Raw genomic sequence first — 140,813 nt, 5'->3', positions numbered from 1 at the left:
GCAACATGCAAACCGCTGTAGCATTCAGCACTCTGCTGTCTTCAGTCATAAATTACGCTCACCATGCGCAGGTCCTTTCTGTAGTTGTTCTTGCGGATGATGTGCCTCAGGCTGTTGAGGGTGGCGCGGGAGTTCTTGTTGATGGTGATCTTCTCGTAAGAGTTGGCAGGTTTGTGCTGGCCTGTGAGGCGATAAAAGATAAAAATGTAAGCAAACACTGCAAATACTCTGAAATACAGAGCTCATCTGCACTGATGAGTGAGTGCTACACGATTACAGCAATGTGTGAGTGCCAAGATAAATCCATTAGCACAATTTAATTCCTGTGTATGACCACAACCTACGAAAACAAGTTCTTCACTTGCTGCAACTGATAACCTTGGTTACTACTTTAAATGGAGGTGGGAGTGAGCGAGCACATTTGATTTAAGGATGATGAAAGATGGACAGCCTCTCACCTCTGCGCTTCTTCAGCACGACGACCACGCCCTTGCCATCAGCAGCTGGCTGCACACCTACAGTCTTCTTGTGCACCAATCCATTGAAGCGGAAAGAGTTCCTGGACTTCAGGTTGTTGGGCTCCTGTCACATTAAAACATTTAAAAATTTAGACAACCCTGCTGGACAGCTTGTGTTGATCCAACAGTGGTTCACAACCTCAAAGACAGACAGATACACATTTATCTCACTGTCAAGACCAGCGCCATCATTATATCCTGTCAACTACTGGGTGCACACTGAGCACTTGACAGTATCAGATTTTTCTAGCTATAGCATGTTAGTAAGCAAGAAAAGCTGAATTACTCTAGGAATTAAAAAAATTGTCCTAACTTATTTCACATGTCACTACCAATTTAAGTCCAAATAGAATTCTTTTCCCCACAGCTCTGATAGGATGAAACAATAGTATAATGTACACTGAGTTTGGAAATTGGTAAATAAAAGTTGGATAACGTATCGATTTGTGACAATCCATCATGCAGACGGAATCACAAGTCTGCGTTTTTCACTCACGCACAAAAAAGACGTAGAATTACATCGCAGGGAAGAGGTCTACAAAGAAAACCTCCAAGGATGAGAGACAGGCAATTGAAATAACATAAGATGTCGTCCTGAGTGATTCTGCCATGTCGTTCCCTTGTCTATGAGCTGTATATGTGTATTAATGTGTCAAACAGGTACACAAAGTGGTTAAAGATTCCAGTAAAAGGATTAATAGTTGCATTACTGGAACAAAAAAAATTTGAATTAGAGGCAATACAAGATCACAAATTGTCCAAATTGCCACATCCAGACAGGAACTGTTCCTCAGACTGATTTCAGGGAAAATCAGCCTTCAGGATAACACACTGTCATGAAGGTAATAACCAGCCTGTAGCCATTAACTAGCTATGCAAATGTAACTTATGTCAGGTCACGCTTCATTTGTGTGAATTACAGAATATCCATATTTTCCTTTGAGTTTAAATGTTTGACCAAATGAAATAAAACAGCCTGATGCTTGAATTAAGTAGATCTCGCTACAGTCACCATTAGACAAAAAGTTTATACTGGACCTTGACATGGATCTTCCAACTTTGACGACACCTACATTAGAGACTTTTCCCAACACGTTCTCACCATATTCTCAAGTGGGTAACATTTCTGCTCTCATGTTAAGTTGATACAGATCTGTAAACGTGGTCAAAGAGAGACAGGTGGTTTACTCACAGTGCTGTAGGTCTGTCCGTTCCTCTTGATGAGGAAGCTGGAGCAGTTCCTGATGACCATCCACTGCAAATGGGACGACATGATGAACCTGGACAAAAGAGGACCAAATGTTAATACAAAGCACTTACAGCTGTCAGGTAAATGTCACTTTAAGCCACTGACAGGCGTCATTATTTTGCTTTGCAGCCATTTTCTTAGCAACTCCCGTCAGCTACACATGTTCACTTAACGTTAGCTTCACAGGTTGTAGATGAGCTACCAATTCAGTGGAAGAATCTCGACCCAGTGTTCAAATACTCTTACACAACATATAGCGTGTGTTTTGCGTTTGCATTCATCTTAAAAACAGGCTGTTGTTACACACTGAATGACAGTTTGCTAACGTTAGCTCCACGGCTCGGCACAAGGGACTGAAGCCGCTCGACGAGGCCTAGCCCGGGCGACGTGTTCACAAACATATCTACACATTTCTACATAATATAGGGACAATTCATGCCACTTGGGATGTACATAGCAATCAACAAACCAATAATTGCTTACTTTTGGCGAATAAATACAAGTAAGGAGACAGAACAAATACACTTTAGTGAAGGGCTATTAGCTGCCGAAGCGACCACGTTACCTTTTAGCGGAGGAAAAGGACCGGAGAGAGCGGAAACCGCTTTACGCAACCTGTGTCACAGATCACTGCGCACTAACGGCTTCGTTTTACTAAACATTTCCCGTCAAAAAAGCATTTTAACACATTCAGGACACATACTTTTAATTCATAATATTTTACAGTAGTTGTTTTTTGCTCGAATTTATAAACTATGACACATTTTGAATGTTATTTCATGGGGTACTAGTTTTCTGCAAGACCAGCGGAGAAACACTACGTCAGCGCGCTAACTACACGACCTACGTCATTTATATGCGCCTCGTATTTACAGACAGCCGTGATAAAAAGACATCTGTTTTCAAATATCAGCTGTTTTTATTCTTAGAAACCGAATTATTAATTTAGATGATAACACAGCCACATGTGAGGGACAAGCATAGAGTAAATAAGACGACCACTGTCACTGTCGAGAAATCTTTATCTTTAGAAACATTGTTCTGGACGCATTTTGTGGATGTCGTCTCAATGTTGATTACGAAGATGTGAACTAAAAAGTTGCCAAGAGGTCAGAGTCACCTGTACAACCGTTCATTGGAGAGTGACAGTGTGGTGCAACATGGCATTTGCAAGCATTGTAATGTGAGAGTTTTAAAAAGAAATGGATGAGGAAGATCTGGAGAAGATTGGTGAGCAACTGTACAATCTGATTCACCCCAAACACAAAGATAATGCTGGAAAACTCACAGGTGAGGTGACATCCATGTTGTGCTATTTGTATATTTGAAATTTTTTCTTTCATTACAATATTGACTATCGGCATTATGTGTGGACACCACAGAACCAGAGTTCCCCAGCCTGTCTGTGCGTTTCAGGCATGTTGCTGGAGCTGCCAGGTCCTGTCCTGGGTCAGATGCTGCAGGACGAGGCCACGCTCACCGCAGCTGTGGAGAAAGCACTCAGAGCCCTGCAGCTGGCACAGGAGCCCAGGTAAATACCTGATCTGAACCATATACAGGTTGCGGGTTCACAAAAGTCCTAATTTCTGCATTAACAGAGGAATGAAGAAGGTGCAGAAGGACATATTTAATGTAACAGGGACTATAATACCAGTAAACAGTGTGAGGAAATCACCAGGTAGCGCTGCCTATGAAGGCAACCTCTGCTATTTGTATCAAAGTGGAAGCAAGCAGCATTTGTTGATTCTTAAAATTGTCACAGCATTGAATATGATTGTAGAAAACCTTTTCAAATTCTTGTATTCTCATGTGGCCGCACCACTTTGCAGCAAGGTATCATGCAAGGACGAGGATGACGCGTCGGTGTCCTCCGACTCTCTGGGTGAGCAGCTGTTTGAGCTGGTGGACGTTTACAACACAGGACACTCACAGAAAATCACAGGTATACAGTCAGTCCCGGGACTCATCAGACATCAGATATTACGCAGCAGAATACCACTTTAGGCTCGAAGCGGCTCATGGGTAATTCAGCAGAGCTCACAGAGATGCTGACGTGGCTGTGGACTCTTAGTCTTGTTATATTCTATATTCTATATGCAGATTAATTTATGGGCAACTGATCTGTAATATATTAAAACAGTTATATGCTGTTCTTTAACAGGAATGCTTCTGGAGCAGCACAAAGATGCAGTTTTAAACCTTCTCTCAGATCCAAAACTGCTGGAAGAGCAGGTGAACTTCGCCATGAAGACACTTAAAGAGTATGTGCCTATTTATCTATTTCTTTTACTTCTCAGGGTGCCTGATTGCTTTAAAGGCCACTTGCTATTTAGTCTACAAAATAAAGGATTAAAAAAAGAAAGCAAATAGCTCTGATTTATTAATGTTCTGCTGCTTCCCTTCAGGCTGAGTGTGGAGGAGACGGACGTCAGCGACTCGTCGGACGCCGACGATAAAGAGAGGCTGGGAGAGAAGATCTTCTCACTGGTGGAGGAGTTGGATCCCCTTCATGCAAATGATATCACAGGTGAGCTGACACTCTGGTTGTAGTGACATGACCTGTAAATCTTTTTTTTTTATTTTTACATAACACTATTCATATGCATCTGTTCATGTAGGTATGCTGCTGGAGATGGACCCAGCTGCTCTCAAACAGCTGCTCAGCGACCGCACAATGCTGGAGGTCGCTGTTCAGAAAGCACAATCGGCGCTGGATACGTAGAGTTGAACTCTCTCTGCTCGAACAAGAAGAGGAAAACGACATTTTACACACAGGAAAACACACTAAAAATAAATAACTTTGATGAACTCAGATAATATAAAGTGGAAAGAGCTGACATATCACTCCAGGAGATCATGATAATTCAAGTTATCTTTTACAAAACCATCTATTTCTTCTGTTTCATACTGATGGTTGAGTGAACTGTGGACTATCTGAGTTTGACTGGACCTACTGACAATAGAGGAGTTTAGCAAACCTTGCTGAAACGACCAGATGTTGTCCTTTTCTAATACGGGTACTCACTTTGCTTGGCAAATGGACTAAACATAAGTGCCATTGTCTTCATCAAAACATACTCAACCATCAGTACTGTTCCAGCTTCCACCACAAGGCATCAGAATCATTGTTGCTTGATGAAAATGTTTACAGATTGTTGGTCTACAAAAGTGTTTATCTAAACGCCAACAGTCCTGCTACGTTATGACCTTGTTATTGTGCTGTACTCGTAGTGATGTGACTGTAAGTTGGTTAAATGTCTTTGCTAACAGAAAATACAGCTGATTATACATAACCTAAGGCTTGATATATGATGTCAGTGTGTCACTCCTCCACTGGAATTATGGGATGTAATTGCAGTAAAGTTTTGTTCAGACATTCGTGGTTCCCAGAGGATACATCTGACTCTTCCTGGAATAATTACATATGAAAAAATGTTTGTCCACAAGCTGAACTGCAGTTCAACATGAACCTTTTATTGAAATAATCAACCACAAGTGTTGGCACTAGAGACTAATGTAAAAATAGGATCAAGAATCTTTTATTTGGTAACACTAACAAGAGCGGAGTGTTTTACTCAGTACTTCATCAATACCCATCGCGTGTTGACACTGTTAGCTAAGTCTTACGGTAATCAGCCCCGGGTCGCGCCTCTCATGTATTAGCTAACTTTCGAGGCACAGAGCTAACCATCTGTTTCTATAAAAAAACATTAAAAACGTTTAGGTTTTAAACACTCAACAGTTTGAAATTAATTGCTAACGAAGAAAAGATATTTTAACCATTTTCTAAAGTTGTTCTCATGCTAAAAAAAGATGGCCACCAGCATTAAAACTTGGGAAAATGATGGGAAAAAAAGTTTAAATGTTTTTTTCATGTTTGTTTTTTGAAATATTTCTTCTTCTTCTTTCAAATATTGTGGGGGTTTTATTTTGTACAGAAACAGATGCTTAGCACTGTGACCTGAATGTAACATGTAGGAAACAAATAAAGCTACACCGAGCTGTTGTTAGTTAGCTAACTAACAATTAGCTAACTGTTAGTTAAGTACTAGCTAAGTGGTAAATCCTCTATGCTACCCAGCCATGTTTCGTCTTCTACGTGAGAATATGTTCAAGTATTTTTCCCAAGTCTGCTTTATGGCAAGTCCTTGAATATCAATGTACTAGTAGTATACTTGCACTGATTGCAGTGGCCCACTTTTTAAGTTTATAAAATTATGCTTATGAGTTCACATCGAGTGTAAGATTAACTTGAGTCCACAACTAGTTTACATCTAAGTTTTATTTTGTACTGCAACTATATTTTTTAATCATATTCTTATATATATACCCATATATATACCCAGCCACATATAAAAATTCACCTCAGGATTAAGAACGTGTTCGTTTTTATAAATCAAAAATTTCAAACAAATATTGCATTGGATGCCAAATTATGAGAATATAACAATGACAACTCAAATCAACATCCCAGATCAGAAATTAAAATCAACACACACAGTATGAATATATACTTAAGGGTTAGGAACTTTCTCCATAGGACAAGAATAATTTAATTTCCTTTAGTATATCTCAATCAAGTATACTTGTCAGTACAAACTGAGTGTACTTGAGTATATTTTTGATAAGTACATAAAAAGCTAACTGAAAGCAAACACTAAGTAGTACACTAATGGCACGCTTGACTAAACATCTTTTTTGGGAGGTTATTGGAGCCAGTTTTCCATCACATCTTCATAACTAGTTATAAAAATGGCTTTTTTGTTGTATTTTAGAACTGCAGACGTTCCTCAGGCACACAAGCTCGCTATTAAGTTGAGCTTTCGAGATTTAACACTCATAATATTCCATCTAATGGTCACTTTAAAACACAATATTCTGTAATGAATGAAACCAACAGACATCGCTTTCAAAGTGCTACAGAGCGCAAAAAATAACTTTATTACTATTTTGTTTCCACCTTTTTGTATTTACCGTTTTCTATGTCAAGAATTTTACATGAGGAATTCTAAAACATGGGGGGGGGGGGGAATAAATCGCTTCTCTGAAACAAAAGGACTGGGTTTTTTCGTTTTTATCATAATCTGGTGTCTACAAAATAGTTGAATCAGAAACATCAGGGGTCGACAAATGATTGAATTAAAAAAATCATATCAGTGAATCACAATGACAGGGAAGTATTTAGAGTACAATTAGCTCTCATCACAATTTAGATAGAGTTTTATTTGTCTGCAGAAGCGGCCAATACAAATGAGAAGAATAGGAATCCACGTCATCTCGTCATCTGAATCATAAATGCATCTCTTCAAAGCTAATCTGAAAACATTAATTGCTCTCCACACACGCGCACACACACACAGACACACCTTTATGCCTACAGCTCATAAATACAATCAATCTGATATACAAATATTTGGATAGATTTAATTTTAGCGACATTTAAAATGCAGTTTTTTTAATCCCAATTCCTGCTGTTGTGAAGACCACCCCTCGTCTCAGTGATGTTGACGAACTCTCCTCAGGAGGAGAAAATCGAAGCCTAACTTGGACGAAAGACCCTGACTCATCTTTGAATTCAAGAGTTTCTGACTGGCAGAGAGGACATTTAAATAAATATCTGAAACGAGCAGTGTCCTAACGATGCAGACCTGTACGAGTCTCTTTCCTGAACATCCTTCCTTTACTGGAGGGCGACTGACGAAAAAGCAAACAACACGGCAGACAATCCACTACTGACAAGACTCATTCTCACACAAATTGCGAACTCCAGCTGACAGAAGAAGACTGAAGAGCTGCAAACGATCATACAAGTCCAACAATGTGAAATTAAAAAGGTGCCGCTTTCTTTCTTATCCATCATACATACAATCAATCAAACATGGACATTTGGACTTCACACACGACGGGAAAAACAGGACCTGGGATGATCATTTTGTTAACAGTGTTACATATGAGCAGAAGCTGGACTGTTAAGAGGATCAACTTATTGACCATACACTAAATTATGCCTTCACAAACGTACTGTTTGTGCATGAGTGCATCGACTGTCTGTTTTCTGTTTGGATGCAGGAAAAAGCCCTTCAAGAAAACTGTGCCTGTTAAAAATACACCAGTGACAGTTACGTAACCAAAGAAAAAGATGAAAGAGTGGTTAAGCTGTTGAGACAAAGGCCGACATCATGGAGACTGTGATTATGATCCTCTTAGGTGCAGGCAGAAAGAAGGGTCCTTTAGACAGAGAGCAGTATGTCCATGTGCTTCATTTACTTCAAGGTAGGATTTATCCAACAAGTCTGTTCACACAATCTCTCTGCAAAATGATGTCTACTTCAACACTGGGTACTGGCGCTGACCGCCCAAACGGCCGGGGCGGTGTCCAACTCCTGATGGTGCACTCGGCTGAAAAGAGGGCAGCAAGGATAGAGCAGTGAGAAGCCAAAAAAGGGAAGATTGTTCACATTTGGTATGAACACGTTGACAGCTTAACGTTGGTCAGTTCACACCTGGCATTAACAAGAGTGACTACTTGTGATTGGATCTCACATGTACATCACTGGAACAAACTGAAAACAGGTTTTTTACTAAAAGAAAAACATCTGAATTTGTAATGTTGGCCGAATTAATTAGTCCCAAAATAAAAAAAAATGTAAGAAGCAATATTAGACATGGACACGCTGTACAAGGCATTTTTTACAAGGGAAAAAAAATTAATAATAATGTTTGTGCATTTAAAGCATAGTGAACCGCACCTGTGCAAACTGTGCAGGGTTATAAAAGGTGACGCCTCCAGCGGGTGCTGCTCCCTGGAGGGCAAAGGACAAAAAGAGAGTTACAACAGTGTTTATATTATTATTATCCCATTTTTTCTAGGGGCAGAGACGGAGAGGTAGATGTAGTCCTGATGCCACACAGTGTTTCAACAACAATATACAGCAAAAGCCAAGGAAAAGTCATGGCAAAGAGGACTTGGATCCACAGTGAGGCAGCATTACAAATCACTGTGTCACATATGTTAGTAATCATGCAAGCTCTATGATGGGTTATTGAAGCTTCGTGCTCCCAACAAGCAAGGGAGTCGTCCTGCAACCGTCTCCAGCATACTTGACTCTGGTCAATGGCTCAAAGTTACCCAACGACTTTGAAGTAGATGGTTCAGGTCCTGGTTGACTACAGCCACGTTAGCACCTCTGTGAGGCTTCATCCTCTGGGAACAATGATCATCTGTACAGAAGTTCAGGGGCCTCATTTAGAGAATTGACTCACGATCTTACGATTTTAGCTTTGTTTGTTAACCCACTATTTAGTCCATTATACAGGTTGTCTGGCTTCAATCACCTCTACCATTGCTGTGATCTCATCTTCCAAAAAAAAACGCACTTCCTCTTTCGGTACATGGCTATTCCTAACTTAAAACTAATTGTGCTGGCTCTATAAGAGAGGAAATCACAAGGCAGGTGCTTGAATGTAAGTCGATTTACATTTATACATCACCAGAGCTCAAGTTACAAAAGGGATTCTTAGAAAGGTCTTAATGAATTTCCACAGCAACAGAAATTATCTTAAGACTCATTTTAAGAGCGCTTATATAAATGAGGCCTTTGGGTTATCTTCAACATGTTGCTCTGGACCAAAGAGGTTGAATGACTGACTGACACTGCCATTCAGAGTGACATCGCTAGCGTGGCTAAAAATAAGGATATACAACAGCTGTGTTTCCATCTAATTGCTAACACCAAATTAGGTGAGTTCCAATCAACTGGTTAGGAATGGAAAAAGAACTAGGCGGCACAAAACATAGTGTCGTCAGAAGATTGCAGTATAGCCTACAACAAAAGCAATTGTTTGCCATCTGCCGATAAACCTCAAAGAATGGAAAACAACAAGGGTCTGTTAAATTACGCCAGATGTTTCCCTGCCACATCACACCCTATTCAAATAAATGGATCGTTATCAGGCCTCAGCAGAGCTCGTCGAGGAGCAAATCATTTGAATCGGGCGTGTTTAGGGGATGGAAACATCCAAAACATGCAGGGCAGGGGTCCCAGAGATCCACGATTAAAAAGGACTGCGCTACTTTGAAGTGCTGATGGAAACAAGGCTATTGTAGTTACTATAACTCTGATAAGTCTTTATCTGTTCTGAACAACCAAACCTGGCAATTGGTCAACAAATTGAAAGTAAAGTTAGTAATGCTGGAGACGGCAGGCAGGAGAGCAGGCAGACCTTCTTGGCCGGATGGGCGGTGAAGCTTCAGGTGCAAACGGTGAAGCGTGCTACTAGTGGTGATGTGGTGAGCTTGGTGGGTGGCGGGCATGGGTGAGAGTGGACCATTTGAGGCCCAGCCAGAGGTACCTGGTTTAAATGCTGACTCACTTCACGTGATAAAGAACTCATTGAGCTAGAACGTGAGAGCTGAAGACAGCAAGAGGGAAATAAAAAGAGTAGACAACAAAAAACACAAACCACAAACCCAGATTAATAATCTCCCATGCACTGGATTAGATCCGTCTCCACTATAAACCCGCACAGAATGAAAATAAATAAATCAGCGTTAGAAAATTATGATTCTGGAGAAAACAGACATGGAGAGGTTTAGATTATAACAGCAAATGGAACAGATTTTACATTTTATCAAGGCTGCGCATTTAGCATGATAATGGGCCAAGATTTTAAGTTGACATGCATGCATTCTCATGTTCTGTCACACACCCTCTACCACTAACTTATATTGGTACAAATGAGCAAACTGCACGCACTGGCTGTTAGTGCTCGAGCATTATGATTCAGTGGTGGCATGATGGTACTATGGTAGCTACAGGAGCAGCTGACTGGAACAGTTTGTCTTACCTCTCCGGACTGTGAGCCATCAGGCACAGGAGGACCTTCGGGGGCAGGTGGTAATAATGTCGGGTTGAACATCTAAACAGAAAAAACAAAATAACATATGCGCTGATATCAACAGATCTGATATAAGTCGATATTGGCTGATTATCTCGGTTATGAATACATTTTAAAATTAGACCAACAATGCTTAGACAGAAACATACCTGTGGATTGGCGCTGGTGTTTGGTGAATTCTGTTCCACATTTCCTCCTTCACTGCCCTCCAGAGGTTGTTGATCGTCAGGAGCTGCACCAGAGATACAGACAAATATTTCACTACTTTAGTGCTTATTATTGTAAAGTAGCTCCTCCTTCCAAAATCGAACAAAAAAACCCTGCAACCGTACTGTTATACATATAAACTAAGCCATCTTATTTTAAAATAAATTGATGGAATTTATTTTCACACAACACTCACCTGAACTAGGCACAAATAGGTTTGCAGGCATGGGCATTGGTGCCAAAGGAGCGAAGATGTCTGCAGGTGCGGGAGCCAATCCGCCCGGTTTAGCTGTCCTACTGTTCGGGTTCAGAACGTCCACATATCGGCTCCTCGTGCCTGAGAGGAAAGAAACACATCTGAGTGGCAAGAAGCAGAGCAAACAGGTGTGAAAGCTGACTGACTAACACGTTAAACAGTTATATGTCGTGTCTCCTTGATGACTTTTTTTGTTTGTGAAGCCAAAAGCCAAACCGTCATCTCACCTGCCTTCCTGGAGTACACATTGACACCGGGAGGACCACCACTTGGGGGTCCAGCGTGCCCTCCAGGGCCCGGCATGTGGGGCATTGTGGGGAAGCATGAGGGAGGCGGAGGAGGGGGCTTACTCTGACAGATCATAAAAAGAAGCTTCACGTCAGAACTGGTTCATCTATAAATCTTTCAGCTGCTCCATTTAAACAAGAAAAGCCGGAAAAGAACATTTCACGCTACTGACCTCCTCTTCAGGCTCGTTCAAGTCGACCCATTTCTGCTTCTGCTCATCCCACACAATCTGGCAATAAAGAACATAGCGCTCTTGTCAATATTGACCATTTTCAATACATAAGTACATAAACAAAACCCATAACTATATAACCAGCAAGAACTTACAGATTTGTTTTTGTCATCTGGCAAGTGAGCCTCATTCTTCCCCTTCCAGAGCCAGCTTTTTAGCCAGCCGCCACCACCACCACCACCACCCTGTGTGAAAGATGGGATATTGCGTTGACCACTGGTGAACACAGCAGGAGCACCAACTGAACATCTTCAAGCTAATGTGTGGGTATGAACCTTTTTCGGGGAGTCTTTCTTCACTTTCTTGGCCTCCTCTTTGCGGGGCTGTTCAGGAATTGAAGGGGGAGGTGGCGACGCTTGCTTCACAGCCGAGTTACTCCGCTCTCTTCCACCAGAGTGAGTGGACGATTCAGAGGTGGTGCGCGAGCGACGTCCTGGACCCATCTGTAACCCAGAAAATACTGGTCAGAATAAGAAACACGTGCACTCACAATTCGAATGAGCCTCGTGCAGAAAGAGCTTGTTCTTGGGGTGCCTTCACATGGAGAGGCTTCCCGTGTTCCTCTTTTCTTCGACTGCATACAGAAATATGAATGAATGAATGAATTCTTAAAGGATGAATGAAGAATGAAAATGAAATCTATTATCTATTCACCCTGATGAGGGAAGAAAGTCAAGTGAAATATTGCTTGAATACTGGGTATGTGAGCTCGACCGAGTGCCAAAGGTGTAAATAATCAGTTTGGGATCTCAGGGATTCTGAGACTTGGATACACTGAACAATCAGGTTTTTATTTTTTTTAAACAAGTCCCCATCTGCTTCAACTGTTTAAGAGAATGCGACAGTGCTGTTTTGCTATGAAGCTCTAGAAATGTATTATAAACTACAAAACCTCATTTGCCTTTCCATCAGCATGAGGATGAGTAGATAACAACATTTTCACTGTAAGGCGAAATGATCTTTTAAACCAATGTATCCTTTAAATTTAATGTAAAATTAGCTGTGCAGCTTTAGATATTTTCTTTTCCAGGCACCAGCCCTTAACAGAAGAACCCTCAGGCATAAATGATGACACTTTCCACACACACGCACCATATGCATTGAAGATTGTGAAGTAGTCCTCGACCTCCTCCCAGGACCCTGCAGCAACAGAAAAAGCAAAGTAGCATTTTCCATCAAGTTTGCACACAGGAAAGTACGTACAGAGCATAGTAATGTTGCTTATACAGAGATGGCTAAAGTATATTTCTTTATTATTCAAATAGCCAGATACTGACCATCTGAGCCATCTGGTCATAGAAGTCCGTCTGTGGTGTGAAGGAGTTTCTGGGTGGGGACATCGATATTGGTTGAGTCATGTGCATCTCTGGTGGGACCTGGGACAGGTGCTCTATGTGCGGCATATGCCCGGGAGAAGGAGGCATGTGCTGAGGCATCTGGGGTGGTGGGTGATTCATTGGAATCATCTGTACAGGTGAATGGGGCATCTGAGGGGGCATGTGTGGCGACATTTGACCCGCTTGAAGAGGTGGCGGGCATGGCTGCTGATGGGCTCCTGGGTACATTTCTGTTTGCTCAGGTTGAGGCTGGAATGGAGGAGGGGCGAAGCCAGGATCCTGTGGAGGGTAGCCTGAGACAGGGAACTGACCTGGTTGTCCAGTAGGGGGTACTGGGTAGAATTGGGGCACATCATTGGAGGGTAAAGGCTGAGGAGGGGCCATGGCATCTTGGAGGATGGAGGGGGGAGCTGAGAGAATGGAGAAGAGATGAGGTCTGATGCAGTTGGAAAAACAAGATCACAAGAGCACTATTTTAGAAACACTAATAGATTTACACACCTGGAGGCATCAGCTGCACGGCCTGTGGTGGAGCCCCTGGCAGTAATGAGCTCATTAGTGGGTTGTCAGGTGTGGGGCCATCCAGCTCCACATGCATGTTGGGAGGTTCAGTTGGACTCAGCTGGTCCAAATCCGAGCTGGGGCTGCCGCAGTCGTACTGTGTAGGAGATGTTCTGTCTTCTCTGTATTTAATCACTCCCGTCTAAATACAGACAAGCAACTTTAGTTCATAAGACAATGGATTATTCAAGTTAAAGTCACTGGTTGTAATATTTAATTTTTATTATTATTAAACGAAGGCCAAAGGGCAAAAATCTACCCCCCCAAAAAAGTACCAGTACAGGATTTTGCAAAGTCCCATGATTTTTGACATGAAGTGAGACAGCCTTGGTGAGTTTATTTCAGATGACCCTATCAATAAAGTCTGAATTAAAAAAAAAATTCTTACTTTGAATATCATTTGTGTAATTAAAAATTAGCACACAACAACACACAACTACAAACACTTCTCCTCCTCCTCCTCCTCACCCTGATCTGCCCATCCAGCTGCCTGAGCTGCAACAGCCATTCAGGCTCATTGAACAACTCCTGCTCTGGTTTCTCCTTCAGTTGTGGATCAAAGAATCGCAGCTTTTCAGAAATCTGTCGACAAAAATCACCACATCACATCCGTCAGAACACTAAAACTTGTCTACATCTGTACGTTTCTGAATGCAGGAGGTAAATAAGTAAAGATGAGACAGAGAGCGGGCACATACCTGGATGATTTGGCTTATGAAAACAGGAGAGTAGTAGGCAGGCTGTATGAGGACAGTCCTAGAGATGACTTCACAGTAGTGGAAAGCCTGAGCACTCAGGCCTGCTTCAGCCAAGCGGCATGCATAGATCAACTTGAACACCTAGTAAGAGACAATAAAGAGAAGAGAACAGTGTTATTCCTCAGTAGTAATTACACAAAGTCAAAAAACGTATTTCTCTGTTAATACAAAAAAAATCTACCTGGAAATTGGGAAGTGAGTACGGCTGGGAGCCCAGAGACTGAGCATACTCGTACGCCTCAGTCCTCTGAATGGCTTCATTGGTTGCAAAGTGATAAAAGGGCAAACTGAAGCGAGGAGAGAAGACACAGTTAGAGGTGTGGCCTGTTCTTGTACTCTTGTCTTAAAAGGTCCTTTGGTCTCAGTGTGCATGCTGGCCTCTGTCTCTCACCTGTGGTTGGAGCCAATCAAAACCATCTTGGTGCTCTTCTTGGTATAAACTCCCAGACCAACTTGGGCCATCAGGTAGCAGAAGTGCGCAGCGTCAATCAGCCCCTTGGAAGCTGCACCGGCACAAAATGAGACAGACAGACAGAATGTGAGACAACGTGTTTGTTGCTGTGAAGAATAAAAACCTTTTGTAGTTTCAGCCTCAATCCTACCGAGAGTGTCACCCATGGTGGTGATGGTGCGAGTGTCCAGGTCCAGGGTGTGTGTGAGGTTAGACAGCACCATGGCCAGGTGAGGACGCCAGTCACCCCACTTCTCCTCTCCACAGCACTATGTGGAAAAAAAATTGACAAAGTGGAAAAAAAACTGTCAATGTATCTTCTTCAGATTAATTGTGAAAAAAGCAAGGTTTTATAAAGAAAGAAAGCAATGGTTACAGTGGCTGACGCGGGCATCCTCCCTGACATCAGCTGGTACACTGTCTGTAGAGGGTCATTGATGGGCAAACTGTTGGCAAACCTAAAGAACACAGACAGAAGAATTTCATATTACATCGATAAATCAACTATCACAGAAAAAAGGGGCAACCCAATTTTATTTTTTTTTTTACTTTACCTTGTCATGACCCGTGCATGTGTCCTATTGTCCATCTTACTGGCCAACAACAGGGCGTGGCCCCAAAGTCCTCCTTTCATGGCTGCTTCTAGTGCATCCTATCAAACAGGGACTCATATCAGACTTCATGACATACTTATTAAATGACTGAAATACAGTTAAAGAGGGGTTTTCTTTACCTTCTTGCGGCCAAACAGCAGCAGCTCCCTGAAGCGTTCTGTCTCTTTTCCGACGTTCTCTGGGACAGTCATGAAGGTGTCAGATAGGAGGGACAGCGGTCCAGCCCCCGGCTCTTCCTCAGCTCGTGCCAGCGGTTCATTGTTAAAATCGATCAAGTTGGCTTCGTTAGGGCTTTTGCCTGGCAGCCAGACAGAGCGGTGCTCCTTCAGCAAGAGGTCAGCGATGTCCGTGCCGACAACAGTCTTAAGAAACAATAGTAGAAAGTTGATTCAGGCAAACATACATCACAACCCTGCTTTGAGATATCTCCAGTCATGTCTGCAGACTTACCCCGTTCTGTCTACAGAGGAGCATAATGAAGTCCCAGAGGAGGCGGGCAGAGTCCCTGTCAAGGAGGTTGTTGTCACGCGAACACTCCAGGGCTTTGTTCTGGGAGAACTTTATCACGTCCACCTTATGGGTCTCCTCCCTGTAGTGAGAAGTTAGCAGTACTTACTATACATATTAATATCAAGACACCTCAAATGGATAAAAATGTTGTTGTTTTTATGCATTTATACATTACGATATTATTTAAGTAGTTTGACTCCCGTTAGTAACTCAAAGCTATTTTTGATGGATAAAAAGGTCAAAATACACTTACTTAACAAGAGGTCCAGGGAAGGCTCGTAGTTCTGTCTGATCCGGGGTGTCCTGCAGCATCGTCTGCACAAACAGGCATGGTTCAAAACACTTCTCTATACAGAGTTAACACTTTGTAACTGCAGAATTGTTTGACTTTATTCCATCGAGGGAATGGTTTTAGATCATGGACACTTTTATACCTTTGCTGCCTTTTATGGGAAATATCATTTGTTGAGCAACATCAGCGTGTCAAATTACTGTGTAGATGTAACCCAGAAAAAAATAACATCATCTTTCAATACCCAGGAATCAGAAACATCTCTAAAGGGTAAATAGTTTAGGGTGACCACATTCTGTACTGTTTTCCACTGTGACAACCTTTGATATCAAAATAGTACAATAGCAACATTAACACTCTGTGCTTAAATCCTTTCATGCTGCTGCCAGCTCTTCATGAAACGCAATGGAATAAAAGTTCAGACGGTAAAGTGTTGAAATACAGTCAGTTAAAGAATTACCTCCATGCTGTGGATATCAACGAGTGCAGGCTGTCCAGCTGAGGGGAGATTGGGCAGAACTTGGACTAGATGACCACCAGGTCCAAAGCGGGCACAGCGGTGGGGTATGCTGAACTTCTCTGGGGTTGCAGGACGAGGAGGAGCTAGAGGGAAAAAATTATTTAGACAACAACAGAAGCCAATGTATAATGTCCGAAATCTACTGGTCTAAATTCAATTGAAGATTTAAGTTCAAACTAAGCATGTGACTTACGTTGCTCCGGGGCGATCCAGGTGCTTTCTGTGGGATAGGGGTACTGGCTGTAGTTGTGGGAAGCATCAGCTGGGTTTGGGTACTGTCCGTAGGAGTAATCAACAGCCAAAGTGGATGATGTGTTATCATAGACTGCTGACACCAAGTCAGGCTGACTTCTGTATACCTGGCTCTGCAGGGTGGGAAGACAAACAGAGATAATTATATAATAGGCAAAACAAATAGAACAAAACTGTAAAAATGTGCTTTCTTCCCAAGAGATAGAAGAGATCAACACTCTCGAACCCCAAGAAAACACAACAACAGCTTGCAGATAGAGCCAAAAAAAAAAAAAAAAAAACAATACAAAAATTGCTACACGTGGCAACATGTTGCCCTACTTTCAGTATCAACCACTGAAAATCTGAAAAGGCTAATTTCAAAACCATATTTGTCAGAGTGCTGACATTTTTCCATTTAAATCTGTTAAAGTGAGTTCCATAGTGCAAACAATGTTGTCTTTATCTTTTTCTGAGAAATCCTCAGCCCACCCATTACGGCATGTAAGGGCACTGGGACAGCTCCAACAAGAACAGCACTGTGCAAAAGAGAAACCACACTATGCTTTAGTGAAAGTAAACCCTGTTAAAAGAAAAGGCAACATAGAGTTGCAGGAAGTATTTCGATGCATCAGTATTGAAACACAGAGAAAACATTTAGGAAGTCAGCATAACCCTGGGATTATAGTTAAAACAGATTCAGGACCTGAGATGCAGCATCACCTGGCAAAAAAACATCATCATCATCAACAAGTACCTGTATTTGCGATTCCAAGACAACAGTTTGTGTCTTAATTTATTTACCTTTATTAATGTTGTGCTAAAACAGGTGGCACATCATCTCTTTTGACTCACAGCAGTTTGGAGTGCGGCATCTAAATTATGTGTGCTTGTGGCCAAGCCTTGGTGGTTAAACCACGGGTAAGAAAAACCCGTACAAACGAGAAAAATCGGCACATTTACCTGCTGCGACCGTGAGCTGAAGCTGCTTCGTCGGCTGTGGTGGCTGTGAGAGCTGTGCACACTATGTGCCGACTGCTCGCTGTGGACGCTGCGTCGGTCAAAGTCATCGCCAGCAAACATTTCTCCGCGACGGCGGTAATCATCATCGAAACTGGCATCATAACCGGGATAGTACCGCCACTGATCATCATAGCCTTCTTTCCTGTGAGTAGGTGTACAATGTTTGATCATCAAACACATCTAAATCAACAGATACTATACACTGTAAAGTCCAACAAAAAAGATCAAAGATCAACACTTTCTCGCATAGCTACATCTATTACCAAATGTGCATCAGTGTCACAGCAACAATTTAATTCACATGTGCAATTTATGAGTGTGCAATTGCTCTCTCTGCTTACCTCTGAGGATAAGCGTACTGATTATAGTAGCCGTCTCTGCCTCTGTAGCGGTCATCGTTAGACCAGTAAGCCTGATCATAGTAGCCTCTGTATCGCGGGTCATACTGTCCATAATTGTATCCTTCCACAAAAAATACAGAAAGGAAGATTTATACAATAATATATAATGTATAAACACAGGAAGATCGAAGTGTTTTGTGAACCAATTCATTCATAACAATAGATCAGTGGCTCATACCTGCGTAATCATAGTGCTTGGCGTAATCTGCATAATATTCACTATAGGCACTTTGGTTTGCTCTGTGGAAATCTTCAGGATAGCCTTGCCTACGGAGAAAGTAAACAAAAGGTGAGTTCAAGTACAAGAACCATCTATACATACTTTTCTTCTTATTATTATTATTATCATGCCAAAACTCATCGTGTAGGATTCCTTACCAAGTTCTCAATAGTCTCATGACTTAAACACTCAAAAACTGCTTAAACAAGAGTTAACATAAAGTACAGTGGAACAAATGATGGCGTAAGACTGCACAACAGTTTGACTGACCTTGATGAGGGCCTGTCAGAGTACTGACTGGTCCTGGAGCTGGGTCTCTCTGGCTGAGGCTCTCTGTATGAGTAGTTTGGATCACGATACGCTGGGGTCTGTCCCTCATATCTGCCATACCAAGGGTCTGCTCTGCTCCTATATGCACCATCCTGAAAAAAAAAAACAATGAATAAGGGATTTTCTGTTGTTGAGTACATTTTTGATCAAAAAAACAACAACACATAAATACAGCCAGAAAAAATAAGTCCTTCCACGTACTTGATAATATTGCTGTGCTCGGGGATCCCCAGGTGGAGGTGGGTACTGGCCAGGAGGATATGGTGCTCTGCTATCAGGGTATTCTCCATAATTACCATAATAGCCACCATACATCTGCCCTGGCCCTGGAGGAGGGGGCCCATAGCCCTGCTGGCTGCCTGCAGAGGAAGGTGGTCGAGGTGGGTCTGCAGGAGCTGGCTGGGAAGCTCCTGGAGGAACTGGTCCTCGTGGCCCTGGAGGATACCCAGCAGCAGGAGCAGCAGGCCCCTGCACAGCGGTTGGATACTGGCTATGGGGAGGCTGTGCTCCACTAACAGGAACAGGAGGAGCAACATTTTGTCCCTGCGGCGCAGCCTGAGCATCTGATGTCTTAGGTGGTTCAGCTAGTGGTGGCTGGGTGTTTGCAGCTGCTTGGGGGGGTGTTGGTTGAACCTGTGGGGTAGATGAAGAGGCTGGGGTCTGGGCAGGGGTATTCCCTTGCACTCTTAAACCCTGCTGAGCATCTTTGGTGACCTGTAGGTAAAATCCATTACTAGACTGTGGAGACTCATGTAGAGAAGAAGGATGGCCAGATGCTTGGCTTTGGGATTGTGATTGGTGCATAGAAAAATCAAGCAGTTCATAATTTGACGGCTGATTATGATTAGAGACAGGAGCAGTCACAAGAGAAGCCTGTGGATTAACTTGGACAGATTGGCTGTCCCCACTCAATGATTGGCCCCTTGAAAGCAGGGGGACTGGCTGCAACTGTGGCGGAGCTATGACATCCGATGGTGCCGGTTCTGCATTGTCTCGGGTCAGATTGAGTGGACCCTGGTGAGTGCTTGAAGAACCAAAGCTCACTGGTCCAGGGGCAAACAGTGGATTCTGATTAGAGGTCACTAAAGGTGGTTGAGAAGCATTGGCACCCTGCCCCTGTGAAAGTGATCGCACAGGTGGGGTTGATTCCCTAAGGCTAGCAGGTTGAGCAGGGTTACTGGGGGGAATCACACTGTAATTGGACACAGGTGGCGCAATCAAAACAGGCTGATGGAGCGAGTCGGCCACGAGGAGAGAAGCATAGCCAAGGTTGCCATGAGAGTCGGTTGGCTCTGCCTCACTCACCTTTGGCGGGTTTTCGAGGTTCTCCAAGTGCTGCTGTGAAGTTTGCTGGATTCTCTGGGAGGGCTGCAGGTCCAGTGGGCCATCCTCGGGTGGCTGGATTACATCAGCACTGGGCTCTCGTAAAGGGGCAAGAACTGTCGGGGCAGCAGGGGCTAGGAGGATGCTAGCGTTCAAGCTAGCAGTATCATTCTGAGCCCAGAGAGTAGTAGCGGGGCTCTCACAAGGCCGACTGGCCCCAAAAGCACGGGATGAAGGTCGAGAAGGAACCACAGGGTGTGTAAGATGTGGCACACCACCTCCGGCCCCAGCAGGTAGAGGGTGCCCTGGGCCATAAATGTTTTCCATATTATCTGGTGGCTGCTCTAGGTTGCCAGGTGTAGAATCTGCACCCCCTTCTGCTACCATTTTAGCCCTGTCTACTTCAGGAGGACGCACCCCAACCCCATGTGAGCGCACGGGTTCAAAAGAGCTGTTAGCACTGGCTTGAAAGATACCAGTTGGTTTGGGAGGGCTGGGTGTGGGAGGCCACATCTGCTCCAGTGGGCTCTGTTGCGCACCCATATCTCCAGCTGGTGAAGTGTCAATCTGCTCAAAGTAGCCTCCAGCAGCAGGAGACAGGCTGGCTTCATCAGTAAGACGTGGACTTTCCTGCTGAATAAAGGTACCTACAACTCCCTGATGTCGACGACTGCTAGTTCCACTTCCATGGCTCATGTTGCTATAGTTGGAAGACACACTTGCAGATCTCATTGGTCTTGGAATAGAATCTGGAGTCTCCAGATTAGGCCCAGTTTCAAACTGGTCTACTACATGGGCTGCAGGTGCAGCAGCAGGGCTGCCATGGGTTTCACTGGGTAATACTTCCTGGTTTGGGACACACTCCAAATTCTCCACATGGTCATACTGGGTATCTGGGGGCTTCTGGGTAGTTCCCTGTGATGCATGACTGCCATCATTCATGTACGGTACATGTGAATGATCTTGCAGAGGCGGACTTCTGTAATCCAAAGGTACATCAGCATGGCCACTGTGGGCTTGTGGGTTACTGTGATGGTGAGAGGGTGCAGGAGTACCATTGACTGCCTTATTTCTCTCTCCAGCTAGAGTTTCTTCATTTTCTACATCATTGTCTTTGAAGAACATTGAGAGTGTACCAGACTCCTGGGAGTATGGGACTGAGACTGGGACTGGGGCAGGAGCAGAGGCAGAGCTAGGCCCAGTGTAAGGCGCATGTTGAGATCCAGCAGAGTCAGGCCGAGGCTGAGGATGGCTAGTCCCCATTTGGTGGTAGCCTGAGTCCTGTGGAGGTTGGTTGAACCATGAGTCCTGGGGCGCAGAGCTCTGACTGAAGTAGCTCTGAGTTTGTAAGTGGGAATTATGATGCTGGGGTGCATTCGGGTCAGGCCAATGAGAACTAGGTGGCCTTGCAGGGTTCTGGAGAGGAAGCGGAGCCTGGATGGGGGGATGTCCAGGTTGTGTTGGAGGGGTGGGGGTGTTATGATGGGGTGATGGGGTGTGGGAGGGGTACATCTGGGTCGGTGGAGGTAAATTAAAAGGCTGTGGTGGAGGGTCACTAGTAGGCTGAAAATAATTCTGAACTGATGGAGGACGACTTCCATGATCAGGGGCCCACTGGGAAGAGGAGGTGGTGGGAGGCACAGGCTGGAAGGGCACAGGCTGAGGAGGAATCTGTCCTTGAAATTCTGGGTTAAAAGGTGACTGAAATGGTACTGGGGCTGAGGCCCCAAGTGGCGGGTCTGTGGCCAGGGATGGTGTCTGTTCTCGTGAATTAAAATAGCCCTGTTCACTATGTGAGGAGGACGCATATCCTGCAGGACCGGGTGCCTGGAAAACACTAGGAGATGATGTATTGTGTGGGTTGAACAGGGTCACCCCTGGCAAAGATGATGTTGGGGGGCCAGGGGGAGCAGCTGGCACATCCTCCAGTGTATGTGGTTGCGGAGGCAGCCCTGAGCCAGCTTGAGCGTACATGGTGTTAGGTGGGGCTTGCATTGGTGGAGGGTTGCTGTTGGGTATCGTTGGAAGACCACCTGCCGCCATAGGGGGAGGAGCTCTAACAAAAGCAAACGGATCTGTCATGGGTTGAGTAGCAGGCGGCATCGTGGCAGTAGCTGCTGCTGTATGCTTGAGAGGCCTGGTCCTGCGGAACATGTTGGGCCCAGAGGGAGGAGGGCCAGAGGCTCCTGGAGGTCCAGTCCGAGGAGGGGGCTGCATGGCTGCAGAGCTAACAGGTCCGAGGACCAGGTCACTCTAGTAGATGTCACTGAAGAGACTGAAGTCAGGCAACGCTGGGTAGAGAAAAAGGGAAAGAGGGAGTGGTTAACAAGAAGCTACACATGCCTCTGATGGAGTTAACCACACCTTTATTTGTGTACTAGTTTCAGATCCTATTTAAACAATGGTACAACGTGGCGATTTCTACATCACCTCGAAGATGTTATGTCAAATAAATGCATACAGTACTATAATGAGTAGAACGCAACTGACTAATTGTAATGAATGACCACTTTAATTAAATCACACAATCGGAATCAAATTGCTTGACTTTACAAGCTTAGTGTTTTATCTTATCTAAACAACTGAAAGGGAACATGATCATAAAACAGATGCAAACACTATTCCTTTTTTTGTAAAAACTGTGAAATCAGGCTCTTAAGATAGTATCACTGTAAAAGGTGCAGTAGAGGAAAATCAGAACAATCTGAATCGCTTCATTTATAAAACGCCATGTGCTCCTGGATGGCAGAAAGCCTTTTTCCATGAAGTGATTTTAAATCAGATGGCTTCAAGAAATTATTGACAGGACAGCAAAGTGCTACAGCCAATCTGCTACAAAGAAGAAGACTGATATGATGACTTATCTTTCTAAACAGGAACTTGCTCATTTAGCTGTTAATGATGAAACGGCAAAACAGTCATTTTGCTAACTACTGCGTTAGTGCTGCTTTTGTTCGAAATTTTAATTATTGATGAGGCACTTTAACAGAGATCCTACAAATACATAACATAGGCTTGTCAGACGAAGGCAGATGATATTATTCTACCTGTCAGCGGGAAGTTCCGGGGGGCTAACATGGACTGACATTGAGTATTTTAACAGGTAAGAAAGGGAGATCAACAACAGAAAGAGCTAGAAGGTAAACAGCATTGGCCAGATGAGCGCTAATAACGTGATCCCGGATCTTTCAAGGATGGTAAACTCACCAGGAACCTTGGCATGCTAGCTAACGTTAGCACCGAGCAAACTTGCCGACAGTCAACATGATCCAAAACTTACAAACTTAGCTATGATATCCAGATATAAGCCATCGACTTCTGATCTTTATCCCACACTTGCTGAGCTGGACTCGGTACCTCACCCCTCCTGGTCTGACACGACACCAGGTTAACGTTACACATTAAGCTGCCTGCGAGGAAAGGTCCAGAGTGCTTGGCTCAACAGCTAACGGTAACGCTACATTGCTCTACATGTCCTCAACGCCATACCCAGCAAAACACTGATACCTACAGTCGCCTGATTTAGCCCGGAGCCAGGGCTTTTAAAGAGTCCGAAAACGATTATATATAATCTTTTATACATATTCAACACTGACAGAGACACACCGAGCAGTTACAGGTCGCCGGACACTCGATGAGCATAATTTAACAGGTTCACTGCCTGGTCAGCTAGCATTAGCTTCGGTGCTTAGTTAGCCTTGCTAGCCGACTAGCCGACTAGCTAACTAAAGGGGTAACAGTTTCATGGCTGCCCTAGTGATCAAGGCAAAGCGTTCAGAGCAAAACATTGTTAACGACGGTACATATTCACTCTTACCCGATGTCGGAAATGTGTACAGAATATTAAAAAAAATTCTTACAAATGTGCAGGACAGTGAGTCTGACACTCAGCCACCATCTTCAATGAACACATCCTACTAGGCTACGTGTACATGCAGCGTCACGGGCCAAACAACGGCTGCGTCATCACTGGGCGGCGCTTGTTGACGGTCAATCCCGATCATTTACTTGGATCCGTTTCATTGAATCGATCGGTGAACCTGCCCTGTTATGTAATGTTTATTATCCAGTAAAGCAAATGATTATGTCACAGTGAGGGAAACCGCCAGGATCTGAATTTTAATAAACACTTTAGCAAAGTAGGATTGTAAATCTGGTGACAGCAGGTGTTCACACTCAGGTGTGGGCGGGGCCAGAGCCAGGGTTTTAGAAATACTGAGGTCAAGCCCCCCCATCCCCACCTATCTCTTGTGTGGACTCATCAGAAGAAAATAAGTGACAAATATGGCCAATTTCAATTTAAAACTCATTGACATGGGCAAAACTTTATAATAACCATCATTAATAAATGCTTAATTTATATCTTATTAGGTTATTTTAGTAATTTCACTGTTAAGAAATGGTGACATGGTTTATAAAACATATTTTCAAGCAGTTGTAAAGGGGAAAAACATCAGTTGTGACTCTCTTATGGCCATCCAAATAATGTTTATAGATAAAACAACACAATATTTATTAACCGTCTACAAAGTATTATGAACATCAGTTGCAACCTTCCAATAGACAATTACTTATTACTAGTTAATAAAGCATTTAATTGTTTTTTCACAGTCCAAAATATACATTTGCATTTAAAAGTATATTTTTTTATTTTTTTATTTTAGTCATATGACAGATATTATAAAGTGTTACCAAAAATGTATATCAACATATCAAAGACCCAGAAAAAAAAACACCAAGGACACGACCTCAGTGTCATCATTGGTAATTACGGCCCTGGGTGTGGCCCCAAGAGTGCTTTGAAGACAGTTAACATGATCCTCTAGCTACTTCTTTCTTTCTTTTTTGTCCCTCTTTCATAAGCCTCATATATAAAATACCTACTCTTGATTGTGAGAACTATAAAGGCAACTTAGGTAGTTTCCACATTTATACTTTGCTAATCCCAAAGGGGCTGATGGAAGATCTGGTGAAATTCAGAGTGGAAAAAACAAACACAATAATGATTGTAACAATAATAATGGCAATAATCATAATCCAAGTCTCCAGAAGCCTAAAGAGAATAAAATAAATAACACCCTCAAATCAATTTAGGCTTCAGGAGACTTGGACAATGACGGACAAGCTGTATGGAGCCTTTTTATTGTTGCTGTTGTTGCTGTTGTTTCTACATTTTTACAGGAAGCCTACATTCTACATCAGCATCAGTGTGAGTAGATAACGACGGAATTTTCATCAAGGTGAATTTCTCCTTTAAGTGTTGCCATATTTAAAAAACACATGTACAAACAAACCGAGTTGGACAGCTATGTGCAGTACAACCTATGCCAGTGTGCTTAAGTGAAACATAAGTACAAAGGTGATACTAGACACAGTATATGTCAAATATATTTTAGTTTTATATATAATGGAGTTAAAATTGACCACAATTACCACAACAATACAACAAATTCTAAAGTATATCTCAAATAAGGGTTCACAAATAACATCACTGTACATGAGAGAATCACAATATTCAAGATATATGTCTGAGTTCAACAACAGATCATAATATGCTGCTCATGTTACACACTCAATTCCAAAAATGGAATAAGAACCAGCAACATTTTGAGAGTTCAGGCAATGTGGACGTGACATTTGTCCACTGGGAGGCGCTATGGTGTCATCTACATATGACCCACTATCTGACTGACATGAAGCCATGTTGAGCACAGTAGAAAAAATCTGTTTGTTTTTTCCCTGGATTTTTTAGCAATCGTAATTTGTTGTTAATGAGTGTTACGCAATATGATAGTAGATAGTAATACACAGTCTAGCAGTGTATCGCAATACTATTAAAGTACGAAACAGCAAACTCTAGTGTGCTGATACATCATTATATTTCTTTCTATGTGTAATGCATTTCAAAATTACACATTTTCTAAGTTTTCATCTAGAAATCTTTTTAAATACTCTTGTGAGAGTAAATATGACATCTTCCCCCTTAGTAAAGTAACACTTTATCTCATTTTCCAGGCAGTCACATTTCAGAATTCATTTTCAAAGTCATCCCGTGTTTCAGTGGAAATGAAAAAAATCCACCTTGCAAACTTGCGGTCGACTAAATCAAACAAAACAAGAGTTCACACACTAAGCGTGTGCGTTGATCTACTTTTCGTTCACACACCTCCTTTTCCTTTCTGCTCAGACTTGTCAACCGAAACCTACCCTCCCACCATACTGTATCTGTAGACAACAGGCCGATGCACGGGGCAGGTTGGAACAAACCTGCACACTTATACCTAAATGCCCCCAGCCTGTCTTCTCGGTGCGGAGTGTGTTGAGTAAACCTGATGCCTGTCTTTATGTCATAATGTCCTCACTTGTCAGAATGTAGCACAGTGTCTCTTAAAGTGAATTATATCAATACAGTGCATTATTAAATAGATTGTTTTGCATTATTTTACAATCATCACATTGAAGTATTATACAGGAATAATGACTCAAGTCAGTCACTACTCAGTGTCTCATAAAATGATTCCCATTAGATGTCATCACATGATGTGAGAGAGTGAAAGCGCTAACACAAAAATGAATAACACTGTAAAAACCTAACTTAAAACCCTCACCACAGCATAAGGTATTTATAAGAAGTATGACATTATTGAATAAACAAACTATAATGTAGTTTTAAGCTGCTATAAGGCATGATAATGAATCTGTCAACATTTTTAAGCTGTCCTTTAACAGATAATGACTAACAGTGTACTAAAACACAGTAAAAATGTCAAATCCATAATTGTTGCCAAATATAGATCATTAACAAACATTTAAACATCTTTTTATCTGCCTACAACTACGTTACTGTGTGTTATATAAATGTATTAAATGCATATGCAGAGTGAAATGCTGAAGTTGAGATAAGTGTAACAAACTCAGAATGCAGTGCTGCAACTGGTCCTGTATGCACACACACACACACACACACACACACACACACAAACCCACCCACCACAGCATCAACATCCGCACTCTCACCCAGAGACACACACCACAATCACACACTCGCTCTCATTTCCTCTTTTATCTTCCCCTGTCCTCTTTGCAACAGGCAATTGAAAGTATTTGGATATTAGATTTAGTTGTTTGGTTTTAAATACATAGATAGAGAACTCAAGTTAAATATTTGCATGAATGGCTAGTAGGAAATAAAGCAACAGCTGAAAGGATAAGTTCCCCCCAAAAAGAAAATTAAGTCATAATCTGCTCACCCTCATGCTGATGGAAAGTCAGGTGAAGTTTCATAGTCCTCAAAATATTTCTAGAGCATCAGAGCAAAACAGCCACAGAAGTGGATGGGGGACTTTATTTGCTTGTTTGAAAACACAAAATAGCTCCGTGTAATCCAAGTTACTGGATGCCCAAAGATCCAAAATTTATTTTAAAAGTCATTATTTACACCCTTTTTCACTGTAGCTGCTAAGTTAAAAGCATTAGTGTGCGCCACTTCTGCAGCTGGTGCTCAAGTGCGACCACGTGCAGAGGGTGTTAATACCTCCTTTTCAAATCAGTTTTGGGTGTCAGAGACTCTGATTAGGCCATACTGCGTGTACGGAACCATAATATGTTAGTTTTTTGTTATTTTTAGGTTTTAAACTTTACCTGACTTCCCATCATCATGTGGGTGAGGAGATAATGACTGAACTGGATAAACCTTTCTTTTAAGCTATATAAACACCCAATTTTAAATTAATTGAGAATTCTTCAAGGACATATGTCAGTTCTCATGTTTCAGTGAAAAATGTCAGCTGTGTCTCCTGCTGTGGCCCTCTGAAGACCTCATCACGTCAACACAGCCGGCTGTGGCCAATCAGTGATATCTGCGGCCCGCATCACTTCCTGTGGGTACACTATGTCGCTGCCATTGACAGTGTTTGTCCTCAGAGACTCTGTCTACCCTGTCATTAAGGTCATGTTTACAGGAAAGCCGGGAGAGTGGTTAATGTTTGGTTAACCACTGTCTAAACTCCTGATAAGCCCCCTGAATATCAACCTGAGCCCTGCGGTCTGTTAATGGCACTGGGTCTCTGAACAATAGCCCCCAGAGTGAGTTCATCGCTGCTGAGGCACGTTGGCTCGTAATCAGCTGTCACGTTTGGCAGGTGTGTGATGACTGAGATTAGAGCTCAGCAGGGAGATAATTTCATGAATAGCCAGAGAAGAAAATAACATATATTTGGGTCTTCAGTGGCACGCTCTACGTCTTACCCAGTGTCTCTCTCACACACACAGAGACAGACAGACAGTTGGGGTTAATAGAGCGATAGGGCAGATTGTATGGGCAGGTGCGGGCCTGGTTGTACACTACAGGATGCAAAGATTAGAATAGAGCACCTCCTATCAGAGAATCTCTTCATAGTAATGCAGTGTTCAGCATGGTGGCATGAGAAACCCACCTCCATCATTGTTCCACATCACTGTTTCCCTGTCAGAGGGAAGCAGAACTACTCAAAGTATCACACTCATCGGCTAAGAATGTCTTATAGGTAATATTCAACAACTATCGCATATTACCTCGGTGATTAACTTGTGTATTTAAAGTTGATTTAATCATTATGAATTACAAATTAAAGCAGGAACATCACCTACTCGTAGATATTTTAATCTTCATGTTTAAAACCAATTTCCAGTGGAAATAAAAACAGCAGCCTTTCAACAACAGTGGCCTTTTTCACCAGTACACATTTAACTGGATCTAATAACATTCATAGCAGACAGTGAACCGGCACGCACAGCACCACTTCTGTCACCGGCACTCCCAAATCAAAGCAGTTTAATAATGTGAAAAAGAGATATTACGTGTGAAGCCTGATGATATGTGAGTAAACTGAACGGGTAGAAGTGGTCAACCAGCTGCCAACAGGTCACGCTGCCTTCAGGATCTTGAAAACAATACCAGATGGGGGCGTTGTTGCTCAGGTGATTCATCACGAGACAATGGTGGATTCAGCTCACTTTCCAACAGACCTATGACAAGCACTGAAGACTGTTGATTCAATACTAGTTTGAAGTGATATAATCTTACTTTTTTTTTTAAGAAACAGAAGTTCAAGACTGTTATAAAATGTAGATTTTTGTATTTGTCGATCCAGCGTGATCTAGCAGAGTTCATGTTTTGTGTGTGTGCTTGTGTGAGTTTGGAGAAGAAAGCGGATTGAGATGACAGCTTGAAGCACAGTTATTGGATTATTGTAACGGCCCTGTATCATATTTAACCATCATTAAGGACTGGATGCAATTATTGCGCTACGAGATTGGGGATAATTCTGTTTTTGTTTTGATTAAAGCGAGAGTTATGGGCAGAGGCGATGAAGGTAGAAAGTAATGTTTTTTTTTTACATGTGTAAGATGGATTGTTTTACAATTAGCAGAGGGGGACGCTGAGGGTAGGAGGGACAGACTGAGCAGGGATGTCACATCTGCTCCTGCCACTCCCCCAGCAGGCCTGAGAGCATGGGAACCCTCAGCAGCTCCAACAGGCTCCACAGAGGGCACTTCATTTATCAATTTAAAGGGTAAAAAGTAGCCACGCATTGGTCTGAATGAATCGGATCAGGGGGCGTAAAGGACGGATACTTAGCAGAGTTCAAATCCTGTTCCACCCATCGCCCAGTTGTGAGACAGATTAACTCTGCGTGCTTATTCTTTGGGTACGGCAGGCAAAATAAAAGCATCTGTCAACAGCATTTCATGCATGGGGCATGTTCTGTCTGTGTATATGCACCCATATAAAAGTATCTCCTGAATCTGGGGCTTCCTGTCTGCGGCTTGTGGCGTGCACGGCGCTCCGCTTGCCAAACAGGGTTTCGAGTTACCTCCACCCGTCTTGTCTTGTGTTGGCCCCCCAGAATTGTGACCACCACACTTTAATAAGCCATTTCACAGGGGTCAATTCTCCTTTCTCCACGGCGTCAGCTGGGTCGGCCCTGTCGCCCTCTTCACCCCTTCCTCACCCAAGCTCCCCCATTGGCATGTGTTCAGCCCAACGTTGTTTACTGGACGGAGCATTTAGAGGGGTTAGCGTTTCACCATGGCAGCTGTTGGCACCATGTGCCTCCCCCTCGGGCGGCTGGCCGACGGCACGCAGGCCACTGCTTCACACACCCTGCAGCATCCCCCTGAGGACCCTGGCCTCCCTCTCCCCCTTCGCTTGGCCTTGGTTGCAACCAGTAGCCTCGATCGGATATCAGATACCATTTTAATGTGAAGACAGGGTTCTGGCTTTAATTGATTGCTCCCGGATGGTACGCAGAGTCTGGAGCCAACGTCGCTTGAGCTTGAAAAAGTACAAACAGTGTCAGCAACAAGCGTTCACTTTCTGTGCGTACAGTAGGACATGTGCAGACTTTATTTATTCTAGCGCCACAGCTAATATCTAATGTCTGTCGTTAGCAGGATTATGGGCTCCTGTCTCTGCATTTTCCACGTCACCTCTCACATTGACTGGCCTGGCAACTGTAACGACCACCGGGGCTCGAGGAATAAGCCAATGTGCAGTTTCAGCTCCAGATTTCATACGACATGTTAGCATCGTGGTTCAGGGACAGGCAATTTGGTTATATCAGCTGGTTGGACCTTTGTCTCAACTTAAATCTCCGAACAACTGTTGGATAGATAATCAAGACATTTTGTACAAACATCCACTCTCTGAAGATCTCAATGACTTGAATGGTAATGACCGATCAACTCACTTTTCCTTTAGCACAACCAACAGGTTGACATTTTTGGTTTTTGGTGACACTATTATACAACTATTCTCAAGGCTGCCTAGAAAATTGGTACAGGTATCCAAGTGTCCTGATAACAATAATGATCACTTGACCCTTCCTCTAGTGCTCTGTGCTTGTCAGTAAATCCTAGCAAGAAGGAAGTAGCAGGTGAAGTGTCCTAAGAAGGATTTGCATTGTGGTTCTCTTGTTTGTGAAGCTTTGTAAAAATGGTTCTTTAGTGGGTAGATACCTGAAACCAGGCATGTGGTTACCACATACTTGAGGGATTTCTCACCTTTTGTTCTGCAACATAAACTATGCAAGTGCATATCCATCCTGTCAAATTGAAGCTTTTATGTGTCTATAAAAAAGCTAAGGTCGCTGACAAGTTGCTAAATAATACTACAGAGGTTGTCGGGGATGTTAAACATCAGTTGAAATTCATCCACTCCCTGGTCTGTCTTTACAAGTTGACTTTAGTTATAGTAATCTGTGTATAGTAGAACGTAGAAGGAATCTTAGTAGTGATGTTTAAGTAATGCAATCTCGGTGCAGCCCAACATTAGCTTTTTACTTATGGTTACTGTATTCAAAAATCACGCTTCAGAAGTCATAAAACTGGTGTTCACTTGTGTTGACTGTCTTGCTCATATCATAAACCTTTCTCTGCCACAGAGCTTATTTTCACACTGGTTACACCTTGAGGAAACAAACAAACCTCTAAGGTTGGTAACTTCCAGGTTGGTCTACTGAAATACATCCTCTTTGCAGCTTCGAGCACCATTTTGCGTAGAAACAGAGCCACTATCATGGCTGTGGACACTACATCTTACTCAAGAAAAAGAAAAAGATGGGATAAGATCTGGTGGAATAAAAGAACTGCGAAAGGTTCAGCAGAATGAAGGTGAGGATCAGTTGGGAGAGCCAAGTAATATGCTACTTAGTGAAGCTGTACTTTGGATAAAGGAAAGTATGTGTCTCATCTCTGTGACATTTAGTTCTACAAATTACAAGCGGCTCGCTAATCAGCCGATGAACCGGTCAGCAATTTCTGGCAGACTAGTTGTCCCTGTCACTTCTGCTGTGATTCAAGGTGACATGTGAGAGTCACACAAACACACACATAGTCCTCTTAATTATAAACCCACTTGAAAAGATTCTCTGAGATCCTGGCATGTTTGTCTTCATATGACTCAAACTACAACGTAATCGGTCTAACTTTGTGATTGGCAGATGGCTGTGTTTTCGGAGAGACAGGGGAGATTGTGAATGCGGGTAATCTCATCCCACCCGCCCCGGAGAGTCTAGTGAGTCTTGGGAGAGTGGTGTAGCGAAGCAAGGTCAGGGTGACAGTTGTCAGACCCCCATCCATACCATTTGGATGGAAAGTGATACCACAGACAGCTGACGCTGCTTCTGTCACTCTCAGGGTTAATCTGGAGCGTCTTAACATTCACTTTGCTCGGGACGGATTTGTAATGAACGTGGAACTCGGGCGTAAATGGAAATCTCAGCATCTGTGGCTCCTTTACCTCTCCCCCTTCACGCACACTGAACCGCAGTCTCAAGGCCACCGAGCAGATTCTTGAGGTTGTCTTGTAACCACAGAGTCATGCAGTGCTCATAACTCTTTCAATCATATATACATTGTGGAGAGGCCTGTCACCCGCCATTATACGTGCCGCCCCCACCCACGCACTCCTGCGGCTCGGTTCATGATGATAGACCCCCGGCGAATGTTTCCCTCCTTCACCACGTTTAGGGCCGCATATCAGGAGGTCCCTAAAATAAACAGCTGGGAAAAGGGACGAGGCTTTCTGGGCACGAGATATTCGATCTCCAAATGGGAAGTTCCACACACACCTCCAGCGTCAGTGTTTGGATTCAAGAAGGTATAAACGGGCTGGAATGAGGAGCAGCTTGATCATGGATTTTACGACACATTAGGAAGTGTACAGTACTGTGTGTATAGTGTTCCCCTGTAGACGATGCTTTCTTTATGATAAACAAGGTCACATGTTGAGGTTTCAGTGACTGAGCAGACATGTGTTTGTGCTGATGTACACTGATGTCTTTGTTAAAGGGTTATTCCAGTATATTTGTGGTTGTTCTTAGCCGGGCGAGAGGCTCCGATGGCCGTTCTGTCTGTCAGTTGACCACTTTGATCCAGACTTAAGTGCAGCATCAACCATTAAAATGGATTACCATAATAATTTGTACAGACGTTTATGGTTTTTTTTTTTCTTCTTGCGACACCATGACGTTGACTTTGTTGGTGAAATGGGAACTCCACTGATGTCACATAACGGCACCCCTTTAGCTTAATTTAGGCCAAATCAGGTGTCGCGGCAAAAACGATGAAACGGTGAAATAGACTCTGGAGAAACACAACCAGGTGTCACGTTGGGGTGGTCAATCATGTAAACCAGCAATCAGACCAGAAGCTAGACCAGAGGTGTGGCTAACAATGCGAGCAGCATATATGGCCCAAAACACAATAGAGTGTAACGTTGTGTTTTATGTGTAGTTTGGCCTTCTGCATCATCATGTATTTTACGCAATGATGTGTTGTCCATATCTGTTGATCACTGTAAGACCGGCACGTAAAAAACCTACTCTGACAGCGGCATGACCCGAAGATCAGAGGCAGAGTAAGACGGGCCAGCAGTGGCTGTAAAAGTAAAATGGCTAAATACTAGTAGCGTTAGTGTAGCGTAGTGTTATGGCTCTTGGCAAACTGCTGTTAGGTGTGTTGCCGCCACCTTCTGAATCAGCGTGGGGTAAAAGTTCACAACATTGCATCACACAAAATAAAGACCAATGGAAGTACTTTCCCACAATGCAACAACACCTGATCTGACTGCATCTTATGATTTGTAAAGCCTTTTGTAGCATGTGAGGAAGCTATGCAAAGTCTGAAAAATTGCCTCAAGCAATGCAATTAAATCAAATCTGGGTGTGTTGCGTATGAATGAAGTAAGATTACCAGACCTCTGTAGCTCATCCCAAGTCTCTAGTAGCTTGAGGCTACATTAGCTGCTACTAGCACAACACACCCAAATCATTGATCAAACTGTGAGTGGTTGAGTTGTGTTGTGGGTAATGTAGGTTTCAGGTTTTGAGGGCACAGTACAGAGTATATTTTTTTGGGAGTAAAATGTTTTGTCAGTTATTTGTTAGATTTCCGTCACACCCATGGTGCCCTGAGGATGAACCTTTGCTGACCTCTTCGCCTCTCATCCAGCGCCCCCAGCACGGATGGATTAGCGCAAATATTTTGGCACAAACTTTACAGAAACCCGTAGTTCTCAGATGATACATCCTAATAACCGTGGTAATCCCCTGACTTTTCTTCTAGAGCCACCGGCGACTTTGATATTTTGTTTTTCGTTTTTAAAGAAATGAACAAATATTGGATGGGTAACCCATTAAAGTCAGAATGAACTGTCATAACTTCGGTGATCTTACATGTTTCATCTTGTGTCATCATCAGGTCAAACATTATATCTGTCTAATACTTTGTAAAGTGAATGTAATTCCCCGCGGTCTCAGACATACTTTCTGTTTCGTGTGAATTAGCCCCCCCCCATCAAAACATGTACAAGAAGTTCATTTAAAGGCTAAATGCAGAGAACCAGCTGCTAGTGGTTGTACTTTCACTCTTGACGCACTCATCACTCTTCATATCCGTATTACTGAAATAAAAGAGTAAGAGCAGTCAGAAGGTAATACAGGTATCAGGAAGAAATCCCCAACTCATGACCCAGGATGTTGTGGTTGCATTTTTGATCTACTGAACTTTCCAAAGGTATGTAAGCACGCACCGTTTCATGCGCGTCAGTTTTTAATTTTATGCTGAAATAAACTGCTCTCACGAATCTTGTAACACTGTTTTTTTCATTAATTTTGAACTCCGTTGCCAGATCACAACGTTTACCCGCGGCTGGTACGACGTTATTTCAGCTGACAAAATTTACCAAAAATACAAGCTGTAATAAAGCCGGAATTATCCTCTAACGATGGAATTTGACATCCTCATTTGGCGGACACTGCATGAACCCTCCCTTTGTACCCCGACACTTGGCCTGCTCTCAAAGGGAGACGGAGAAAGGAGAAAGCGCGCTGGCATCCATTAGCGTCCATTAGTACCAGCATCAGTGATGTACGCAGGAAGAGGGAGATCATTATTCACTGTCATTGTCCTCTAAAGTGTAGCGAGAGCATCAACATTCAGTCAGTTATGACTCTTTCCAAAACTCTTTCAGGTTGAACACAGTCCAGCTGTGCCGTCGCTTTTTAGTATTTCCTGCTCCCTCGTCTCCCTCGTGCATATGTGTAATTATGAATTAGCGCACAAATGTTTGCGGAACACACACCATAAATTAACACGAGCGACAGGGGCCGGTTCCTGGACCCCACTTTGTCTTTGCAGCCACAAAGGGAGGAAGAATAATGGTGGTGGTGTGTGGGGGGGGGGGGGGGGATCTGAATCTTCTTCTCCTCTTGCCTCTTGTTTACATTCCACACCCCCAAACCCCCTAACCAGAGCTAATCTCATCAGTAAATTCCCCCGGCTGAACAAATATCTCCCCTCATACTGAATATTCTCACTCTTTGTCACACACACACACGTTGTGCATGTGCGGACACCCACTCGTAAAGCACAGAGTTGTTGGTTTTTATCTTATCATTTACTGTAAGTTCTTTGATCGCCTCACTTAGACTTCAGTTTACGTCTTCTCTTTTCTCTGTGGTCTCCAGCACGTCAGAAGGAAATTAACGTGGAGGTCACATTCTCATGTCTGGCTTTCATTTTCTCTTTTGTGTCGCTCTCCTTTCTCCTCGCTTCTTGCGACCGAGGGACACGAGTCAGACCCAGTCACACCGGCTGCACTGGACAGGATCAGGGTTTTTGGTGTGATGGGTCGTTGGGAGGGGGCAGGCTGCCGGTTCAGAAGGATAACGGGTATCTTTGTTCCAGCATTTGGCTGGCAGGGGAGACACACACCGACACACTGCCCAGAGAGAGACCCTGGATGTGAAAGCCTGCAGGGTGGACCGACAGACAGGCAGACAGACAGACAGGGGTGGTTATGGGTTGCTAGCTGAGCACAGGCCTCCAACTGTGCGACCCTGACCTGTTCGTGCAGCTATTACGGATCGGATCAGTGGGCCTGTAAAGACCAACTGCATGGCCTGCTGCACTGCTCCGGACCGCAGCCAAGACCGGGCAATGTCCCGTCTGAGGCCCTGAACTCTGCTTAGTGGGGCAGCAAATCTAATTTGGTTTTTTTTGGGTGATTTGCTGATACAGTTGATTTCTGTTTTTGGTGTGTTTGTGTGTGAGAGTGTGATTGTGTTTCTCCAGTTGTCCTTTCTGTCACAAGGTTGTGAATTAGGGCCCATTTCCTGCACTGTTCTCACTCTGGGATGAAGGTGGGGGAAGGACCCAAAACAAAAGTGTTGTCTTTTGTGTGTGTGTGTGTGTGTGTGTGTGTGTGTGTGTGTGTGTGTGTGTGTAGGTATGTATGCCTTGTCTAGGACAGCATGGAGCCGGGGCCTTCCTGAGCTCCATTGTCCTTCAGCAAACATACACGGCTGCCCATACACATGCAAACACACGCATGTAGCCGGTGAATATTTGACTTGATATTAAAGCATGCAGCAACACAATAGTCATTATGTTGATTGCACAATGTAATGGCTATCGAATAACAACACTGGTTCCGTGTAGGCCTCACTTTCACTGTGTGCTCCTCTGTTTGCCACTGGAGAGTCTCCCGGGAAAATGACAGCTGACCGGCGATCCAGTCATGCTTGCAGCTTGGCCTCATATCTGCCATCATGTGTCCGTTATAGACTATTTTCCCCCCGTTGGCTGTTTGTAGTTTCTACTCTCAGGAAAACAATAATAAAAACACTTGGAATCGCAGGCGGTAGAGTTTACATCATACAGTTACTCATTTACGTTTTCAACAGAATATTGTAATCCAAACAAATGATGATCTTATGTATATGACAGTATTTCCTGGGGTAGAAACACATATCCATGTAAAAATTGGGTTGTTTTATATGTCTGTTGGGTTATTTTAAACTTTTTCTACCCCATGCAAAGTCAATTTTAGACGATGACTACTTTAAAAAAGTAAGGAAACTTTACATGTAATGAATTTATATGTAAAGTGCTATCAAATTTAAGTTGTGCGAGCATAAGTCTACTCTTAGTGAATTGGTTTCCTCAGCAGTTTTTAAGTAAAGTCATTTGTCAGATTTTACAGTGAAGTTGACCGAAATGTAATTAAGTAGCTTCCCCATTGACTCTACACCAAACTGCATGTATGTTGCAATATTACAAATCTCAGGGTTCAGTTTTCAGTTATATATTGTGACAACGCTGTGTTTCTGGTCTTGTTAGGTTGAGGCACAAAAGATTGATAAGGGTCGGGAAGAGATCACATTTTGGCTTGAAATGTGTGTTTTAGTCACCACAAACATCAAGCCTCGCTTGCAAATGTTGAAACACAGTCTTGAACTGTGGTTATTGGCTTGGCAGCCGTCTTGCCTGTAACACCACATCCACCCCCCCCCCACCACCGGTTTGCAGAAAGTGCACAACATTTTATCCCGACGACTGGGCTGACACTGAGGTGACATGAAAGGAAGATGGCTCAATCATCAATAAAATGACGTGTCTAATTCAAATTGTTATCAATCATGACTTTTGAAACACATTTTAACCTCTGATGAGGTATATGATCTACTTCTCTCTTCCTGTTTCCTGTTTTTCTGGGCTTTATGGTGTCAGATGTGGCTCAGTAACAACAGAGAAGTCAGCCTGTCTACTGTTGATGAGAAAGGATTCAATCGAATAAACGTTGGCGGCGTACTCGTTTAATATGTATGTCGAAAGAGTACTCTTTTCATTATACATGAATGCATCACATTAAAATTTCAACAATATTCATATATGCCATGATAAATAGGGTCTGTCCTCCGTGCCGCCCTGCCACTGGGGATTAGATGTGATGCACATGTGGCAAAGTGCTTGATCCATTACACTCAGTTCTCATTACCGTGTGTCTGGGCATGTTTGACATTAGCATGACTTACATACATACATGAGAGACTTGTCTAAAACCTGAATGTGAGAGCCATCAGCGGAGGGTGATAATTGAGACACCTGAGGACCTCTGTTCTCTGATCCAGGCCCGTATACTCCAGAGAGAAAACAAACAGAGGCCCCTCACCACAGCAGGGGGGGTCGATGTTCCTCTTGATAAAGAGATGCACCTTTTCAAATCGCTTATCTTCAAATAACCAACAGAGGGGCTGTTTTCCAACAAACAGCAGCCGATCAGTCCAAGCCCTTCAGTAAATACTGAGTCGTCAGACCGGCAGAGACAGAGGTGTGAAGTAGCGACAGCAGATTAGGCAAATTTCCTTTGTCTGAACATTGCGGTGGAAGAATCACTGATTTCTTTTTTTTTTGTGACTGTAAATCTCTGTGTCGGGTTATTAACTTAATGGTACTTTGTTTAACGTTTGCTTCGGAGATAATGTAGCTGTTAGAAAACCTGCGACTTTGATGAATGAGTGTAGATAATACGGTGTTTTTCAGAAAAGATTCAACTTAAATGCACAGTATGTAATTTCTGCCACTGTGGGTGTCTCTATGAAAACAATGAAAAACAAAAGCTATAGACTGATGACATCATGAAGCAGCGCAGGATCGTGGGAGTTGTTGTCTTCACTGTTAAACGGCTACATTTTCCTTTACATGAAAAAAATCTACCTAATGTGAGTCAGGCAGAAGCATTCAAGTTTCAGGTAGTGTATTCATGTTTAATTTGCGTCACATTTAGTCAATTCTGCCGACTCCCTCCCTCTGTCGTATCATCTGATGTTACTCCAGAAAGGATAGCAACAGGCGACCAAATGAATCGCAACATTACCTTGTATAAAATTGAAGATTTGCCCTGGTTGGATCAGACATAGTATTTTTTAGAAATCTTACATACCTTGTCTTTAAAATTTCATACCGTAAAGAACTTAACAATGCGTTACACGTGGCTAACATGCTAACTTCAGTAGAAAGCTCTGCAGCATAATACGTAGAAATTATGTCGAAACTGCTGTTTGTTCACATTCCTTTCTACAATTTTTTATGGCTTTCAACTAGAAGTCTTACATATTGCAGATTTAAGTAAATGCTGTTAATGTATATACAAATATCAGTCCAGAGAGACTTAAACCATATCTTCTGGTCACTGATCACTGACTGCTGTGTCCGGCTACAGACACTATTCTGTGTCATTGTGCTTTTTTCAGTCTTTTTGTGCAACCGGTTGGGTGTGAACCAAAAAAAAATACCTCTGTCTCTGTTTAGACTTTGAGGTGTGATAGTAGGATGACATCATTGTATTTCTTGTCAAGGAGAGCTCCTTTTTATCATAGCCTCTGGCCTTGCTCCATTCCTGCTTCCAGGGCAGGAAGGAAGGGAGTCTGAGTTAAAGGGATTGCAATGTGCTGCAGGTCAGACTCTACCGCTCCGAGTGTGGCCCCCCGGCTCATTTACAGAGGGCAGCCGAATTTATATTTAATCTCAAAGAAATAACTCTTGTTTTCTTGCACTCGGCGTCGACCTTCTCCGGGTTTTCGTTTCTATTTTAAGCTTTGATAGAGTTTGTTTTCGCGGGCTTCGGTTCTTCCCCTCTCCAGCCTTGTGAATCCATTACGGAGCGTTTTCTCATGGCCTTAAATTTCCCTCCCCGAAAAAACAAATAAGTGTCTCAAGTCAGAGAGGAGCCTTACAGGCCGAAACAAGAGTTCAGATTTCATGACAGATAAAAGACAGCACGCTCTGCCAGAGTTTCCGACAAATCAGCACTTTCCCCATATTTTAAAAAACCCGAGCCACACCTTACTACGAGGATGCAGGAGGGCATGTGTTGACAACAGGCGTGACTCTCTCCGAGCGTGTGCCTGATAGATTTGACAGTTCTCACGGTGGGTCAGGTGTTTTCCTACTATCGCCCTGCGTGCCCGTGCAGATCGCCTTTATTTCATACTTCCAACACTTTCGCTCAACACTTCGTATTTGTGTGTCTGTTATGCAATAAATTTGTAGCTGATTCCTCACGCTCCCTCCTTCTCTCCTCTCTGTTCTGCCGGTGTTTCCCACACTTCGTGCACCTCGAGAGACCTAGCCCCTTTTGGCGTCCGTCCATTTGGCAGTCACACCAACAGAAGGACCAGCATGTGCGTGGGCTTCATAATAAAATAATCTTTGCCCTGGGGTGCTGAAACTCTGCAGATACTCCCTGACAGTTTCACTCGCCCCGAGAGAGAGAAAAAAAAAAAGAAAGAAGGAAAATGGGAATCTGGCACAGACACGCTCACTTACATCCAGAAATACTGTAGATTGTAAGTGAAACACTACAGAAACATCATATATCACGTTACGCTCGTGGAAAGACTTCACCAGAAGGATTACTGGCGTGTCATGTGTTTTGAGGACTTTGGGGAAGTGCCAGTTTAGATGTGAGAACGAAACTATTACAGGAACTAACACGCGTCCTCTTTTTTTTTTTTCAGATGAAATTAAGACGTTGTGGTTTTGGCGTCCAGAAGAGCAAATTTCAAGCAGATACATGAAGATTAGGGTTCTCACATCATCACGAGGGAGAAGTGTGCAGTGAGATGAAAACATCAGGGACCGGTTCCTCCGGTTGTGTCTTTATTATCTGACTTTACACGGAATATTAGTTTGTGCCGCACTAATGTCAGAGGAAACAGGAGAAATACAACAAATATGAACATGCTGCATTTTATAAATTAGGATACAAGTAAAGGTACAGAATTAAACAATGGCTGGAACAAAGGCAGATCTGTGAACACAGAGTTACATGGTTTTCTTTTCTTATCTGTTCTGAATTTTTATTTTCAGTGTTCTTCTTCATCATTGTTGTTACTGTCCAAATTTGTATTGGCTGCTCGTCGGCGTGTTTTTATAGGTAGTTTATACACTTGTTCCAGAGTGTGGTCAGGCCTGGGGAGTAACGGATTACGTGTAACTAGATCAGGTAATCAGGATACAAAAAAAGGGGCCTATATTCCATTGAATTTACAGAAACACAGAAGTTACAGAAATTATTTAGTCAGAAAAAGTGGATTACTAACAGGATTTCTTTAAGAAAGATTGATACATTTATCTGTAACCACACACGAGAACTCTTTATAAGAAGTCACACATGTATTAAGATTAAATAAAAGTCATCATACTGATATTATTATCTACAAGTTTATCTCTTCTTAAAGTTTAATATTCTGATTCCTGGATTACGTTCCTGAACACATACAGTAAAATGTCATTAGTAATTTTGTGTGTATTTTCATCGCTTGCACTTTTTTTTTTTACAACAAAATGTACTCAAAGTATTCCAGTTAAAGAAATTGTTATCATTCAATGTTACATTAATAAAAATTGCACCATAGCTACTCATAGCAAGTCAAGGTGGAGCTCATTGTATGAATCTCTCACTGGGAAGTTTAGACGGTTAGACTGCATGATTTATAGTTTATAAGTTGATGAAGTGATGAATGTGTTTGATGTACCTGAGCTGTCAAGTAAATGTAGAAGCAGCAGTAGCAGAATATGGCTATACTCAAATAAAGCAAAAGAACTGCGAACTAAGTTCCGTTTATATTTGCGTAAATGTATGTTCAGAAGTGGAGAACTTCAGATTCTTTACTTAAAGAAGAAGTTAAAATAGCGACACCACAAAAACTCCACTGCAACTTCCTTAAAGGACAAGTTTGCACAAAAATGAAAATTCAGTCACTAATCCCACTCAAGCTGATGGAAAGTTAGGTGAAGTTTGGTTGTCCACAAAACATTTTCTGGGGCTTCACAGCAAAACGGTGTTGCATCATTCCCCTAAAACAAAAACGAGTCCATGGGGACTTGTTTTTAAAGTGCAAAAGAAACATACAATGGCTCCATCCAGCTTGCCTGGCGTAATCCAAATCTCTGAAAAAACAAATATTCTAAATTGATTTGAAAGGATGTTATTCACACCCTTTTTTAAAGCTGAAATCTTCACTGCAGCTGCAAAGCTCGAAGTGTTAGCAGGCACCGAGAGCTTTGAGAATGTAAATATTGTCTTTTCAAATCAGTTTGGGATCTTAGGGCTTCCAGGGACTCAGGCAAGCTGTATGGAGCCCTTTATTCCATTGTTTTAAAACAAGTCCCCATCTACATCAGTTATCAGTTATTTAGGAGAGTGCCACGCTGCTGTTTCGACGTGAAGCTCCAGAAATGTTTAGTGGAAACTTCACCTGACTTTTCAATGGGAGCGGAATTTTCACTTTGGGTGAACTCTTTGACTCTTTAAGTAAAAGCACATGTGTAACATCAGCACATTCTACTAAAAGTAAAAGTACTCCATACAGGAACATGTGCCCTTGTTATACCACAATGTCATTGTTTCATAATTGGATTTTTATGATGAAAAAAAGCACAATTGGCACTTTTCTGCTGTATTCTGTCACGATGGAGCTAGTTTCAAGTGTTTAACACACTTAATTTAATTTATTTTGCAAGCTGACCAGATGTACAGTCTCGAGCTGACAGACAAATGTGATAATTGAGTAAAAAACTGCATCTAAAAATGTTTGATTCTTGAGTACATGCACTTAGTTATTTTCCACCTCTCTCTCTCTAATGTTAATAATAATAATTCTACTATGTGACAGTGAAGAGTATTTGTTTCTCCTGCAGCCTGTGAAGAGAGAGATAGACAGAGAGAGAGAGAGAGAGAGAGACGCAGCTTTTATCTGGCCCGAAGAGGAGGAGGAGGACAGGGGGGGAGAGGAGAGAGGGGGGGGGGGGGGGGAGGCCGGGTGGAGGAGTGGGAGGAACTTGTAGAGTTGCCTGCAGATTTCATTGAGAACGCGGAAAGCACCAGGTTAACATCTATGAACTGAGTCCTCCTGAAGACTTTCGCCACCCCTCCGTGTCTCTCTCCGTGCTGGATTTACCGCTGTTATTTATTTATTTGGGATATTTATTTATTTTTTTCAAGCCAACATCTGGAGTAAAACCTCCCAAACTGCGGATCTATGCCAACCCTACGTGGGAGTCAACGACATTTGTGAAGTTGAAGAGGAGGAATGTATCGTTTCTTTGTGAAACTAACGTTTCTGATTCCTGCGATCGTCATCTCACAAGGTAAACTGATGAGAGAGTGTGTTCCTCTGCAGAGGCTGGCGAGGAAAAGTTTAGGAGAAGTCAGTGCATGATCAATATCTGTGTTTATGTGTACTCAGAGATGTGTGTGTGTGTGTGTGTGTGCAGCTGATGATTAGAGACTGGAGGGTTCTTGTAAATCTCATGGAAACTTTATTTTTTTTTTTTACTGGGTTATTTTAAGAGCTCTTCTCGGTCGTGGGAATGGATTCAGTACCAGTGCAGCAGCCAGGCGCTGCGCTGCGCTGCGGTGCGCTCTGGCTCGGCTGCAGCGCGCAGCTTGTGAAAGTTATTTTACGCACGTTAACTGTTCATTTGGTGTCCACAGACCGGCAACAAGCCTGCCAGTGTGACGGACCTTTGATACTTCTAATGCAGCAAAAACTTAAATGCACCAACACTCGTGGGTTTCACTGCTCATGTTGCTTTTAATTGGTTGTTCTCGGTTTGTAAAAAAGGTCTTTGGATGCAGGCCTCGATCAACTTTTTTAAACTGTTCTGAGAACCGGTTTTAAATAACGGGGGGAGATAATGGATGCTGGTGCGTGTGTTGGGGCAAAGGGGTGGGGGTACGCGAGAGGGGGGGGCACCTTTTGTCTGCATGTGTGGGAGAGTGTTGTGAGTGCCGGGTGGAGGGTGTGTGTATGTGGGGGGGTGGAGGAGGTGCTGTTATTCCCGTCTGCCGGTAAACAATGCCCGAGGAGAGTGTTTTATGGCTCGTGCTGGACTCTGATTTCTTTTGTCCCGCATCTGAGCCCCGCAGCTGCTGCGCTTTCCCCCGCAAAAGCGTGCGCTCCCCCCTCCTCCTCCCCCCACCCCTCCTTTAAAAAAAAAAAAAAAAAGCCACGCACCACGCGCTCTGGCCTCACCGGTGTCCACAACGGGGCTCCCCAATGTCCCCTGCGGACAAGTGTGTAACAAATCAATTAAAGTTCAGCATGCGTATGAGAATTTAAAGATGAATTTTAAGATGTATCACAAAATCGCCCTGATGGATAACTTCCCTCCAGTATTTCCAAACTCTTGCTTAATCCCTCTTAATCCCCACGTCTTGTTTAACAGTCTGGACTTCCACCTTTGTTGTTGTTTGCAAAAATAAATCAATGTGTTTCTAATATTTTTCATTTGCTCAACAGGTCTAAAATGCTCCCTGCCCACTGAATCATGCCTGAACGGAGGATGGTGTGAAGCCACCTCCAATGGAAATGGAGAATGCAAGTAAGTAACGACGTGAAGCGCCAGATGTTTCCACGGTGCAGACCACCAACACTTCCCTGCTATCCGGAGCGTTTCATTTGTTCCTCAGTTTCGGAATTCAAGCGGCCTTACATGTGCAGCGTAGTGTAATTTCGGTACTTGAAAGTGCTTTTCTTTCCTTTTTTTTTCTGCTCGGAAAAGAAAGCCACCGCGTATTCCCCCCTTTCATTCCAGCCTTTGAGCGGCCCCTGTGCCCGGCAACCGGGGGCCCTTGAGTTACCCTCTGCGCTGGTTGTGCCCCTGTATACCCCTGCAGGAGCCGCATTGCTCCGCGAGGCTGCACACATTCCCTAAAAAAGAAAAGAGTTTAAGAAGTGAAGAAATAAGAAGGAGAAGGGGGGGGGAAAAAAGGAGAGCGCAGTTCCAGAGAGGTGAGGAGAAGGGTAGCTGGACAAAAGCCCACCCCCCTCCTCATCAGTCGGCCTGTTAATGAATGCAAGACCCCTTCAACAGCAAAGTGAGAGGACGCGTCCAGTCCTAAATCTTGTTTTTCTGTCCTTTCATGGGCGACAGCTGGGGCTCGCCCGCCGCCCGTCACCCATTGTCCTGCAGTCAGAATAATGCTGTGTGACTAATCTGAGTGGGGCTTCCCATCATGCCACAGCCACCCCAAACACCACAACACACACCAAACCCCTGCCACAACCCCCTCTCCCCCCTCCTCCTCCCTACAAGAGGCTTGTCTCCTGCTTTGTGAATGGATGCACTCCTCCCCTCTACCTACCCCCACCTCGCCCGCTTATGATCTCCATTAGAAAGCCAGATGGCTGTGAAATGTAATTGGATTGGATGTCAAGAGAGTGAGATTAATTGGAATAAAGTGCAGAAATTCGAAGGCAAACAAGTGGGAACGGACAGAGGGGCAGGTTGCGGGCCATTTGTTCGGGCCGTGGATTGATTTGAATCGCTCGTGGGTGCGAAACACCTTCCCTTTATCCTTACCTGTGAGCCTGCTGAATCACCTCGAATGCTCTTGTTAAAAGGCGAGGTGAAAGGAAGATGCCAGTCATTGGACTTGAGGGACTTCGAAGTTTTTTGTGGTTTCCAGTTGTGGCATCATTTCAGTCCAACCGTAAAGAAGCTCATGGGTGGCCTGGCTTTACCCCCAGGGCATGTGGTCATGGCAGGCGCTTCTCTGCTCTGAAGGGACAAGGGGGAGCCATTGAGGAGGCCATGCTGCTCGCCCAGGGCCACCAATATCTAATCTGCACACTCCACACACTCCACACACACACACACACACACACACACACACACACACACACAGACCTTCACACAGACCCCCGCACGTGTGCACACACTCGCGCACAGAAAACTCTCTCTCCACCCTCCGCCTCCACAAAGCTGTTATTGTGGTCTCCATCTCTGCTCGCTCCAATTAAAAACAGACAGGATAAGAGCATCACTTCACCCACCCGCGCCCGCTCTTCCTCCTTGGTTTTCCTCCCATTAATCATTCATCCCTGCCAAGCCGGGCAGCCATCAGTCACGGGTTCGCTGGGGGTCAGAGTGTAGCGTCTATACGGGGAAGAGACTTCCCATGATGGGTCTTTTTAAAAAAATTCATATTCATCACTATTTGAATTTTGTGCCCCATTAACTGGAAAGTACAGATTGGAAATGTGTGGTGACATAGCTGGAAAGTCCACTTGGGGAAATGTGCTGGCACCGAGCAAACCAGACTAAAAAAGCAATGCCCAACATTCAGATTGGTAACTGGGTGATTGAGGTTAACATACACAGTCATATTTAGTGCCAAAAGGTTAAAATACTTTGAACCCACGTATTCAGCTCGCATTGTTACCAGTGAGTCATGTTGTGGTTTTCGCTGTGAGCATATGGTGACACAGATATTTGAGTGGTAAGGCAGATTTAAATCCTCTTCCAGCGCCGTTCCCACGAGTGGGAGAACAGAGAGTGAAATCACATGCTGGCATAGAGAACAAGGTTAGGCTTGGTGTAAACTGTGGTAATCAGATGTCTTATGGACAGGTTTAGCGGGATTAAGCCTGTGTTGAGACAAAATTGGTTCTACATTTCCCTTTTCCTGCTGAAAGGATGTTTTTCTGTCCTTCCTGGTTCTAAAATTAGTCACCTTTAATTTAAATCTTTTCAATACAGATCATGTCTAAAAACAGGAACTGGCTTGTGTCCTGTTTGTTTTCTTGATGTATATTTATCTCTTTGACATTGATTGGGCTCAGTTTTTGTTCCTGGGAGCTCACAGTAGCCTACAAAGGGAAGTTAAGACATTTTCCGGCTGTCTAGAAAATTTTAATTTAAGGCTTGTTAAGCTCATATAACCTCAACTCTGCCTTTGGACAACATCAGGACATGTGAGGGGAAAATTAGGGAAAAAATAGACTATCAAAACATGGTCTAGCTTTTTATCTTCATTTGTTGAAATCAACACACAACATTCATTGACAAAGTAATACTTCAAATATGTGATTTGAAAATAACTTAGCTGTGCAAAAATGTGAATTCCACTCATCATTTGCTCTGATGGCTACCTACTGCTATCTTAATCTGCTAAACTAGGCTAGAGTAGATAGTTAGATCGGTTTTGTTTGCTAATTTCTTAATTATGTGTGGTAACAATCCAAATTAGCAAATTGTTTGATCATCAGAACTGATTTATTTTGACATGACCATGCAGTGTAAATTAATTTCAGCCAGAAAAATCAGATGCTATCTCAGTTGCTAGCTTTATGGCAAATCTAGACTATATAGCTAGACTAAATTGAGCTAACACTCATGTGGGGTAGCAAAACCAAATAAGCGGTATAATATCTCAGTAGTCAGTTTGAACTTACTAAGCTAAACTAGCTAAATGATTTAGCTACTACTGTAAGTGTGAGATAATCACCACAATGTTTTTAAATTAGAACTGATATATTTTGATTTATTATTGATATATCTGGTGTATTTAGATCACACAAAACATATAGGCAGTTAATTTAGCTTTAGCCAGAAATGTCATTCGTTTTCTTAGCGGTTAGCTTTAACATGACTTGGCTTTATCACCTTTAAGCAGCTGTGCGGTTGATTGTTTGGCTTTGTTCTTAGCTGTATTTTAGAACAACAATCCATTTATGTGAGGTGACAAACCAAACCAGCAAGATGCGTGCTCATCAAAACTGAAAAAAAAAAAAAAAAACAGGCAGAGTTTAGATTTAGCCACAAATATCATATCCATTTTTTTTCCATTAGCTAACTTTGACTTAATATATATTTACCGCTTTAAGCTAGCTGTGTGGTTGATTGTTTTTAAAAGAGAAATAATTTTTTCAATCCTTCAAACTTGGATTGGGGAATAGAAATTTTCACAGACTTGGTCACATACTTTAGTTTCGGGGAACTCAGAAGTTTGGCTAGACATAAAAGTGTACTTGTACAGTTTGTGGTGGGCAACTAGACACACGGAAACAACAGCAAGCCACCATTATGGGGAAGCACTCGGTCATAGTTCTGTGAAGTAAGAGGTTATCTGAAGGTCTGGGGCTTCCTGTTTCCCATGGAGCGGTACGCTGCTCAAAAACGTGTAAGGGCACAGACTTGTGTGAGTCAAATTTAGTTTCCACTTGTGAGACAGTAATGAGGGCATAGTGAAGTTGAAAGGTTGTTGACCTAAACTCCCCCGTTGCATGACTGACTGACTGCTTTGCTGAAATAGACACTGTTTTGGTCTGAGGTGACTGTTAATAATAAACTCAGAAAACATCTCAACCGTCTCGCGACATGTCTCGAATACTGCGAGAAGGTCTGACAGAAATAGACTTGTGACAGAAAATTGAGTGAAAGTCTGCAGTGCTTGGTGTGATCGGACCTCTCCGACCTTGCACGGAGCTGTCTGGTATTGCATATTGCTGATAAAATGTCTCGCACATAAAGGCTGTCTGGAGTGAGCCCGGCACTGCTAAAAAGATGTTCCACTCTCCCTCAAGGAATGCCGCACTTCATTTGTCCTCCTATAGGATTACCGAGCAGGTCTCTGTTAAAGCTCAGCTCCATGTGGGCTTAAGCGAATCAGGAGTATACAAGTGCATGACTGGGTCAAGTGTTCCTGCTGCGGTTGGGCTTTTATTGGGCTTTAAGCTCAGGCAGCTAAGGCTGCCACTCCCCTGGTTGGGCCCATTCCCTACATGCCAGAGCCCCTCTGATACTGAAAGAGGCTGATGGGCCACGGTGTCTAAACTATATGTTGAGTTTCATTCTTAAGAACTTTTAGAGCAGCCTCAAGAAGATACTGTGGAGAAAATATAGTATCGACAGGGGGGACCGGGACTGGATCTGATCAGGGTACTGTGAGTCTGGAGATCCTCAGAGCGGGGTGATCAAAGCACACTGTCAGAGCACAGAGATAAGAGGCTATTTAGCTCTAGTGGGTGCCGAAAGTTCACAGGCATCAGCACAAGGCTGTCAAATGTACAAACACCGACTCCTCCGGCAGGTCAGTGTTGCACCACAGAAACATGTGCATGTTTTTTTAATCTCGAAAAGAATGGGAAGAGGAGATGTTATGTGTCAACCTGATTCATGGTTACCTGTGTAATTGACTCCAGGCTACATGTACTTTAGCAGATGTGTTGTCACTGATAACCATCGGAAGAAGCGGAGTGGCAGGCAGGTGTTTTTGCCTCGGCTTGGCTATGAAGTTCCCCACCGCTAAGGTGTTTGAAGTGCCGAAACTGTGCGTTTGTGTATTTTAAGCGTGAAAGTGATCTCGTGGTCGTTAGTCAAGCAGGTGCTCAGTCCTCATCACTGCGACTGACCCCCATAAATCTCCACTCCTTTTAGAGAGCGAGACAGGAAATAGCTTAATCGCTATCAAAATGTTCTCTTTATGAGCCCTCTCCATGACACTTGTGGACGCTGTTTGGTTTTGCAAGATCCAACAAATTCCTTTGCTACTTTATGCTGTTGGAAAAGTACAGTTTCAGGAACTCCTACTAAGAATGAACTCGCTGTTGATCTGCTCCTGCAGTATCAAACCCACGATCCCTGTAAAGTTCAGATCAGTCATTATGGTCTGACTCAAGATCTTTCCACACCCAGTGCATTTCACATTTCTCATTCCCTACTCAAAGATTCTCAGTTCGGCCCTGTTCTGTTCTGTTCTGTTCTGTTCGTGGTCTTTCCGACAGATGTGGACCGCAGGGGTCAGACCTCGGCTAATGATTGGGGAACATCAGCTTACTAGACAAAATAAATGAGGAGGAAGGGGCAGGAACAAATGGCCACTTAAGGAGAAACCGGGCGGGCGGGCGGGTGGGGGGGGGGGGTGGGTGAGTGAGTGTTGAGGAGATTGAGAAGAGAGACAGTCATGTAATACTTTCACAAGCAACATGAAAGAAGGAACAAGAGTATAGAAGTCATACTCGCACGCGTAATTACTGTACGCCGCCCTCGGCCATTTACATAACATTTTCCACAGCGGTGGCATTTCCAGCGCACTGTGGGGCTGGTTTTGTGTCGGAGGATAAAGTCACCCCCAGAGTGGCAGATGGTAGATCAGGCCCAGCAGGGGAGAGAGGAGAGAGGGGAGAGAAGGCAAAGAGGCCGTCCCCACAGTCACAAAAGTGTTTGGGGTCAGAGGTCGGGGAAGCATCTGCTCCGGCCTGAGGGGACATTGCTTCGCTGGGAGAGACCTGTTGCCGTGGTGTGTGCTCCGTAGCCTTTCAGCATGTGGGTGGATCTTTATCTCCTAGCGGGGCTGACTTCAGGACAAAGAGGATCTATTACAGTTAGTTAGCGTGGGATGACACACACACACACGAGCGCACACACACATCAATAATGACATCTGTTTCATGAAGCTGTGGAGGATGAGTGAGGATTTTTTAACCCTGAAACAGCGATCACTGAGTGTGTGAAATGGGAAGCGGGCGAACTTCAAAGCCTCCTCAAATTGTTTTACTATCTTCTGCCAATTGGAGCTGTCTGGGCTCCCTGTTGGGCACACGAGACTGTTAAAAAGCTCTGATTGGTCTCACCTAACTAAGTCAACAGGGGAGTTCTCAGCAGTCCCGTGTGACATAAGGGGAAACGCTGTAAAAAGCAAACTGCAGGGACTTGTAAAAAGTCAACACAGGAGAGAAAAAAGCGGAGAGTCGAAAGGCACAGACAGGGAGAGGGAAGGAACGGTCGTAAAAAGAGGAACAGGTAAGGAAGAGGAGAATTAAGAATGAGTGCGGTGGTTCACGGGAGAGGTTGAGGAGACAGAAGTTGCAACAGCTGACTTCACATGGGTTCTTTATGTCCCCGGAGGAGAGGTTGGCTTGTCAGTACCCCCATCTGACAAGGGGACAGAGGGGAGGGAGGGAGGAGGGATAAGGGGGGAGGAGGAGGAGGGGGAGGAGGAGGAGTCCTGTCCAACAGCTGCCCTCATTAACATGCGCACCTGCTCCCTGTGGAGATACTTGGAGGCCAACAGATGCCGTCCCTTACACATAGACACTCACACGCTCGGTTGTGCGACTACACACACTCTCACACAAGCCCCAATTCAAACATAAACACACTTTTTTTTTGCTGACTTTAAATGCATCCACATGTGACAGACAGGACTGTTACATAAAGGCTGCATCAATACTAGTCGTACTCGGTGAGAAAAAAAACGCTGCAAAAGGGTCGTCACCTTTGTCAAGCTTTTTGCCCCCCTTTTGATTTCTGTGTCCTCATAATCAGCCAGTTCAGCTATGTGACTGTAGCAGCATCCACCCTTAGTCCGGATAGGGAGGGAAGCACCCGGGGGCTTAGGGCCTAGACATCCAGAGCCGGCACAGTCCCCTTGATCTCTACGGTCATTCAGGATGAGTGTGGACAGCGCAGGGGTGAAAGGTAGATGGGAACGGGGCTGTTACGGCTAGACTATTTTGTGGCGTCTGTTGTCCCAGCAGAATGTGTTTTCAAGGTTCTGAGGGAGTCTAATCCAGAGAGACACACTAGAACAACACGCCGTCCCCGTCGCGCTCCAGTGGGACTTTTCCTGGGCGGGAAAACTTTCACTCCCCCCTTCCTCTCCCCCCTCCTCTCAGTCCCCTTTTGTTTGGATAATTGTTCCCATGATTTTAACCCAAAAAGTCCCTTGTTTTCTAATCATCTCTACTTCTGTCTTCTCCCAGGTGTCCAAGTGACTACGTAGGCAATCGCTGCCAGTATCCAAACCCCTGCAACCCTTCACCCTGCCGGAATGGTGGCGAATGCCGAGCCATCTCCCATGGCAACACGTTTGAGTTCCACTGCGTGTGCCGCCTGGGTTTCACCGACCGCCTATGCCTGACCCCCACCAACCATGCCTGCATGAGCTCCCCATGTCGCAACGGAGGAACATGTGATCTCGTTACCCTCACTGCCTACCGTTGCCGGTGCCCGCCTGGGTGGTCAGGTATGTAGAAAAAAAGTTATCCGTTATCTTTTTTTTCACATTTTTCACATTATGTATTGTGTTACGAGGTGTTAGGTTCATGCTTACCAACTAGCCCTGTTCCGTCCTGTGCTAACGGTGTAAACAGCAACACTTCCTTTATGCTCCGAGCTACAAATAAGGACCGCTAGCTGCACGGCGAACTGAGCTAACTAGCTAATGGCAGCTTCAGTTGGCAGCAGTTTACTCGTGTGATACGCTGCCCCCTATTTTTTGAATATGAATACAATAGGTGAACACTTCTTACATATTGCACCTTTAATAACCCCCCTGTCCTTTTGTTTCAAAGGTAAATCATGCCAGCTCGCCAACCCATGCGCTTCCAACCCATGCGCAAACGGCGGCCAGTGCTCTGCCTTCGATTCCACCTACATCTGCACCTGCCCGCCCGCCTTCCACGGTCAAACCTGCAAGCAAGACGTCAACGAGTGCGCCCAGTCTCCCTCTCCCTGCCTGAACGGCGGCGTGTGTGTGAACGAGGTGGGCTCGTACCACTGTCGCTGTCCTCAGGAGTACACCGGCCAACACTGCGAGACCCCCTACATGCCATGCAGCCCCTCGCCGTGCCACAACGGAGGCACATGCGTCCAGAAGGGGGACACCACCTATGATTGCAGCTGCCTGCCAGGTAACACAAATTATGCATCAGCGCATAAGTAAGCAGTTTTTCTGTAGACATGAAGTTGGGTATGGGTAGCACATTACACACTTGTTGTTATTCCTGTTACATCAGTTGACCTAAAAACCAGTCTGTTGTTGTAGTAAAGTCTGATTGAGTGGTGAGCCCCCTCCCCTCCCATCTCGCTCTGCCAGCCTTCACTGGCAGGATGCAGTCACACAGACGTTTCCTTCTGATAATCACCAGCGAGGCCTCTCAATACACCTCAATGTATAGATACGCACACCCTATTCATGAGGTCTCACACACACACAAATGTGAGCTGGTCTGTTTGCCATCTTTATTGTGTTGGCACCCAAATCGGTTGCAGAGTTGTAAAAAACTTTGGTTAATCTTGTGCAATTGTGGTCACTGCTGTCAGAGCTGTGTAAAAACTTTTCCTCCTCCAAACCACATTTTACGAGCACATCTCTATCCCTCTTAAACGGTTCAATATTTGGTCATATGTAAGCTTTCTGCTTGTCGGCTGTGTTATTGTCTGATTGAGCAAAGAGCAAGTTGTTTAGATATGCAGATGAATGAGGGATATTGTGGGGCTGTGTGTTAAAGTTTAACCCACGCTGTGTGTCTCTCGTGGGTGTCCGTGCTGGAATGCGGCAAGATAGCGGAGCTGCACGGGCACCTGCAGAGCCGCGGGTTGATAGTTAATCGGACTATCGTGGCTGTAAAACACCCACTCAAGCCTTTGATGTTTGAGGAGGAGACAAATTGCACTGTCATATGGCATTAAAACAATCTGCCACGAGGATGTGGAGACCTTATCTGGAGCTTAAAAGTGCACAGTGATAAGGAGAGGAAGAGATGGTGTGATTATTAACTAAAGGCAAATGTTGCCAGGTCTTTTTCCGTGTCTTTGCCACTCCTCGGCTTTTCATATCGTGTCTCCTTTTGTTCTCTTTCTGCTCATCAGGCTTCACAGGTCAGCACTGTGAGCACAACATCGATGACTGCCCAGGTCACGGCTGCCAGAATGGCGGTGTGTGTGTGGATGGTGTGAACACCTACAACTGCCAGTGCCCACCACATTACACAGGTGAGTGTTCGTTCAGAGCACAAACCACTGACCTTTTTGCAAACTTAAAAATGAAATCAGTACAATAAAGTACAACGTTATAAACCTGCCCTCACACTGTGCTGACCCTCCTATCAGGTCAATACTGCACGGAAAACGTGGATGAGTGCGAGTTGATGCCCAACGCATGCCAGAACGGAGGGACATGCCATGACACTCACGGCAGCTACCACTGCGTCTGCGTCAACGGATGGACGGGCGACGACTGCAGCGAGAACATCGACGACTGTGCCAGTGCAGCTTGTTACCACGGCGCCACCTGCCACGACCGCGTAGCGTCTTTCTTCTGCGAGTGTTCTCATGGGCGCACAGGTACGACTCTGATCCAGACGAACTTCATTAGGATGATGTTCTTAATGAAGCGATTAAAGGGGCCGTACGTGATGATAAAGTCTGATGACGAATCGTTCTCGCTGTGCTCGCAGGTTTGCTGTGCCACCTTGATGACGCCTGCATCAGCAACCCATGTCAGAAGGGTTCCAACTGTGATACCAACCCAGTCAATGGCAAGGCAATCTGCACATGTCCTCCAGGTTACACCGGGTCAGCCTGTAACCTGGACATTGACGAGTGCTCCCTCGGTATGCCGAGTTCAGAAATTCAGTGATATACAATTTGCCTGCACGAACATGACCGGACATGCATGACAACTTGTATCTTCAATGTTGATCGTTGTAGGTGCCAACCCTTGTGAACACGGCGGCCGCTGCCTCAACACCAAAGGCTCCTTCCAGTGCAAGTGTCTTCAAGGATATGAAGGCCCCCGTTGCGAGATGGACGTCAATGAATGCATGTCTAATCCTTGCCACAACGATGCCACCTGCCTGGACCAGATCGGAGGGTTCCACTGCATCTGTATGCCAGGTAAATGGAAGGACTCCTTGTGATTTAAGAGCGTCGTTTAAACACTGAGAAAATAAATCGGACTAATAACTCTTTCGTTCTCAGGATACGAGGGTGTGTTCTGCCACATGAACACGGATGAGTGTGCCAGCCAGCCTTGTCTCAACAATGGCAAGTGTGTTGACAAGATCAACTCCTTCCACTGCGAGTGCCCAAAAGGTGAGAAAATATTAGTCAGGCGGATAGAGATAATGGAGCGAAAGTAATAGGGTCCTCGACAGTGAGAGCAGAGAAGAGGCTATAAAGGGGTGGATCATTAACCTAGCTGCCAATGAATATAACACGCCATATATGGCTCACAGATTGAATGTGAATTATTTACTTGTACTAATAGTGTCACCAAAGGGTTTGCTGGTGGACTGGACAGAGCAGATCAGGTTGTGGAAACATTAGCATATTTGGCGGGCACGGCGGGAGTTTGTGTAAGAGCTTAGCGCCAAAATTTGGGGGCAGGGATTGGTTTATGGCCGGTAAGCTGGAGGCCATTGTGTTTCGATTCGAAAGAAAGATTTCACTGCACAGCAAGAGCCGAGGAGGAGGAGGAGGAGGGCGGTGGAGGTGGAGGAAGTGTTGAGGAATGGTTTGTTTGGACCTTCAGTGTCCTGCAGACCTACTTCAGATGCAAATGAGCTTTTCTGTGCATTATGCACAGTGTAGCCATGATATTCAGACTATAACGAGCTACATTATTTTGGGGGGATTTCTCACACATTTAACAGGCTTATAAACAAACAAAGTGACAGGGATTAGAGCTGTATATTTGTAAACATTAGAATGTTTGAATTATTGTGGGGTGAGAATAAAAGCAGCAAATTGTCCATCTAGGCGTCCTACAGTTCAAGAATAAAGGACTACATAAGCAAATGTGTTACTTAAAAAAATACATATTGCACCATTAAAACAATAATCTGAAAATAAAAGGTTTCAATCTTTGTTTTTTTCATGCAAATGCAGGTTTTTCGGGGAGTCTGTGTCAGGTGGACATTGACGAGTGTGCCAGCACACCCTGCAAGAATGGAGCCAAATGTACCGATGGCCCCAACAAGTACACCTGCGAATGTGCTGAAGGTAAAACCAAACCACTGTTTGGTTTTTTTTTGGTGCAAAATTTCATTGCAAATTTCCTTTAGATACTCTACTATACTATCTTATACTTTTACTTTATACTTTAGAAATGTTTTATTTGATTTAGCCCATTGGTTATTGTGGGCATTAAGGAATTCAAAGTTTAGATGTGATAATATAAGTTTTGGTTTCTGTACCTTGAAAGTGCTGAACCAACCCAGATTATTTTTATTAAGTACTTACTCTTTTCTCTGGTAAAGGTTACACGGGGCAGCACTGTGAGACCGACGTCAACGAGTGCTACTCAGACCCCTGCCACTATGGCACCTGTAAGGATGGCCTGGCCTCCTTCACCTGCTATTGCCGCCCCGGCTACACCGGCCGCCTGTGTGAAACCAACATCAACGAGTGTCTCAGCCAACCCTGCAAGAATGGTGGCACCTGTCAGGACAGGGAGAACACTTATATTTGTGCCTGCCCCAAAGGCACAGCAGGTGAGACATTTCAACGACATTCAGCTCTGTCAGATTCATTCAAATGTGGAGACTTTCCTCTTTGCTAACATGTGGTCCGATCTATAGGCTTCAACTGCGAGGTCAACCTTGACGACTGTAAGAGCAAACCCTGCGACTACGGGAGGTGCATCGACAAAATCAACGGCTACGAGTGTGCATGCGAGCCCGGCTACACAGGTGAGCGCTGGGTGGAGTTTACAGGTGCAGGGGGATGGTCCCCTGAGCTTTGGGAGGGGCAGGTAGGACAGGTGGCTGGCGGGTCCACTCCTGCAGAACAATGGTGTCAGATTGCCTGTGTGGGATGTTGGGGGGAGAGGGAGGGGGCTTAGAGAAAGGAACACAGTCCCCAACCTGATACATACACACACACAAAGCGCTAACTTTGTTAGCCATCTGAAAAGGCTGTGACGTTGAGCCTGGAAAGAGTCTGTAAGGTGATACTTTAAAAGGCCTTTAATCACATAGCTGGTGTTTATTAGAGTGTGACTGCATGACGAATCCGGTAAATATCTCAGATTAATGCGTTGCACCTTATTTACTTCACCTGTAAGGTGCTCAAAGTGACAAAGTCTTTGCCCAACAAGTGGACCACTCTCGCCTTCCTCTCTTTCGTGGCCCAACAGAGCCGGTTCTGACTGGTAGTGGCTGTGTGATTATACTAGAAAGGGGGCAGGGAGGAACAAGTGTGTGTGCAGGCTTCTGTGCATCCCTCCTCCTCTTCCTCCCCTCCATCTTTTTGTGCTGACGGGGTGAGTGTGGAGGGCACGGCGGGACTGAGACACAGAGGGACAGAGGACTATTGTAACTGAAGATCAGGCAGTTGGGCCCTCCCCTCCTGATTGATGAGGAGCAGAGGAGGAGGGGGATCAGAGGGGGGTTTAATTGTTACTCAGCAGTGTGTGAAAAGGGTCTGGCCTTCTGTCCCTGTAAACAGCCCTGGGTGAGGTTAGTTCTCCCTGGATGGGGGGTGGTGTGTATGTGTGTGAATAGGCAGAGCTGCTACAGCCCCCCCCCCCCTTCTCCTGGCAGCACCTCCCCCTCTCAGATCCAGCTGAAACCCTCCTTCTGCCTATTCAACAGGGCCCCATTCAATCAATGCGGGGGAGGCGATGGGGCCTCTAGGGGCCGCCAGGCTAGGCACACATTGGAGCTGCTACAGCTTCTGCCTGTTGAATGTTGAGGGAGTCTCTCTATTGTCCAAAAGCCACACAGTGCACTGTGCAAGCAGCTTATAAAGGTTCAAAGAAGACCACATAGGAGGGCAAAGTTTCAAGCAAAGCTGTTATTCATCAATTCATGTCTGTAAAAAAAAATATATAAGCTGCACTGTCCTAAAATCATTTCTCATTGCCTTCCAGGATCAATGTGTAACATCAACATTGATGAATGTGCCATCAACCCCTGTCACAACGGGGGCACCTGCGTTGATGGCATCAACAGCTTCACCTGTCTGTGTCCAGAGGGCTACAACGACGCCACCTGTTTGTCCCAAGTGGACGAGTGTGGCAGCAACCCCTGTATCCATGGCAGATGCCAGGACCTCATCAATGGGTCAGCACAGATCCAGTCTTTAAGTTGTATGGGCTGCAAAAAGTGGCATGAATAAAACACCACTGACCTTGACTTTCCTTTGATTGTAGCTACAAATGTACCTGCGACTCTGGCTGGAGCGGCCCGAACTGTGACATCAACAACAACGAGTGTGAGTCCAACCCGTGCATGAACGGTGGAACCTGCAAGGACATGACCAGCGGGTACCACTGCACATGCAGAGCAGGCTTCACTGGTCAGTTGTAACCCCTTCTTGTCACTTTTCAGTGTGAGTGTGCACCTAGTTAGCCGCTATCTAACCTAAGTGTGCTCTTTAATCCCGCCACTGTAGGACCTAACTGCCAAACTAACATCAACGAGTGTGCCTCCAACCCCTGCCTCAACCAGGGCTCCTGCATCGACGATGTGGCTGGATACAAGTGCAACTGTTTGCTGCCCTACACCGGTATGACACGTAGCTTATACACATGGGATGATGGAATGTAGTTTGCTGCTGACTCAGCCGTATGTCTGAAAATGCAAAGATAATCCTAGACTTTCCGCACAGAAGCCGTATCCCATCCTATCTCGTGTTGTTTTGGTGAGTGGGGATGCCTGTTTTTGGCATCTCTGTGTGGAAAGATCAGCCTGCAACACTGTGTGTGTGTGTGTGTGTGTGTGTGTGTATGTTTTGGAATAACATGCCATGGTGGCTAACATGACGCTAGAGCTGGAGCCTGCTCCAAACCCTATTCCCACTTCCTGTTTCCTGTCTGTGATCGCACAATAGCAGGAAACAGGAAGGGCCTTCCTGTTTGGCTAAGTCGTCATGGAAATGGATAAGGAAGTGGGATGTAAACTGGGATTTATGTCACTCTTCGAAATGAGTCTGAAGTGACTGATGTTTTTGCATCTCTGTCACCAGGTGACAACTGTGAGATCCTGCTGGCACCCTGCAGCCCCAGACCCTGTAAAAACGGTGGCGTATGTAAGGAGGCTGAAGACTACCAGAGCTTCTCCTGCATCTGCCCCGAAGGATGGCAAGGTAACCATACATTCATTTATGTTTGACCTCTTCATGCATATATGGCCATAATCTGTCCACCCTCAGGACAACGTGACTAACTTTTCTTCAATCTTTCTCTTCCCCTCAAGGTCAAACTTGTGAGGTTGACATCAACGAATGTGTGAAGAGCCCTTGCCGCAATGGTGCTATTTGCCATAACACCATGGGTGGCTACCAGTGCAAGTGCCAGCCAGGTTACACTGGCCAGAAGTGTGAGACAGACACTGACGACTGCAAACCAAGTAAGAAAGAGACCTTCACCATTTCTAATCTCCAATTCAAAACATCCCTATTAAAATCTGTGATTTAATTTTCTTTCTTGTGCTTCAGATCCCTGCAGTAATGGTGGTCTGTGCCGCGACAGCATCAACAGCTTCACGTGCACCTGTCTGCCTGGGTTTCGCGGCGGCAGATGCGAGCAGGACATAAACGAGTGTGAGAGTAACCCCTGCAGGAACGGCGCCAACTGCACCGATTGTGTCAACAGCTACACCTGCACCTGCCCGCCTGGCTTCAGTGGCATCAACTGCGAGATCAACACCAACGACTGCACGGACAGGTAGCTCATCACCGTAATCAAAATGTTGTCTGTGCTCATTAAACTTTACTGAACAATCAAACTGAGGCAAATCTTATAATGTTTTAACATTCTCCTTTCTTGTGTATCCTCAGCTCTTGCTTTAATGGTGGCACCTGTGTCGATGGGATCAATGCTTTCACCTGCCTCTGTCTACCTGGATTCACTGGAAGCTACTGCCAGTATGATATCAACGAGTGTGACTCCAAACCTTGCCTCAATGGGGGCTCTTGTCTTGACAGCTACGGGACATACAAGTGCACCTGTCCTCACGGCTACACAGGAGTCAACTGTCAGGTAGGGTGATGTCCTCTTTTGTCTCTGTGTTGGTTTCATGCTTTTTCCATTCGTTCTAGTTTTTTAAGCGTTTCTTTTTTGTCTTCCTGTTAGAATCTCGTGCGCTGGTGTGATTCATCCCCTTGTAAGAATGGAGGTTCCTGCTGGCAGCAGGGAGCCTCTTACACCTGCCAGTGCCAGACTGGATGGACTGGTCTCTATTGTGACATCCCCAGTGTCTCCTGTGAGGTCGCAGCCAAGCAGCAAGGTATGACAGCCAGACAAAAGTTATTTTACGTCATGTTGATAATGCGTTTTTCTTTTCAAACCTGTGACTGATGTATTCTGTAACTCGTTCCTCTATGATTTCAGGGGTGGAGGTTGCTCACCTGTGCAGGAACTCAGGCCAGTGTCTGGATGCTGGAAACACACATTACTGCCGCTGCCAGGCCGGCTACACAGGGAGTTACTGCCAGGAACAAGTGGACGAGTGCTCACCTAATCCCTGCCAGAATGGAGCCGTTTGTACTGATTATCTGGGAGGCTACAGTTGTGAGGTAGGTTGATTTAAACTGGAATTAAACCACATGGACATATACAGATATGATGTACAAGATCTGGTCATAAACAATAAATAAATAACACAATATCCCTATAATGATTCCTCAGTGTGTCCCCGGCTACCACGGTGTAAACTGCTCCAAAGAGATCAATGAATGTCAGTCACAGCCCTGTCAGAATGGAGGCACCTGCATCGACCTCATCAACACGTACAAGTGCTCCTGTCCCCGAGGAACACAAGGTATACACCTGCATAGCGTATCGTATTCATGCATTTGCAAAAAAAACAAATATGAGCACAAAAATTAGAATATCGCTAACCTAATGTTACTGTCTCCGGTAGGTGTCCACTGTGAGATTAATTTGGACGACTGCACACCTTCCACCGACCCCCTGACCAACGAGCCCAAGTGCTTCAACAACGGCAAGTGCGTGGACCGCATCGGAGGCTATCAATGTGTGTGTCCGGCAGGCTACGTGGGCGAGCGCTGCGAAGGTGACGTCAACGAGTGTTTGTCCGACCCATGTGACCCGAGAGGCTCCTACAACTGCATTCAGCTCACCAACAGCTACCGCTGCGAGTGCCGCACCGGATACACAGGTACTGATCATCATCCTGCAGCAACAAGAACATAACAACACTGTAGCAAGCCTGTGTGCAAATGTTGACATGTTGCTTCTGTTGTCCAGGTCAGCGTTGTGACAAGGTGTTTGACGGCTGTAAAGGACGACCCTGCAGGAATGGAGGATCATGTGCTGTAGCCAGTAACACGCCTCATGGTTTCATCTGTAAATGTCCTCCTGTGAGTACAGCTGAGTGATGCCTCTTCAGTGGTAATTCTACTTGTCAAAGCACAGTGTCGTAACCTCGGTCAATTTCTGTTTCTGTAGGGCTTCACTGGCTCCTCCTGCGAGTATGACGCTCGCTCCTGTGGGAGTCTAAACTGCAGGAACGGAGGCACATGTGTCTCAGGCCACCTGGGCCCCCGCTGCCTCTGTCTACCAACCTTCACTGGACCTGAGTGCCAGACCCCCACTGACAGCCTCTGCATCTCCAACCCCTGCTACAACGGCGGCACCTGCCAGGTCACCCCAGACGTGCCTTTCTTCCAGTGCAGTTGCCCGAGCAATTTCAACGGCCTGCTGTGCCACATCCTGGATTATTCCTTCGTAGGAGGCTTCGGCCGAGACATCACCCCTCCTCCGGAAGTGGAGGTGAGCTGCGAGATTCCTCAGTGTGACGAGTGGGCGGGGAACCACATCTGTGACTCGCTGTGCAACAACCACGCCTGCGGCTGGGATGGTGGAGACTGCTCGCTTAATTTTGATGACCCTTGGCAAAACTGCTCTGCAGCCTTGCAGTGCTGGCGCTACTTCAACGATGGGAAGTGTGACGGCCAGTGCAACAGTCCTGGGTGTCTCTATGACGGCTTTGATTGTCAGGGACAGGAAGGACAGTGCAAGTAAGTGTCCAAAACAAAAGAAAACAACATTTCAGTAGTAGTAGTCATATAGTTACAGATTGCTAACCCAGCCTCCTCCTTCCTTTCAGCCCGCTGTACGACCAGTACTGTAAAGACCACTATGCTGACGGCCACTGTGACCAGGGCTGCAACAATGCAGAGTGTGAATGGGACGGCCTGGACTGCGCCAACAACATGCCAGAGAAGCTGGCAGACGGGCACTTGGTCCTGGTGGTCCACATCCCCCCAGAGCAGCTTAAAAACCGTTCCTCAGCCTTCCTTCGAGACCTCAGCAGCGTTCTCCACACCAATGTGGTGTTCCGCCGTGATGCCAAAGGGGAACCGATGATTTTCCCGTACTACGGCAACGAACAGGACCTCGTCAAACACAACGTGCTGAAGCGCTCCGCGGATGGTTGGCCCGAGTGGGCTACGATGCCGGCTAATGTTTTGGGTCAAGTGAAGGAAAGCGTGACGGCCATGGTCAGCCCACGGAAACGCAGAGAGCTGGATCCTGTGCAAGTCAAAGGGTAGGCACCACAGAGAAATCACAGATAAAAACAGATCAGTAATATTCATATTTGTGTTACAGGAAAGTGTAATATGTTAACATTTCCACTTATTTTTGCTTGTAGGTCCGTGGTGTACCTGGAGATTGACAACCGTCAGTGTTACCAGCAGTCAACTGAATGCTTCCAGAGTGCCACAGATGTAGCTGCATTCCTCGGAGCGCTGGCCTCCAGTGGGAATCTCAATGTTCCCTATATCGAAGCTGTCACCAGTACGTATCTCACATCAAGCCCCTTGTTTAAACTACATATTCAATATTATTGAAAAATTACTTAACGTTGAAATACTATCTTTCCAGGTGTGAGACCTACTCCCGCAAGCTCAGAGCTCTACCCCATGTACGTTGTCTTCCTGGGCCTGGCTGCTTTGGGTTTCGTCTGCCTTGGCGTTCTGGTGTCTCGCAAGCGGCGACGAGAGCACGGCCAGCTCTGGTTTCCTGAGGGGTTCAAAGTGTCGGAGCCGAGCAAGAAGAAGCGCCGAGAGCCGTTGGGAGAGGATTCTGTAGGATTGAAGTAAGTAGACTTCAAAAGTGGAATGAGAAAGCGCCGGGGTTCTTTACCATTTTTGTGTTCTGTGTTTAATGTCATGAAACTAGACTAACCCGCATCCTCTTTTCTCAGGCCTATGAAAAACTCTGACATAAATCTTATGGATGACAATCAGAATGAATGGGATGATGAAGATCCAGACTGCAGGCGCTTCAGGGTAAGACAAACGATTTGAGTCTTCTATTGTCTAAATATTTTCCCAGACGTTTTATCCTGAACTGTTTCGATTGTGTGCTACTGATGCTGACGTTGCGATGATTGGTGTTTCTAGCAGTTCGAGGAGCAGTCCATGTTGGAGTTGTGTGATCACACCGACCACAGGAAGTGGACACAGCAGCATCTGGACGCAGCCGACCTACGCATTGCGTCGATTGCTCCTACGCCTCCTCAGGGAGAGATTGAGAACGACTGCATGGATGTCAATGTCAGAGGACCTGGTGTGTACAGAATTATTTATTATACGTCATCATGAAAACCCCTTAGAATATTTTGTAATCTTCCGCGCAGTGACAGACACATGACTGAGAAATATAATCCTCTCACTTCTTCTTTCAGATGGTTTCACTCCCCTGATGATCGCTTCCTGCAGCGGCGGAGGACTTGAGACCGGCAACAGTGAAGAGGAAGAAGATCCCTCTGCAGAAATCATCTCTGACTTCATTTACCAGGGCGCCAACCTCCACAACCAGACTGACCGTACGGGCGAGACTGCGCTCCACCTGGCTGCTCGGTACGCCCGATCTGATGCCGCCAAACGCCTCCTGGAGTCCAGCGCCGACGCCAACGTGCAGGACAACATGGGCCGCACTCCGCTTCACGCTGCTGTGGCCGCCGATGCACAGGGAGTTTTCCAGGTGAGTTATTCCTCCACAGGACTCTCATATCTCTCCACAATTTGATTTCCGATAAAGTTTATCCTGCAGTTTTAAAGCACCAAACTAAACAAGTCTTTGTCCTCGCAGATTTTAATCCGCAACCGCGCCACTGATCTTGACGCCCGCATGCACGACGGAACAACACCTCTGATCCTGGCAGCCCGATTGGCTGTTGATGGCATGGTGGAGGAGCTTATCAACTGCCACGCCGACGCTAACGCCACCGATGATTCTGGTAGCTAACATTTTATCTAGCATCTCCACGGTCCATGAAGAAAGTTCCTCCATTGTGTTGAGCTGTTATCATAAACAACCCTCTTCCTTTCCCCCCCCGTAGGTAAATCTGCTCTTCACTGGGCCGCGGCTGTAAACAACGTGGAGGCTGCTGTGGTGCTGCTGAAGAATGGTGCCAACAAGGACATGCAAGACAACAAGGTTTGTGAAAATCATGTGACTGTGATGGCGGTATTTACACCTTTCATAGTAGTGTACCAAATGGATTAACTGTTCTTTTCTTTGTTTTCTTTTTTCAGGAGGAGACACCGCTCTTCCTTGCAGCCCGTGAAGGCAGCTTCGAGACCGCCAAAATTCTTCTGGAGCACTTTGCAAACCGGGAGATCACTGACCACCTCGACCAGCTGCCCAGAGATATCGCCCAGGAGCGCATGCACCACGACATCGTCCGCCTTCTGGATGAGTACAACGTGGTCAGGAGCCCCGGGCTCCACAGCGGTCCCCTGAGCACCTCCAGCCTATCCCCTCCTCTCTCCTCCCCTAATGACTACCTTAGCAACCTCAAGCCCAACCTGTCCGTCAAGAAGGTTCGCAAACTTAGCGCGGGAGGAAAAGGAGGGAAGGATGGGGGCAAAGGTAATAGGATGAATAAGAAGAAGTCGCTGGATGGTAAGGGCAACTTGCTCGACACGTCAGCTGTCCTCTCTCCAGTTGATTCCCTCGAGTCGCCACATGGTTATCTGTCTGATGTGGCCTCTCCTCCCATGACATCACCCTTCCAGCAGTCCCCACCCATGTCTCTAAATCATCTACAAGGCAATGGAGACCATATGGGCCAGATGAGCATGTCTTTTGACCCTAACCCTCCCCGTCTCTCCCACCTGCCGGTGTCCAGCCCCAACAGTCAGGGTGTAGGAGGCAGAGGAGGTCAGTTAGACTGGCTCACCAGGATGCACCCAGGCGTAGGCCAGCAAGGAAGCTTCAACCAGGCACCACCCATTTCCCACAACATGATGGGTGCTCTGCATGGCGTCAGCACTGCCACCCTGTCTCAGATCATGGGCTACCAGAACCTGCAGACCAGCCACCTCGGCTCGTCCGCGCACATGATGCAGCAGGCTCACTCGCGGCAGCTCCAGCACCAGAACTCAAACTCCACCACGGCTGGGCAGACCCTCAACCAGAGTTTCCCAAACATGGAGCTGAACGGCTCCGACATGCAGCAAAACAACGGCTCAGGCCGCTCTGTGCCAATCCACACCGTAATGCCACAGGAGACGCAGATCCTCGGCAACCAGTTCCTCACCCCTCCCTCCCAACACAGCTATTCTGGCCCCATGGACAACACACCCAACCACCAGCTACAGGTGCCCGACCACCCGTTTCTAACTCCCTCCCCCGGCTCCCCCGACCAGTGGTCCAGCTCGTCGCCGCATTCCAACATGTCCGATTGGTCGGAGGGCATCTCCAGCCCGCCTACGAGTATCCATTCGCAGATGAATCTGATCCCAGAACAGTTTAAGTAGAGACTTTTGAAATGGACAGAACCGTTTAGCGGAAAGAAATATATGAACAGAGAGTGACAACCCTGTCTCAAGACTGAACATGCCCCTTTTTTATTATCAGTTTTTATACTAACGATAAAAACAGTTTTAGTAATTTTGTATTTATTTATGTGCTTTTTTTGACCTGAAATTTAAAGAAGATGCTTTTATATTTATGCTTTTTTATTTTTATTTTTGTTCTGTTATGTATGGGAAGGTTAGAAACCATTTAAAAGGAGTGCGTATCAGAAAAAAAAAAAGACTCCTAGATGTGTACACTGGCTATTTATTTGTGTCTTGTGTTGCTTTATTCACTGGACTTATTTTAATCTTTTGATGCATCGGCTACATTTTATTTTTGGGATTTGCATTAAGTTTGTACAGATTTCTTTTCGACTTTTATAGATTATTTTAAAATTTTCAGTATTAATTAATTATATTTTAACCTCCTTTGTCCTCTAAGTGACACAGGTTTTGTTACTGAACTACATTTCACTAAGTCTTATCACTGAGTCTGTGTTAGATGATGATCAAATATATATATATAAAGTGTCGCCTGTCATGATGTCACTAGCTACACTGTCCTCTCTTGGCAAAATGAGAAAGAGAGTATTTGAACTGAGTAAACACAGATCTTGTCATTTACTGCAGAGATTTGGGACCTAAAAGCACAGAGCAAATATCTTTTTATCAGTTTAGACATGCTTTTCTAAGAGTGGAAAGTAAGTCTAAATCAACCTGAGCCTATTTTTATTGTATGGTGGTCTGGGCTGGTGCTGAAAAATTGATTTGTGATCATTTGTGATGCAAGGACTGTTTCTTTAATTCATATTTTGTATCCCAATTCAGTGATTATGGTTACCATGTTTAACCTGTTAAGTGTTAAATCGCAGACCTGTAGTAGAAATGTTACATTTGCCACAGTGTAAAATAGTGCCAGTGTGATTTTATGCGTTTGTCCTAAGAAAAGCAATGTATTTGTGAGATTTCTTGTAAAAAAAAAAAACAAAAAAAAAAAAACAACAGAAAATGTCTTCGAAGTGGAGAACATTGTTTGTGAAAGAAATGGGGACCTTCATGTGTTTAACATCACCTGCACTTTGTAAAGGAGTGCGGTTTAAGGTGTTTAAATGTCATGTTTTATAAACTAATTCAGAGATAAGAGATGTTTTTAAGAAAAGATGTAATTCAAAATCAATGTTCATGCAAAGTTGTAGTTTGCAAAGAAGTATTTCCTGATTAAAAATGTTGTGTAAAAATGGTCTTGATTCAATAAAAGCTGCTGTTAAGCGTTACGATGTTGCTTCCTCTCCTGCTTCCTCTCCTGCTTTAACGTTCTTCTTTGAAATAGTACGTATATGACAGCAGTATTGCCACATCTGTACTTCCTGTGGATGCAGTGATAGAAGAAGTATTCAGGACTTCTACTCAAGTAAAGACACCAACATGAAAATTTAAAAATACGACATTACAAGTCAAGGTATTGCACAGAAAAATACAACTCAAGTAAAAATGCAAATATGTTAAACAGTTAAATGTGCTGGTGTGGTCCCTCTGACTGTGATGACATCACTATCATCATAGTGTTAGCTACTTAATATACAATTAGCTAGTTTAGTCCAGTGGTTCACATCCTAGGTTTCATCAGATCCCGCCAAACGGTAACCACATAAGTATTATTGCTCATTAGACGATTAATAGAAGTGGAAACAAGAAAAAACAGTTTCAGTACACAAATGTTTTCAATCTGAAATGTGACACGACGACACACAGTAATTTTGTAAGGCATCAAAACCAAAATGGTCTGAAATCACCTGTTATTATTTCGTCATGTGTTTTATTTTAAACGCTTGTTATATTATCCTTCATTCACCATCCGTTCAAATATCTAACTTATAATTAATACTGGAAATACCCAAGTTAAGGACAATAAGCCTCAAAATTCTACAAATAACAGCATACATGTAAAAAAAAAAAGACAGGTTCTGGAAATTGAAAGCAGCATCAATTGCATTCATTCAAATGTCACAACAGGTGTCTGAGGCCCTCTAGTGGTGTCAGCCTGATAGTACCACAGTGAAGACAACATCACTACTGTAGGTGAAAGGTTTTACACTTCAGTATACGAATGTGTGAACGCCACCTTAAAAACATGGCAGTTTCAGCAGTAACACAGAATTTATGTTTAAGCGTTTGCTTGGAAAGAGACAGAAATAGCGAGGCCACTGAGAAAACCAGGGTGTTTCCTTTTCCCCTGATAGATACCATTTGAATCCCTTGAAATAATAATAAGGGGCCAGTGGATTTTATTCTGTCATTGCTTAGAATATGCCATGGATCGAGCCTTAGTTAACAGTGTGTTAAATGTACAGTGTCAGGGAAAGGGGCTCCCACAGTCTGTTGACCCTGCTGCGATGATGCTAGCAGGGTGAACAGGCCTTAAAAGTGAAAGTCACCTGTACGAATAGCATTTAATCTTAAAGTATCTGATATTAAATGTACTGCAGTATTAAAAGTAATTTTCTGTCAAAACATTTATCAACTTAAGTATCATGTAAAAGTACATTTCAAATACAGTCACATGTATGTAGAGAATATACTGTATAATATGTGTTGATCGATTATTGGATCTGACAGTCAGCCTTATTCTGATTATCAGAGTCAGTGTTTTTTGTTATGCAATTGCTGAGAAAATAAATATATTTAAATAATAAACGACATTTAATGCTTATAAAGCATTTAATTGTTTTTTAACAGTGAAATAAATATTACCTGAAATGATAATTTATGATGATATTAATTAATCTACCCTTTCACCAGATTATTTATTTCATACCGCCGTCTTTCTTTTTTAGGTAATAATAAACATTGAGGCTAACCCTCAACTTCACAGATTCATGAATTTATGGATCTTTATTTGTCATATAAACACAAAGTAAAATTAAATCACTTTCTGGTTGAGCAAGGACAAAGGAAAGGTTCCAAATGTATTAAATTAAATACAACTGGTTCAGAAACAAATAATAATAATCGATAAAAAATGACAGAATAATCTTAACAGATAAATAAAACAAAAAATAAAACCCTTAATACAGTTTAATTATTATTATCATTTTAATTATCATAATAATTGTTGTTATTCAACAATGCAAATGTACACATAACAAGACACATTCAACCATCACATGAAAAAATCACTTTCTGGTTAAACATGGACAAAGAAATATTCTATATACTAATAATAAGTAATACATGAAAAAAAGATCATAATAAATAGATCAAATAAAGAATAAAACCCTTCACATCAGTGTTGCAGCATCATCCAGTCGCACCTCCTCCCTGTGTCCGGAGCTTCAGCGCCCCCAGCAGGTGAGCGGAGGTGTTGCAGCGGCGCTGACAGGAGATCACAGTCAGTCGTCCCCATAGAGACAGGCTCCGACAACAGGGCTGCCGGGCCACCGTTACACCCGCTAGTCCTCTCTGAGAGGCGATGGCAGCCTCGACATGAAGCCGCCGGCGTTTGGACGTTCGTAATATCCTCGAAAACGGACCTGTGCGCGGCTGCCAAACATATTTTTTTATTTTTATCATTGGATTAACGACCATCAGCCTGCCAGCCGCAGCTTTTATCCTGCGAGGGCCGGAGATTTGTGTCGCTGGGCGGGGAGGAGTCCTCCGTTATTCCTCCGTGGTAGCTGAAGAAAGGGCCGGCAGCATGTTTTAACAGCACCTCCATCTCACACGTAAAGCTGTGGAGAGGAGCCGATGCAGTCTTAGGAGGTGAGTCTTTGTTGTGTCTGTCGTTTAGACGTCGGGGTGTGTGCGCAGTTTTAGCTAGCTAACCTAGCTGTAATATGAAGTTAAACGGTGGTAGGTCGGCGGCAGGTCATTCACCGGGCAGAGAAGAAAAGACCAACGGTCGCCGTTAAAGATGCTGACATTTTGTTTATTTATTTATTTTTTGGGGGGGTTGGCTAATTAACGTAAAGCAGCTCTCATTCGTGTCTGCTTTTCTCTTCCACCTCAACCTGTCACATTATCAGCTGAAGAATATGCAGATAAATGACGTTTTAAGGTGCGTGAATATATATTTAATGATGGTATATGAATCATGGCGGAGACACCAGCACGTTGAAGAAAAGGTGAGAGTGCGTGTGGTGTCGTCAGCACCGGAGGAGCAGGTGCTGTCAGTGAGCCAGGCCCTGCTTGTTGTTCTTCATATCGATGATGTAATGCAGTTCGCTGCGACTGGCAATAATGTCTATGTGTGTGTGTGTGTGTGTGTGTGTGTGTGTTTCCCCCAGCAGGATGGATGTGGAGGGGAGTGCTGGCAGGGACAGCACCTGGAGGAGAGCAGCGGCGGATGATGCAGGTGGAGGTGCAGGAGGAGGAGGTGGAGGTGGAGGAGGAGCAGGCATGGAGGCTCAGGTGGTACCGCTGGAGCTGTACGACTCTGCAAGAGCCAAAATAGACGCAAATCTCCGCTGGTTGTTTGCCAAAGCTTATGGCATAGGTAAGGCTGCACATGTGTTCTTCCTTTCACTGATGACACTTTGAAGCATGGTTTCTCATGTTTGTGATTACAACCGGGACAGAATATTGATATTGCTTCCTGCTGAGATACCATTCAGTGAATTTTTTATGAAAACATGCAGATGCTCTATCACATTCCTCTGACAATTTCACTTACCTGAGCCACTATTTCATAACTCCTCCTGATGTAAATTTCTGTAAACTTAATTGACACAGATTGAACAGATTTTAGTGAGGCATTGTTGTATCCTTCCTTTAAACATGTCTATCGATGCATTGGAATGATGGCACACATGGACATGGACAGGTAGCAGTCAGTGCGAGTGTGTGTATGTAAAAGAGGGAATAAGATAAAATTCTATATATCTTTTTAACCCTGTGTCGGTTTGTTGGTTGTTGGTTTGCTGAATATATTAAAACTTTAATTGCGGCTCTAGAGAGAGGGACAGATCTAGGATTAATTTCTGCATTGATAGTGCATTGATTATACATACTTAGGCGGCTGATATCTATGAGTTTGTACAGCTTGATGCAGATTCGGATAAAAAATCCGCATCTAGCAGATTTAAATATGATTTATTTGATATTTGATTGAATTAGAGGGGGACTTTTGGGCTGGCCTAGCAAGCATAGCGCAGTAATTGTACTATTATCTGATATACTATATTACAAGGCCTAGCAGTTTTGTATCAATGAAAAACTAACTAAACAAAACAGTACATTATGCAAATGAAGGTTTAGAGATGGCAAAATCTTTGCATGTTGCTATTTTTAGCATTTTGATTTCATTAGATTTTATTGTGGCGAGGCAGACAGTGAACATGGGGAGAGAGATACATGCAACAAAGATCGTTGGCCAGAACTGAACTGGTCTTGCTGATTAGTCAAATACTGATTAGTCGTTTGACAGAACATTAATTGACAACTATTTTGGCAAATATTTGACCATTTAAGTCACCTTTCAACCAAAAATGCCAAGCGGATCAAATGTGAGCATCTCTGTTTGGTCTGTGTGTCATTTTCTGATATTTTATAGTACAAAAAAACATCAGCAGATTAAGTGATACTGAAAATAAGAATTAGTCGCAGCCTTATTGCAGAGTAATAGCTGGTGTTACTGCTGGTATTATTGTTATTTTAAAGGCTGATCCAGGGTTTAACAGCTGATCCAGGGTTTAACCCAGGAAATTGTTCTCGTATGGAGATCAGTTTACTTAGTAGATGGCTGCCTAACTCCTTAAAAAGACACACTAATTAAATACACGTCATTTGCTTATGCCTTCTTTACGTGTGTGTTGTGGTCTTTGTTTTTAAATGAGGTGGTCTACCTCTGCTTTAAAACACAGCAGGAAAACCTGCTGAAAATAATAATGTACTCAAATCCATGAACTGTTCCTATTAATTACAGGATTATAAAATAGTTTTGTCATTACATGGTTTATAGCAGTACTTAGTTCAAAAACACAAAAAGCACATATGTATCTACATCTCCATTTCCCAAATATTCATGTGTTGACAATCTTCATGTTTACAACAATACATACAGTTGTCTACGTATCATTCAAATTGAAGTTCGTTTTGGTGTCTGGTTCTTTTCACTGAAAAGAAAAATGTAAACAAGCTTCATTCCTAGAGAAAGATTTATACCATAACTGCATAGCAGCAGAGCAGACCTTCATGTTTGTGAGGAAAGACTTTGACCGATACGATCCGACAAAGTCGTTTATACACAGGTCACTGGCCTCGCCAGCTCTGACGAGGGCGACTAAAATATTCAAAATGATCGCTCCACATCGGCAGGCTGTAAGTAAATGTCTGGAAATTACCCCTCGGATGTGGGTTTTTGTGTCACTCTCTGCTCGCGCTCTGGGGAGTGTAAGCAGGAGGTCAGCTGTCCCCTTTATGTGAGCCTGCTAGGTTCTGTGACTTTACTATTGGATTGACAATGAGGCGTTTGGAAGGAGACACAGAGCGAGTCATTCAGTCAAGGAAAAGTCTTTGTCATCAAATCCATTTTATGAGGCAGGCATACTGTAGTTTAAGTGTTTCCTGCCTTGCAGTGCTGTCTCCTGTGTTGCAGTAGATGACTCAGTAAATTGACGCCGAGGGGAGCAGAACCCTAAAAGTCAATGCTTGTGTGAAAGTATGGAATTATTAAAATGACTGTTTTTAAGCCCAAAATCAACAATACATACAGAGTTATGGACATATGTTTGTTCTCTCGTATATAATGGAACTAGATGACATTTGGCTTGTGGAGTTCAAATAAATAAAGGAAAAAATACAAGAAAAGCTCCACAGCACTGTCTTTTTCCAGATGTTAACTCATGCATGAGAGGCTAACTAGTTAAACCAACCAAGCTAGCTAACGTTACAGCTCAGCCGAGGAGGGCACCATTAATGTTTACATCCCAGGCTGTCATGAGCATGAGTCTCTCGTCTGTGAGTAGATGCACGTGTCTATCTGTGCAGCGATACCGTTTGAGAGTGAGTTCCATTGAAAGAATATAAAGCTGCTCACAACAAGGTCTTTGGATTACTTTGAATAACTGGGTCATGATTTTTGGAAAGAGACATATTAAAAACAGAGTGACAGAGTGCCATTGGGTTCCATTATATTTGAGAGAAGGCTGATATTAAAAAAAAGAAAAAAAAAAAACCCTCTGCAACTCTCAACGATCAAGATAGTTAAAAGTGGATTTTTGGATTTTAGGGTGAACTGTCCCTTTAACTTTGTCTCATCAAATCAGCATTTTTGACAACACCTAAATCTCCCAAAAGCATTTTGACATCCTGATCTCTGTCTTGCTGGTCAAAGCTTTACCTCTCTGTTACCCAATGCTGTGTTGTTCCAGGGCAGAGATCAGATGCCCATAATAAACACAGAACCAACGCCCATTCCCCCATCAAGCTTCCTGCTTCCCTTAATCTGATTGGCTCTTTCTGACGTCACTGTGCCAGGGACACTCAAGAGCCATTTACAGCAAGAGACTGAGTTCTTGCATCAACAACACTATCTTAACTCCTTTTTACACAGAATGGACAGCACTAGTATTAAGTGATTTGTCAGATATCATCACTTTAAGTTAATCTAGTAGAGACAGAAGTGCACATTTCAACTGTATCTTTGTTGTTGTTTTTTTTGATAATCTCATGTTCTGCTTTTCTGATATGATGAACAACTTAGTGATATACATTTTAAATTAACTACTCACCTACTAGCTTCCACAACCCTCCCCACAATCATCTACGCAGTCCTTCCTTGATTACTCACAGTCCTAAATTCACCCTGATCCCTTCAGTGGTGCCAGTGATGACAGTCAGACTATCTGCTTACTCAGCCAATTGTTGTGTAAGGCTGAAGTTAATGATCATTTTCTTTAGCCATTAATCTGCCTATTCCTCCCTCAGCTGGTTTTCAAAATGTTAGAAAAAGATAAAAATGCCCATCAAAGTTTCTAGAAGACAAAGATGGCGTCTTCAGATTGTTTCTTTTGTACTCCCAACAGTCTTAAACCCAAAGATATTTAGTTCAAGATCACATAGGACAGAGGAAATAAGCAGATCCTCTTATTTGAGAAGCTGAAACAAAGAAAGTTGCTGCAAGAACAACTTTTTATCTTCCAATACTAATTCCAACCTCAACTCAGGATATGTACTAACACCAGTACCAATCTGATGACCTGCTCTCTCATCCAGCATTTAAAAGCTTCCTACCTCACTGCACATATCATCAGAATCATTTTAATGTGACTTAACTAACTAACTTTGCCATAATGTATCCTATAATATCTACAAATACAGCCCAAAACATATCTACAATATCTTGTGTCGAAGTACAGCATGTCTGTCTGTGTTATGTTTATTTGTTTGACACTGTCCCTAGTCAATGATAGTCAGTGTGGAGGTCAGAAACACCAAAACACTCTTATTAGATTAGAGTGCAAAATCAACCCACACAGCAGTGCTGGGAGGCATGTGTTGTGTGTGTGTGCCGGTGTGAAAGTCAGCAGAGGCTGTCACATGATTAAGTGTTTGATGGGATTGGACCTGAAGGCTCGTGTCTTCGTTCAACACAGCCCGTTTGTTTAGACTCATGACAAGTTCATTGACTGGTCGATCCCTCCAAATCTTTTCTTAAATGTAATTTCTGGAAACCAGGGCACAGATGTTTTTTAAACCTGCTTTCTGACTAGTTTTATCAGCTGTCCACTTTCCCAAATTGTATTTTAGAATTATGTGTAATGTTGGTATAGCAACCACACTATTAGTTAAAATATGAAGCATAGAGACTAGAGACAAAGACATGTATGAAAAAATACTTATTTTCTGTATCAGTGGATATAAAGTATACATGACTGCTTGGTGAGGAGCTACGCATTATACACACGACAGTTAGGCTGCACATACCAGCTTTTTTGCTCTCTCTGCAGGGTCAGACGTCCAAGTGTGCCTAAATGGTGCATCAGCTTAAAGGCTATGTTTTCCCAACATACTGTCTGGTGGAGGATTCTCCATTAAGCCTTCTTATTGAGAGAATAGTTGTGTCTCGGCCTTGCAGAGTCTGACAGCCCTACCCCGACTGTCAGCAAGATCTCTGCTGATCAATCTGACCTTGTGTCTGAAAGAATAGGAACAAAGGCTTTCCCTGCAGCCCCTCCTCTTGATTTCAAAGACACATACACACACACATACATGCTCACTCATGCATACCAGGGTGGGCTTTAATGCTTGGATCAGGTGGATAATAAATATCTAAGTAGTATTAGCAACTAGGATTAGAGAGCAAGGCCTGCTTCCCCTTGCAATTCTTCATGCCACTCACACACACACACACACACCTCCTGATGTCGGGGACCATTAAAACGATTCAATGAGCAGGCCTTGGTGAGGAGACGGGATAGCAACCCAGCCCCCCACGTCCGGCCACGCTGGCATCCCCCCAATCACCATCTCCACGGCAACCAGGGAGGCTGAGGGGGCATTGTGGGACAGCTGAGGGCGAGGAAGTGGCAGGATAAAAAGAGAGATGTGTTTGGAAATCTGCTAAAGGAAGACATTCAAGATTTGCTTCCGTTGAGAGAAACACGAACGAGGCAGATCAACGCCGACCTGGAAGCTTGAATAACAAGTGATTTCACACATGATCTGGGCCTTTCGTGTCCATATGGCAGCACCACACAACAGTAGAGAGTGAGACAGACACTGTAGGGAGACGCTGCCAAACAAGCAGTCTGTTGTGAAAGACACAGCTAAGGTTTTTACAGTGTACTCTAGCCTTTATCTGAGCCTGCTCGATATGTGTGTGTGTGTGTGTGTGTGTGTGTGTGTGTGTGTGTGTGTGTGTGTGTGTGTGCGCGTGTGTTTTCCACTAATGGATGTCTTATTTTGCTGGTTCATCTCAGTCAGCTGGATTCTAATGTGAAGCAAAATGAGAGACAACGCTGTTGTTAAGTGGTCTATTATTGATGCGACTTTCATCATTTGTCTTCCTTTAGATGTAGGCATTTTAAAGTTGGCATCTTATTTTTCTTTGTCTTGATTCTCATCATTCAAGTTAAAGTTTTGTCAAAGTGTCGTTGCTCACAGCTTGAGACTTGTGACAGAGCTGTATAACAATCACACAAGACAGCCCGACCTATACATCTGTTCTGTTGGTTTATCACAGATATATTGGTATCCGGTATGAAGATTTGATTAGAATCTTTAGAGATTATAATTCAGAAAAAGTTGAGTGCCATCATTTATCATTTTTATAGTACTATATCAATAAATTTACAGTTTAAGTGCACTAGTGATACTTTAAGTAATAACATTTAATGTTAACTGTAAAATACCCTTCCTCCATATTTGCCACAAGTGTTTGACAGCCACATTTGAGGCATCATTGCATAAGATGCGTGGATACCGATATGCAAATTCCGGAATTCCTTTTTTTCCTGATATTTGTATCAGCATCATTCCAAAAAATTGGGATAATGACTGGAAGCAGGGAGAAACAGCTAACCTGGCTCTGACCAAATATGAAAAAATATCCACCTACCAGCACCACCTTTAAATCTCATTATTTAACATCTTGATATCTTGTTGTTTACTCTGTACACAAATCAAAGTGAAAACAAATATTTTTTTTGGTAAAGTATTTTTTGTAAATTTATTAGCTGAATAAGTGTCACAAAAATGTTGAACTATTCCTAAGATATGTTGACTGACAGATCTCTCTATAAAGTTGTTATTTTTCGATTCACAATTTACGGTCATAGTATTAATTATTCATTTAAAAAATAATTCTGAAGCCATTTTTAATTCGAATTTTCCTTCATCATCGACATACGCACAGCCACGAGCTCCATCAGAGAGCAATCTCCTTGTTTATTCCTTTCTAAATCTACCCAGAAAGCACTGGAAGCAAAATTTAGTGAGTGCTTCAGGCCTTAACTGTGGATTAACATGTCCAAGGCATATAAAAATAGCTGCCCCATGTCTGAGTGCATGAGCAGGAAAATACCACGCTGGCTGGGACAACACTATCAGCTTAAGTAGCACCACTAAGTCCTGTTAGCTCATTGGATTAAAGCCTCAGGTCCACCTGCAGGCCTTCAGGGTTGCTACCTGGCGTGCTGTTTGAACACTGACTTTGTCTCAGTCTTGAACTGCTGTCTTCTTTGACCGTCTAATACCTTGAAAGTCTGTGTGCTGGAGCTTCTCTGTTACATAACATGGTGAGGCATTGGTGACACGTGTCGGTGCAAAAATAGTTAGAAAGCATGGTGTGATTTGTGACTCAATACAACTAACAAGTGAAAAGAAACCTCAAGAGCTTATCCTGAATGTCTCATCATGTACAGATCCATTTCATAATAAGTGTTTGCTTGTCATTATTTCCAGATCACATCCCTGCAGACCTGCGGGACCCCTTCTATACCGACCAGTATGAGCAGGAACACATCAAGCCCCCCATCCTCCATCTGCTGCTGTCTGGGGAGCTGTACTGCCGGGTGTGTGGGCTCATCCTGCACGCTGAGCAGGCCGCCTCGCTCCAGAGCCACCAGTCTGTCATCAAGGTCCTGTCCAGGAAAGGCATCTACGTCCTGCAGACAGACAACACACCGGTCTCTGATGTGGACCTCAGCTCAGCTCCCATCAAGATGGTGGGTAGTTTAACCTAATGTCTACTTTTAAAACCAACCTGAATCTGAAACCAGGAATCTGTATATCGGCTATATTTATCCAGTGTGCACATTGATTTATGAAGCTTCTGCGTGTATGAAGTTTTGTGTGCATGACGAGAAAACTATCCCTGATAATGACTGGCATCTTATTATGAATCAGGATGAAAGGGACTAAAGAAACCTGAATCATTTTCCTCATTAGTTCAGTGATGCAGTGGCTTCATTGTACAATTCTGATCATTCTCTTCTATTAATTTCACTAGTCCTCATGCCAGTAGCAAATTATTTATGTTATTGATTATTCTGTCTTCGCATACATAAAACCCTCATTGAAACAACTGCTATTATTCTGTACCATTTTTCTCTGCACATTCTGAACTGCATCGATTGCGATATTCTTGGCCTATTTTGATTTCCGCCTTTTTGCTGATTCTGATTTTGGCCAATTCCCAATGTTCTATCTATAGAGGAAGAGCTACAGCCCCATTGGCAGAAGACAGAAACATTTATGTAACCTTTCTTTCCATTCATAACAAAACATTGACTTGAATAACTCTTACATTTTCTCCAAACCTGCACCAGTTTACAGGATCAATGGAAGGAGTCTGTCTGTGATAGACTGTAATGCATCATGCTGAGAGCATCTCTAAGATCAACTCATCAACTTCACTCACAGTTTTGCTGTGGTTTTGAAAAGCCTTTTTGTGTTCATGTTAATAGATGCCAGCGTTAATTGCATCTTTAAAGGTCAAAACCTTTTTCTTTTAACAGTGTGTAGTTGGAAGTAAGACATTTACATTTACTTTGTTCCTACTTACTTTTATTTTTAGGTTATGGTATTGCAGTTACATGTTTTTATAGGTAATGTTTGCATTGCTGAGTTTGTGCTGGGTCAAAGAAGACTGTTCTTACAGTGTTCCATTGTAGGTGTGCAATTACTGCTGCTTTGGCTCAGTCTCACCGCTCTCAGAGGTGTTCTTCCTGATCCACATATTTCCCTCAAGTGATATAATATGTGCTTAAAGGCACATATTAGATTCAAATGTTTTGAAAAAAAATGTAATTGGTAAAGTTTGCTAACACATTAACTAAAACAGGCCTCATGTGGTAAAAGGAAAATCAATGAAGAAGAATTATTACATAATGAGTCAGGAAATTATTGTTTTAATGTTGATTAGGGTACTTTTTTCTCTGCAGTATAAGCTAGGGGTCTGGCAACCCAGGCGTGCCATCTGGTAACCGGCTAATGTGACTTTGCTTTCCAGAGCCAAACATGAGCCAAGAGTATTGGGATAAATAATGCACCAGTGGATTTGAGTGTTTTGCAGGTTTTAGACTTTGCAACTAAAATATTCATGAGGCAGAATGAACCAAAGGCTCAGCATTTGACATTTCATATGAATCCATTCTTTAGCGGTACTATTCATATCCCACAGGTGTGAAAACACAAAAGGCAACAAGCTGGCTCTTAAGCTGGCTGTTTATTCTGTGTTTAGGTGTCAGAAATATGACAGAAATCTCATTCAGATTCTTATTGGACTCACTGAAGAGACTCTGAGACCGTCATTACATGTGATAGATTCCGATAATTGACTGTCAACTTGATCTTGTGATGTCTCTCTTTTCCATCATAATGAAATCACCTTTTTAAGTAAAAAGAAGTCCATCTGCCAGGTTAGACATACATACTTTCATTGAGCTTACCCTGGCCATTTTGTGTGTGGTCATGTGGTGGTTGTCTCTTGTGTAGGCTGATAAAAGCTCTCCATGTATCAGTCAGGAAGTTCTGCTCTGTTTCCATGGCAATGCAGGGATGGAGCATCTCTTTCGATTTGTTAAATCAGCTGTCTCCAGCAGAAAAGCACACACAAAGTACACGCACTCACTGATTTTGTGCAGTACAGTTTCACAGTGAACACATCAGATATACAGTATTTCTTAATGCAGAGATTATTTATGATGACATGAGGAAGGAAATGTCATTTTGATTATTCCACCTGCCAAATCCATAATTACGTTTCCTATGTAACATTGTTTTTGCAGAGCTCCCACATCCACCTTATCGATGCCCTGATGATGGCCTATATAGTGGAGATGATCAGCATAGAGAAGGTGGTGTCTGGCGTCAAGCGTTTCTCCAACTTCAGTGCCTCCAAGGAGCTGCCTTTTGACCTGGAGGACGCTATGGTCTTTTGGATCAACAAGGTAAGAACCAGGCATGAGCGTTAATGTTTGCATTTGTGCGTTCGTCTGTCTGTGCTCACCTGAGGCATCTTTGTTGCTACAGGTGAACATAAAGATGAGGGAGATTGTGGAAAAAGAGCTGAAAATGAAGCAACATCTGCTGGAGTCACCCAGTCACCAGAAGGTAACAGCCTCTGTGGAGGCCGTGTGTGTTATTCCTTTGTGTCTTTCTCTCGCTACTTCCTCTCTGTTGAATGGTGTCTTTCTTTGGTTATGTTTTTTCCTCACTGGCTGTATAAACTGTCAGGTGTGTAGGTGTAGTCATTGGATCTTGCATGCTTTGTGATCTGATGAGCACCTCACAACAGCTTCTGATCACATCAAACACATTTTCTTTTCTTTTCTCTTTTTCTTTTTCTCCAGTCACCTTACATCAGAAGCTTATGCACCAGTTTTCAACACAAGAATATTACTTAAAAAAAAGAAAGTGTCAGTGTTCCAGAAATGTAAAAACCATGTCGACAAGACATAAACAAAAAAAGAGAATATATTAAGTTGGACTGGAATCAGTGTTTTGCCTAGTTTTTCACACATTTTGCAGAATTACTTCCTGTGTGCAATATACACATGGATGCAGAGACCACTGTCGCTGGATTACTCTGATACTGCGAAGAATCAAAAAACTGGAGTTATAGGGAACGTATTTGTTAGATATCAGAGCATATTTATAATTCTATTGTGAAGATCGGAAATAATGATATCCTCAGGAAGGGTCTCCCTGAATCTAAAAATATGTTTTTCCATGTCTGTGCATTGATATTTGACTGTGTTGGCGCTGCTCCTTTAACTCGCCCATGCAACCCTGAGGGGTTTCACAGAGTGAAAAACTCTGCACTCTGCTGACTCGCCTCGGCCTCTATCAATCGATCAGAACAGGCATAGTGTTAAAAGACAACAGTAAGCCCAGAGTGTTCAGCTGCTGCGTACAGGGTAACAGGGTTGAATTAGCATGAAATAATGTGACAACACAAAGCAAAAATCATGAAATCATCAACTTTTAATAACAACATGCACAAACGCCTGTAGTCTGTTCTCTCCAATGCCTCTTCTCTGTAAACTAGACATTCTTAACTCTTTTTGTCCAACCCTTTCCAGTTGTCTTTAAGATCAGATCAGTCTCCATGGTAACAGATCTGATCTGATTCACTGTATATGACCCTTGACTTGTCTGCTGCTCTTCCTCTTTGTATCTCCCCAAACCTTCCTCCCTTTCCTGCCTCTTGGATTTCTAGTCTCCCTCCAAATGGTACTGGAAGCTTGTGCCTGTAAGTGCAACCGCTAGCAATCTCCTGTGTGAGTGTATGGATGTCTGTTTGATATGTGTGTGTCTGTTAGTGTGTGGGTCAGACAGCAAAAAGGAGCCAACCAAAAATAACAGCCGATGAGATAGACAGCAAAAAACACAGTGCCCCTCAGTGGCAATGGAAGAAACAACAAGCTCGTGTGACTCATTTCACTGCTTACTTTCTGTTTCTGCTTTGTATAAAACCCTTTAGCAGTTCCTTCAGTTTTCAGCTGAGTTTTTCTCACTCATCACCTTCAGGCCCTCCTCCTATTATCAACACACTGCTGCGCTTTCTCATCTCTTTTAATCCAGCAAAGCTGAAGTGACAAACCAGGCAGTTTAACTCATTTTCACCATGAAGCAACTTGTCTGGGGTCGAGAGTTTAAAGTGATAGTCCGCTCATCCAGTCACAGCTTGCCTCATTTCATTAACCTCCTCCCAATCATTTCTTTCTTCCCTCACCAGCCCGATATATTGCATGCTCTGGCCCACTGCTTATTGGAGCCTGCGGAGTTCTCTCGTGTGGTAATGTACTCACCATTGACCTTCTTTTTATTTCATCCTTTGTTTAATTTCATCATTTCATTTATTGTTTTCTCCCTTTTTGTCATTTATCACATGCACCAGCTCCTAAGCTTTCTTAGTTCAAATATTATACCTGAAACATCCTTGCTTGTTCTTATGAGTGAAGGCACATGTTATTGTATCACATGACAGGAGCTCCCTCTAAAAGACAAAGTTTACATAATGTGATAAATAAAGGCCATCAAGCACTGGGTAGCAGTTGTATATGTGTTAAAAAGAGCCAGAGAATAACTGACAGAGTGAGAAATTATGTGTTTGTGTGCACAAAGTGAGAATGTGACTCAGTGTGTTCACATTAGATACATTTGTGTGCCTCGTTTTAAACTTGTCCTCTGTTGTAGGTGCGTTACCGCAGAGATCACCTGTCAGGTCGGACACTTCAGCACTTCCCTTTATTGGACGACCTGTTGAAGGACGTGTCTGACGGCACAGCTCTGCTGGCTGTGATCCACTTCTACTGCCCAGAACTCATTAGACTGGAAGGTATGGTAACATTGGATGGCTGAATACACTGAAGAACAGTACTATAGCTCACTTCCTGGATCCACATTTCAATAATCCATGGCCTTATATCATCCATTAGATGTTTTTCATTTTGGTAAAAATGCTTATTTGCTTTTTTAACTACATTTAGATGTGTAGATTTATGCTCATTGATGTCATGTTTGTTTTTTTTTTAATCTGAAGCTATCTAAGAATGTTTGCTTAGCTTAGCTTTAATAGTGTTAATTACAGCTACCCTGGTTAACCGCAAAGGTCAGGTGAACAAATGAGCCGACTAACACCTCTAAGTTCACTTGTTTATACTTTATAGCTCGTTATTCTCCTGCCAGATCGAGCCACATTAGCTTATTCCCCCTGATTTTATGTTAAGATAAGCTAAGCTATGTACTACCCAAAATGGCAAACACATACCTTTAAGATCTTCCATTGGAATTAGGTTAAAAATAGTATGTAGTATTCGCCTGAAATTTCTGTCCCTGTTTTGTGCAGATATCTGTCTGAAGGAGGTTCCATCCATAGCAGACAGTGTGTACAACATCCAGCTTATAAAGGAGTTTTCCAATGAATACCTGAGCAAATGTTTCTATCTGAAGCCAGAGGACTTGTTGTATTCTCCGCCAGTATTAAAGGTGAGTCCGAACGATACACAACAGCAATGAAATTCTTGAAAAACAGTCTTTCCATCGACCTGAGACTTGATCGTTGTGTCTTGCAGAATAATGTGATGGTCTTCATTGCTGAACTCTTCTGGTGGTTTGAGAGTGTGAAGCCAGATTTTGTACAGCCCAGGGACCTTCAGGAAATCAGAGATGGTATAACACACTCTGTACTTTGATGTACTTTTTTGTTATTTACTGAACTGCTCATGTATCTTTCAAACAACACTGTACCATGTCACAAAATCTTTACTTAACGTTTATACTCTACCTACCATTTTTTAGTGAGATTGTTGCTGCAGCCTAAGAGTTCCCGACCCCATGTTCCCATCTCCAACGTCACCAAGCGTAGTTTCATGACATCATCAAACTCTGCCGACACCTTGTCCACACCTCAGAGCCCGGAACTCAGGTATTGACCATAACCACTGACGGTGTTTTCCAGTAACATCACACAGAGATTTTAATTTTAATTCAAGTGACAGGTTGACTGATTAATAAAGGGTAGTTTCATCCCTCATGCCTTGTTTTGTTCTCTCTATTGATGTTTGCACAGTTGTGTGCTTGTATGTAAAGCAAACTATAAAACACAGTATTTATGGAATCTAAGTAGTACATTCTTCGTACGTAAATAAGGACAATGTCCATGTGTGATGTATGTTTTAATCCGAAAAGGCATTGTTTTTGTCAGGTTTATAAGATGTGTGTACGCCTGGTTTAAGTTTTATAAATCTAAGTTATTGTAGAAACAGGGTTAGCTTCATTTCTCTTTCCACAACTATCCATAAATGGATGTAGGACCTGCCTTGAACCATTGTTTGCATATTGATACTTGTGCCCACTTCAACACTCATTAGACCTACGAGAACATAAAATCAGAAGTGCAGCCCAGTTTAACCAGCTCTGTTTCATCATGGAGGTTAAACAGCACTTCAACAGTTATCATTATGTTCAACTGTTACGCACGGCTGTGGCTATTTATAGCTCTGTGCCTGCACATGTACCTGTAAAACCATCACCGGGGTAATATCTCGATCATCACTATCAGACGTCAGAAGGATGATTCATCTTTAGAGCTCATATTAAAACAGACTTTACAAAGTGTTTCAAAATTCAGGATCAAATGAATAGATCAGAAACAGTGAAGTAACAGCTGTGTAGACTGCAAAGATCTTTTGGCCACTCCCACAGCACTTTGAATTTGGATTCAAACTATTCAAAAAAGGTACATACGGTATATTAGAAAAGCTTAAAGCATTATTTTTTAAACATTTTATCAGCTAAATTCTAACCACATTTAACCTCAAAACCCAAACCTCTCTGTCTTTCCCTTACAGCACTAAACCGAGCTCGTTAAGTCCGTCTCACTCTTTACTGCCCCTGAGACAGAGGCAGCAGAATGTGGCCGAGGAGAGCACTTCAGGTAAAAGAAAAGGACTGTCTCACTCTTCTCTAGTCACAAGTAAAAAACCTTATGATTTAAGAGGAACCTTATGATTTTTTTGTCAAGGTAAAATAAGTCTAAGTTGTATTCTTGTATTGTTCCTTATTTAAATGTCCATAAAAAAAAAAAGGTGCTTGATGAGTTGTTTATTTAACCATTTCACTGGCATATTAAGTGTTGTAGCATTTCAAACTTCAACTCTATAAGTCTTCTCTTCTATTAGTTTCTTTTTAGTCAGATTTTATTCTCCAAGTGTACATTATTTAGATCATCCACAACTGATGTTTGAGAAATCCTTTTTGTAACACAGATCATGTTTTCTTTCTTTCAGAGCTGAGAAATCGGTCCAACTCTGTGACATGTCCAGATGGCCTACATCAGGGCTCGATACTGGCCTGGCCAGAGAGGAGACCAGAGAGGAGACCGAGGTTATAATTAACGATTATAATTTCTGTTATTCAGTTTAGTGTATCAGCCAACACAGATAAAACAGAGAGTTGATTTTTCCATGATTCATTGTCCTTAGCTCACATTAATCATACACTTCCATCTGTCCCTGCCCAGGCCTGTATCCCAGCCGGTGCCCTACGCCCTGCATTGCCCCCTGGAGGATGATGCAGACAGTATCAGCCTTGCTCGCTCCATCAGCAAAGACAGCCTGGCCTCCAACATAATGTGCATCACCCCCAAACACATGCTGGGGTCGGGTCCTCAGCTGTCTCAACACAGACTCAGTGGTCAAAGCTTGCTTAGCCACATGCGCATAGAGGATGAGGAGGAGGAAATAGAAGAGGAGGAGCTGGTTGCTGTGATCCACCCTTCTGCATTTTCTCGACGGCGAATTGGGAGTGACATGGAGCAGGATGAGCTGGAAATCCAGAGTGCGGCCTCCACCTCGAGGGTCGCTAAACCTCGTTGTTCTCCGCGCTTTGACATGGGTCCGTTTGTTCCAGACCACCAGGCAGACGGCTACTATCTGGAGCCTTTGATGCCTGCCATCTCTAAGCCAGCCAAAGAGAAGAGCATCAGCCTGAACAAGGAGGAGGAGAGTGGTGAGAGTCGCTTTAGAGCAGCGGCAGCTGTGAGGAAAGCATCTCCCAATCTCCCAAGCACCTCACAGAGGAAAGAGTCAAACAGAAGTACCTTTACACCTATACCAGTGGTAGAATCAGCCCCTAGCCCTCTCAGACCGCCCACAGAGGGGTCGATAGGCATCTCTCAGTCTGGGAACAAACAGCCCCATGGCTTTTTCCTTCATTCCTTCCTTCCTTCCTCATCGGGAGATCAAGGGTGCCCCAGCCCTTTCTCCACTGTGGTGGAAGTAGCAGACTCTGACTCTGACATTGCAGATCTCGAGGAAGACGAGGAGGACGACGATCAAATGGAGCTGACTAAAGATGTGGTGAATAGAGGGAGGGGAAAATACTTTGAGGAAGACGAGGAGTGTGAATTTGGAGAGGCCGAGGTTGAGTCAGTCAAACTAAGAGAAGACTCTAAGGTCAGTGAGCGGGACGATAAGGAGGACTGTAGCGGACGCTCAAGCCCTTGTACAACATCGTGGGCGAGTAGCTGCAGTGCTTCGGGCAGCACCAGTGTCAAAATGACCAGCTTTGCAGAGAGAAAGCTCCTTAAACTTGGCCTCCGCGATGGATTCTCAAGCACCAGCAGCTCTCAGAAGACCACACCAGATGGCTCTGAGGTTGCCACCTGTCCGCCCTGGCAACTGAGAAGTGACTCCACCACTGGCTGGATGGGGAAGGAGCCTATTTCTGTGTTGGGGAAGGATATGGTGGTGAGTCCCTCAGTTGTGCCTTCAGAGGTGCTGCAACTTCACATGCAGCTGGAAGAGCGAAGACGTGCTATTGAGTATCAGAAGAAGAAGATGGAGACGCTATCAGCACGGCAGCGGCTGAAGCTAGGGAAAGCTGCATTCTTGAACATTGTGAAGAAGGGTGGAGGGAAGAGCGACACACTTCCCCTGCCCCTGAGACACTCTGAATCTGCCGAACTAGCCGGCAGGAGTAGAGTAAAGATCCAGTCCTGCAAGGACGACTCCTGTCTTGATGCTCTGAAGGTCCAGGCAAAGGCAGGTCAAACAGAGGGAGGACAGATGAAAGGAGACAACAGGTCGCAGGATAGTGGGGCTGAACCTGACTTGAATGAGTGCTCCCACTCCATAGATCTGCTCAATGAAGCTATAAGTTCCATTCAGCAACAGATGATGCAGCTTTCTCTTCAGCAAGACCTGCTGATGAAGCGTGTGGTGTCACCTCAAGAGCATGTGGTGTCACCTCCAGAGCGCGTGGTGCCACCTCCAGAGCGTGTGGTGCCACCTCCAGAGCGCGTGGTGTCACCTCCAGAGCGCTTGGTGCAACCTCCAGAGCGCTTGGTTCCACCTCCAGAACGCGTGGTGTCACCTCCAGAGCATGCAGAATCAGGCCCGAGCACAACCCCCGACACAACGCAATCGTCATCCTCTACCTCGGATTCCAGATCCTTTGCAGTTCACTTTGTAGACATCAGCGGCAGCAGCTCTGCCCCTGCTCGCCGTCCTCCCAAGCTGAGCTCAAGCCAACGCAGAAAGGCCTCAGAGCAAAAACAGAGTAGAGAGAACAGCAAGATGACTCCCATCAAGGCTAATGCTCAGTCTTCTCAAGAAAACTCAGACGGAGACCAGAAGACAGGGAGTATTTCCAGGAAAGAGCGAAACGTTCAGAGAAACACCACCTTCAGAGTCCGAGATGACCTCAACTTTTCGGACAAATCGCAGTCAGAGGACGCACAAGTTATCTCCAGTAGATCAACGTCTCCCTCGCAGGCTTTGGAACAGGAGGAGGATAATGTTGCCAACTCAGGGAAAGAGGCTTTGGTTGGAGATGAGAATACCAGGGCCAAAGGTCAACTGATTGAGGTCGACCTATCAGAGCTGAAGGATGGAAGTGCAGACGGCACAGCAGAGGGCGAGCAGAAGAATGCTCTAGGCTTCTTCTTCAAGGTAAAAGTCAGGATTGTAGTGTTGCTTGTGTGTGTAATGACTGGGAAAAAATGATTAATTCAAAGATTATCTCTCGTTTTTATCCTCCAGGATGACGAGAAAGCAGAGGACGAAATGGCGAAGCGTCGTGCTGCCTTCCTCCTGAAACAGCAGCGCAAAGCTGAAGAGATGAGACTCCGCAAACAACAGCAAGAAGCCGATGTTGAGCTCAAACGTGACGAGGCCAGGTACATTTTCATCACACGCTCTTACAAATTGATTATAAGGATATGTTACAGTCGTATGAAGAAATCTTAACTCTCTGTCCATTTCTTCTAGGCGGAAGGCAGAAGAAGATCGCATCCGTAAGGAGGAGGAGAAGGCGCGGCGGGAGCTTATTAAGCAAGAATACCTGCGGAGGAAGCAGCAAGCATTGATGGAAGGGCAAGGTCTGGTCAAGCCTCGCCCACGGACTAAATCCCGCAGGAGCAGACCCAAATCCCTGCACCGCGAGGAGTCCAACAGCCTCTTCAAAGGGTCCACCACACGTAAGAACACCCCTAGCACTTTATCAGTGTATAATTCTGTCTCATGCTCCATGTTTAATTTGTGCGTCTACGTGCTGTCGTGTCATCTAAAAAGCCATGTGTGTGCCTGTGTTTTCGGTTTAGTTCACCTGTGTACATTCGTCGTCATTCTTTGAGTGTGCACATGTGTGTTAATGCAGGTAATACTCTGAAGGGTTCCATGTTGATCAAAGCGAAGGGCTCAGCAGCAGACAGCATGGGAGGTGAATCCCTCTAACCTGCTCTGCATGATGTCATATCAACCATACACATCTCATGAAAAAACGTTTATACCACCTTCGGGACGTCAGCTATGGGCGACATTCTAGGAAGATAAATCTTTTTGAATGTCGCTAAAATACACTTATTTTTGGTCGATCCTCACAGGGTTATAAACTGTTACTACATTACATTATCAATTTGGGACACTGATGGTCATGTTAAACCCCAGTAGAACACGTGCGGATTTAGTAAAGTTCTGTGTCTTTCTCAGCTGATCTGAGCTACAGCCATCGAGGATCGACGCTCTCTTTGGCGACCGAGGCAGACAGTGTCATCTCTGGAGGGGCAGAGTCACATAGGTGAGACGTCCTGTGAGTGTAGAGGATAATCTCTCTTGTGTATACATGTATACATGTGGTTATTTGACCGAGCTGTACTTGTGTCGTCCAGGGCTGGATCTGTGTGCTCCATGGAGTCATTCCCTATGCTGAGCAGGGCGTCCAGCAGGAACATGGAGCGGGACTGGGAGAACGGCTCTATAGCCTCGTCCATCACTTCGATGGAGTACAATGGTGAGCAGAAACTGCAGAGAAAGACTGCACACTTATTTAACCACCACTATCACAAAGCAATGATTTGAAAAGTTTCTCGCTAAGGCTAAAGAAAATATTATGGATGAAAAGTTCATACCTCACTGCTAATCTGTAATATGAAGCCAGCAGCCAGCAGCTAATTTCCAAAGGGAAGCTGGTAGAGCAACACAAAATAACTCACAGTGGCTGGCTCAAAAAGGGTCCAAGAAACACAAAGACAAATCCAACAGACTTAAATGATGTCTTTTTGATGCTTAACTCAATCTGCTCATCTGGGAAACAGACAAAGACAGGAAGTGTAAAGAAAAACATGACGTATAACAGAGAAACCTAGATAAAAACCGTAAACTATGGTAATATGTCCAAGAACTATATATTTTAGCCAGAACTGGTAGTTTTGATAGTCTTCTATCAGAATTAGTCAACTTGGTGATGTGGGCAGATTCAGTTATTCAGACCAAGGCTAAGAAGTCATAGCTCAACGACAAAATAGTTCTACAACATGTCTCTTCTCAAATTATTGTGAAGAAGACAATTCTGTCTGATATCGGACAAATTATTTCCTGGATTCTTTACCTTGAGTCTTCCAGTCTTTATGCTAAACTAAGCTAAATGACTCCCGGCTCCAAGTCCATACTTAACGCACAGAAATGAAAGTGGTATCCATCTTCTTCATCTAACTTGAAGTCATATTGCCCAAAACTTTCAACGACTTACAGACTTTTATGTGTTTATCTTATTAATCGTTCTGTTATGTTTTCGTTTTTTTTGTTAAAGGTCCAAAACTCTTCAAGGAGCCGAGCTCCAAGTCCAACAAGCCAATCATCATCAATGCCATCGCTCACTGCTGTCTGGCTGGAAAGGTTAATGAGGGCCAGAAGAATGCTGTTATTGAGGTCAGTGCGATCACCTGAAATTAATTTATGGATGGTGATTATTTATATCTATACATCTGTATCTATTTATATCCAAACGTGAACTCACCTTAATAGAAAAAGTAGGTTTGTTTTCTTTCATTTATTACCCTTCAGAAATGATGTTTTGTGTCATCACAGGAGCTGGAAAAGTGTGAGTCCAATCACCTGATCATCCTCTTCCGCGACGGTGGGTGCCAGTTCCGCGGCATTTACTCTTACTTGCCTGACACCGAGGAAATCGCCAAGTTCACGGGCACGGGGCCACGCAACATCACCCGGAAAATGATCGACAAGGTCTACAAGTACAACTCGGATCGAAAGCAGTTCACAGTCATCCCCGCCAAGTCTGTGTCGGTCAGCGTGGACGCCCTGACCATCCACAATCACCTCTGGCAGGTCAAGAGACCAGGGAGTGCACGGAGGAAGTGAAAAAGAGGAGGAGGATGAGGGAGAAACGACACTATAGTTTCTGTTCTATCTACTACTGTTGGGCAGGACCCAATAATGTCTGAGATGACTGGTGTGTCATTACGAAGGCGTTTAGATGTTCTAATTAATGAAGATGTCAGTACAAAGCGGTGCGATAATGAGAAACACCTGCCAACTGAATGCTCTGATGTTTTGTTTTTTTTTCTTTTTGTCTCGTTAGCTTTTTATTCTGCATGTCACAGTTTTATGTTTTAATTTGTGGGCACATCCTACGATAATTAGACGCTACTGACGATGGACTGATTCTTATGTAGCAGTGACACAGAGATGGACACTGAATCTACTGACAGTAGCGAGCGTACTACTAGTACCAAGTGCAACTACAGACAGACAGGCAGTGGTGAACATTCACTTGATGATGTTTTGTAAAGTTAAAGCTACGTCAGCTTGGCAAAAAATACCCAACTGCTGTGATTAATCCAGGCTCCACATACAGAGCCCCTGTTATACACCAGTCGCTTCTACTGGTCAGTGCTTCTCTGAAGACGGAGCTTTGATTGAACACATTTTTTTAATGTAAGTATGGAATGGATGTTAGTGAGTGGTAATGTCCAGTGTTGTTTTCTATTAAGTGTGTTTGGGGGAAGTGTGTGAGTCTTCGTGTTCGGGGGAGGGGAGAGCTGAACGCACTGCTGGTGCGTCCTGCTCTGAATGTGTTTTCTCTTTATGCTTTAAAACTTCTGTCACGCAACAGATCAACGGAGCAAAGCAACAAAACTATTTTTTCTTTTCTTTTTAGTCCGGGAGCTGCTGTCACAGTGGACGAGAAATAATGTTTTTACCGTGGGGGAAATTATACTAGTATTTATTCCAAACAGGAAGCGCTTTTGAGACTCAGTGCATTATACCTTTTCAGTAGTGATTATATTGTATTTACAATATCCCGTATGAGCCATCTGAGATCCCTGACTGGCTCACATCGCTGAACCAAAATGAACTGAGCTATGCCACTGAGCTGTTTGCTGCTCTTCTCACAGGATTCTGGTGAGACGTATGATTTTAATGTAGCTTCTGGCGCTCAACACTAGTAATTTCCCTGTAATGACTGACTGTGAGCAGCCGGCGTAACGTCGAGGGGGGGGAAACTGCACAATACTTGATATTTGTTTGCTGCATTTTGTACATTTTTGAGTAGTATTTTTTGTACATTACGTACAAGTTATGTTTACTAAAAAAAAAAAAAGCAGGCACTATTTTGAGGTTTATTCTGTTACAGGCTTTCAGAGACGTTATGAGTCTTATCTCATTGTGTTACATGTTTATTTATTTTGAAGAGATATAATAAAATGCAACTAGGTATGTTTTCTGATCAAATGGGCATGCATCTCTGTTTGTACACAGTATGAGTATCTGTTCTTTACTGCTGGAAGCCCTGAGAGCCAAGAGAGAAAAACATATTCTGGTGATCAATTTTTGATTTTTTTGTTTTTTCCTCTTCTTTTTTAATCTCTAAAAAAACAGTGAAGGAAAATAACATTTTGGCCGCTATTATTATTTAACTGCTTGTTTTTGTAATACTCATTTTTGCCACTAGAGGCTGATGTTCACCACTAAATCAAGAGTTAGACTAAAAAGCATTCATGTTTTCAACGCTTTCAACTCACAATATACAGTATGTATCTTGAAAAAAAAAGAACTTAGATAAGTAATCCTCGCACAAAAAAACTAAAAGAACACCACCAGCTGATATATTTTTTCACAAATGAAAAGAGTTTTTAAGAAGTCCACCTCTCTGTCTCGTCTGGGGGTGAGGTAAAGAGTGTGTTTATTAAATGTATGTAAGGCTGTTTGGGTCATAAATCATAAACAGCAAATCACTCTACACTGTCATGCACAAACACGATGCAACAACGGCTGCACTTGAACACTGCTACGACGGCAGGTGACTAGCTCACACATCCTGCGCCTAGGTTAGAGGAAACACATGTCATGACCACCAAGTAACAGCATGCTGTATTTGTCATTTAAAAATCAGGGTTCGTACGGGTGCTTGAAATCCTTGAAAGTGCTTGAATTTCAATGTTGTGTTTTCAAGGTCTGAAAAGTGCTTGGATTTTAGTTTAAGTGCTTGAACGTGCTTGACATTATAACTCTGTGGCTTTCTCAAAATTGGGATCAGACTGGATAATTAATTTCTGAAGTTTTTGCTATTATAAAATATAATTTTAGATGTTTACAGCATAATACAATTTACATAATTGTTATAAAAAGTGAAGAAAAAAAATCACAAGTATATATATTCCTTTAGATACGTATTTTACCCCAGCAATAAGGTGCTTGAAAATCTTAAAAATGACCCTTAAAAGTGCTTGAAAAGTGCTTGAATTTGACCTTGAAAAATGTGTACGAACCTTGAAAAATGCAAACGAAATAGATGAAATCATGGATCTTACCCATTTAGATCTCTTCTTGTGCACTCACATGCTCAGCTGAACAGCCAATCAGAGTGATTTTTCCCGAGGACAAACACAGACGATCCAAAATGTTCCTTCGGCCAAAAAGCTGCCGACAAGGGCCGGCAGCGTGGGACAAAGAATATCACCCAAAAAAATCTTTATTTAAATTGATAATTGAAATAAATATAAAACATAATAGCAATAACAGATTTATTTGGACCCTTGGGCAAAGCGGAAACAAGTCTGAGGGACAGATAAGGGGGACTTGTTTGCACACATTTGCTCATTGTGCACCATAATTATTCATTTCGGTCGTGTTTTCTGCCACGAATCCAACAATCCCTCTCTGTTTGCTCCACTGTGTTCAGCAACTAGTCTCTAATTCTGTCTGTCTGCCTGCTGTTTGGCGATGAGCACGTACTATTCAGTGGGAATTTTTTTTTTTCAGACTTTTTTTTCCCAGTTGAAAACAGCTGCCTGTTGTGGCTGCTTCGAAAATCGTGACTGTACACCGAAGAGAAACTTAAAAAAATTGTGGAGCAGACAGCAGAGAGGAGCTACAGACTCAGGTGTTAACGCTCTGTAGTGTAGGTGGATCGCATTGTCACACTGTCAGTGACTCACTGATAGAAATATTGATCATGGCCATTTCGCCACGGCTCTTTTCCATCAACGTGTGCAAACACTTGTTAGCGGGGCCGGTGTGCGTGCCGCGGCCCCAGGTGGCCCCAGGTGGTGATTTCAGACACAACCTACTCTTACAAATCATAACGCTTTTCTCTCTCTCGCTGTTTACTCTTCCACATCCAATATCTCAGGTCCCTCCACCCACAGTTAAACCACACAGGTGTCTCCACTTCAGTTGTCTGGTAAGACCTCTTCTCCGGTCTTGACTGCCAAGAATGTGACTCATGTGTTACTTAAAGTCACGCAGCTCCCGGGCCACCTCCTCGTTCCGCATCATCACTTCTCTCCACTTGTCTCTCTCGCTTGTTTTCCACCGACATCTCATTTTCTTCGACGGATGATTTCACCTTTTCTTTTATTAGGTTTGTATGTTTTTTTGCGCAGAGCTGCGTTTCATACAGACGCCGAAACCCATCCTCAGCCAGGTGAGCGAGAGACTAACAATCGTTGAACCCACTGACATCGCAAACAGACATTTTTAGGATTTCTTTGCGATGAAGGTAAAAACCTGCAGCCAGAGAGACAAACATCTCTGCTGAGCTCCATCAATCAGTCCTTTATGACTGAGTGCCAAAGGCCTCTCTTGAGTTAAAGGCAGTTCGCCAAGTGGCACTCAGAGAAACTGAAAGCCTGAGGAAAGAATATCACGAGCGAATGAGAGAACAATTTAAATCTCTAACTTGACTGCTGCATCTGGCAGAAAAAAAAGATCCAAGAAGCTGCAATCTTTTTGGATAAAGCCAACATATGCGACAAAACAGCATTATGATGAAGCGCTGCGGTGCTGCAGAGATTATACAGATCTTCTTCTCCAGATGTAAGAACAGATTTGGTTCCTAAAAACTGTCGAATCGTCACGATTTAAAAATGTTTTCAGTTAAAATGAACATCGTGTCGCAAAATATGCTTATAACTGTTACTGCTGTGAAGGGTGAGTCTATTGGGCTAGCCTATTAGCATGCTAAACACTGCAACACAATACATCAAAACGTCAAAACTGTTATTGCTTTACATGTTGTTGATAATTATTAAGGTGCTGGTGGGATGTTGCGTGACTTTTCGACAGAACCAGGTTAGCGATTGAGTGATATTTGATACTGATCTTCCTACAACTCAACACACAACAAACCATCCCCTTAAACTGCCGCTCTTGTAGCGATACGAAGGCAACAAACTGCTGCTCCAGTGTCCTTGCTTCATCATACAGCACTTTAATGTGCGACTCAAAATGAAATGAAACTCAAGTACAAATATATTTCAACATTCAATTATGTACGAAGTCAGAGAGTGAAAGTCAAAAATTCCTGTGTAGCATTTTTAGAAATACGTACCTTCGAAACGAAACAGCCACACAAAATGCTGATTAATCAGTAAGCAAACTCTTTCCACCGAGCAGTGCTGAAGGTAAAATCAGGTTTTCTTGTTACTATGTTACAAATCGTCAAATAAATACTTTTATGGCACTGTACTGAAGATATGACACGTCCTGTTTAAAGGGTTGAACTAAGCTATCGTGGTGCAAAGACCTCGTCCAAACTAAGAATTGTACGGAAGTGAACATTTACGGTAACCATCATAGTTTGTACATAACTTACTAATTAAGACCTCTACACCACTGAATAAATACTTCTATGTGTTCAGCTACAAAAATAAGCTTTTGAAAGCTTTAATGCACATATTTTATATAAGTCACATAGTGTTGGATGTAAGGTTTTGATTTCATGTGATGAGTGCACGGCTCTGGGGAAATTTAGAATATGTGCATCTGATTTCTGATCTGGATGGTCGACCTGCACTTTTCCTGAGTGGAGCCATAATTCAAAAGTGCATAAACAAAACGCAGATTTTTAGATGCAGATTCAATGAATACCAGAGGGGTCATCCTGTGATCCTCCCTCCTTAATTTGGTGAATCAGATTGGAATCGGTGCGATCGACCGGACCTGGAGCTAAATTAACACATGGGCGAGCTTGTCCACGGCTGCTCATCTGAGAGAGCGTTCACAGACATGAATACACTTTTCTTACACACACTGGCTGTGGCGAGAGGATGAAAACGCCACGGATGACATGTCAAATGTCATAGGCACTGGTATAATACAGTTGTACACTGCAGGAAACATCGCAGCACAAATTGTCCTCTTTCACGTCGGACCTGCACAGATGCAGCCAGACCCCCAAACCCCCCCGTGACGGCTGAAGGGGGGATGATTCAAAAAGGAGTGAAGCAGTGAAGGTCAGCATGCTATCAGAGCTGGGTGTCCTCTCTTGCGTCTGTGCTGGACTCGCGTCTCTCTTTCAGGCTGCTGCTGTGGAGCGGCGGCTCCTCCGGGACGTGAGCCAGAGGGTCCGAACGGATCAGGTACCTGAGAGAGAGAGAGAGACAAAGAGCAGATGAGGGGCTTTGATAAGCATCACTTGTGAAGACTTTGCCACGTTGGGGCTCAGACGTTCAGGCAAATTCTCGGACGGCTCCCTCCTCACAAACTCCTCACTGATTTCACACTCTCCGAGCCACGTAAGGCACTCAGGAGCTAAATAAACAAGTAAACTGTGCGATGCACTCGCCACTCTCCACCGCGACCAGGACATAGCCGTCGCCATGGATACCTCGGATACCATGGGTGCCTCGCTCGCTCAGCTGTTGTGTTGGAAATCATGTTTCTCTCTAAGTGCGTATTATTTATTTTTTTTCAAAACAACACAATGCAAAAGTGTCTGGGTCTCTTTTGCACAGCAGTATTATGTGATTTTTTTTTTTTTTGCAGCAGCAGCAGACATACAGCTACTTTCTCAGAAGGGCACAGATTTGCTAAGAAGTGAAGTGCCGAGGTGGGGCGGACTCTTACATTCCCTATGTCAGAACAATGTAAACAAGGAAGTGTGTTAAACAATGCATGTTTTGTCACTTTTCACAACTGAAAATTAAACATTGAATAAAAAGAAGTACAGGTAAAAAAGCATGTTAGGAGTGGGCGTTCAGTTGATTCTCATACGTGCACATTCTCTTCTACGTACACAGCCTGGGTCCAAACTTTTTTATGATATAAGAGCATTTTTTTGTGCTGTGTGTGAATGGGCTACTAACTAAGTGATCGAAGGGCTGGAACGAGGTTAATGGGAGCTGTAAACACAATGTTGACATATTATCTTCTGTTATGGACAGATCGGAGATTCCCTCAGGTCCTGATGTGAACTGAACGGGGATTTCTCAAGCAATCCAGGTCACAGGTAATCAGAAGCGACCGGGTGCAGCTGTGGTGTTCTCCCTCAGCTGGCTGCAAGCAGTCTGTTGGGAGACTTTAATAAGAGGGCTGCAGTTCTCCTGCTCGGCTGCTTGTGTGTTTTCAGGGAGTCGACACCGTCAGTCGGCTCTCTGCGTTTTCTGTTTGGGTGGAAAATCTGAGTTGAGTGTGTGTGTGTGAGATTTCTTCCTTTTGGTCAGTTTCTATCCATTCTGTTTCCCTCCCTGATCAGTGACTCTCACTTCACCCTGTTTTTTTTTTTCGGTCCAATGGTTTTTATTCATCTAACATTTTGATTAGAATCAGTGGGTGGCTGTGGGTTTTATTACCACTGCCACCTTTTAGACACCAAGGGACCAGATTGCTTGTTATTTGCGCAGAGCTTTTTGCGACCCCTGTCCTTCGGGTGTTGTACTGATCAACACACATACACACAACAGGAGGAACTCAATGAGTAACACTTACACAATGTCATTGAGCTCCAGCCTGGTGTCAGGCGACGGGTTGATGAGGACGTAGGACAGAGTGTTCTGGTGATCATTCTGCTCGTCTGAAACAGAAACATCGCCACAGTCAGCAAGCTGGGATAGCCAAATCTGTATGACAGTGCTGTGATCTGCCATCTGTAAGTTGAATTCTTACCCTGTAGATATCCCAGATTGACTCTGTTCATGACGTCACTGGCTGTTAGATTTGTTAGGTCTTCTAAAAGCAGCAGTTAAGACAAAAAAACAAAAAACACAACCTTTTAAGCAAAAGAACACACGAGTCTCAGTGAAAGCTGTGTCTATCCTCACCATATCCAGACGTCGGGAGGCCCAGGTGCCTCATGCGGTTGCGGACGAGCTCGGACAGCTCCTCCCTCTCGGAGCGGCGGTAGAGGTTGAGGCGCTGCTGGGCGATGCGCTGGGCGTGGTCCTTGCTGGAGTCCCGGTTCACTCCCTGCCACCTCACGCTTTTCTTACTCAGCCGCCGCGCCCACTGCATGCTCTTCTTCCTCAGCAGCGGGTGATCGGACTGCTCATTGCCGCGAGGCTCGTCGCCCCTGTCCTTCGTGTCCTCGCAGTCGTCAACGCTGACCGACACCTGGGACTGCTCATCGCGATAAAAGTCGGAGAAACCGAAAGAATTAGTCCAAGGTGAGGTAAACAGCTGTGGACGTTGGTTTTTAGGGATGGAACTGTTGGACGGACGACCCACTTTGGTCAAGGAATGGATAGCCACAAAATTTTGTCCAGACGTTCATGGTCCCCAGAGGCTACATACAGACTACCACCAGCGGGTTAAAGTTTAACTAATTTAGGGAATAGACCTTTTTCACAGCAGACATTCTGACATGTTGTTCACCTACTGTTTGCATGTCAAAATGGTTGATGTGAAAAAGGTTTATGAATTTGACAGTTACTCAAATTTATCCGGTCGTTATTGTAAACAAACATTCTGGTTGGTTCAGTCTTGTTATTTACTCTGTACACATCAAGATTCTGCTGCAAACGAGAGATTACAGGCTTAGTTGTGATAAACACGGCCTTGCATTTTAGTTTTTAATCAATTTGCGCTATCATCTCTGAGATCTCACCTCAGAAGTCGAGAAAATATGGGACTCTGTCCGATAGATCCCGATAGGAATTTCAGCGCTGGAGGAGCAGAGCTTCTGGAACAGTCTGCCGTAAGTGCTGATCCACAGATCCTCCTCTTTTACTTTCATCTGGAACGAGAGATAGACGGGCAAACGATTAGTCAGATAAACCGGAGCGGGGCGTTTTGTCAGATCATTTTCCTGCCTCTTCTCCGTAACTCACAGCACAGAGGTATCCTGATCCTGGAGTGGTGTCCAGCCCCAGCAGCAGCCTCGCAATGAGGATCATGTAGTCCTTCACAAAAGACTGTCATGGAAGAAAAAATACACTTTCATAACTGGACAGCGAGGGAGTTTTCTATCAAAGACTGAACACAAGAGGGCACTTTAGCTGTATGATGGTAACGCTGCTGTGTTTCTTCAGGTGATACTATTCCACCGCTGACACATGAGAAACATTCATTTCTTTCACCGGCTGGTATTTAAAAAAAAAAAAAGGAGTCGTTTGAGGTTCTTAGCTGTAGGTGTGTACCAACCTGATACAGCAGGGTGTCCAGCATGCTAATACTGAACACTCTGCCGGCAGCGAAGGGGAGGCGAAACATGAAGGCCAAGTTGGAACCTTTATCACGCTCTTTCTGTGGGTGAGAGCCAGGGTCAACAGCATTTAAAACTCTTTTCTGAGGATGGGCAGATGAAAATACATGACAACAGCGTGAAGACAGGTTAGTTTACACAAGCTACAGGAGAAAAGTAGTATGATTTACATATTCTCTGTGCATGATTCATTCTAAACCCCCTTCACTGTGAGCCTCCTTGTTATGTCCTACCTTCTCCAGCTTGGAGAGGGCGAGTGAATAGCAGTCCTTTGCTCTGAACTGCATGAACCGCATGTTGGATGGATGAGTAAGCTCTGTGATGATACTGAGGCTGGGAAACAACCTGGAACCAGAGAGAAGGCGGCGACATTAAAGAAACTCATTACAAAAAGGAGGGAAATTAACGAGGATGAGGCTGAATATCGCAGTCTTTTAGGCTCGTACACACACACACACACACACAGTGATTTCACAATAAATCAATGTTGAAAAATTTAAAGATGTCATTAAGAATATGCAAAACACATTCTGATAAAATCCTGATTAATTGGAACTGATTCATGGATAATCCTCTCCACCCTCTCCAACTCACACTGGTCAGACAGCGGAGCACCTTCTCCGGAAGACTGCTTCAGCTTCGCTGTCGTAGCAATAGATACAAGAAATCTTTCCTGCCACAATCCATCACTTTATACAACAACTCTCTCACCTCTGCCTGACAGAGAACTCTGGTCTCTCTACTGTTTTGTTGTATATATTATTATTGTTATAGTATATTTTGCATATTTTGTTTTGTTGTATATATTATTATTGTTTACTGTTTATAGCACACTGTGCACTGTATATATACACTATGTATATATTGGATTCTATTTATGTATGAAATGTTTTATTTGCGGACCCACTACTGCTGTAACAAAATAATTTCCCAGTCTGGGATCATTAAAGTAATTCTATCTATATCTATCTATCTATCTATCTATCTAATTACCTGAACATCGTCTGCACATTGACTATAGTTTTGGCGTCGGCCATGTAGTCCTCCTCGGCACTCATCGTACTCTCTTTGTCCACAACAACCAAGTTATCGGCGTAGATAATGCCACACTGCAACAGGCTGTCTAAACTGAAACAAACACACACACACACAGAGATTTATAGCAGCCAACCAATTTACCTGGGGCGCACAGCACATCCAATTAAATCACAGAGAGGAGCAAACTCCTCTTCAGTAAATTTTCATGAGAAAATCAATATAATGAATAGGATAATCATGAAAACCCTACTTGTCTATGGTCCCGGCCATGTAGTAGACCATAGGAAAGCAGCAGATGGCCTCCAGGAAGTGATTATCTGGCCTGCAAGAAACACGGGATGATTCACTTTAGTTTGCCGTGGCACTGTTTACTAAAAAACACACAAAGCATCGCTCTGCTTGGTAAGAAATTCATTTAAACATGGACAATGCCAGAGGAAAATTGGCAATTCACCCAAGAATCACTCAAAGGAGACATATCGATGCTCACTTTCAGGTTCATCATTTTATTTTGGGTTGCTACTAGAATAGGTTTACTTGCTGTAATGCTCAAACATTAGTTTTCTCATACTGTCCAGGTTTTAGCACCTGTCTCTTTAAGGCCGCTCCTCCTGAATACCCAGTCTGCTCTGATTGGTCCGCTCACACACGCCTGAGCCAGCCCCGCTCACCTTGTCTCCGGGTGGCTCTGCTGTGTCAGATTCCAGTAAGCTTCACTTCTATCGTAAATATGGCCTTAAAATATGCAAATGTGTGACACGGTGACGCAGTCACAGAAGTCGCGGAATTAAAGGCTGACGAGACTGAGAGATAAAACGGTTGTGAGCATTTCAAGTTTCTCCAAGAAATTACATCACAATAGGCAAAAATACCAATTTTAGTTCAACTCCATCAATCAATCAACAATTCTCAAAAACAAACATTACAACATTGTTCAAATAAGTTGTGGACTGTTGAGAAATGTGCTCATCTGTCTACATTTAAAGATGTTGGATCAAGCTTTGTTTTTATTGAATACAATGTTTTTATATGTTCTGTCATTTTTTTTTGTTGTCACATTATTTGAATAGTTTTATTATTATTTACTGAGTCACATAACCTTTTTAGCTTAGGTTGTACAGATTTCAGGGTTTAGAAGATAATGGCAGGTAATTACAATCATCAAAAACACCACTGTTGGGATTGGCGGATTAATTCTCCTTCTTAAGTTCAAACGGTTAAGTCGGCCACTTACTCGAAAGGCCTTGGTTATGAATAAAAGAGGAATGAATGAGACTAAACTGCAGCTTTGTGGTGTTTATAATCTTAATTCTGCTGTTTTCTTATTTGTATTTGCTTGAACTGCACAGTAAATGTAATTTTAATGTGATGGCTGGCGTCACTACTCAGTGCGTCTCTCAGCTGTGGGATTCAGTCGCTTTACTGCAGCCTGTCATCAAACTGCACCCCTGACAGAATGTTACTTTCTGCATCTGCCCAGTCCTGCTGACTAGAGACCCAAGGCTGTCGTAAGTGCCTGAATTGCGTTTCCAAGTGTGTGGGTGTTTGCATTTGTGTGTTTGTGTGTGTGCGCAAAAGTGATAGGAAGGGTGGAAGAGCGAGTTGCACGGGTGGGAGGGGGGGATTATTGTTACGTGCACGTTTTTCATGAGAGTCCTGAGAGCTTCGCATGTGGGGGCTGAAAAGGGACGCATCAGGGTTGTCAATGAAAGCATGCTCGGTGTTCGCCAAAGAAATGATTTTTCTTCTCTTTTTTTTTTCTCCCCCTTGTAGCAATATATATCATTCAGGTTCAAGGCAAAGGAAGTTGCTATGGTTACTGTCTGGAGCTAACCGGGTGCAGCGTTTTTTTTTAATTTTCTTTGTCGCTCAAAACAGTCCGTCACTGTGAGCAGCAGCAGTAACCCAACGTCAGGGCCCACAATGGAGTGCCACCTCCACAGCCTTGTCCTAAGTGCCGGGCTGACGTGAGCTTTTAGCATACATAACGTTTTCCCAGCGTGACGCGTCGAAAGTGAAGTGGAGAGAGAAAAGAAGTGTGTGTGTGTGTGTGTTTGTTCAGGTGAACTCACGGGTTATCCAACAGCAAGACAATGGGGTTGAGTTCTTTCCTGGGTCTGTAATAAGCTCTGAGAGGCACAATGAAGTTATAGAGGCCGTTCCCGGCCGTCTCGGCGGACACGATGATGAGCTTGTTTTTGAAACCGTAAGCCTTCGCATCCTCGAAACTGTTGTGCCTGCAGCCCTGCGCAGGAAACAGACGGGGAAAAAAAATTGAAAAAAATCAGACAGGTATTTTTTTTTCTGTGAGTGAAGGACGCAGAGAGGAGGGGAAGGAGGGATGCAGGCAGTAAGTAATCGAGTGACTAAGTTGGAGGAACGGCGGCTGCCTACCTGGTCGAGTCGTAGGCAGCAGAACGGGGCTTTTTCAGCAGACAGATGGCACAAGGTGGGCGAGCTCCCAATGTACGGAGAGTTGGGGGGATAACCTTTCACGTACCTGACGACGAGTCCAAAAAGCATGAATGACACATCTCACGGAAACATACTGTGTGTAAAAACATTTGTCGGTTTCAATTTCCTCTTCTACATAAAAAAGGGTAAAGCTGGCGTTCGTATATATGTATGCACAGTTCACTTGATTCCTTTCATAAGCGTGGGAATTAGCATTAGACTGGATGCCAGGTAAATTATTCATGAAATGCTAACAAGTAATAAAGATATTTTGTTTTGCTTTCGTCTGATATTTGGGGAGGTTGCATAATGGTAAATAAGCCAGACTCATTTGGATTATGTGTGATTGCCCGCTTGATTTGCATCTTGCAGGTTTAGCATATATTAACTGACTGTGGTTTCAATTAGATTAAGTTCAGTCTGCAGTGAAACAATGATTAAATCGGCTGTCAAAACTGAACGGCAGTACAAAAGATAAAAGACCATCAAAATATGGAGACAGTATGTAAAAGTAACACACTAGTACAAGTAGTAGACAACGTCATCAGCAATTCTACAATAAGTACAGATGTATTACCAGTAAAATAAGCAAAACTGCTTCTGGAGCTAGTTTGAACTATTTTCTGCTTTTAAAATTAAATGTATCACATTTCACATTTAAAAAGAAAAAGATCGTAAATCGCGTAGAAAATCTTCTCTAACTGCAAAGAAACAAGTAACTGTAGCTGTTAAGTAAAGCCGCAGTACTTTCCTCTGAAATGCACTTAAGTGTGAGGAGTATGAAGTAATGTGTGACAGAAACAGTCATGTAAAGTAGAAGTACATCAGATTTGTACCTACTGTTCGTCACTGGAAGAAACAGACAACCTGTCTATAATTTCAGGGTCATTTAGGATCCCGATAAGTAAGTGTAACTGTTGCTTCATGTGATCTTATAAAACCACATTTGCAGTTCACAAAAGTAGTTTTCAGGACAGGACTTTTTAACTCCACCGAGGAAGTTATGTTCTCACCGGTATCAGTTTGTTGGTTGGCTGGTTTGGCGGAAGGATTATTACACAATTACTAATGAATGGATTCCCCCAAACTTGGATGGAAGACGAGTCTCAGACAGATCCAGGAATTTATTCTCACTTTCTTTAACATGGGCGTTCTTCAGCTTTTTGGTTAGTTTCTCAGTGAATAATGCATGAGTGTTATAATGAAAGCATTCACGCATAATAAGGTTGCCAGTATCTATTATTGAGAACAATTTGGTGTCCAGAGCGGAGGTTTGCGCTCTACTGAGTGCCATTTCAGTTTATATTAATTCATAGCCTGTGTAATTTGCTCTGCGTCTTTATGGTTAGGTTTTTAAACTCTTTTAAAGAAGAGTATTTATGAAAGAAACAGAAGCCTTACTCGGTAGAAGAGTGGCCTTTCTCGTCTATGAAGACAGAGTCATCTTCTGATTGGTCGCTGAGGAGGTCGCACGGCAAGATTGAGGAGGAGTCGGCGATCTCCTGCACTGGAGCGATGCTTGGCCGGCGGCCCCCGGTCCCGTTCACTGTAGGTGGGACCAGTTTGATGCCTGAGGGGTCAGGTGGGCTCGTATTCTGAAGATCCATGGCAACCGTGCCTGTAAATCACATTCAGCTGAGTTTTTTTAAATCACAGATAAACGGCCGGTGTCTCTACAGTCGATACAAATTCATCAACGAGGTCACACTCTGCATCCTCTCTCACCCATGCTGGCGATGATACTGTGCACGGGGAGCTGCGAGGGTCCGTCGTAGAGGCCCCCGGCAGGACGGCCCTTCCTCTCCTCCTGGTTGAAGATGAAGGCGGAGTTCTCCTCCTTGGTGATGTTGATGTAGTAGCAGGTGTCTGTGGCGGCCATGATGTGGCGCGGGCCAGGGTTCAGCAGGATGCTCTTGTTCTCCTCCCTCTTTATACCGATCAGGCAAACGCCGTACCTGCAGGTCACACACCTGCTGTTAGCACACACCTATCATTATATTTACAGCAGGAAGAGCTATAAAGGGGGGTATATAAGAAGAGAGTGTCCTAAAACCTGAACCTAAAATGAGTCCGCATTGTGCACTTCTGGTTCCCTCGTCTCAAAGTCAATGGATCTTTTTTTTTTTTTGTTAAATGCCTGAAATAAGGTCTGTGGATAAAAGTGGTTTTGTAGGCTGCAACATATTTGGCATTACATTTTAACAGGACACACATAGGAAAGTCGGATGTCGTTCTTTTTGCATTTGTCAAACTGGGATGAGACACAGCAGCAGTGCACTAACGCTGCTGTCAACAAGACGATACCGGGTCGGACGGGCAAGCTGGCGACACCTGGCGTATTGTCAACCTGTCAGTCGACACGCTGCAAGCTTTTCCATGCCAACTCACTTCTTGTGAGCGTGGAAGGAGGCGTATGTGAAGCTTTTGCCGTTGTACTCCCCGAAGAACTTGCTGTCGCACACTCTGATGTGGTAGACCTCGTTGCCGGAGCAACACCCGTACATCCTCTGCCACTGCTCCGGAGACTGTTGTCCTTCTCTGCGTTCAGCGAGGGGGGGGGAAAAAACACAATCAAACATACGACAGAAAGCCTGATACCTTTTTTTTTTTAACAGTCTTGACACAAACCTGAACAGCGACACCCTGTTTTTCGTGAGCATCATTTGCAAAACTCTCCATCTCCCTCCTGCCCCGCGGAGTCGTGCTGGGTCTCCTGGGTTCTCCGGTGCCAGCTTGATCCATCTGTCAGTCAGTCTGCTCGGGTCTAATATGCCCTTTGTAATGACTTCTGGTAATTACAGTAATTGCTCGAGCACTTTCGCAGAGTCTAATGGGCTACGAGAGATGCTCAGAACAACCCCAAGGTAGTAGTTAACATCCCTGTTTCTCTGTACTTATAATCATTTACACAAGATGGCTCACAAACCGTATTTCACTCCGCGTGGCTTCAACGTTGTATTTATTTATCTTTTTTTTTTTTTTTTACGCAAGACCAAAACATTATGCTCATGATTATCAATATCTCCTGGACCCTTTCCCACTGAGCATCCTTAATGAGCTGCGCGTCTCCGTGCACTCAGACACCCACACATGCAACAGAAACATATACGCAAACGCGTTCATGTACATCTTTGCGGCCACTGAGTGCAACCTCGCAGCCGGTATGCCCTTTGTCTAATGAAAATACACAAAGCTTCAGTTTTCAAAGAGCTGTCAGGAGCACAGTGAAAGCTGCAGTCCATTGATTCCCCCTGTAATTCAGTTTCCCCCTCAGCCACTGACATCAGCTTTTAAAAGTGATCCGCATCGTGCTGTGAAAAATCATTTCCCACCGCGGAGCTTTTCACACCGCTTTACAGAGGACAAATCCAAAAAAGTCCTTTTTTAGGGTCTGGTCTAATGCACTCTCCCTGCCTCCTGCTGTTTCCCACAATTAACTTTTTTCTCTCCGTGGGATTCATTCACCTCTCCGTGCCGCTTTGGTGGAAGATGTATATAACTATATATATATTTATATATCAGCAGCGATGGACACGTGAAGACATTTGAACTTTGCGATCACACTGAGGAGAAATCAAAACAGCCAGAGGAGGCCAGGCCTGGCTGTTGCAAGATGACTGACCTTCCGCGGGAGGTGTGCACAAGGAGCGTGACCAAGGTGGAGGTGGCTGGACACACACAGTTGAGGGCCAGCATGGCGTATTTGAACTCCTCCTCACACACGACATGATCTGAAAAGGGAGCAAACGATCAGAGGGGCTTTACGCGACGTAGAAGTTATCATGTGTTTAGTAGAAAACACATTTTCTCGGTCTTTTTTGCTTTCTGGCCCGAGGGTGAAATGCAGAGAACTCTACCTCCCTCTCAAGTTTGAAGCTAAGCGCTAAACTTAGCTCGCCAGCTAGTTGCTCGCTTTGGCAGATAGCGGCGATGGCCGCAAGAGCGATTCTGGAAAAAACAAAACAAAAGGCTGAAAGGCGCTCTGAGAATCCGCAGAAGTACGATGAATTGCAGAGTTGCTGATAATTCCGTGTCGTTTATAACCTCGGGCGACCAAATTTGCTTTGCTCGACATCTAACTCTCTGCCAAAAAGCAAGTTCCGTTGACAAACTCTCACCTGCAAATTTCACGTGGAACTTATTTTCAGGTTTGAGTATCTGGACATAAAGGGGACAGTTTGGAGCGAAGTCCTTCACTGCCCAGGCTCTCAGGATGGTCTGATGGTCCTGAGGGGGAAAACAGTGGAAGATAAAGCATCCTCACTCCTGCATTCCCTCATTAATCGTGTCTAATCAGTCGGTAATTGTCCTGATGACTGACAGCATTAATGAGTTGAGCTCCTGTAAACAAATGGATGACAGTTCACAACTCACAGTGAGTTGAATTCAGCGTTGTGTGACTGTGGTTCTTACCGCAGCCATGCGATCCACCTCGTTACGGCTGCTCAGAATGAAGCAAGCCTCTGCGTCGTCCATTCTGCAGCACCAAGACAAGTTGACGAATGATAGGAGAAAGTCAAAATACAGGACACATTTCTCATTCAAAACACCGAAACTCCACTGAAACGACCGTTGGTCATTCAGAGGAGGTAACGGCAGCATGCTTTGATTCAATATCCAATTCAGCATCGCCTACGGCACACATGGACAAAACACTAAAAGATTAACCTGAAAACGCTCGGCGCTGTATGTGTGCTGTGAGCGTGGAACTGTTTTTTGCATACGATTAGCAGAGCCGTGAGAGTGCAGAATGCAAAAACAAAGCGTGGGCGGATTTTGAAACGGTGCCAGATGCAGGATGTAAGCGCGACACACACACACACACACACACACACACCCAGTCTCCTACTTCTAATTGCGCCAACAGAACCCTGACGAATGTATACAGTGAAGTTATATAAGCGATTTCATCAGAGTCATACTTTGGTGTCTGGTGTAAGGTTTTCCTTACCTTATAGTACAACTGTTACACAGGATTCACATGCCGCTTTACATTTTACTAATTGCTTTTTGGCGGAGATATTCGGACTTTAAATCCCTTCCTGTTGGTAATGCAGTGTCTCAGATCACACTGGCTGGTGACTACAGTGGAAAACATATGACATCAACTGTTTCCATGGGTTGTGCTCCACTACAAATGACACGTAAACAGACCTACGCACATGAAATCAGTCGGATTTGCCCCTCAAACTCGGCTGTATCTGTCATAACTACTTCCGCGCGTGTAATTAAAACTTGCCCTGGCATAAAGGCTGACAGCAGGTTTTTAAATCCTTCCAACACTGTTAACATTTTTGAAAGCAGTCACATTCACAACACTTTCACGACTTAAAATCAATCCGAGAGAAATGTGAGACAGATCATGTTTGCTTTCACGGGAGAAAGTGGTCCAACAGCAGAGTCTGGAAAAGACACGGGGGTACGGCTTGAGAGAATAATTACTACGTGGGATGATTATGAGGTGACACAATAGCTCCTGACAAGCCTATTTATTTCGGAAAGAAGTGAGAGAATAGAGAAAAGCAATGCGAGAATATCTTTTTTGACGTTTTAGAGGAGAAGTTCACCCCAAGAAGTGGAAATGGATGATGCTGATGCTGATGGAAAGTCAGATGAAGCTTCGTAAGACATGAAACATTTCTGGAGCTTCACAGCAAAACGGCGTTGGAGTGTTCTCCTGAGGTGGATGGGGACTTGTTTTAAAACATTTAAAAAACAACGGAAAGAGAACATAAAATGGCTTCATGCAGCTTTTCCGGCGTAATTATTTACACCCGAGTGTGCGGCTTATCTTTCGCACCTACAGTGAAGATTTTCGTTTTAAAAAAAGGGTTTAAATGACGTCTTTTCAGATCAATTTGGGACCTCTGCACTTCCAGCCGTTTGGATGAGCTGTATGGAGACATTTCATATTTTCTTTCAGTTGTTTTTTCAGTTGACGCTCGGACGCTGTTTTGCTGTGAAGCTCCCGAAATGTTTTGTCAACCACCAAACCTTCCACTGTTTCCGTCATTTTTGGGTGAACTTGTCCTTTAAGTAACGGCAGAACAGCAGAGATTCATATTCTGTCTTACTTTTCATCTAGCTAAATTGCAAAAAAATCTAATATTAGCAGCCACTTTAGACAATCCGATCGACACAAAGCTGTAGGTTGTGCAGCCGCATGGTGAAAAGTCAGACTAGCGATCGAGGGAATCAGTGCAGTCGTCTTTATTTTCCCGAAGCGCTAAAATGCTCTGCAGTAAACATCTCACCCTCGATGCTACTCCCCCAAAAATGATGCAGATGTTCAGACTAATCACTAACTCGTCCTTCCAGTAGGCCTATCGGTAACGGAAGCATCAAAAAAGGCGTTTGATGTCTTCAATTTGTTTCACCTTTTGATTATAGCAATTACAGCAATCTGGAAAATCACAGTTATAACTCAGAGAGGCTGGATTTGTGTGAGTCTTCGACAGCCACACGGCTAAACCCATCAACAACACGACAGCAGTGCCAAAATGCTGATGCCTAACTTTAAATTTTTACCGTGTTCACCATAGTTTAGCATGTTAACATTTGCTAATCAGCACTAATCACAAAGTGAATCTGAGGCTGATGGAAACTGAAAAAAAAAAAAAAACATGACTCTTTCATGACGCATGAAGGCGAGCAGATAATGACTTCATTTTCATTTTTGGGTGAACCTTTCACTTTCATGTTATACTATGTTCTGGTTCTGTCCTTTCATAACCTCTTATTGAAAGCTTGAAGGCGCTTGAGACGGTGAGATTCCAAATCCATACGTCATAAATCACTTCGGGTCCTCCCTGAGGCGACAGTCTTACCCAGATACAAATGAAATCTTATCGCTCTCCTCACCTGGATCAAGCGACAGATGCTGAAATATGATGCACAGTTTTGTGAAGCCCCTTGAGCCAAATTGTGATGTGTGATTCTGGACTATACTATAAATAAGACTGAATACATTTTGGCCTTTATAGCGAGAAGCCTGGTATTGCTTCATTGGAAGAACTCAGGTCCGCTCCATATTCCAGGCCCTGACCAGGACTTTGACTTTGGGGTCGACGAGACACGGACGAGGACGTGGGAGGTGTGCGGCAGGCGATTAGATGTTAGCAGTGGTTAAAAAAGAAAAAGGCGCGTAGAGCTGGAATATTTTCACATCTGATTTATTTTGACAGAACCAGATGTGAGCGTGGAGCGACACACCAAGACTGTTTTGGTGAGTTCTAACTTGTTTTCGTCGAGCTCGAGTGGAAGTCTGTTTTTTGATGAGTTAACGAGGCAATTATGATCATCTTAGAGAGAGAAACTGGAAATCAGAATGTGTTTAATTGTATTTTTTCTGTTTTAGAAAGGAAAATCAAAGTTACAGAATTCCATTTCTTGACATTTCATGAGTTTATTTTGTCAATTTATTACACTAAAAGCCGGCACATATCTCCTAACTTACATGCAAACATCAGTTTTTGACATAATGCCAACGTAATGTTTCTTTACATTCTGTTGATAATGTACTAATCTTTTTTAAACCAACACACGCCCATATCCTACAGATTGCTCCTTTAAATACCAGGAACGATCAGAACATCATCAGAACTCTGCAGGGTTTAGGATCTCTGACTTACTTGGCTCGCAGCAGGTCCTGGTCTTTGAGAACAGATCCTTGCAGATAGATGACCCGTTGAGACCACAGAGGGATCTGCAGCACTCTCCGCACCTGGAGGTCCATTTCACTTGGACACAGGATCACCACATAGTAGTCCTTGAAGAACACAGAAGAACGACTTAAGCATCTACAGTAGAATGCACGAAGAACCATGTAGAAGTTGCAATTGTCCCAAAACCCGGCCTGCCCCAATTACTGTCTTATCTGAAACACGTCCCTTTAAATATCCTTAGAAACACACCATGTAGACTGTTATCACATCATGTATAAAATGCCCATCTTGTGCTGTTTGGTACCTGCAGTCTGGGATGGGCGTAGAACTCATTGAGAAAATCCATCAGCAGGTCTATCTTCAGCGCGCTGACACAAAGTACGACGTGTTTCTCCGTCTGCGCTCGGTGGCGGCTGTAATTCCCTCCAGACTTCTGCCTCTCCATCCAAAGGTACATCAGCTCCTCGAACTGACACACGGATAAAACCGAGTGAGAGCAGAACTTCACACGGGAGCACTCAGAAGTCCGTTTCAACGCCCTCCTACCTGCAGGGGCAGCACCACCAGAGCCACGCAGATCATGATGACCACCAGCAGCTGGGAGGGCCATATGCGCGGCGTGACGTCTCCGAAGCCGACGGTGGAGAACGTGACGATGCAGAAGTAGAAGGAGTTGAAGAGGGAGAGGTTTTTGCCCGCCCGCTCCAGGTGCTGGATTCCACATGTGCTGAAACCATGTATACAAACAGCATTCATTACTACGGTCTGCTGTTCACTATGAACTCTGCAGCATAAAGCAGTAACAGGATATCTGATGAGTTAAAGTTATAATGACACATCTAAAATTATACAATTATTTACATTATTATCATGCACTGCAAAAACAAATCAAAAACTCAGCTGTGTAAAGTGAAAAGCTTCGATTGGTTGATCTAGTCTCATTCTTTTCATTCATAGGTTGATTATTTTTCGAATCATTTCCTTCCTGGGTAAAAGTTCAGAAAACTGTTCCTACTGTTTGTTCAGTTGTGTTGATTTAAAACTTTCCATTGAAACACATTTTTTCATGCTCACCTTCGATGAACTCACCAGACACTGTTACAGTAGTTTAACATTCAGAATAATCACAAGTGTACAAACTGATCTCGCTCTGTTTTATCCTTCACTCGTACTAACTTACATCATTCTTTCATGCCAGGAATCTTCCTAGAAATTTAAAAGGTATTTATTTTCCAAGGGACGGAAAGTTGAACCAACATTCACCCATTTTCGCGCTTGCTCTCATGATGCTCAGATTGGTGTATGCCCAATCTTGGAAGCCATCGACAACAGTCTGATGACAATTTAACATCTATAGGCAGCAATATTTATTTTCCTAGGATGGGAAAAGGAGCGACCCACCCTACTCTGCTTCTGATTGGCTTACACGGATATTCCTACCCTTACCCTGAGCAATCTCCACTCCTTATGCCTGAACCTAACCAGAGCTCTCGAGACAAGAGTCTTGTCATCTCCATTCACTCAAATGGAACATTATTTCTAAAAGCAATGCTGCGTCGTTATCCTCTTGATAATTTCCTGAAGCTAAATCCAAATAGTAGCAACATCGTACTTCTGCCTCTCTGTGTGAACCTCCTGGATCTGAAGGCCCCATGAATTATTGACAACTGACTAGTTGAGCTTCCGTTGTGGCGACTCACTCTACGCACTCCTTAACAACCCAACCAACAAATGCAACGTGTAATATCAATCAGATGCAGAGCAGTGCAGGTCGTTCCTTCAGCATCCTAGGAAACGCAGCGGCCAGAGTTTCAGTGCCTGCAGCGCAGCCAGTGTTTATCTCGTCAACAGATTTCTGAGCCAAGATTTAGTCATTGTTTACAAGGCTGCAGATGCATTTAGAAAATAGCTTCTGCAAAGCGAGTCGACGGGCTCCAGGATTACATTTCACCTGTTTTGCTCTCCGAGGACTCTTCACCAACATGCAACCAGAGCCAGCTCAAACGTGATTTGTCATTACTACGACCACAAACAGAAACAAGAATGCTTCAAATGCCAAAAACTGGTCCCGTTCCTACAGATATATCTACCTAATCATTGTGCAACAAGCTATGCACAACCATAGATATATATACACCCACAACAACAGACATGTCTCCAATGCAATGCAACAGTTGAACCTAGCTTCTGCAACCTATGAAGCTTGGTATATACATGTTTTGTTGAGACAGAGAGGTGCTGACACAGATAAAAAAAACGTTAGATTCACCTCACATAACATAAACATTTACATAGAGACGTCAAATGAGTCATTCACACTGAACAAGGACAGAAGGACGTCACAAACAGCTACACAAAAAAGAAAATCCTTGAAGAGCCGGCCTCACCCAGTGAAGACCAGGCAGAGCAGGGTGCAGATGAGAATGAGGACCTGGTTGAACATGGCTGAGTTGGTCCTCTGGATTGCTCTGTGGACGTCGTTCTACCCAATAACGACAGCAGACTTTTAACATGTGAAGCTAAAAAAGACTCATCTCTGCTCACGGTAAAGAGAGACAACGTGCATCTGTCAGACGTTCTCTCTGATCACTCATGCCAGTTGTGTCAGGAAACACTCGCACCATTAGTTCAGCTATTCATCGCAAATGCTGATGGCAGTATGGTTTCTACTCTCGGATGCCTCCCGCTGCAGCAATACAGCTGAACACAATGAAAAAAAACATGAAAAAGTCAGACAGGCGGGCAAATTATCTCCCAGAGGAAGCCCCTCCAGGGTGCAAACAGTCAAAGCAGAAACAAAGCTGGGGAATGATGTGTTTCCGCAGCCACGTATAAAATGACTGTGAACACAAAGGCTTGTACAAACGGGTGCGGTGAAATGTAGTGGCTGTGATGGAGAAGCTGTCAGCTGGCTCAGCGACGTGTGACGCGTGTCTGGCCTTAATAAAGTCATTAAGATGTTGATTAAAAAACAAGTTGTTAAAAGAGACAATTATGGTAATGTCTTTAATTGACTCACGATCATGTTCTCCAAAGCACACTTGGCCAGCCAGCAGTTGAGGAACACGGGAATGAAGATGCCCCTTATCGAGGGCCAGAAGATCTGAGGGAAAAACAGTCGGGACATTTAAAGTCATTAACGGGTGACATTTCACACTTTATTCATGCATGTTACTCACACATTTTAAAAAACTGAACTCCAGCGAGAAACCTGTCGCGGCTTTAACACTTCAACCTGCGAAAAAACAAGCTGCAACCTCCGCCGCTGAAAAATACAGCACAGACCAAAAACTGCCGTTCCTCGAAGGGGCCAGTTAACGCTGGCTCCGAAAGAGTCAACCCCCATAAGACCCCATCTTTAAATGGCTGTGCGTTTGTTGTTGGGACAAATAATGTGGTTCGCTGTGCCGTTAATTGCACTAACAGATCAGAGCGGAGGGACAGATGCCGGCGTTTTTAAGATTGACGAGCGACTCTGTGTGTGTTAATTGGCTGGCAGGAGCTTCTGGAGGAACAAGGAAAAAGTGGACTCATCGTCACTCTGACTTCTAAGCCTGTTGGCCCTAACGAACCGTTGAGGTGCCAAAATCCAGTGATGACCTCGGATTCTCTCTTGAAGGGAAAGGTACTTTACTTCATTAGCGTGAGAAAGGAATAAAGAAAAAGACAGTGTCGGATAACGAGAAAGATCGAGAAGATTTCTTCCCTGGGGTCCATATTCTCTTGTATTTCTTCCGATTTATGAGAATGTTTTACATCTCCCCCCCCCCTCACAACCCTTTTCTGCCACTGAAAACTCAAAAAAAAAACTCAGACGTCCTGAAAAGAGGAATTCCTGTTTTCCTACGAAAAAAGTTTCCAAGGACAGGTGCACGCTTTTTGTTAAATCATCAATCACAAGGGACGACGTCAGCTGCTACCGAGAGGCTGACACGAGAGGAAACTGATGAATATTACATTGTGCCATCAGAGATCAGACAAATTCACGACAGTGGAGCGAATTATTCCGACTTCTGTGCAAAGTATTTAACATAAAAATGCTGCTGTAGTGTGCTTATTTTGTCACTTTCAGTCTTTAAAATTCACAAGATTGCAGGAAACAGAGTCTCTAAAGCTCCCGTGTCTGGAGGAGCAGCTGACCCCCTCTTTGATTTCAAAATCCTCCCTGTTATTGAGGTCAGCAGCCACAGGGTAGCTAACAAAATGACAACCAGCTATAAACAACACCCAAAACAACTGAGGTGCAGAGGTCCGGTCTCTAGTTTCCTCGATATCTTCACGTGTGTGTCGTTCTCTTTTCTCTTTACCATCAGGCCCAGTCTGACATAATACATCTTATATTCTCTATGCTCGAGGCTAACGCTGTGAAAAAAATAGGAAAACAAACGGAGGGCTCGGTCAACGGTGAGTTGAGTATTTCAGTGTTGCCATGGTGAAAGTTTTACCGTGATGATGAAGGGAACCGTGTTGATCATCTCTAGGAGGAAAGACACCTGGAAGATCTGCTCCCAGATGTTCCCCTGAAACCGAAAAAACAAAACAAAAACATGCACAGACTTTTTAACAGTTCTACCTGTAAGCACGCAGTGAGTCAGCGCACAGATACATTCCTTAATTGTAGTCTGCGACTTTCCACGACCACTTAATCCTTCACATCCACCAGATCCTGTAATTACCGTCTATGCTTAATGTAGCCACGACAAATGACTCGGGCTAATTACACCACTTATGGACTGTCAATCTCACAGACCGTAAGTGACTAATTGTACAGGACTGTCTTCTGTAATCACACCGATGTGCTTGAAGTCTGTGTGTGTTTATTTGCCTGTGTGTGTGTGTGTCTCACCTTGTAGCTCAGATACATCAGTAGCATCGTCTCCAGGAAACTGATGATGGCCACGATCACCTGCAGGAATCGAAGCAGGGGAAAATAAACCCGTACTTGTGAATTTAGTTTTATTTATTTATTTATTTATTCTTTTTTTAACTTTGTTTTGTTCTGACTCACCTGAATGGCCCAGACAGGAATCTTTCTGTCCACCCAGAAGATCAACTCCCTGTCACACAAAGCGTTCAACAGCAACTCTTTTATTGACAGTTAACAATAAATATCTTTCGCATCACAAAGTGTATTTTTTTCTCAAAAATAAGTCAGTTATTACATCTTTAGATGGGTATTAATAAACAATGCTCCAGATTGATTTCATAGTAAAAACACTGATCTCATGTCAGATTAACAAGGTGAGAGCAGTGGAATGAGCTGGATATCGTTCTCACTGCAGGCTACATCATCATTTTTCTACTAATGTAACTCCAGCCGGAGAAATCACAACTTCTGCTGCTTACCAGTTAATCTCTCTGTCCTGCACCGATCCGTTCCACTGGCAGTCAACACTGCAGGGTAGAGAGAACGACACAGAGTTATCTGTACTGACTCGCTTTAGGAAGTCTCTTTAAGGAGCACTACCTAATTTTGGGGGAGAAGTTTTAATCAGAAGAGAAAGTTCTTCACTGACTGTTTTTTTTCTTTATGCCTAGACAAACTAAATAAACAAACTTCATTTGTTTTTATGACTGAATAAACAAACTGACCTTAAACGACAACACAACTTCATACTGTTTGACTTTGTTTACATGTGGCGGACCCTGCCACCTTCAAACAGTGTTCTGGGGACCCTATTTTTCCAGCTTGTTTATTCAGTTATGAAAAGAAAGAAAGAAGTTACCTCATTAATATTGTAAATATCAAAATTCTGAGTTTGTACTTCTCCAAAAACTACAAAGTGTCCCTTTAAATGCTCATCTGCAGAAAAAACTGACTTACCTTTTGCAGTCAGAAATATTGATTTATTACTTTGAGGTACTTGTAAAAGTTCCTTTTTTTTATTTCACTTTATACTTCTACTCTTCTACATTTCACAGGAAAATATAACATTTTTTCTTTCACTAAAGATATCTGACAGCTTTAATTAGTTGTTACTAGCCAAGTAAATCGCTGTGCACAAGAAACATCAAAATATACAAATAAAGCTGAAACGATTCGCTGATTAACAGACAGTTAATTAGCAACTAGCTTGATAACGACAGAAAATCACAGATCACGGGAAATGATATGCGAGAGAGAGAAGAGGGAGTGACATTAAGCGAGGTGCATGCTGCAACAGGCCACCGGGACGCCTCGACACTTTGAGTCATCTTTCATTAAAAAACATACGGCGGCTTCAGCTTCTCAAATATTAGAATTTGCTCTTCTTTACTTTTAATTATTGTGAAGGTGTCACTTTGGCCTCTGGGTAACTGTAACAAGATTTCTCTCTACTTTCTGAATTTTTACACTTTAAAAACTCATCTGATTAATGGGGAAAATAATCTGAAGATTAATACATAATGTAATTAGTCAGCAGTTGCAGTTTTATAGAGAAAAGTCAAAAATTGGCTCAACCTCAACCAGCTACACCAGTAAAATTCTGCTTTTATCCTCCCAAATTGTAGAAATTTGGATTTCCATGTTAGCTTTATAATATATAATGTGATTTTTTTTTTAAATGCGCCCAGCTCTTATTTTGTAACTGTGTCTTTAAACAAGCTTCCATTAGGTTGTGATGTCACCACCCTCCTCAAGCACTGCCATGGTTGCCAAAACACCGGCAGAGCTGATGTGGAAACACTGCGTGCTCAGGCCTTTGACAGCGGACCAATCAGAGCTGAACTGACTTTTTTGGGACAGGGGTCTTAAAGAGACAGGCACGTAAACGGAACGGAGGATGAACAGAGGTGGTGCAGCAAAAGATGGTATGAGAAAATTAAGTTTTTTGGACATTGAAGCACATAAACGTGTAAGAGGAGACACTTAAACTAGAAGTATGAACCATATGCTTTAAAAAATAAAATACAAATAATTATATAAAATGTTATAGAAGTCAATGGGGCCATTCTTTGTGCATTAAATACTTTTTAGCTATGAGCATTTGGAATTTCTACTGTAAAAAGTGCACATTACTAATAAAACTATTTCTTGTTCTTCCAAGTATGATTTTTAGTGCACAACATTTTTTTTCAGTACTTTTACTTGAGTAAAAAGATCTGAATGATTCCTCACTTCTGGTGTCGAGACGCTTCAATGTGATAATGTGTTATCACAAATATTGACTCGTCTCGACACATCTCCTCGCAGTGTGAACAAACCATTTGCTGTTGCCGCTGGAGGTTTGCTGTCCCGCGCCGTGGTTGGCGTTGGGCCCCTGAGCGGGATTGTCCGTCACCACTCGGATGATGTAGAGCAGACAGGTGAGCAGCTTCAGGCAGAAGTTGAACACACGGATCCGAAGACCTGAAGGCCAAAGAAGAAGAAGACTCATCGTGACTCATAAGCAACCTGAGAGTGCCTAAGTGCTTACAGTAAGCTCAGCACAGTGGTAATTCCCATTAAATCTATTGCTGTTTAGCAAGAAACATTTGACTGTCTCCAGACTGTTTTTCTTTATGCATCTGGTTCGCATTATGCATGAATTTGTGAATACTGCTTTGATTGTCTCCTTTAATGGACCATTTCAATTCCACAAATGCCAACTCAAGGCTGGGAAGCGGAGGCCTGCATCATCCACTCACTTGATCTTTGGTTCTTGATGAAGAAAAGCTTCAGACGCTCCTTGAAGGTGTTTTCGTTGACGTAAAACTCGACCTGCACCCTAGCGGGGACGGAAAAAAGGAGGGAAAACATCAGCGGCACAAACACAAGGAGCCACACAGATGTGTTTTCAGTTTACAAAGTATGAAATTCATAACAGCATGAATATTCATCACGTTGTTTTTCTAATCATCTGCCCGAGGAGGGTTTGGTAATTATCTGTCTCTGATTTTGTTCCCAATTACAAGGATTACTGTAGGAGACGTAGCGCAAACCCAAAGGAGCCCCAGAGTGGCTGTCACGGTAAGGAGGATCATTGTAGCCAATATGAAGAACTGATGAGAAAATGGGAAATTAGAAGAGAGAATGGTACATTTTCCTTATTTAAAGCAACGTTATGTAACTTTTTTACCTTAAAATAACACTCAAAGTCACGTTGATGGCACAGTGTCTTGTAACAGGATGATTGGTGTCTCAGCTATTACTTCTTTCTTCTCTATGTAACTTCAGTGAGAGGGTTAGTCACAGAGTTACACACATGTTTACTCTAACATACAAGTTTTAACTCATAACATTGTTATGATGTCACAGGTTTTGTTTATAGTCAGCATCTGCAATACATCTGGCAAACTGCTACAGACCTCGGATTTGTATTTACGACAGTGGTGTCACACTCAGAAACTGTGGGAGGGGGCACCAAAACGCACAAAATGCCAATTTCTACATAATGTTGCTTTAAGTACCAAGGATATTCTGGTCATGTTTACAGTGAAAAAAGGAGATTAAAGGTCAAATGTATACTGTTAAATAACAAGTTTTTCTCAGCTTTCCTGCCTCCAATCTCCCGACAACGCCTCCATATTTACATACGTCTTAGTGTGAAAAAAGTGTGAAATTTCACAATAGTTAAAAGTGAAATTTCATGTCTTATTGATAGATTTTCTCTTAAATGTTCTTACATCTTAATTTTATTTTAAACAACACATTTTAATTTCTACTTTTTCTATTTTGTCCATTTTGGTGCTTTTAATGCCTTGAATCACATTAACTGTCAAATGAATCAAGATTGCAGGACCCATACTTACAAAAGCAGGTTTTTATTATGTTGCATACGTACACGACTTATTTAGAAATGCACAAAGAGAGAGTCGTCTGGGTGGTCTGAAGTTAATAACCCAGGCTGATGTTATAATAAATACAATTTATCTTTTTTTTTTTATTGCTTCTTTACAGTAACAATATGTTACTTCTGTATTCAATTTCTTTTCTCATTTTCCCTTTTTTTCATTTAAATATGATCTAATTATAAATATGGTACTTACTTATCATAACCGTTCACTGCTTTTGATTTTCTATTTTCTTTTTAAATTTCATTTTAATTTTGTCCTCCATTTTTAAACATGACCATGACATCACTACTGTCACAAGTGAAGTGCTTGGAGACAAAAAAGGGTCATATTGAGAATCATATCCAGGTGTTTTGCATTTGCTGCCATTTCAGACTTCACAATGATCACAGAAAAATAAATAGATAAATACATAAAAAAAAAGGAAAATTAGGTTCTTATTCAAGTGTTCTTCGTGGAGGATGCTCGCTGCCCCACATGTTGGAAGAAAATTAATTAAAGTAGCCTCCTTCGATGCCATCATGGAAGATAAAACATGATGCAGTGAACTGATGGGTGCCCTTAAAATGTAGAAATCGCAGTGCAGTGCCCACTGGGGTGTCCTACATACATGAAAAAATATTGAGCTGGACTCCATGTGCCTATGATTAAATAATAATAATAGTTCACAGTGTGGTTTTAATCACAAAGGCGTAGCAAACACACAATCCGAGTCGAATGATAAAACAATTAAGCCGAGCGGAGCAGAGACGGAGAGTTAGTCGGAGAGAATGAGTGCAACTCAACAAGGTATCTTGGCAACACAGAAAATCTTTACAGAGTAGTCGTGTGCTGCCTTCAGAGGCGAGTGCAGACAGAAAGAAAAAAAAAAGACAGTGAACACATGAACACATAAGAGAGATTAGAAGGATTTGAGGATTGTTCTGCTGCTGCTGCAGTAATCCCAGATTCTGTCTCGTATCTGAAAGGTTCACAGCGGGACGGAAAGAGCAGTGTGGGCAGTTGGATGAACCGACATCCCTTCGGTATGAACTGCAACAGCTATTTCAGGTCTGCACGGTGTTCGAACTGGGTGGAGAAAAAAAGCCCTACAGAGGTGAAGCAGCCAAAGAAAGAACCTCTGTGATGAGAACAGCTGTCACATCTGGACAGCAGCAGGGCAGAGATGAGCTCTGGAGGAGAAAAGCCACTTCAGCCGAGAGCTCGCTGTCACATGTGAGGGTCCTACAGATTGCTCTCTGTCTATCTGACTTTGTGTCTCACCCCTTCACACACACACACACACACACACACATAATGGTGCAAGTAATGGCCCATAATCAGCTCCTGTTGAGCACACAATTACTGAAGCTGAGGTGGTCTGACATTAGTCATACTGCGGCATCACATCAGAGTTTCAGGCGATAAGAGGCACAGCTCTGGGAGTAATAAGATCTTCAACAGCGACTAATTGCGAACGAGCAACTTTTGCAAGTTTACTCAGATCGACTCGCCCCGAGGCGATCGCCAACAACAGACAGAAACCTGTTGCTTTGAATACAAACACAGAGCTGGAAAACAATTGGTCGATTTCTCCAAAAGTCAATCGATATATAAAATGTATTGCTGATTTATAGTGTATGATCTTGTCCATGAAAAAAATTAGCATGACCAAGATCCAGCTATTGGCCGCTCAATTGCGAGAATTATTCCTTTTCTCCGTCTACTAAACTGAATATATTTGTGTTTTGGACCGTTGCTAAGACAGAACAAGCGATGGGAAGATGAGACTTCAGCAAAAATGTTAAAATATTCACTTGTTTTGCCTGTAAATCATGAATATTCTCTGCTTTTTCTATTTTGTATGTGCATAATTGAGTTTTTTTCTTTTTTACTATTGGTAAGAGAAAACAATCTCGTTGCAGCCCTAATATGAAACGCTTTATTGAATATTGATTAGTTAGTTAGTTAGAAAAAGTAATCCGCAATTACCTTTTTGAAAAACTTAAGCAGAAATGATACATAACTCACTGGTTGTTGCTCTGAATCATGAATATTTTCTGCTTTTCTTTGTCTTATACCAAACTACATGTCCCATTTTGAGATTCTGGACTATTGTTAAGATGGAAGAAACTCGTTTCAGCCTTCTATAAAACTCTACAGGGGTGATGTGATTTGTGGATTATTTGATTGGTCAGTTGGCAGAAAGAATTATGCACAACTATATTAAAAAAACTTGCTAAAAACTGCTAAAATATTCCCTGGCTGTGGCTCTAAATTAGGGATACCTTTCTGCTTGTCTTTGTCTTATGTGCAAGAGGTGGTGACGTTAAACAGTTTTCAACACATGCCTTTTCAAGTAGTGTAACTGGGGTATAAGTACGAGGTCAGAGCAGATAATTACAGTATGAATACTATGTAATAATATACAGATATTACAGTATTTGCTGATCCATCGCCGACAGGCTGTGGCTCAAACTAAGTGCACACTTTTACGTCCTGAGTTAAATCGCTGTGATAATTCAAACCAGAATCAGCAGCAGCCAGTTTCAATCACAGCTGCATTCATTCTCATTTGCACGTGAACATCTCTTGGTAGTTTCAAAAACATTTTCAACAAGTTAGACATGATGCCAGTGTTTCCAGTATAAGGGACCTCTCTGCTCACGGGATAATCTGAACATGTTTTTGTTTTGAGCAAAAGAGAAAGAGGGAGACATCCCCTTTGGACTTTAAGAAATCAAAGTGTGTCACCATCCTCTAAAAAAAATAAATAAATAAAGATGTATTGATGATAAAAATAATGTTTAGTTGAAGTCCTAACAGCCTGTCAATCTATCAGTCATCTATAAGTTGACTGTTCAAACATTTCAAAATAAAACTGTAAATACATAAATTAATAATAATAATAGCAACAATAGCAACAACAACAACATTAATATTATTATTAATAATAAAAATAGCAACAATGGCAATAATAATAATAATAATAATAATAATAATAATAATAATAAAATCCTTGCTTGTGTCTCTGGGTTTTGAGGTGTTGAAAAAAAAACAACAACAACAAAAAAAAAAAACAGCCTAATTTCAATAAATCGACTTGGAAATCGTGACGGGAAACTTAAATAATCGATGAAGAAACTATAATAAATCGACGATGTTGACCGTCAGTCACAGCTCCACCTGACAGCCTCTCACAGCTGTCGCTACTTTCACCTCCACAGAACTATAAATACACAAAGTGCGTCTCAGCAGATTTTTTAGGCGCGCTTATCAAAACCAGTCACAGCGAGCTCCGTCCATCGATCACCTATAATTACACGTTTGTCTCAGTAGAACGACAGTAAAAAACTTCTCCTCACGACACCGGGAACACGGAGCTCCGCGCGGCCCTACCTCTGCCCGGCGTCACTACCAAAAGGGTCCGACCTCCAGGTGCTCACGGTCGGACCGACCCAGGTGGGGATGACGATCTTGGGCTCCATTGTCCATTAACACCTGACGGCTGCTTCGTGCGGTCACCGTTAAATTCCTACAGTGTGTACAAAAAAAAAAAAAAAAAGGGAAAAAAAAAAGCTCGTTGACCAGCGCGCCTCCCCGCAGCTCCAAAACAACACAGCACGAACTGTCGGAGAATCAAACACCACCAGAGCTTCATGGGAATAAAACTAAATAAAACCAAATAAATCGCCTTTTACAAATCTATTAAAGAAGAGACTTGAAAAACAAAGCAGTGTTTGATTTCTCTTTTATTCAGAGGGATGAAGTGCTTATTGGAGTATTTTTAGAAATGTATACAATCTCTCTCTCTCTCTCTCTTGTTGCCACAGCAACGACTGGAATAACCCTAACTGATGCTGCTGCAGCATGTTCTCCTCCAGCATCACTGCGGCTCCTCGCAGGACTGTCAACACTCACCCTCAAAGTGGAGGAATGGTGCTCGTACATCAGCTGCACAGAAACAATCATTTGTTCTTCTTTTTTTATTTATTGTTATTTTCTACAATGTGCCCATCTGAAGATCCACAAATCCCCAAAACCCCCCACTGCTGCTGTCCATCGCTCTGCGTTCTCCTGTCAAGAGAGGCAGCGACAACAGGCGTGGATGGGGCTCTCTTTGCTCGGCAGGAAAAAAACAAACAAAAAAAAAGAAACAGATGCTTTTCTTTCTCCTTTTGGATTTTTCGAGCAGAAAACCGCAGACAAAGTTAGAAAAAAAAAAAAATCAAGAACGTCGTGGGAGGCTCTGAGCGCTCTCTGTGTCTCTTCGGCATCCTTCCCATCCCTCCCACCTTTTTTGTCTTCTCTTAATTTGAAGAGTCTGAAGTAGTAATTTTCAGATGACCTCCTCCATGAGTCAGTGCTTTTGAAAATACCAGAGGAGAGGCCACTCCACTTGGACTCCCCCTCCCCAACCCCTCCATCCCTTCGCCCACGCCGGCACTGTAACGCCACTCGTCGTGGCTTTTATCCGAGTTACATGAGAAGAATCGCCTGTTTAAAGATGTGTGACATTTTCAGTTATGCATTTCAGATTCACATAACTGCTAATTTTAGCTCGGAAAGACGTCATTTAGGTGAGGGAGAAAGAAAACGACGGTAAATGGGGGGGAAAAAAAATGTTCGATCCTGCCTTTTGAGAAAGCAACCTTTTATGTGATGAATGATCCCCCAGACTGATGTGACCAGTGACATTTGGACGTTCACAGAATCCGGAGGCTGACCGCCGGAAAACCCGGAGCATCGCTCGCCCTCCTGACAACACTATCTGCCGGGCGCAGAGGACGGGTTCATTTTCAGGAAGAAGGGCAGACAAATGATGATAACAGTCGGAAAAACAGAGAGCAAAAAAAGGAAGACAGCTTGATCGAGGAGGAAAGAGTGGTTGTCGCAAGGACAGCTGGGGAAAGGTCGCCTCTGACTGAAAGCGTTGGCAGAGCTTGTTGTTTCTCCTCGTCAAACGGATCTGTCAAACATTACTCTCGAGGGACCGCTGCTGCTGCAATCACATCTTAAATTACATTTCATCATCAGTCTCCCGAGGTCCATCTGGCAAAAACCCCATATTATATGCTGAATGACACAAATATGATCCATTAAGTCACTAACTGATTGTTGAATTGAACGCGATGACTGCGAAAAAAAAAAACCGAAAAAGGGTTATTCGAGTTATTTTTTTACTTTGTTTTACACCTGAGAGGCAGAGGCTATCTAGATAGTTGCTGAGAGACTTTTTTTTGGATCTTTGGACAAACTGAACAAAGCAGAGCTGAAGTTAAAAAAGGGGAAAACTGTGAAAAACTGTGAAAAACTGAGAACGAGGAAAAGGTACGTAACGGAGAGACTGGCGGCGAGGCTCGGTTTGAATTCTCATTGAGAATTAGGTCACAGTGTTGTTGCTGAAAAACACGTTTCAAGTCAAACTTTTTCAAGTGTATCAAACACTCACACACAGACACACTCACGCTCGCACACTCCTAGCCCACTTCTTTAAAAAAAAAACCCCACAGTGATTCAGAAACTCTTTACTTTTCAGCACCATGGACAGCACCTCGACATCTCACGGTTCTGGCTTCATTTCCTCAAAACTCAAACTCCACTTACACCAAAAGGGTAAGAGGACCTCTTCAAACTGCACTCATGTACACTGCTGTGTTGAAAGAACTACGAATGCTGCCACAATGGTACAGATCAACCCGGGGTTGAGTGCTAATTAGGAGTATTTGTTTAAGAAGAGTGAAAGAATGAAAAAAAAAGAGGTCTTGCAATCAGCACAATTATGTGAAAGGCACACAGGAAGACAAACACAGCAGTGAGGAGGTCGAATAATCAGCAACAGTGGTCCAAATAAAATGTTTCTCATAGGAACAAGGAATTGGTGTGAAAAATGTTGATTGTGCTCTGCAGAGAAACAGCTTTAAAAAAAAGAGAAACAGCATCTACAGCCTGAGGAAACAGGAGGCACTGTTTGTACTTTAGGTATGTGAAGCTACAAATCCTCATTCTTTAAGTGTTGCAGAAGACGACCTTGATGAATCTCTTAGGGATATGAAGCAGATGTCGTTCCGTTGTGAAAAGAAAATCCCAGTTTCCAAAATCCAGAAGTTATGTCTTGTTTGAACTTCCATTTTTCAAATGCACCACCAGAGAAGAATACGAAAACCAGCATATATCCACGTCTAAAAAAGTAGATTTTTGGCATCTAAGAAATGACATAAACACTGTACTAATTATTAATTAATTACCCCAGGTGGTGGGCTACTTTTACAGATGCTATGGGACAGCTCTATGTTGGAAAATATGTAAAGAGTGAGTACCTCAATTTGCAAAGAAAAATAGTGATTACAATTTGCAAGGAAAAGGAGTGAGTTAGCTGAAACACCTGAATACAACATGTTGAGAGAAGCCTACGTGACAACTAACATAGTTACAAAGCAAGAAGAAAAGTTAGCTAACAGCTGCTGTAACAGAAAAATGGTTGAATTGGTTAGTTCAAGGCGATGGATACACAGTTGAAACAACAGTATGTGATGGATAAATAGTCTGGTTAAAATAATTACTTACAGGTAGGGTATAGGCCTACATAATTAAAATAACATGCTTGATAAATGTGATGGATAAATGGTTGAGATGGTTAGCTAAAAATAATGGATAAACAAATTCAAATTGCCCCCCAGTCTAAGCTAAAAGTAGCCTAGCCTCATGGATGAACTATTGAAATAGTTAGAGAAAAGCAATAACTTGGCTAAATAGCTAGCCTACTAATAGTTGAATTAATTAGTTAAAAGTAGACTTATGGATAAACAGTTGAACCTAAATGGAGCCTGTCGAAATACTTGGCTAAAAGTAAATGGTTGAAAGTTTAAAAGTAAGAACTAAATGGCTAAATAGCTAGAATCATTAGATTGATAGTTGAAATATTTAGCTTAAAGTAATGAGTTAATGGCTATATAGCTAGCATTAAGGGACTGATAGTTGAAATAGTTAGCTAAATGTATTCTAGAAGTCTTAGCTAAAAGTAGCCTAGCATCATGGATAAAAGTAATGAGTTAATGGCTAAATAGCTAGATCTAATAGGCTGATAGTTGAGATAGTTGGCTAAAGATATTCTAGCCTACTGGATAAAGGGTGAAATAGCCTAGCTAAATTCAATTAAACAATTGATAGAGCACAACGGTGGGCTTAATGTTAACAAACAAATGGTTACATTACCATACATGACTGAAATAGATAGCTTTAAGTCATGAATAAATTCTGAAGCAGCAAATAATAATGTGTGAAGGCTACAGTTGAAATCTTTAGCTGAAAGTAAACGACAAATAGTTGTAATACATGATGTGTGGATGACGGGGTGCTTGAGGTCATCTGACCCTGATTTGAGGGACATCCAACAAAATGGTCACTGGAGACACATTTATCAGCTGAGATAATCATTTCAGCTTTAAGGTGTTAACACTATTGTCTATATCGGATGGTCGGAGTCTGTTCAAACAGCACAGCTCAACCCTCATTTCTGCTTCCTACCTGTCATCGTTCAAGCTCTGGTCGCCGAGCAGCAGGTCTCTGAAGCGGAAGCGGGGCGGCAGTGGAGGCACCTCGCTCTCCTGCTGCTCCATCTTAAGAGTGGAGATGTCCAGGATCACCCCGCTGCTGCTGCTGCTGTTGACGGTGTTGGTCTGGAGTCGCGCCGATGAGGAGCTGGAGGAGGGAGAGGAGAACAGTGAAGGAGCAGAAGGGAAGTTAAAGCAGAGGACGAGGAGAAGTGCTGGGAGGAGAGGTTATGCTGGAAAAGGAGCAAGGAGAGGAAGCAAGGGAAGGAATGACACAGCGATGCCGAAAAAGTTAAAAATAGGACGGGAGAAAAAAAGAAACTGTCACAAAACTAATAGAAAGTTTTTCATCCTCGTCTGAATGATCCACTCTGAGCCTCTTTGGCTGTGTGTTTACAGATCGTTCTGCAGCGTGAGCTGTTCAAGCAGCACCCCAAATTATTACAGCTGAGACGGATATTTATCCAGAGCATCGTGCACACTGACGGCTTTACTGCCCTACTAGGCCTTTAATGCAGCCGCTGTGGCTGTCTGCGTACACCATTATTAGGAGCAGAAGTTTAAATGCTTTCCAGAGAAGGTCGGACAATAGAGCGAACAGTCAACACGGGCCTAATATCCCGTTATGTTTGTTGTGAAACCTGAAACACAGATTGGAAACATGTCCAAAGGTTAATGAGTGACGCCGAGATCCAAAAGTGGCTGAAGTTATATCGATTGCTGCTCAGCGGCATATACCGATCCCCAGACTGGTATAAAGATTCTCAGAGTGGTATAAAGATTCTCGGAGTGGCATATACCGATCCCCAGACTGGCTCAAAAAGATTCTCGGAGTGGTATGCTGCTATTATGCCGCTGTTATTCCACCGACACATGACGGTATGTGCCGCTTGAGATTGTTATGGCACTGAGAGACTGTTGGATGGGAAACGGCTCCCTGATGAATATGCAAATATAATGCCACTGGGCTGGTTTGACGACAAGTACCACTCCGAGAATCTTTATACCAGTCTGGGGATCGGTATATGCCGATGAGCAGCAATCGACATACCTTCAGCCACTTTTGGATCTCGGCGCTACTGAGGTTAATACTGATACACTAAGTTATTCTTCTTTCCTCCACTGTTTATCGTCCAACCCAATTGCCAGAATAAGAGTTGGAGATATACATTTCGGCAAACTTTCTACGCCTTGATTCTGCAACCTCGCATTTGTCTTTTCGACTACAAAAACTAACTGGGAGTTGTGAGGAACTGATTTGTCTTTCGTCACCGCGGACACGGCTGGAAATCGTCCTTTAAAACATCCAGCAGAGTCACGCTAACAAATATTGGAATGCCCTCTCCTAACTCCATCGTCACCCGTTCCACATTGTCATGACACGACGCGTGCTAATGTCGGATCGGGACATGCGACAGAACGCAGGACTACGGCTGGGCGAGGAGAGGCGGACCAGTCAAAGTCGATGGTTTTACACGATGTCAGACTTTTGATATGAAGATGCCGCCGGACGCAGATTTCTGAAGGTTTCTGAAGCCGCCATCCACGTCAGCTGTTTTCGAAGAAACCCGCGACACTGTTTTTCCTGCGAAGCTCCAAAAAATGTTTTGAGGAACCACGAAAACTTCTTGAATTTTCCTTTTTTTGGGGTGAAGAGTTCTTCCTCCACCACTGGTTTCAACTCACGCAACCACACATCAATAATCCTATGAAAAAAAAATCGAAACACCTCGCATCGAGATTCGTCCTGATGTCAAATCGTGCAAACTGTTAGAAACATCCGGTGAGCTGCGTGAAGAGCACGGCTGCTGCTGTTATTAATGTCTGCAGATGTTGAGTCATCACTTCCAGCAGCTCGCGGGCCTCAGAGCGTCTGCAGCACAGTGGGATGATACTTTTGAACCAGGACGAGGAGGTGATGAACTGATTGTCAGTCTCATGGAGGAATCAGGCGGATCGGAAAAAAAAAACCCTCCAGTGTTTAACATTTTACGCTCACTTTTTTTTCTGAGAGATAACAAAGCGTCACCTCTGCGGTCAAAAAACAGCATCCCTGCTTTTGATATTACTCATCGCAGGCGGACGCAAGAGGTTTATGATTCAAATAAAGTGTAAGTGCTCTGGTGTGAAACGCTGCTGATTGGAGGCAGGTGTTGTTTTTCGAGCCTCACTCAAGAAAGCGGCTGAACTCTTTGTTTCCTCCATCACTGTGTCAGCCAGTTGGCTTTAGTGTTCCATTAAGCCTTTCAAACTTAATGCATAATAGATAAAGGTTGTATATTTCCCATGTGGCTTCTTTGTGATATCCATCCATCTAACTTAACCGAACAAAGCCCCCGGATGGCAAAGAGCGAGAACAAAAAAAAAAAAACATGTTGAGTGAGAAGTTGGATGGTTGGGATTGCTGATCTCCACACATCTGTTCGCCTCCTTTGGGACTCGTGTTTCTGGAAACAGTTGCACGGAGGTTCCACAGAAAGACGCGCAGATGGAGCCGTCCAACGTTATCTGAACATTATTTGACACGTGTATCATCAGTTCTAGCGATGGAAACATATGCACATTGAATGGTTTCCAGGCTGCAACAGTGGGAAATGAGACAGAGAGCAGGCCGAGCAGCTGAGCACACAGCAGTTCTGACAGGTAAACACACACTGACATCTTTATGCACAGCGCCACAGTCAGATTATCCAAATAAAAGATAAAGAAATTAAGATATTTTGCACTTTTTTTTTTTTTTTTTTTACATATTTTATTCAAACTAACTCCTCTTAAGCAAAACTCGGATTATAACTCAGAGGATAGCTAACAGGAATAATCGCCAATCTCCACATTTGATGCCCAAAGTTTGCCTCCTCACTTGTCCCCGCTCTCGGTGCGGGTCTCTTACCGTGGCTTGTGATCGTTCACGGTCCCATCGTCGTTCACAAACGTCTGGTTCACGTAACATTCACTGCACATTTTGGCCGGAGATCCGGCGCTGCCGTCGGACTGGAGAGCTGCGGTGGTCGGCGTTGAGTCCCCCTTGACAAAGTCGCCTTCCTGGGTTAATTGCATCGGAGGGTGATCTGCCCAGAAACGAGTGGACACCCGGGGTAAAAGAGGCGCTCTTCTTCTTCTTCTTTTTAAAAAAAAAAAAAAAAAAAAAAGCTCAGGGTGATGATGTCTCCTTCACCTCACCTATTCAGGTGCATCTTGGAGGTATGGAAGAGTTTGTGTCAGCCCACGCAGACGAGCTAAAAGTGACAGCCGGATGGGGAACTCTTCAAAAAGACGGACTGAAAGATGCAGATGTGGTCAGAACAAAAGAAAAGAAAAAGAAAAAGAGCAGCAGGCTGGTGAGGAGTGAGGGGGGATGTGAGGAGGGAGATGCAGAGGACGGGTCTGCAGCAGTGAACATCACGCTGATGACAGCTCTCCTTGCTGAGGTAGCTGCACACCTAATGACATAACTGTTGAATTATCACCCAACTCTTGATGTGGACGGAGAGATCAGCACCATCTGTCGGAGGCTGCGGGTCTCTTCACTTCTGCAGGGTGGAAACATGCGCACAGTGAGGGTTTAAACAGGGGAACAATAACTCTGAGGCGGAATCAGCTGTGACATGAAGAGGGGAAATGTCCATGAATGCGTCAAAATGACAGGAACACAGGACTATATTGTAGGGAAATGTGTTTTTACTGTAGTCAGACTTGCAAAATCAATGATGAAAAAGGCTCAGGTCTTGTATTTAAAGGTGCAATATGAAAGAATTTGCCACCTGTAAAATTCACATTTGAAACATACACGAGGCAGAATATCACCAGAGTAACTGTTGCTAACTGTAGCTGCCATTAGCTCAGTTAGCTGTGCAGCTAGTGGTACAGACCAAGCTCTGAAGCCAAATTGTGTTGTGGCCAAATTGTGTAATGACATCGTCAGGTGATGCACTGTGGCCCAAAAACGCTTTTTCCCCATAAGTTTAGCTCGTGAAAAAAGCGGCTGTAACACAGTGTATAGATTTATTTTGAGTCACAACAACTGTGAAATGACTTGTACAAATTAAGTCAATAAGTCCAATAAAATTTGAAGACATTTTAAAATGATTTGATCCCCACTCAAGTTAGCCAGGTGAAGAAAAAAACAAAAAACAGAAGTCAGCTGGCCCCACAACACGGAAGATCTGTGCAGCTGCCTCCAACACTGTGTCCGGGACAACAAATAGTATTTCATTACACAAACCTGTCGCACAAATGAATCTCGACCATTGACGTCTTCTGTAAATGAAACCACGTGTAAAGTTTAGAGGGGAAATCTGCTAAACTAACTGCTAACAACTCAAGACATCTAAAATGTGAGAAAAGGTCCCGACTATACTACACTTTTACTTTTCTGTAAAAGATCAGATTCTCAAGATCAGATTCTCAAACAAACACAATTAACATTAAATCTGTCACACAAATCTCTGCAACGTTTATGTGATCAGTTTTATGTTAGTTATGTTTTTGGTGTCTGACGGCAAAATGCTGAGGAACATTATTACAGATATTAGATTTTTATCCGCTGACAGCATTAGTTCCTCTACAAGTTTGTGAACCACTGGTTTTATCTTTAACCTTGCAGTGCACTCTTTAAGCGTATTATGTTTTTTTTAAATATAGAATCTGAATCATGAAACAAATCTACAAAATAAACTGACCAAGAAAGTGCAGCAGTTTCCTCTGAAATGTACTGCAGTGGAGTAAAACTCAAGTACCTCAAAGATTTACCAAGGTACAGCACTAGTAAAACTATTTTCATCTTAATACACAGAATTTTTATTTTACCAGTAGCTCCAGCCTTTATGGGATCAGCAGACCGCAACGGCAAGATGACTGATGTGTAAATCTTAATGCAAATATTCCAAAAGATTTCATTCACATCACAGAAACATCCTCTTTTGAAAGATGGGTGTAATATTTTATAAACCTATTCAAAGAAAACAAACTCTGCCTAAATAAGTCATCTATAAACAACAAAAAAAGCCTGAGGACTCTTAAATTTAAGTGTCTAACTTTAAGGTGTAGTATTTACCTGAGGCTCTTCAGGGACTGTCTATATATCTGCCAACTCGAATCAATCCCAGGCGTCACATTGAAATAATGAGTGCGTATCAGGAGAGCAGGTTGCTAAAGAAATACAATGACCCCATGGTGATCGGATGATTCATCGATTCATCATCCACATTTCCTTCCACTCTCTCCCTGCTGTCGGTGTTTTCTCAGGTGTGTTGAGCTCAGGCGGCGGATCATCACACCTCTCACACAGAAGAAGCCCGGGAGGAGTCACATACTCTCTCCCAGGCAGCAGGGGAGGCACAGAGAGGCCGGCAGCGTAACAGACTGCCCGTGGGATCAGGGGAAGTGTTGTGTGGTTCACATTTCAGCACAGCGCCAGAGAGGATGATGGGTAAATATTATGGGTGTGAAAACAACAGGTTTAAAAAAAAGGGTAAAATATCTACTTATACCACAGTATATAAGAAGATATGTGAGATGTACTGCATATTATTAGCGTTTACGTCATCATATCATCAATTCTGATGCATTAATGCACAGGCGAAGTTCAGTAGCTTTGTTCAGTGCCATGGAAGTAAGGAAATCAATTATGCTGCATATATTTCAATCAATATTTTCACAAAACACAACATTTCCCCCCCCAAAAAACAACAATTTTCAGTTAACATTTTGCACGAAACACAACTTTTCACAAAGCACAAAAAACATTTCGTAGACAGTTTGTTTTTCGCAAAACAGAACAACATTTCAAAACCCACTAAACGTTTCTAGAAAAATGAGACATTTCACACCAACTCGAAAACATACTGTGTCACAAAACACAACAACGTTTTGGAAGAAACTCACTGCTGTTTTCTGAAATGTTGTTGAACTTTGTGAAATGTCAATGTTGTGTTTGTGTCTGAGAAGTTTAAAGGTTATAAGTCCCATCAACAACTCATTGTCAGGTCTGGGATGTGACAATGGGTCCAAACTTCATAAGCTGATCATGTGATTTGTTTTATGTAAGATATGAATATGACACATAACTCATAACTTCAGCTGTCACGTAAATGAATTTGAGTAGAAATAATAATATTTCCCTCTATAATGTAACAGAGTAGATGTATATATTAGCATAACATGAGGTAGTGCTTTTCACCAAAGAATAAATAAAAAAAAAAAAAATCAGATGGACGAGGAGCCAAATGACTTCCACTGTGCTGCCAGGAGAAGAAATGAAAATAAAATGTGAAAGATTGACTGACTGGATATTTTTCATTATTTATTTATTTGATGACGCAAGCTGGAGTGTGTACAGAGGAGACGTGGGAGAGGTGATATGATTCACTGAGGTGACGGTGACACGAGGTTGTGTTAAGAGTTTTTAAGCTTGTGATGGATGTTTGGGATTGAGACGTTATCATAAGCAATTCTCAAATGCTTATTTTAAATTCTTCGCAAAGCACAACTTTGAGGAACGTGACAAGAAAATGGGGTTGCAACAGAAATTCAGTGATCCTTTCAGTTATGCTGGTGACATGCCTAACACAATTATTGGAAGGTTTGCCATTACAGTTTGTGCAAACACTCATGGTCCCCAGAGGATGAATCCTGTCGCTAAATGATGCTCTAGTTTTCATTAGACACCACATTTGTGTTTATGAGTGATATCTTCTGATAACTATTTGACAGATGTGCATATATCTCAACACGTTCTGACAGTCATGGTCCCCAGAGGATGAACTCTGTGGCTAAATTATGCACTAGTTTTCATTAGGCACCACCATGAGGTAACATTTTTTTTGTTTATAAGCGATATATTTCGATAACTATTGGACGGATGTGCATATATCTCAACATGTTCTGACAGTCATGGTCCCCAGAGGATGAACTCTGTGGCTCAATTATGCACTAGTTTTCATTAGGCACCACCATGTGGTACACATTTTTTGTTTATAAGCGATATATTTCGATAACTATTGGACGGATGTGCATATATCTCAACACGCTCTGACAGTCATGGTCCCCTGAGGATGGAACTTATAGCCTTTGTGATCCACTGACTTTTCATCGCGCACCACCATGACTTAAACATTTGTGATTCAGAGGCAAATGTCTCAACAAATGTTGGATGGATTGCCATTCATTTTTTATATGCATACAATACGTGCCTCTGAAGTCTGGTGTAATAGAATAAAGTCGGAAAAATATTAAAATGCTATTCAATACGTGTTAAGTACAAGTACCTCAGAGTTTAAATAACTAGCATATTGGTTTATCATTTTGGGGTTCTGTGCAAAACTGACATGCCCATCAGTCTCAGCTGTTCTTTGTGATTTTGTTCTAATTAGCATACACACACTCCCTGGTGTTGGAAGTATAACCACAGCAGTAGCTTTCCACTGGCTTAATTACTGGAGAGACAGCAGCAAGCCAAATCCCTTCAGGAGTAACATATTTTGTATGTGCAGCTGTCATGCACGTACAAAATATTGCTACTTTGATATGATTACCTGTGGAACTGACATTAAAAATGGTTCAAATGTTGACGTTGTGCTCGTATTTATAAACAGTGAATAAACCATATTGCAGTTGTAAAGCTGATAAGACAGGGAGGATGACATGTATCGCTGTCTGACTCTGTAGCACCATCAAACATGTTTGCAAAGGCTTCTGCTTGCTTGTACAAAGGCTTAAACAAGCTCTGTAACTATATTCAGTTAGAGGTCAGACCCTGTGCCACGACCGTCTCCATCTGGTGTCTGGGAGCTGCCGTGCTGCGCCTCCCCGAGCTCAAACCCTCTGCTGCGCCATCATGTGCTACCCTGAAATTAGAAATATGCCAAACGGAAACAAATAACAGAAAATACCACTTGTCACAATGCTTTATGGGAAAGGTTTTTCATTCTCAAAGGCCTTATTCAAATTAATTCAGTTTGTTTTATTTGAGGTTGAAGTTGCTAAACCACTCCAAATTCAAGTTAGAAACTCAATTTTTCTATTTATGATCCAACTGCTAGTGTACAGTTTGCTTTCAAAAATAAACTTAATATTCTACCTGACTTCAGATTGCTGTTTTTTGGTCATTTGAGTATAACTCATATTCAATTGATATTACCCCTGAGATTTGACTTAAAGCTGCGCTTTGTCGTTTTGGGGAAGAAATGTTAAAGAAAGATCCTCATAGACAGATTTTTTTTGAAGGCCCAGACAAACGCTCTTTGTATTCATGACTGAGTAAACTGAATAAACAAACTGAACTTAAAGGACAACACACTCTCATACTGTTTTACTATGTTTATATGTGGCGGACCCTGCCACCTTTCTAGCTTCATACAGCATTCTGGGGACCTTATTTTCCTCTGAGAACAGCTTGTTTATTTAGTCATGGAATAAATAAATGTTTCCTAGTTTGTATTATTACCTCATTGATATTGTAAATTCTGACTTTAAATGTCTTCTTGAAAAATCCATACTGCCCCATTTAAGGATTTTGGGTGTAGTATTTCACATGTAGTGGATTTTTTTTAAGTAAAGTATCTTAAATCCTGTGAAAGAATTAAAAATATATAGACTAGATTTTAAGACTTGTGACTCAGGGAGTCAGAGCTGAACTGTCACCCTCTAGTGGAGATGACAAAGCACACAGCTTGACTCAAACACAGCTAACAGCCACTGTACTAATTCTTTGTGTCACTAACCTTATACACGGTAGTTTATGACATGAATACACATCAAGAAAATGACAGACCCCATGGTTGGGAGAGTTAAAAACAACTCGGCAAAATTAAGATGTATCTCAGGACACTGCAGTTTCTAGTGGACAACTCAGTTTTTCATTGTCACAAGATTTAATAAAATGATCTGACATCTGGCACCGAGAATAGACTTATGACTAAACTTTCATTCGGTGCTACAAAATAAATGAGAAAAAAAAACACTTTCAAGGTGTGTTTTGGCATTTCATGAATCACTTCAGGCTGCAAGATTTTGATATGAACCTTGTGCAGAGCGTTAAAGAGTAAATAAACATGTGTTTTCAGAATGAATCCTCTTTAATTACAAAAAGCATGTTTAATAAACTTTTCTTTTTTATATGAACAAATTAAATCAATGTCAGAAGGACTTGGAGAGTGGCGGTCTGATGGATGAGGCTGATTGCAAAATATTGTATGTAATGATGATGTGAGATTGTTTAAGTGCTGGTAGGGTGAACATCTGAGGGAGTCTTGTAAGCATCTTTAATTGACGCCAAAGTAATTGGAAAAGAATCAGGAAGTAAACATGAGTTAACATACCGTGTTGAGAATGACTTGAAGTTGAGTCAGCCACTTCTGACTTAACCTGGTTTTTACTGCTTTAATCTTAGGTTAGAAGTACATCTGTAAACTTTATTTTCATTACTACCCCCAAAATTACAGGATACTTGTCTTAACAAAACTAGATCTACTCAAGAAGTGAAATGAAAAAAAAAGAGACTGAAGATGATCAGGTACTTAATAATAATGTCTGATCAAAAAAACCCTGATAAATATATTAGCGGTGAGCATCTGAGGGTTCAGGCAAAGCAAGAAATTAAAATAAATTAGTCATTTATTTTTAAATACTGCATATATGTATTTAAACCATCCCTATTACAAGCTAACGTTGTAGATGAACATTTTTGCAAAATTATGTTGAAAATAAAGGCAGTTAACACCACATCCTGATTTATTAGAACTATGCATTTATCCAACAGGTATGTTAACCAACGCTTAGATCCTTCAGGCACTTACCCCTTTACTTAAGCATTAACTAAAAACCCATGAAGCGTAATGTAAGTGTTTGAATCATTCTGCTCCCTCTGTGCTGACGGAGGCCACAGCTGAAACATAGTAAGGTCCCTCTCTGAGGTAAGTCTTCAGACGGATGTAATGCTGACTTCCCAGTATCTCCGCTGTTGTTGATGAACACACGAGTGCTCCCACCAGTTCAAATTTGGCATCTTTGGCCTCCTTCGTTTGACCCGTGGAACGATCCAAAACGAACTCCATGAAACTGGGAGTGCTGATCATTAACTTCTGACCCCAGGGCTGAGTGGCAATGGCCTGGAAAACACACACCGATGAAGATACAATTATTACTGGTTGTTGTCATCGGTTATCAAAAGCTCAGTGACACAGGGATGACATGATTGTAGTTAGAAACAGCTGAGCACTCACGGTGAATATCCCCAGAGCTCCACAATGCAGCTCTGGAAACGGCTGAGTGCTAATGTTGCAAATCATGTCCATGGGATGTTTAGACAAAAGGTGGAACCAGGACTCTGTCAGGGCCAAGAGGTCTTCCGTCTGCTGCTCTGGCTGCAACAAAACATTATTAGCGTTACATTTTTTTTTCTACAAAGAGATGTATGGCAATAAATATTCCTTCTGCGTGCGCACACATACCTGTAGAGTGAGAATTTGTGATATGGCATCCAAGCTGCGCACTCTGAGCTCTGTCGCTCCGGAGCTGGCGAGCTGGCTCATCCTTAACAACACCGCCTTGAACTTTTCTCCTGAAGACAAACAAAGAAATCAGCCACAGAGATCACAAGACATCAGCTTTAATTACAAGAAATATAAACAATCTGAGAGGGGCTACTACTCATTTGCCACCTTTGGCTTTTATTAAAGGGTAACTCCACACAATTTACACATTAAAGTGTGTTTACAGGTCTCGTGGAGTACTACTGCACTTTACCCACGATGCAATTTAGCCACCGAGTGACATCACTGGAGGCAATTTATCAGTTGACATGCAGCTTCCTCTGAATCCGCAAAAAGGCTTAATAAAAGGTTTTTCACATATGCAGCAGTACCCATCATGACCTGTAAACACACTTGAATGTGTAAAATGGGTGAAGTTACCCTTTAAATAAAACCTAACAAAGCTAACCTGTTTTCTGAAGGACTTGCTTCCCCTCCACAGTGGATCCGAGTAACCCCAAAGTGTCCAAAGCCACACCGATCATCACCGGGTCCGGGTCCAGAGCCATCTCGAACACCTTGTTCTGGAAGGCCGGGTAGGTTTCACAAACCTGCTGCGGGCTGTCCATAATGGCCAGGTTTCCAAAGAACTTCACCAAACCTACCGGAGGAATCATCTGTATTGTTAAGCTCTGATTAAAACAGCACTAAAAATTGTATTAAACAAGGGGACACTCAGCCTAAAACATAAGAACATTTTGTGTGTGTGGGCACAGAAAATGCAGCTTTCGCAAGAAGAAGAGAGACATTTTAAGTGTCAGGGTTAGGTGTCAGAAACGCAAACTATACACTTTAATAGACTGAGGTTTTCAGATAACTGAGCTAACTGAGATTCACTGTATCAGACATGGCAACTACTTTTAAAACGTCAATGAAGAAGGTGGACAGTCAATCCTTTTAAAGCAGACCTCAAGGTTACCACAGAATAAAATCAAAGAAGTGCAAGTGTAGATTTTTATCAGTCTACATTGACATTGAGCAGATCAGGCCTGAATAACTGCTCCCATAATAGAAGAAAATAGTCCTCCACATCTGCTTTCATTTTAGCTAGCATAACATACTAATCGATATCACATGATTTGAGACAGAGTGCTTAAAATAAAAAGGAACCAGTAACTAAAGCGGAGTCTAGCAGCATGAATTAGACTGAACTGACTGTGTTTCTTTGTTTGTTTTGGGCAGTTTTCTAAAGACACCCACCAGGAAGGTAGAGAGAGGAGAAGGAGTCAGTCTCTGCTCCTCTGATCATGTTGGAGATCTTGTCCATTATACCCTGCTGGGCCAAATACTGCCGGCCATGCTGACTGTGTGCTAGACTGGTCACCATCTCAATGGCTGTGGCTCTGGACATAAAAAGACAACAAGTACAAATGTATAGAACAATAAAAGAGTAAAGGAAACTATCCACAACGCAGTCAGGTACATTTGCGTTACATTACAGCAACTCTTTATCTGCGGCAATTACATTTCACATTTTCAAACTTTTTCTCAGTTTCCTTCTCTCTCTTTATGATGTGATTAATCATTATTACCGGATCAAGATGTCATCCCCCGTCAGTTCTCCTAGCAGCTGAGAAATGAAGCTGCTGTTGGCACAGTAACCGAGGGAAATGGGAGATACGGACGAGATTTCCACCACCAGCTGCAAGCAGGTAAAAAAACACCTTTGTTAGGGAATCAATACGAGAGATGTCGTATGTGTGTGCTTATGCACCAGCATCACAGACACATGCATCTATTTCTTGAGATACTGAATGTCACAGAGCAAAAACTGTTGAACCACGAACAATAGAGAGAATCTGTGTTGGGCGTGCGTCACGTCTTTTCTATCAGGCAACCTTGCTGTTCCCATGGCGACAAATTAAGATTACCCAGGAATGAGTAATGTAGTGTTCGCAATTCTCCATCTGATTACAGAGTCGGCAAATGAGTGCAAGATGATTTCATGGAAAGAAAGAAAACTACACACTGGGGACAACAAAGTTAAAGCTCTGCTCTCCATGTGCATGATTGCGAGCTCATCTGTGAGTCATTTAAAACTTTAATATCACTGAATCTAAGAGCCCACGTTCTGGAAGTATTTATGTGTTATGATTAGTCATCTTGTTCACCGATTCCATCCAGATAAATGTTATTTTAGGAAACCGCATGTCAAGTATACCATCAGCCAGAAAGTAAACTGAAGTGACACACTGTCGAGCGTACCTCATATATTCTGTATCTGACAATGTCACTCGTGGCCATCACGTCCTTCATGATTTTCTGCAGGTCACTCTGGAACAATTTGTCCAGTCCGGGCTTGGAGTGACTCAGTTTAGACAACGACTGGATAGCCTGAAAAACAAGAAAAATGACTGCTACCGCTGTGAATACATTAAAAGCTTCATGCAGTATAGATTTCAGCGCGTCAGTCATCACCTGCTTAGGCACAGCAATCTTCTCTGCTCCGATGCAGTGGATCACCGCTCGCAGAATGTCGGGATTATTGAGGATTTCGGCGAGAGCATCGGGGTTCTCCACGATTCTACCAATCTGAGGGATAGCAGATGAAAGGGTGAGCTGTTTAAAAGGCATTTGTGTGCGAGCGTGCACTGCGTGTGCAAGCAGCCCACCTGCGTCAAGGCCAGTATCTTCACCGTGTCATTCGGATGCGTCAGACCCCCCTGCAGCTCCACTCTGTAGTTCTGGACCAGGCTCACAGGGCTCAGGGCCACCAGGATGCGTTCAAGGATGGCAACACATAGCTCAACCTGCTCCCTGTAAACGCACGGCACACATTAATAACTTTAAACCTGCTGAGCTTTGGTTTTATGGCGGCAACTAATGATTAGTATCGAGATTATTACTGAACCAGTTTACAATAATGCAAATACCATCACAATTTCTCAGATCCCAAGCTGACATAGAGGGATTGATTGTCTTGTTTGACCAATAGAATCCTACGTTATTCCATTTTCTACCACAGAAGACTAAATAAAACAGAAAATATCTACATTCATGTGGATAGAAATGTTGAGTTTTAGGCATTTTTGTTTAAAAAATACATAACATAGGTTGTCTCTGTATTCCTGGACACTAAACTGTATATTAAGCAATGCATAGAAAGTTTAAGGCACGTTTTCAGTTTATACTTGTGGGTGTTTACATCCATATTAAACAGAAAGTAAGGCAACTGTCAATATCATTACGTGTCTGCACTGTCCAAACAATTATTCAACTGAAATACACTTACAAACTAGATTTTAATTTCCATTTAAAACCCAATAACACAGGGGTGTAACGTCACAACAGAAAGTGTGTCCCTTTCCACACCTGCACTGTAGCCAGTTAGCATGCTAACTACCTAGCACATACAAAATAAAGCCTTTTAGCTAACATTAGCTAAGCTACCCCGCCGGCATGTTAACTCACTGTACAAGTAACTAACATTAAATAATGAAGGGCTGACTGACTCAGCAGTTAACACACACAGTGTATTGTGTCAGACCAACCTCTGATTTGAGTTTAACAGAGAGAATATGACATGGAAGCGCTGTCCGCTCACTGCGTCTCTCAGGGCGCTCACAGGGATCGATAATAAAGCTGTTTTTAAACATTGCAGCTCCTCAATTGGATCGTCGACACCGGAGATTTCCTCCAGTAACGTCTCAATGGTAGCAGCCATGACTCCCAATGTTTGGGGATGCGGCCGGTTCTTCTTCAGCTGCTGCTTCTTCGTCTTCTTCTTCTTCTACTTTCATTATCGCTCCAGTTCACATCCAACGCTGCAGCGCACTACTGCCACCTGCTGGGCCGAGCAGGAGGCGACACTCCACCTCTATTAAAAAAATTCTTTAAACCTGTGTCCACATAAATTCTTTGGGAATCAATTTCAACCAGTTAAAAAAAATATATAATATAATATAATATTATATGATATAATATAATATCCCCATATTAAATTATGATTTTGAGATAAAAAGTCAAAATTAACAGAAAGAAAGTCACAATTATGAGAGAAAAAGTCATGATTATGAGACAAAAGGTCAAAAGTATGACATAAAAGTTATAATTAAAAATAGAGCATTAAAATAATGAAAAGAAAGGTAAAAACTATAAGATAAAACGTCATTATTATGAGATCAAACATTTGAGATAAATGTCATAATTGAGGGATAAAAATTAGATTCAAAAGGCGTATTTATGAGATAAAGAAATAATTATGAGATAGAAAGGCAACATTCATCTCATGAGTTTGATGTTTTATTCCTTAAAAATGACTTTTTATCTCATAATCATCATTTTTCATTCCATATTTGTCTACTTTTTGGGGTTACTGTTTTTAATCAAGGCTAAGTTTTTATGAACTTCTTCTCTGCTGGGAATGTGCTTCCATGTATAAGACTATTTAGCAGTTTTTTCACATTCTAAATCTGTCGTTAAATCTGTGTGAGGTAGCATACTGGATTTCCTGTTTTCGCCTTTTCTACATACTTGACTTCTGCAAAATTACATCTTGAACCATCAGCATCAAACCTGCATATTATGGCCTCATGCTGTCCCACTGTTATTAGCATTAAATTTGCATTTTTTTGTGTGGGCTGCAGCCTGTTAAGTAAGTGGGTTTAAGGTCCTTCCTGCTCCTCTGATTCACAGTGACTCACAGACTAAAACACTCTAATGCAACTTGGCCAGGTTCCACTGTGTCTGCAGAGCTTTCTGTCTGTCTGTCTCTCCGCATCAGGCCCAATCTCAGACGGTAAAGGCTGTACACGTTTTGGCCGGTGACCAGTCACA

The 140,813-nt window shown here is 43.1% G+C and overlaps 7 protein-coding genes across 23 annotated transcripts in view; 3 read left to right on the top strand and 4 right to left on the bottom strand.

Annotated features, from left to right (window-relative positions):
- The window catches only part of rpl28 (ribosomal protein L28), a 2,581-nt gene extending 212 nt beyond the window's left edge, over positions 1–2,369 (bottom strand). Inside the window, exons 1-4 of one of the 2 annotated variants that reach the window (XM_030435093.1) lie at positions 2,333–2,369; positions 1,711–1,798; positions 459–582; positions 63–181 (exon numbers count right to left, since the gene is read on the bottom strand). In XM_030435093.1, coding sequence (XP_030290953.1) covers positions 63–181; positions 459–582; positions 1,711–1,791 — 324 coding nt within the window. In that variant the 5' untranslated portion in view covers positions 1,792–1,798; positions 2,333–2,369. Of the gene's footprint in view, positions 1–62; positions 182–458; positions 583–1,710; positions 1,799–2,250 lie in introns of both variants that reach the window. The other variant, XM_030435092.1, reaches the window with a different exon arrangement.
- Positions 2,370–2,595: 226 nt separating this feature from the next.
- LOC115592409 (uncharacterized) lies at positions 2,596–5,163 on the top strand. 2 transcript variants are annotated; one of them, XM_030435090.1, is made up of 6 exons: positions 2,596–3,057; positions 3,150–3,298; positions 3,597–3,709; positions 3,929–4,028; positions 4,173–4,294; positions 4,386–5,163. In XM_030435090.1, exons 1-6 carry the CDS (start codon positions 3,040–3,042, stop codon positions 4,487–4,489), a joined length of 606 nt encoding a protein of 201 aa, XP_030290950.1. In that variant the 5' UTR covers positions 2,596–3,039; the 3' UTR covers positions 4,490–5,163. The 2 variants fall into 2 exon arrangements, with proteins under 2 accessions (XP_030290950.1, XP_030290949.1); XM_030435089.1 differs by having other exon boundaries at positions 2,598–3,057; positions 3,184–3,298.
- Positions 5,164–6,969: 1,806 nt separating this feature from the next.
- On the bottom strand, positions 6,970–24,166 carry sec16a (SEC16 homolog A, endoplasmic reticulum export factor). 6 transcript variants are annotated; one of them, XM_030435084.1, is made up of 31 exons: positions 24,080–24,166; positions 19,098–22,510; positions 18,837–18,988; positions 18,525–18,613; positions 18,287–18,407; positions 17,886–18,087; positions 16,885–17,056; positions 16,632–16,774; positions 16,133–16,194; positions 15,820–15,958; positions 15,489–15,731; positions 15,310–15,407; positions 15,132–15,213; positions 14,907–15,024; positions 14,696–14,807; positions 14,486–14,591; positions 14,245–14,385; positions 14,015–14,128; positions 13,487–13,688; positions 12,926–13,395; positions 12,741–12,788; positions 11,924–12,091; positions 11,744–11,833; positions 11,589–11,645; positions 11,356–11,479; positions 11,069–11,209; positions 10,815–10,897; positions 10,615–10,686; positions 10,120–10,179; positions 8,517–8,570; positions 6,970–8,166 (listed from the first exon to the last, which is right to left on the bottom strand). In XM_030435084.1, exons 2-31 carry the CDS (start codon positions 22,434–22,436, stop codon positions 8,092–8,094), a joined length of 7,077 nt encoding a protein of 2,358 aa, XP_030290944.1. In that variant the 5' UTR covers positions 22,437–22,510; positions 24,080–24,166; the 3' UTR covers positions 6,970–8,091. The 6 variants fall into 6 exon arrangements, 5 of the variants coding, with proteins under 5 accessions (XP_030290944.1, XP_030290946.1, XP_030290945.1 ...); XM_030435086.1 differs by having other exon boundaries at positions 10,141–10,179; XM_030435085.1 differs by having other exon boundaries at positions 24,037–24,140.
- Positions 24,167–42,901: 18,735 nt separating this feature from the next.
- On the top strand, positions 42,902–66,673 carry notch1a (notch receptor 1a). 2 transcript variants are annotated; one of them, XM_030436052.1, is made up of 34 exons: positions 42,902–43,196; positions 44,351–44,432; positions 51,599–51,861; positions 52,190–52,528; positions 53,490–53,612; positions 53,730–53,963; positions 54,077–54,232; positions 54,330–54,515; positions 54,600–54,713; positions 55,509–55,622; positions 55,880–56,113; positions 56,201–56,311; positions 57,493–57,685; positions 57,775–57,920; positions 58,017–58,130; positions 58,590–58,709; positions 58,820–58,972; positions 59,061–59,289; positions 59,403–59,604; positions 59,698–59,851; positions 59,956–60,140; positions 60,253–60,385; positions 60,488–60,745; positions 60,835–60,947; positions 61,036–61,607; positions 61,697–62,137; positions 62,243–62,388; positions 62,476–62,689; positions 62,798–62,882; positions 63,000–63,162; positions 63,281–63,579; positions 63,688–63,835; positions 63,938–64,035; positions 64,134–66,673. In XM_030436052.1, exons 1-34 carry the CDS (start codon positions 43,139–43,141, stop codon positions 65,358–65,360), a joined length of 7,407 nt encoding a protein of 2,468 aa, XP_030291912.1. In that variant the 5' UTR covers positions 42,902–43,138; the 3' UTR covers positions 65,361–66,673. The 2 variants fall into 2 exon arrangements, with proteins under 2 accessions (XP_030291912.1, XP_030291911.1); XM_030436051.1 differs by having other exon boundaries at positions 62,997–63,162.
- Positions 66,674–68,758: 2,085 nt separating this feature from the next.
- camsap1a (calmodulin regulated spectrin-associated protein 1a) lies at positions 68,759–90,877 on the top strand. 5 transcript variants are annotated; one of them, XM_030435812.1, is made up of 20 exons: positions 68,759–69,158; positions 69,686–69,891; positions 76,800–77,062; positions 79,127–79,288; positions 79,371–79,451; positions 81,079–81,138; positions 81,540–81,681; positions 82,192–82,331; positions 82,418–82,514; positions 82,644–82,770; positions 83,696–83,781; positions 84,134–84,230; positions 84,367–86,797; positions 86,888–87,024; positions 87,116–87,324; positions 87,504–87,566; positions 87,836–87,923; positions 88,015–88,136; positions 88,935–89,053; positions 89,213–90,877. In XM_030435812.1, exons 2-20 carry the CDS (start codon positions 69,687–69,689, stop codon positions 89,501–89,503), a joined length of 4,920 nt encoding a protein of 1,639 aa, XP_030291672.1. In that variant the 5' UTR covers positions 68,759–69,158; position 69,686; the 3' UTR covers positions 89,504–90,877. The 5 variants fall into 5 exon arrangements, with proteins under 5 accessions (XP_030291672.1, XP_030291671.1, XP_030291673.1 ...); XM_030435811.1 differs by having other exon boundaries at positions 69,683–69,891; XM_030435813.1 differs by lacking the exon at positions 81,079–81,138 and adding an exon at positions 80,560–80,592 and having other exon boundaries at positions 69,683–69,891.
- Positions 90,878–92,101: 1,224 nt separating this feature from the next.
- kcnt1a (potassium sodium-activated channel subfamily T member 1a) lies at positions 92,102–128,982 on the bottom strand. 5 transcript variants are annotated; one of them, XM_030436483.1, is made up of 31 exons: positions 128,399–128,982; positions 125,483–125,656; positions 116,831–116,910; positions 116,408–116,552; positions 114,569–114,616; positions 114,231–114,279; positions 114,069–114,128; positions 113,668–113,742; positions 112,242–112,325; positions 111,610–111,704; positions 109,769–109,949; positions 109,527–109,691; positions 109,190–109,326; positions 105,972–106,044; positions 105,677–105,785; positions 105,181–105,289; positions 103,947–104,096; positions 103,284–103,513; positions 102,960–103,176; positions 101,499–101,604; positions 101,177–101,349; positions 99,355–99,426; positions 99,060–99,194; positions 98,300–98,411; positions 98,006–98,149; positions 97,693–97,776; positions 97,470–97,598; positions 96,688–96,982; positions 96,533–96,595; positions 96,356–96,440; positions 92,102–95,011 (listed from the first exon to the last, which is right to left on the bottom strand). In XM_030436483.1, exons 1-31 carry the CDS (start codon positions 128,563–128,565, stop codon positions 94,894–94,896), a joined length of 3,864 nt encoding a protein of 1,287 aa, XP_030292343.1. In that variant the 5' UTR covers positions 128,566–128,982; the 3' UTR covers positions 92,102–94,893. The 5 variants fall into 5 exon arrangements, with proteins under 5 accessions (XP_030292343.1, XP_030292344.1, XP_030292345.1 ...); XM_030436484.1 differs by having other exon boundaries at positions 96,533–96,592; XM_030436485.1 differs by having other exon boundaries at positions 105,972–106,035; positions 128,399–128,981.
- Positions 128,983–134,563: 5,581 nt separating this feature from the next.
- On the bottom strand, positions 134,564–139,785 carry psmd5 (proteasome 26S subunit, non-ATPase 5). Its single transcript, XM_030436862.1, has 10 exons — positions 139,529–139,785; positions 138,650–138,794; positions 138,456–138,569; positions 138,243–138,371; positions 137,570–137,679; positions 137,238–137,380; positions 136,447–136,638; positions 135,957–136,066; positions 135,729–135,869; positions 134,564–135,614 (listed from the first exon to the last, which is right to left on the bottom strand). The coding sequence occupies exons 1-10, from the start codon at positions 139,699–139,701 to the stop codon at positions 135,357–135,359; spliced, it is 1,515 nt and encodes a 504-aa protein (XP_030292722.1). The 5' UTR covers positions 139,702–139,785; the 3' UTR covers positions 134,564–135,356.
- Between the last annotated feature and the right edge of the window lie 1,028 nt (positions 139,786–140,813).

The sequence above is a fragment of the Sparus aurata genome, chromosome 12 (assembly GCF_900880675.1).
Source record: "Sparus aurata chromosome 12, fSpaAur1.1, whole genome shotgun sequence".
Taxonomy (NCBI): domain Eukaryota; kingdom Metazoa; phylum Chordata; class Actinopteri; order Spariformes; family Sparidae; genus Sparus; species Sparus aurata.
This window is presented reverse-complemented; position numbering and strand designations above follow the sequence as displayed.

What these genes read in the sequence shown, in the direction of transcription:
- LOC115592409 (XM_030435089.1), top strand. Translation starts at nt 2,970, where the DNA reads ATGGATGAGGAAGATCTGGAGAAGATTGGTGAGCAACTGTACAATCTG. An exon ending in TAATGCTGGAAAACTCACAG is followed by an intron (nt 3,058 to 3,183) that starts GTGAGGTGACAT and finishes TGTGCGTTTCAG; the next exon opens with GCATGTTGCTGGAGCTGCCA. An exon ending in ACACTCACAGAAAATCACAG is followed by an intron (nt 3,710 to 3,928) that starts GTATACAGTCAG and finishes GTTCTTTAACAG; the next exon opens with GAATGCTTCTGGAGCAGCAC.
- sec16a (XM_030435084.1), bottom strand. Translation starts at nt 22,436, where the DNA reads ATGCAGCCCCCTCCTCGGACTGGACCTCCAGGAGCCTCTGGCCCTCCT. An exon ending in TGCTGTTTGGCCGCAAGAAG is followed by an intron (nt 15,408 to 15,488) that starts GTAAAGAAAACC and finishes CCTGTTTGATAG; the next exon opens with GATGCACTAGAAGCAGCCAT. An exon ending in GGATGCCCGCGTCAGCCACT is followed by an intron (nt 15,025 to 15,131) that starts GTAACCATTGCT and finishes TTTTCCACATAG; the next exon opens with TGCTGTGGAGAGGAGAAGTG.
- notch1a (XM_030436051.1), top strand. Translation starts at nt 43,139, where the DNA reads ATGTATCGTTTCTTTGTGAAACTAACGTTTCTGATTCCTGCGATCGTC. An exon ending in CACTGACGACTGCAAACCAA is followed by an intron (nt 58,973 to 59,060) that starts GTAAGAAAGAGA and finishes CTTGTGCTTCAG; the next exon opens with ATCCCTGCAGTAATGGTGGT. An exon ending in ATGCACAGGGAGTTTTCCAG is followed by an intron (nt 63,580 to 63,687) that starts GTGAGTTATTCC and finishes TTGTCCTCGCAG; the next exon opens with ATTTTAATCCGCAACCGCGC.
- camsap1a (XM_030435812.1), top strand. Translation starts at nt 69,687, where the DNA reads ATGGATGTGGAGGGGAGTGCTGGCAGGGACAGCACCTGGAGGAGAGCA. An exon ending in AGCAGCAGACAGCATGGGAG is followed by an intron (nt 87,567 to 87,835) that starts GTGAATCCCTCT and finishes TGTCTTTCTCAG; the next exon opens with CTGATCTGAGCTACAGCCAT. An exon ending in CACTTCGATGGAGTACAATG is followed by an intron (nt 88,137 to 88,934) that starts GTGAGCAGAAAC and finishes TTTTTGTTAAAG; the next exon opens with GTCCAAAACTCTTCAAGGAG.
- kcnt1a (XM_030436483.1), bottom strand. Translation starts at nt 128,565, where the DNA reads ATGCAATTAACCCAGGAAGGCGACTTTGTCAAGGGGGACTCAACGCCG. An exon ending in AAAGGCCACTCTTCTACCGA is followed by an intron (nt 101,605 to 102,959) that starts GTAAGGCTTCTG and finishes ACTCGTCGTCAG; the next exon opens with GTACGTGAAAGGTTATCCCC. An exon ending in ATATTTTCTCGACTTCTGAG is followed by an intron (nt 96,983 to 97,469) that starts GTGAGATCTCAG and finishes CGCGATGAGCAG; the next exon opens with TCCCAGGTGTCGGTCAGCGT.
- psmd5 (XM_030436862.1), bottom strand. Translation starts at nt 139,701, where the DNA reads ATGGCTGCTACCATTGAGACGTTACTGGAGGAAATCTCCGGTGTCGAC. An exon ending in TCAGATACAGAATATATGAG is followed by an intron (nt 137,680 to 138,242) that starts GTACGCTCGACA and finishes ACCTGCTTGCAG; the next exon opens with CTGGTGGTGGAAATCTCGTC. An exon ending in CACAAATTCTCACTCTACAG is followed by an intron (nt 135,870 to 135,956) that starts GTATGTGTGCGC and finishes GTTTTGTTGCAG; the next exon opens with CCAGAGCAGCAGACGGAAGA.